Raw genomic sequence first — 144,179 nt, 5'->3', positions numbered from 1 at the left:
GTAGCTTTAGTGTGGTCTTGTTTGTAAACATTTGAGTAAATGCCCAAAAGTGGGATTGCTGGGTCGTAGGGGAATTCTATGTGGAGTCTTTTGAGGAACCTCCATACTGCTTTCCAAAGTGGTTGAACAAGTTTACATTCCCACCAACAATGAAGTAAGGTTCCTTTCTGTCCACATCCCCTCCAGCATCTGTTGTTGTTAAAGTTCTTGATTTTTGCCGTTCTAACTGGAGTGAGGTGATATCTCAATGTTGTTTTGATTTGCATTTCTTTTATGGCTAGGGATATTGAACATTTCTTCATGTGTCTATTGGCCATCTTTCTTTCTTCTTGAGGGAAGTTTCTCTTCAAGTATTTCACCCAGTTATTTATTGGGTTGTTGTTTCTTTGAGTATTTGTTGTTGGGGGTTTTAATTTTTTGAGTTCCAAGTATATTTTAGATATGAAACCTTTGTCCGTTGTATCGCTAGTAAAGATCTTCTCCCAATCCGTGAGCTTTCTATTGATCTTGCTAGCTATGTCATTTGCCCTGCAGAAGCTCTGCAACTTTATGCAATCCCATTTGTCCAACCTTTCTTTGATTTGTTGTGTTTCCGGGTCTCTATTCAAAAAATTTCGGCCTGAGCCAAGGAGACCTAGGGTTTCTCCTATTCCATCCTGTAATGTTTTCAGAGTGTTTCCTTTGACTTCCAGGTCTTTGATCCATTTGGAGTTGATTCTGGTGCAGGGTGATATATAAGGATCTAGCTTTAGTTTTCTACATGTAGTTAACCAATTTTGCCAGCACCATTTACTGAAGAGACTGTCTTTGTTCCATTCTATTGTTTTAGCTCCCTTATCGAAGATTAGATGGCTATAGGTCTTTAGGTTCATTTCTGGGTTTTCAATTCTATTCCATTGGTCCTGAGGTCTGTTCTTATGCCAATTCCAAGCTGTTTTGATTACTATGGCTTTATAGTAGAGTATGAAATTTGGTATTGATATTCCTCCAGCAGTGTTCTTTCCATTGAAGAGCATTTTTGCTATTCGGGGTCTTTTATTGTTCCATACGAATTTTTGGATTGCCTCTTCTATTTCCTTGAAGAATGAGGATGGAATTTTGATAGGTATTGCGTTGAATTTGTAGATAGCCTTGGGAAGTATTGCCATTTTCACGATGCTAATCTTTCCAATCCAGGAGCAAGGGAGGCTTTGCCATTTTTTAGTTCTGTGTTGATTTCCTTTTCAAGATTTTAAAATTTTCATCATAGAGGTCCTTCACTTCTTTAGTTAAGTTAATTCCTACGTATTTTATTTTTTGTGGGGCTATTACAAATGAAGTTGCTTTCCTAATTTCAGCCACACTTTTCTCATTGTTGGAATACAGAAAAGCCATTGATTTTGGGGGGTTAATTTTATAACCTGCTACTTTGCCAAAGTTTTGAATCAGCTTGAGTAATTTGGGAGTGGAGTCTATGGGATCCTTTAAGTACAAGATCATGTCATCTGCAAAGAGGGAGAGTTTTATTTCTTCTTTCCCTATTTGGATCCCCTTTATGTCTGCATCTTGTCTTATTGCTTTAGCTAGGCATTCTAATACTAGATTGAAGAGAAGTGGAGAGAGTGGGCATCCTTGTCTTGTTCCTGAATGAAGAGGAAATGGCTTTAGTTTTTCAACATTGAGTATAATGCTGGCTGTAGGTTTGTCATATACAGCCTTTATTGTATTGAGGAATGTTCCATGGATTCCTAATTTTTCCAAAACCTTCATCATGAAGGGGTGTTGGATCTTGTCGAATGCTTTTTCTGCATCTCTTGAGTTAACCATGTGGTTCTTATTCTTGCTCCTGTTGATGTGATAAATAATATTAATTGATTTGTGTATATTGAACCAGCTTTGCATCCCTGAAATGAATCCTGTTTGATCGTGGTGTATGATTTTTTGGATGAATTGTTTAAGTCGATTAGCCAAAAATTTCTTGAGAAGTTTTGCATCAATGTTCATCAAAGAAATGGGTCTATAGTTCTCTTTCTTTGATGAGTCCCTGCCTGGTTTTGGGATGAGGGTTTTGATGGCTTCATAGAATGTGTTCGGTAGTGAGCTTTCTCTTTCAATTTCATTGAAGAATTTGAGGAGTATTGGTGTGAGCTCTTCTTTGAAGGCCTTGTAAAATTCCGCTGTAAAACCATCTGGTCCTGGACTTTTCTTAGCTGGGAGGTCTCTTATTGCTGTTTCTATTTCAGTGCTTGATATGGGCCTGTTAAGATAGTTTAACTCATCTTGGTTTAGTTTTAGCATGTCAATATTTGCTAGGAAGAAGTCCATTTCTGTCACGTTCTCAAACTTATTAGCATAAAGTTTTGAGAAGTATTCCCTTATAATGTTCTGAATCTTGGTTGTTTTTGTGGTGATGTTTCCATTCTCATCTCTGAGTTTATTAATTTGGGTGTGTTCTCTTCTTTTTCTGATAAGATTTGCTAAGGGTCTGTCAATTTGGTTAAGTTTTTCAAAGAACCAAATCTTTTTTTTGATGATTTGTTCTATAGTTTTTTTGGATTCTAATTCATTTAATTCTGATTTAATTTTGATTATTTCTTTCTGTCTACTGGATTGAGGTTTATCTTGCTGCTCTTTTTCAAGGAGGTTTAGATGTGTCATTAAATTGCTAGTTTCAGATCTCTCCAGTTTGTTGATATAGGAGCTCAGAGCTATAAACTTGCCTCTGAGTACTGCCTTTGCTGTGTCCCAGAGGAACTGGTAATTTGTGTGTTCCTTTTTTGTTGAATAGCATGAACATTTCAATTTCCTTTCTCATCTCTTCCAGGACCCACTCTTGGTTCAGCAGTGTGTTGTTCAGCCTCCATGTGATACCAGACTTTCTTTGGTGGCTTTTGGTGTTGAGTTCTAATTTTATTCCCTTGTGGTCAGAGAGAATGCAAGGTATAACTTCAATGTTTTGGGTTTAGACAAGTTTGCTTTGTGGCCTAAAATGTGGTCTATTTTAGAAAATGTTCCATGTGCTGCTGAGAAAAACGTGTATTCTGATGCTGCTGGGTGAAATGTTCGGTAGATGTCTGTTAAGTCTAGTTGATCTATGCAGTTGTTTAGATCTGCGGTTTCTCTGTTGAGTTTTTGCCGAGTTGATCTATCTAGTGGGGAGAGTGGTGTGTTAAAATCCCCAACAATTAATGTCTTTGGATCTATATTGGATTTGAGTGAAAGTAGTGTTTCTTTGATAAATTTGGGTGCTCCATTGTTTGGCGAATAGATATTTAGAATTGTAATATCCTCCTAAAGGAGAAATCCTTTAATTAGTATGTAGCGACCTTCTTTATCTCTTCTCACGAATTTTAATTTGAAGTCTATTTTATCTGATATAAGGATTGCAACTCCCGCCTGTTTATGGGGGCCGTTTGTTTGGTAGATATTGTTCCAGCCTTTAACATTGAAAATGTGTTTGTTTTTAGGGGCAAGATGTGACTCCTGCAGGCAGCAGATAGAAGGGTCTTGTTTTTTAATCCAACTAGACAGTCTATGTCGCTTAATTGGAGAGTTCAGTCCGTTAACGTTAAGAGATAGGACTGAGAGGTATTTGGGAGTTCCTGCCATGTTATCCACCTTCTTGGGGACTGCAAAAACTGGGTTCTTCCTATGGTTCTTGGATTCTCAGTTTGGGTGCAGTTTCTTGGCCTTTGTTGCGGTCTTGTTGGTTTTCTATGTGTAGGACATCTTTAAGAATCTTTTGTAGGGCTGGTTTGGTGGAGATGTATTGTTTCAATTTTTCTTTGCTATGGAAGGTTTTTATTTGGCCTTCAGTTATGAAGGAGAGTTTAGCTGGTTACAGTATTCTTGGTTGATATTTGTTTGTTTTTAGGGCATGGCATACATCATTCCAGGCTCTTCTTGCTTTGATTGTCTGCTGAGAAATCTGAGGTGATTCTAATTGGTTTCCCTTTATAGGTGATTACCCTTTTCTCCTTGACAGCTTTAAGGATCTTTTCCTTGGTCTGAGTTGATCCTGTCTGGATTATAATGTGACAGTGGGATGTCCTATTCTGGTCTGGTCTATTTGGTGTTCTAAAAGCTTCTTGTATCTGGATAGGCCTATCTTTTTGTATGTTAGGGAAGTTCTCTGCTAGGATCCTGTTAAACAAATTTCCTAGACCATTAACTTCTGTTTCTAGGTGCTCCTCTACACCCATTATCCTTAGATTAGGCCTTCTGATGGTGTCTTCCAGGTGTTGGATAGATCTATCATATTTCTTGGACTTGTCTTGGATGGTTGTATGTTCTTGTTCTATAATATCTAGTCTGTCTTCATATCTTATCTATAGTAAATAGTGCTGCAGTAAACATAGTCGTGCTGGTAGCTTTAGTGTGGTCTTGTTTGTAAACATTTGGGTAAATGCCCAAAAGTAGGATTGCTGGGTCATATGGGAGCTCTATGTGGAGTCTTTTGAGGAACCTCCATACTACTTTCCAAAGTGTTTGAACAAGTTTACACTCCCACCAACAATGCAGTAAGTTTCCCTATTGTCCCCATCCCCTCCAGCTTCTGTTGTTTTTAGAGTTCTTGATTTTAGCCATTCTAACTGGAGTGAGGTGGTTTCTCAATGTCATTTTGATTTGCATTTCTTTTATGGCCAGGAAGGTTGAGAATTCTTCATGTGTGTATTGGCCATCCTTCTTTCCTCTTCAGAGAAGTTTCTCTTTAAGTCTTTTTTTTGTGTGTGTGTGTGTCTTTTTTTTTATTTGTGAACATACTGTACAGAGGGGTTACAATTACATGGGCAGGATAATGCGTACATTTCTTACCAAGCATTGCAGCCTCCTCCTTTGTTTACCCTTCACAACCCTTCCCAGCCTTCCCCCTCCCCAACCCAGTCCCAATCCTTCTCCCTCCCTCCCCCACCACCCCGCACCAACGTTGTAAAGCTCGTTTTGGACATGACAACTTGTACTTCTCATTGTTGTAACAGGTCCACTTGTATCCTTAAACGACTTGTTTTTCTCCATCTCCTCCACAAGTTATACTGACATCAAATACATTGAAAGCAGGGGTTATACTCTGGGGGAGGGACATACAAAGCAACAAAGAATTAATCTTATAAATACGTTAGAAACACATGCATAAAAAACATTAAAATACATATCTCAGGGTTAATTTTCTTAACATCACATTATCTGACCTTTTCTGCTTGACTCATACATATACTAGATATTGCAAATAAGGTAAACCATGGGGCCTATGTTTCTTTGGGCCTGGCTTACTTCGCTTAATATAATTTTTTCCAAGTCTTTCCATTTCCTAACAAATGGGGCAATGTCATTCTTTCTGATGGAGGCATAAAATTCCGTTGTGTATATATATACCACATTTTATTGATCCCTTCATCTACTGAGGGGCATCTGGGTTGGGGTGAAAGACTTGAGAAACTTCTCTGAAGAAGAAAGAAGGATGGCCAATAGACACATGGAGAAATACTCAACACCCCTAGCCATAAAAGAAATGCAAATCAAAACAACATTTAGATACCACCTCACTCCAATTATAGTGGCAAAAATCAAGAACTCTAACAACAACAGATGCTGGAGGGAATGTGGACAGAAGGGAACCTTACTTCATTATTGGTGTGAATGTAAACTTGTTTAAGCACTTTGGAAAGCAGTATGGAGGTCTCTTTAAGTCTTTGGCCCAATTATTTATTGGCTTTTCTGTATGCCAACAATGAGAAAAGTGTGGCTGAAATTAGGAAAGCAGCTCCATTCATAATAGCCCCACAAAATCCTAGGAATTAACTTATCCAAAGAAATGAAGGTGCTCTATGATAAAAACTTTAAAAACTTGAAAAACGAAATCAATCTGAACTTAGAATGTGGCAAAAACGCCCATGCAACTGGATTGGAAAGACAATCATCATGAAAATGGCAATGCTTCCCAAGGCTATCTACAAATTCAATGGGAAACCTATCAAATTCCAATCTCATTCTTCAAGGAAATAAAAGAAGCAATTCAAAAATTCATATGGAACAATAAAAGACCCCGAATAGCAAAAACGATCCTCAACAGAAAGAACACTGCTGGAGGAATATTAATACCAAATTTGAAACTCTACTACAAAGCCATAGTAAATCAAAACATCTTGGTACTGGCACAAGAACAGACCTCAGGACCAATGGAATAGAATTGAAAACCCAGAAATGAACCTACGGACCTATAGCCATCTATTCTTCGATAAGGGAGCTAAAAACATAGAATGGAAGAAAGACAGCCTCTTCAGTAAATGGTGCTGGCAAAATTGGCTAACTACTTGCAGAAAACTAAAACTAGATCCTTATATATCACGCTGCACCAGAATCAACTCCAAATGGACCAAAGACCTCGGAGTCAAAGCAGACACTCTGAAAACATTACAGGATGGATTAGGAGAAACCCTAGGTCTCCTTGGCACAGGCTGAAATTTTCTTAATAGAGACCCGGAAACACAACAAATGGGTTGTTGGACAAATGGGATTGCATGAAGTTGTAGAGCTTCTGCATGGCAAAGGACATAGCTAGCAAGATCAATAGAAAGCCAGATCTTTACTAGCCATACACCGGACAAGTGTTTCATATCTAAAATATACCTGGAACTCAAAAAATTTAATCCCCTAACAACAAATCTTCAATGATCTTTTGTTTATAATTTGGCAGTTTGTGAACTGACCAGGCGAATTGTATACGAACTATTATTTCTTTTTAAGAATTTGAGGATCAAATTTAGCCCAGGGTAACATAATGCAACCCAGAATACTGCCTTACCTAGAGGAATGACTGAAGGAAATCTGCCATCAGCAAATTCCCCCCCCCCTCATTCCCAAACAGAGGAAAGAGTCTAGAAATGTATTTGAAACACCCTACATTTGCTCCAGTGGGTAGATTACAAAACTGGAGATCACTTCGTGTTACAGTTTTCTCCTTAAAAAGTGCTTTAGTTTTCTAATCATTTAACTTCTGTTAAAAACTCTACATGAACTGAATACCAGATACTCACTAGGCTGAAGTCTGTGGATCATAGTTAGAAGCCAGCCTAGGCAGGAAATAAATCACATACACACAAAACAAAGCAAAAAAAACCAATAAACCCAGAACTGGAGCTGCGGTTCAAGTGCTAGAGCATTGGCCTTGAGCAAAATATTTTGGTAGGTGCTGGGAATGTGGCTTAGTGGTAGAATGCTCGCCTACCATGAATGAAGACCTGGTTTCGATTACTCAGTACAACATAAACAGAAAAGGCTGGAGGTGATGCTCTAACTCAAGTGTTAGAAGGCTAGCCTTGAGAAAAAGAAGCTAAGGGATTGTGCCCAAGCCCTGAGTTCAAGTCCCAAACTGTCAAAAAAAATGCTTTCGGACAGCACCTAGTCTCTGAGTTCAAGCCTAAAGACCAGCATGAAAAAAAGACAAAACCTCATTTCTATATAAACAAGATATCCACGTCCTAGGATGCAAAATAGTATTGCAGAAGCTCACAACTATCTAACATTATTATTAACAGGTTTTGTGAATTATTTTTCCTTCTTTAATAGAGTCAGGCTTCCAGTCATTTTCTCTCTCTCCATTGTCAAGAAATCGGGGAAAGTTTGAGCTACAGAGACTAAATTCTAGACAATTGTAGATGAATGTTGTGGAATCTTTTTCTTCTACACAATCACACCTTTCAGGGAAAATGTGGTAGAATTGGAAAAAAATAATAACAACCAAATGAAAAGCTAAGTTCTTACATTCTCTTACTTCAGATCAATCATAATGTAGATTTTCTACACTGAGAAAGGTATGAAAAAAGAGGCAATCGTCTCTGTGACATCACTTAAACCAGCATTGTCATTTCTAAGAGAAATAGTCCATCTATTCTCCATTGCAAGCACTATAGAAGAAATACAGATTTTTTTACACAGAGATGGAGGGCAAAACATAAGGATAGGGAACACCAGAGCTCATAGAACATGTTTACATAACATGGTTCTCATTGTGAGTACTTTGGCATCTGAATTGTATATAACTACATCTTAAAGTAATTAAGTCATGGTTACACCTATTTTAAATGATTGTTGGTAAAATATTTGATCACTAATTTTCCAGTTGATCAACTGGCCAAATTTTAACTGCATCAATTATAGGTAAAAGTTACAGCAGAGCAAAGCAAAATATTGCTATTATTTCATCATTTGAGCATAGCTTGTTCTTCATATTAACCAATGGTGATCAAGTACACAATTTTTCAATAAAATAAAATTTATTCTAAACCACACCCCCTCCTAACTACATCAAGCATTGGCTGCTACTCTATAACGACACAAAAATATGGCATACACCACCCAAATTAATGAACCTATTCTGTAACAAAACATAACTTTTTCCTTTTTTTATTGTGAAAATACTGTACAGAGGGGTTCCAATTACCTGGGCAAGACAATGAGTACATTATTTATCAAGCATTGTAGCCTCCTCCTTTGTTTCCCCTTCCCATCTCGTCCCATCCTCCCCCTGCCCCCCAAACCTCCCCACTCCCCCCGACCCCTCCCACCAGAGTTGTAAAGTTCGCTTTCGACAAATCTCATTGTTGCAATGGGTCCACCTGTATCCCTATTTAAAAGATTTGACAAAACAGAATTTTTAATTTGCATTCTATATTCCAAGAGTTCAGGATAATTATGAGAGGAGAAGAGAGAGATTTCTTTTTCACATTACAAGCTGTAGCCTTATGAGATTTGGGGATATTTAAAAATACTGAAACTTTGGAAGAATCTTTTAATATTTTTAGTACTATTTTGAAGTTGTTTCTCCAGGCACCAGTACCAAAAGATAAAGAATAAAATCTTAGTTCAATAAAAGGCACATCACAAGTCTTTGTAAAACCCATGAAAAATACATTTCAAAAGAAAGAGAAGCTCCAGTCATCCCATAAGTATATACTAGAGGCTTCTGTTGTTTTTGTGGTTTCCTCAAGTGAGAAAGTTAAGAGAAATATAGGAATTGAAGTTATGAAAGCAGCTCAAAATATAATTCGGATAACTTCATGAAGGAAAATGGCATCAGAATCGTATAGTTCATCCAATATAGTTGCACTACAGATATCAGATAATAGAAATACAACTTTTAAATAATGACAGATATTTTCTCTTTTTTCTCTTGCTTTCTTCCTAATAAGGAATTAGTATAGATTTTTGTAATTTTCACACACACAAATTAAATTATTCAATTAAAAACTTAGCTTAAATAACCCCAAGTGCTCACACAATACATAAATTAGAGTTTAGTAGGTGATATCATCCAACACAAAGACAATTTTATAATAAATTATTGAATACCTCCTGTCACTTATTGCACACTTATATAAAAAACATACCTGCAACACAGCATCCAGAAGTCAGCTGTTTACGTTGGGATTACAGTGCTGCATGTGGTTGAGGATCAGCACAGCTGCCCAGTTTGTAACAGAGAGTAATCTACCATATGTGTCTAGTTAGAAACATATCAAAATTCAACAACTGAAGTAAAATTACTTCTCAAGGTGTGCCCCTTTCAAACTTTTGTAAACTTCAACAATACAAAGTGCACCATCATAAGACAGGAAACATGTATATTTAATTGTATACAGTGTGTATCAGTATTATTTATAAACATATAGTTCAAATGTGTTTCTATCAATACACAATAGATAAAATACACACAAATATATATGTTAATAATATATTCATTTATATTATATATAACTGTGTATATATTATGTATTTATATACTGGTAAACTTTATTATCAAGTAAATTGCAAGACTCTAGGTATTCACATACAAACAAGAAGTGGAAACATGGGTTATTGTTTTTGTTGTTGGTTGTGATTGTTTTTCTTTTTATTGGGGGCAATGGGAGGGTGCAGAAATCGGGAAAAGAAACGTGAACAAATGCAACCACTCTTCAGTATACACTATGTGGAAAATGACAATGAAATTATATTTTAAAATATCTAACTTAAAAGCACACAAATTATCAGAGACCTCGAAAGAGAATATCTTCAAATTACATAATCACACAAGAAAAATATGTTTCCAAGAGGTACAGAGCATACTCTTCATGAAAATTTTTTCTTAAGAATATTTTCTATTGTGCATTTGGGTGGTGTATTCAATGAATTTGTTGGATCTGCATTGACATATCATTGTTAATCAAAATCTATAGTTTAAATTAGGATTCACTCTCAGTGTTGTACATTCCATTGGTTTTTAAATTTAATTTTACTTGATTCTTTATTTTGCCTAATCAAGACATGAACACACCAAGATATTAATACTGTGAGATGGTATGTATGTGTCTACAATCCCACTCAATACCTCTTTAAAACTACATTGAAACCAGTATAATTTGTGATTTCATAAGTAAATAAGCAGATCACTGAGGCTGCCAGCAAATCAAGATATCTTGGAATATTATGAGGTTATTATACCCAATCTATGAGTCTATGAACACATGCTGAGATAATGATACACATAATGCATTGAATACATAGAATCAGTTCTAGGCCAAACTAATGTCAGTGATAGTTTAGTTTTCCTTCGTTCTTTCTTTCTTGGTGGCTAAGGGATTCCCTGAACTCTGCTCTCATTTAGAAATAATAAAGACCATTTTATAGTTTATAATAATATTTATTAATCAGAACCAACATCATAATGACATCAGCAAAATGAGTCTGAAAATTAATGTGTTAATATGTATTAATGTCTTGAAGTTTTGTTCTTCTATATAATATAGCTTGCTTTTGCGATGATTTTCTATGATATTTCAATTTTAAGTATATAGAATGAATATGGCAGCAGCAATTTCATGCGAAGCTTAAATGAATGAGTTTCTCAGTAATCTAAGCCTCTTATCACTTCTTCTCATCATATACTTTGGAAAGGACTAAGATATACACTTTCATTTTGGGGAAGCTAAAATGTTGACCTTTTAGTTACATCTAAAACTTTGAGACTACACCAGGTATGTAATCTGAGTTATAACAATATTCATCAGTGATTCAAACATCTAAAACACTACAATGAAGAGTTCTCTTTCTGAGCTATTTATATGAGGTAGAAGAATCTTTGAAATGTATATGTTGGTTCGTGTATATGTATACATGCATGAATTCATATATTATCTATAAGTTCTACAATGAAAATTCATAGCACACTAAAATGATACAATTGAGGTATAAAAATGTATTATGTATTTCACATATATCCTAATTTATCCTTGGGATATTAATAAAACAACTAAACTCTAGTAAACAAAGTAAATATATTGCTTAATGTTAGATTTTTCTCCTTTTCATTAACCTGGTGTTGAGTTTGTTTCTACTTTTTTAATTATTGAAATGGTTAATTTTCTTTCCAAGTCCTCTATTATTTAGTTTAAATCACATACTTTTATTCTGAAATCAAACACAGATGTCATTATTTTAGATGTTATCATGGTTATTTCTCTTTTTTATCATTTTCTTTAACTCCACTGTACAATTCAAAGATTTAGAGATGTCTAGTGCTTCTTCTGCTGGTTCATGGGGCAAAACACACCCATGACAGTGTTTCTGACCCTGGTCTCCGTGGTGATTTCATTAGAGATCAGTACACTAGGCCTCTCCAGCTCTGTTTTCTGCACTGGCTTCCTGACAAAGCAACTACTCATTGGAGATCTTCTATCCCCAAGTTTCTGATTTGTGCCTCAATTTCAAATGGATCCTTTTCAAATAACAGGAAGATAATGATGGCTCTTGCATCACACAAATGCCGTAGAAGGAACATCTAGGTCCTGACACTGTAAGTATTCTGTGATTCCTGTTACAAGTGCCATTCTTTTCTTAGGGCTTCTTGCTTCTTTGGCTATAGGAATAGCTTCAGTGTTCTCTCTCTCTCTCTCTCTCTCTCTCTCTCTCTCTCTCTCTCTCTCTCTCTCTCTCTCTCTCTCTCTCTCTCTGTATCTTTTTTCTCTGTATATCTCCCTCCCTCCCTCCCTCCCTCCCTCCTTCCTTCCTTCCTTCCTTCCTTTCTTTCCTTTTTTTCTTCTTTCTTCCCTTGCCTGTATCTGTATATGGGCTTAAACTCAGAGCCTGTGCTCACACATGGCGTTCCTTGCTTATGGATTATGTTCTACCAAATTATTCTCTTTTTAAATTATTTCTAAATGAAGTCTTATAGAATTTCCTGTGTGGCTGGTTTTGAACTACCATTCTTCAAATCTCAGCCTCCTGAGTAGTGAGGATTATAGATGTGGTCCACCAATTCAGGGCTCTCATCTTTGGATTAAGTAGAGAAGATAGTACAAGTACAAATGCAATAGTATAATGAATTTCAGATTCAGTCTAAAAATCAATAAAAATATATGCACATATGCTTTCATATATACTTAAGAACATTAAGATATTAGCAAAAAAAAAGACCTGCAAGTGAGGATCATGGAAACATGAAACATATTTTCTTTACCTTTAGTCAGTAATTTTTCAAGGTTTCTAAATAGATAACATACTACAAATATTTCAACATTTCACTATCATAACTAAACCTCTTCATCTTTGCTCCTGTATGTTACCATAATTAAAACATATGTGGGCTATTTATGAACAATATAGGTGTATTTTTTTATGATTATATAGGTTCGAATAGCTCAGTTGCTATCAAATGCTGATCTGGCCTCTGGGGGCAGTCTCCTTGTTTCTTTCTTAGACAATGCCTCTTCATTCATCCTCATGTGGGAAATGGGTCAATGCTGTATCTTCCTTCCCATGTAAAAAGAGGTGCACCACCTCGTTCCTTTATTTAAAGCACAAACTCCATTCATGAAGCTGGAATCCTCATAATTTAATCACTTTTCCCCAAATTCAGCCTCCTTTTACTTTCACAATGAGGGTTTGGTTTCACCCTATGTTTTGGAGGTAAACATTCACACTATTCTATACATTTTTAGAGAGCAATGCATATGATAAATATAAATAGATGAAACAAAGATTGATAAAGACCTAAGCAGTCAAAATCTCTTCAAGCTATCAGGAGCCACATGGTATTAATATAGAATTTAATAGTAATTTGTATAACCACTGGGGTTACAGCTTGCTAAGATGAAAAGCCAGAATAGCATAAAAAATTACAACATGCAAGCCAAAGGATCTGGTGGCTCATTTCTGAAAACCTAGCTACTCAAGAAGTTGAGATCTTAGGTTGCAGTTTGTAGCCAGCCTGGTCAGGAAAACTCAGGGGACTGTCTCCTATAAATTACCACAAAAGCCATAAATAAACTGTGGCTCATGTAGAATGCTAGAAGCTCAAGGACAGCATCCAAGCAGGATATTCAAGCCCCAAGAGTGGGAAAAAATGTAACATGCAGCACAAAGGTAGAAGGTTGTAAGCAACTCTGTAAATTTACTGCAACTTAAAAAGTTCTCTAAGTCACTCTATCAGTTTCCTTATTGGATCCACAAAAGTGAGTAGTCATGTGATGTTCACATTTTTTTTATCCTTAGTCATTTGTCTCAATTTCCAAATTTGATTAGACTAGATTTTATTGAAAAAACAGAATTAGAAAAAATTAAAGTCATAGAAAAATGTGGACAGACACACAAAGAAAGTAATGCAAAGAACTGTCCATATTTCCAAGCAATTAAGGATCTTGCAACATCCCCAACATCCCCAGCCAAACAAAGAAGAATGATGACAGTGTAGGAATGGTAACACTGGACCTGTGCTCTCTTAGGATGCCCCGTAGGGCTTAATTAAACTGACAAAGTTGATAGATTTGTAGGACAAATGCAAACAAATTTAAATGTTATGTGACCTGGATAAAAAAAATGAAGTAACAGAGCACACATGCTTTCATATGAAGTGAAGAGAAGAAGTTATATAAAATGAAAATAAATGAATGATATGGACAGTAAAGAGAAGATAGTAGTTTTGTTTGTTTGTTGTTGTTGTTGTTGTTGCCAGTCCTGGGGTTGAAGTCAGGGCCTGAGCACTGTCACTGGAGATCCTTTTGCTTAAGGCTAGCACTTAAGCCAAAGCACCACCTCTGGCTTTTTCTGTTGATGTGGTACTGAGAAATCGAACCCAGGGCTTCATACATGCTAGACAAGCCTCTACCACTAAGCCACCTTCTCATCCCCAAAAGTAGTTTTAACAAATTCCCCCCACCCCAGAATTCTCATTTCTGTCACTCCAGGTCTAAGAGTTTGCTTTTAGTTATTTTATTTTATTTTTCTGTTCTGAGATTGCAATTTTTTCATGGGAGTTTTTAATCTCCTGGCTTTGGAAGAAGGGTGTTGCGTAAGGGGATCTCTTTTATCTGCTATTGCATGTAGCTTTTCTGACAACAATCCTAAAACTCACCAAAGCAGCATATTTGGGGGAAGGGCGTGCGTTCTTCTTCCTTCCATTAACATCTATGAAGATACTCCAACTTCTTTCCTTCCAAGGAGTCATAACAATTATGATTGTTATCAGAGAATTTCAACGCATTTATTTATTGTTTTATCTTTGAAATAAGACTCCTTTTTTAATACATTTTTATTGTGAAAATACCATACAGAGGGGTTACAATTACATGGGCAAGGTAATGAGTACATTTTTTATCAAGCATTGTTGCTTCTTCCTTTGTTTCCCCTTCCCATCCCTTCCCATCTCCCCTCCCCCATCCCACCCCTGTTCCCTGCTTCCCCCTTCCCCTCCCCAGCCAAAGTTGTAAAGTTTGTTTTTCGACATAACATCTTTTACATCTCTTTGTTGCAATGGTTCTACCTGTATCCTTATTTAAACAATTTGTTTTTTCCCTTCCCCTCCACAAAGTATACCAACATCAAATACAGTGAAAACAGGGGTTATATCATGAGGGAGGGACATACAGTTTCTCTTCAGATCATATAAATCTTTGGCCTTTTAATACATTCTTTATTGTAAAAAAATGTACAGAGGGGTTACAGTTACATGAGCAAGGTAATTAGTACATTTCCTATCAAGCATTGTTACTTCTTAATTTGGGGGCAATACTGGAATTGGAACGCAGCACCACACACTTGCTGGGCAGGTTCTCTGCCACTTGAACCATACTTTGTTTCCTTTTGTCATAATTTTTGTCGTTTTTTAGAGTGTCATGTGCTTTTTACCTAAGCAGACATCTGATGATTAGCCTCCTACTGACACCTCTACGGTAGCTGGGGTTGCACCAGCAAGCTGTTGTCCCAAGCCACAGAATTTATACAATCATTAGACATACTTTGGATTTTCCTAATTTGATCATAACATAATGGAAATTTTAAGGAATGTTTTGTGAGATCCAGCTACCTTTCCTAAACAACTGCTTTGAGATTCATTTATGTTACATAGATTTATTTCTGGTCTATCATAATAGATTTGTTTGTCCTTTTATGAAATTATATTGGCTTGATTTTAGTAGCTTGTAATATATATCTTAAATCAGAAATTGGGCCGTTATTCTGATACAAAAAGTTTAGCTTAAATATGACTCCTTTTGAAGAATTTACTCCATCCAATTACACTCCTGCATATACAATTCTTCAGTCAGCTTGATTCTGTACATATACATATACCCCCATGTATGTGTTTATATGGGAGTTTGTATTATGCATTCACAAACACACAAAAATCCACATGTGATGGACTGGGAAAATGGCTCAGTGCTAGAGTGCTTGCCTTGCATGCATGAGGACCTGGTTTCAATTCCTCAGCACCACATAAGCAAAAAGAAAAAAGCCGGAAGTGGTGCTGTGGCTCAATTGGTAGAGCACTAGCCTTGAGCTAAAGAGCTGAGGGACAGTGCCCAGGACCAGAGTTCAGGCCCCACGACTGGACCCCCCCCCAAAAAAAAATCCACATGTGAGAGAAAATATGCTTGGGCCTGAATTATTTCACTCAGTATATTTTCCAGATATCTTCTCCCTGCAAAAGACATAATTATGTTCTTACCTAATGGTTACAGAAAATTCCAGTGTGTGTGTGTGTGTGTGTGTGTGTGTGTGTGTGTGTGTGTGACATTTGGGGTTTAGGTGAGGGGTTTGTGGAGGGAGAGATGGATTAATAATAAAGGAAACAGAGGACAAATACAGTCAGAATACTCAATGTACATATGCAGTAAAGCAAATGGGAAATGAGAAATGAGTGGTTACATGTGGGATTGTCGAGAATGGTAGCAGAGGTAAGTGATCAGGAAGCATTGGAGAGGGTTGGGATGTAGCCCAGAGGCAAAACACTTGCTCAGCAAGTGCAACATCCTGGTTCAAATAATTTAAAAATATTAAAAATAGTCGGGCGCTGGTGGTTCACGCCTGTACTCTTAGCTACTCAGGACGCTGAGATCTGAAAATCACTGTTCAAAGCCAGCCTGGGCAGGAAAGTCCTTGAGATTCTGCTCTCCAATAAACCACTAGAAAACTGGAAGTGGTGCTGTGGCTTAAGCAGTATAGTGCTTGCCTTGAGCTGAAGAGTGCAAGGACAGTTCCCAAGGCCAGATATATATCAAACTAAAGCTCCCTGGCTTGGAATTCGTGCCTATTTTTTTCTGCCAGGCCTGGGAATTGAACTCAGAGACTGTGTAACTGTTATGCACTGTGGGGGACAAGGAAATTCACCCTCTTTGAAGACAAGTAATTCAGGCCTGTTCCCTAGGCCTGAATTCAATCCCTAGCCCTGTTAAAGTAATATTCATCCACATTTGAAATAATTAATATCTACATACTTATGTTTATTAAAATTGCTTCGAGTGTATTTATTTTATTTTTTTATTGATTCATTATTTTTGTTGACTATTATTACACTTATGTATTAAATTGATTATATCTTATGAGTACTATACAGATTTGCATATGTATTATGTATCTTACTTCAGACCCAGGACATTCACTGAAATTCTATAGTATATCATCCCATGCTTAGAAAAACAGAAAGAATACACCAACCAAAGTCTAATTTATCCCTAGGCACCCCAGTGGCTCACATCTGTAATCCCAGCTACTCAGGAGGTGAGAAGTAGAAGATGAAGTTTCAAAGCCAATCCAGGCAGCAGAGCCTGAGAGACATCATCTCTAATTAACTGGCAAAAAGCCAGGCTACAAGTATGGCTGAAGTGATAGAAAATCAGCTATGAACAACCAAGCCAAGAAAGAGCAAGCTGAGTTCAATTGCGGGAGAGGGGGGGTAGGGGGATAAAGGGGGAGAGAAATCCTCCCAAAACAGAGAACTAAACAACACACAAATCCCACCTAATTTATGGTACCAACAAACTGAAAAAAATATCAAGCTTGTGCAGTTGTATAAATTTACATTAGCACATATGCTCTTAGGTACACTTCAAAGCCATGTTTTTAATAATATATGTATATATAAAATTACTTATGTATATATGTGAATAAACTAAGAAACCAGCCAATGAACAAATACTTCTGAATTAGTGCCTTTATATTTATATTAGTGGCACTATAAATTATTTGTACTAAAAATATATTCCAAATTTCTTTCTGCGGAATCGATCTTAAAATGTTTCTTCATGCACCAGGCGTCAGTGGCTTATGCCTATAATACTAGCTCCTCAGGAGGCTGATATCTGAGGATGGCAGTTCAAGGCAAGCCCCTGCAGGAAAATCCGTGAGACTCTTATCTCCAATAAACCACTAGAAAACTGGAAGTGGCGCTGTGGCTCAAGCTGTAGAGTGCTCACATAGAGCTATAGAGTGCAGGGATAATGCCCAATCAGAGTTCAAGCCCCACCACAGACAAAAAAATAAGGCAGAAGTTTGTTCATACAAAATTCTAACATTCTGAGCTTTAGGAAACTTTTCTTCCAGGGTCTTATGCTCTTCAGGCAACTACTCCACTGACTGAGCTACATCTCAGTACCAATGTTTTTGTTTTTCATTTTACAATCCAGTTTATTCCCAAAATGCTTACAAGTACTACTGTCCTCACAGAAGTGAGTTTATATTCAGAAACCCAACCTTTTGTGGTATGAAGACTCCCCTAGTGTATTTCGTGGTAGGCACTGAGGAAAACTCACACGACACAATTGCAGACATTTTATAATTATACAAATAATTCAAAATAGAAATAACATAAACTATTGGGCACGGGTGGCTCATGCCCGTAATCCTAGCTACTCAGGAGGCTGAGATCTCAGGTTTGTGAGACTCTTATCTCCAGTAAACCACTAGAAGCCTGGAAGTGGTTCTGTGGCTCAAGCGGGTGTGAGCGCTTGTCTTGAGCTGAAGATCACAGGGAAAGTGCCCAAGCCTAAAGTTCAAGCCCCACGACCGACAAGAAGAAGAAGAAGAAGAAGAAGAAGAAGAAGAAGAAGAAGAAGAAGAAGAAGAAGAAGAAGAAGAAGAAGAAGAAGAAGAAGAAGAAGAAGAAGAAGAAGAAGAAGAAGAAGAAGAAGAAGAAGATGAAGAAGAAGAAGAACAAGACAAGGACAAGGACAAGGACAAGGACAAGGACAAGGACAAGGACAAGGACAAGGACAAGAAGAAGAAGAAGAAGAAGAAGAAGAAGAAGAAGAAGAAGAAGAAGAAGAAAGAAGAAGAAGAAGAAGAAGAAGAAGAAGAAGAAGAAGAAGAAGAAGAAGAAGAAGAAGAAAGAAATAACATCAACTTTCCCAAACTTCTAGGGAGAAATTATATCCTCATTTTCATTCTCACTCTTCATGGCAGATGGTCAAAATAGAAAAACCAATGTGCTATGCTGAAATGTAAAAGTTTAAACCCCTTTAAAAAAAACTCTCATGTTATAAAATCAAAATGTTTCAAATAAAGGCAAAGTGAGCTTAAAAACAATATTAAAAATGCTAATGAAGCTCCTTGGCTTGAAATGTGCCATTTTTACTCTTCAAGGCCTGGGATTAGAACTCAGGGTCTGGGTAACTCTGTTGCACTGTGGGGGGAAGGGGGAAGCTCACTGTGCTTGAAGACCAAAAAGTCAATCCTGTTCCCTGGGCCTGAATTCATGCCCCAGTCATACTCCTTATATACATTTTAAAGATAGGATTGAACTTCCGTACAGTTGTTCAGTCTATATAATGTTTGGTGTGGTTATTCATTGTATTTTTTTGTTTTATTCATTTATTTACCGTTTGTTTTATTGACTTTGATGACACCTAACCATGTATTACATTGTTTACATCCTATCCCATAGCATCTAGATTTGTAGACTTGTTCTCCATCATGCCTGACACCCAGCACTCTCCCAGAAAAGGAAAACAAGTGTCACACTTGGCTTCTTACTCCATGTTGAAATTTTTGGCAGGCGCTGAGATCAAGCCCCAGAGGTGGCCAAAATAGCTATACATGGATAGGCAAGCGGTAGTATACCAATAAATGCATATTAGTACAGAGTGTCAGAGCCGTGTATCTAGTATTCAATGACATCTACTAGGTTCCTAACCAGTCTTAGGTATTTATTATGCCTCCATTGAAGTAATATTATTCTTTTCATGCCTAATTAACCATTAATTAAATGCAGTCTGTGTCCTAGGATTATTGTGTCTAATTTGATACTCGACTGATACACAGACTACTCATTCAATCAGAACTTTTATGCATGGGCAGGAGTCTCTTGTGATCTCTTGCCATTGGTAGGTGTCAGGACTGGAATTTGAACTCAGGGACTCTGTTGCGGGGTTGAACTATGGCTTTTCTGAAAGTTCGCCAGCCCTCAGCAATGACAAGTCACCTGTGCGTGGCAACCATGTCATTCAGACCCAGGATAGTCACCACGCAAGGAACCACATCCAAGAAACCACTTACAATGTGCAGCTTGCAGCTTTTTTTTTGGTGACATTTTCATTTTGGTTTCCTGTCAGAACTAGGGTCTTAGGATTCCAGGATCAGCTTTGGTTCCTGAGGCTGCACCCCAGCCTAATGTGAAGAAGCTGAGACAGAGCTGGGACGATTGAGTTCAAGCCATGTGCATGGCCAAAAAAAATTTAAAAAATTAAAAAAATACAAAATTAAAAAATTAAGACAATTAAATACATAATAAAACGATTACTTATCTCCCTGGTTTGCAATTCGTGCCATTTTTTTCTGCGAAGCCTGGAATTTGAACTCCAGGTCTGGGTAAATAGGCAGCACTGTGGGGAAAGGGGAATCTCACTATGCTTGAAGACAACAAAGTCAGGACTGTTCTCTAGGCCTGAATTCAAGCCTCAGTCCTGGAAAACATACTCCTTATATACATTTTAAAAATAGGACTTATACTTCCATTCAGATATTCAGTCCATATCCTGTTTGGTGTGGTTATTCATTTTATTTCTTGATTTATTCATTTATTTACCATTTATTTTATTGACGCTTATGACACTTATACCATTCATTACATTGTTTATATACTATCACATAGCATCTAGATTTGTCGATGTGTTCTCTATCATGCCTGACATCCAGGACTCTCCCAGAAAAGGAAAACATGTGTCACACTCGGCTTCTTATTCCAAGATTAAATTATTGACAGTGCTGGGATCTGAACTCAGGGCCTTGTAGGCCCAATTCATGAATGGGTGAGTGTGAGAACAGCAGCCTCTAGCCAGTGAAGCTGTCAGATGGTTCCCATGCACTGAGATCAAGCCCCAGGTTTGTACAAAACAGCCATACATGGGGAGGCAGACGGTGGTATCCAAAAAATATATATTGGTAAAAAGTGCCAGTCTGTCTATGACTGAATGACATCTACTACGTTCTGACCAACTCTTAGGTATTTATTATACCAACATTGAAGGAATATTATTCTTTTCATGCTTAATAAACTATTAATTAAGATCAATTAACATTCTAGGAATATTGCATACAATTTTACACTCGACTGATGCACAAACTATTCTAGTGATCTCCTGCCATTGGTAGGTGTCAGGACTAGGATTTGAACCCGGAGCCTATGTTGACAGGTTGGCTGTAGCTTCCCTGATAGCTCTCCAGACTTCAGGAATGTCAGGTCAGGTCCACTTTGCAGCCCTGTCATTCAGACCCGGGATGGTAACCATCCAAAGAAAAAAACGTAAAACCCCCCAGCCCTCTGCAGCTCACCACATTTTGTGCTTTACCACTTTTTTTTCTTCTTACAAACCCTCTGGGCCTAAGATCCCAAGATTGGCTATGGGTCTGGAGTCTGCAACCAGCCTAGATGATTGAGGCTGAGGTAGAGCTGGCACGACCTGAGTTCAAGCCCCGTGGTTGGAAAAAAAAAAGAATAAATAAAAGAACTAAGTAAGTAAGTAAGTAAATTTAAAAAAATCTCCCTGGTTTGGCATATCTGCCAGTTTTCTTTCTAGCCTGGGATTTGAACTCAGGCTCTTGGTAAATCCGTAGCCATGTGAGGGAAGGTGCAGAGTTGCCACTACTTGAGTTCAAACCCCATGCCAAGCCAAAATTTATTAAAAAATTAAGTCACTGACCTTGGCAGGGGGAGAAGTTGTGGAGATGGGAGGGAAGGGATGGTAGGGGGAAACAAAGAAGGAGGCAACAATGCTCAATAGGAAATGTACTCTTTACCATGTTCATGTAATTGCAACCCTCTGTACAACATTTTTACAATAAAAAGTGCACAAAAGAAGAAACAATGTAATACTCAGAGAAGCATTTTGGGAGTAAGGGAAGGATGTCTGAATAGCTGTACAAAATTCTACACTGCTTTGTTTTTTAATGTTCACTATGGAACTGAATAAACATAACTGCTTTTATTAAAAAAAATTAAGTCACTGTCTTGGAACTGGGACCAGTATTTCTGCCATTACTGGGATCTGATCTCACCGTCCAGGTAACTCTTTTGATCCATGTGGGAAGGCAAGGCTCACTATCCTTGAGGAAAAGAAATTCAGGCTAGAGTTACCAGGGACTGAATGCAGGTCCTGCAATAGAAAAAAAAAATATTTCTAGGGGCTGGGAAGTTGGCTCAATGGTAGAGCGCTTGCCTAGCTTGCCTGAGGCCCTGGGTTCGATTTCTCAGCACCACATAAGCAAAAAGAAAAAAGCCGGAAGTGGGGCTGTGGCTCAAGAGGCAGAGTGCTAGCCTTGAGCTGAAGAGCTGAGGGACAGTGCCTAGGCCCAGAGTTCAGGCCCCATGACTGGACCCAAAAAATAAAAAGAAAAAAAGAAAAGAAAAAGAAAAAATATTTCTACATATGTGTAATATATGATATAAACTTACATATGTCTGCTAATTACATATTATGATTTTTTATTATTGATTTTGTATATATTTATTATTTGATTCATTTATTGTTTATTGTAGTTAGTGTTATTATACACATATTTATTTTAAAATTATACAAAATAATTTAAGACATTGACTCATTTTTCCTTAATACTATATTAAGTGTTGAAATATGATACATAATTAAATGGAGGCATTTGTCACGGTCTTCACATGTTTAGAGTCTCTCCCAAGTATGATATTTGACTTCTTTATCTCTGGACATCTTCCTCTAGGGATTTTTTAGATGATTTATACTCAGAAGCCTTTTCATGAGGATAGGCAAGTTGAGGGATAAAATTGCAAGGGTGGGGTTAGAAATGTGGCTGAGTGGTAAAGAGCTCACTCAGCATGCATAAATGCCAAGGTTTGAATCCTCAGTGCCACATACTCATAAAGAGCCAGAAGCTCTGGAGTGGCTCAAGTGGTACAGTGCTAGGCTTGATAAAAAGGAGCTCAGAGACAGTACCCAGGCCCTAAGATCAAGCCCCAGAACTGGCAAAAACAAATGGCCAGATGCCAGTGGCTCACACCTGGAACCCTAGCTTCTCAAGAAGCTGAGATCTAAAGACCACAGTTCAAAGACAGCCTAGGAAAGGAAAAACAGTTAGACTCTTTTCTCCAATAAACCACCAAAAGACCCCACATGGTGCTGTGGCTCAAGTGGTAGGGTTCACCTTGAGCTGAAGGGCTTAGGGACAGTGCCCAGGCTTGAGTTCAAGAAACAAAACAGGAAAAAAGTGGGGGATAATCAAAGTACTTTTCTTATTTGCTAATTATGAGAACATTATCTGGAAAATGAACGCTGATGTACACCAGAATTGGAGTCTGAGTTCATTGTTCAAGTGTAGCAGATCCATATGCTGAGGCTCTCTGTCTCTAGCATTATAACCTTGTGTCCTAGAGGGTTCTGAAACGTCCAATGTTGAAAGGCTTAATATGCTCCCCAAGCCCTTTGTGATAAGCAGTTGACTTGTATTGTCAATGTCATTACAGTTCTGAACCTCATGCCCATCACCCTAGCTCAGGAGGCTGAGTTCTGAGCATCACAGGGTGAAGCCAGGCAGGGCAGGAAAGTCTATGACACTTTGACTTCCACTTCTGCAAGATCAGATATTCAACAGCTTCTTAGATTTCCTTTGGTAATGAGAAGTTATTTGCCCCTAAATGTTCTTAGAGTTCTCGAGCTATCGATGCAGGATAAAAAACATCATTGACCCATCCTGGGTTTAAATGAAGTTCTCAGGATCCAACCTGTAGCCCTGATAGCAAAATAACCTCCAGTGTAACACTGTATTTGAGGAACAGAAAACAGTTTCAAAAGCCAGGCTAGGTGAAGAAACCTAGGCTTGCTGGACTGGGAGGCAGAATGAACACACTCAACAGGGAAGTAAGCTGCAAAACCACTTCATTCATTCCTGGCAAAGCCAGCAATGGGAGGAAACCTGAAACATTTGTTAGAGTTACACCAGGATCAGGCTTTTCTCAGCCTCTTCAAACAATGACTAATTAACCTTCCTCCCTCAGGTGAAGGGAGCCTCAGGCTATCTTTAGTTTAACAATCAAGAGACAGTTTAGAGGGGGATAGGGGAGGAACAGAGTAGAAAACCTTGCTCGCTGGTTTTAGGGAGTGGGTTTTTGACTCTCCATCTGTCAGATTTAAAGGCCCTTCTACCTCTGCCAGTGCTTTTTCCTTCCTTCATTCTCCACATCATTAATGCAAATCCCCAGTCCAAGGAGAGAGGTAGGGCTGTTTCTTTTCTGTCTCTGAACACCTGAGTTAGAACCTGGCTCTGCCTTCTTGGCTTTGGAGCCCTCGGCTTCCTGAGAAGTGGGACAGACACAGTCTTCCTGCTCTGTGGTTGTGTGAAGGCAATGCTGGTGGCATGGCACACTGCAGAAGGCCTCATCAATGGAAAGTATTCCCTTTGGTACTCCTGACATCCAAGAGCAGGTTCATCTATCTATCTATCTATCTATCTGTCTGTCTATCTATCTATCTATCTATCTATCTATCTATCTATCTATCTATCTATCTATCTATCTATCTATCTATCTATCTATCTATCTATCTATCTATCTATCTATCTATCTATCTATCTATCTATCTATCTATCTATCTATCTATCTATCTAATCTATCCTTCTATCCTTCTATCCATCTATCCATCCATCCATCCATCTATCCATCTATCTATCTATCTATCTATCTATCTATCTATCTACTATCTATCTATCTATCTATCTATCTATCTATCTATCTATCTATCTATCTATCTATCTATCTATCCATCCATCCATCCATCCATCTATCTACTTAGGTGTCTACATACCTACCTAGCTATCTCTTTGCCAGTTCTTGGGTTGAACTCAAGGCCTGGGCACTGTCTCTAGCATTCTACTACTTGAGCCACACCATACTACTGAGGAATCAAACCCAGGGATTCTTACATCTTAGGCAAGCACTCTCTCAGTAATCCAAATTCCCAGGCCCCTATCTTTTTCTTAGTGGTAGTTTTTACATAATTATGCTACCAGCCGACATCTCCAAGTTTAATTTTCTGAATACAGGTTATTTCTACAAAACATACCCTTCTCTTCCCCTACCTGATTTGTGACTCTACTGGCCTTTACCTCATAATAAAATGTAAATAAAGGCTACTGTGAGCTTAGGTGGGCATCATATAAGGTCACATGCCTGGAACCCTGGAAGAGAAAAGCCATGGGCCAGAAATGAAGAGAATGAGGCAGTATGCACAAGAGCATATCTGAAAAATAAATCTGTAAATAAAAGCAGAAGCATTTCATAAGGTCTGTTTGCACTCAGGGAGGTAATATACACACATTAGTAGTTAGGGCTCTCATTTTTTTGAATTTTTTTTGCCTTCTCTTTTTGAAATATTTTGTCGTCATCCCAGGGCTTATCCTCAAGGCCGGATGCATTCTTCAGCTGTTTTGCTCAAGGCTGAGGCTCTACCACTGCCACAACTCCACTTAATTGGACATAAGCGCCTCCCAGGCTTTCCTGCCCGGTCTGGACTGTATCTATTACTTGGCTTTATCAAAGCTGGAGCTCTACCCTTTGGGCCACTGCTCCACTTCTATTTTTCAGGTGGCTTATTGGAGATAAGCCTCTCACAGTCTCTCCTGCTCAGGCTGCCTTTGGATTGTGATCTCTTGAGGAGGCTTCAAGCGGCTTTCCTCAGGGATTCACCAAGAGCAGATTCACAGAAACCCTTAGTCTAAATCTCGAGAGCAACTGGAGTAAAACAGACACATGAAGATGCTTCTAGTGTGTTCTAGATAATTAAAGTGGGAGACAAAAAACACTCATACTAATTAGATCATTTTATAGGCAAAAGGAGCAATGCAGACAGCATGAAGATTGCTCCAGTTTTCGGTCCTCTCATCCTGAGACAATAAATTCACTGCAGCTCAATGCTAAGTTACAGAACTGGTATGTCTTGTGGACATTTGCTCCCAAATCCTGTGACACTCATTTCTCACTTTTGGCTTCCAACCTCTGACCAGAGGAGAAGATGACAAGAGAGATTCCTTCTCAGAGAAAGCATCTATAAAGAACATTTGGTAGTTTACTTATAAATTCAAACCATTGGAATGACCTTGTGAAGAAGTCAGATTATCCAGATTAAAAAATGAAGAAGAAAAGGAAGGCAGGTGGCAGTGGCTGCTGGCTGTAATTCCACCTCCTAAGGAGGCTGAGATGTAGAGAATCTGAGTTTGAATCCAGCCAGCATAGGAAAGTCTATGACACTGTTATTTCTAAAAGATCAAATTAAAACACAGAAGTGAGGCAGTGACTCAAGGTTAATGCACGACCCTTGAACAAAGGAGCTCAGGGACAACCCCTGAAATATGACCTTAGTGTCATATTTCAACTGCAGGACCTGCCCCCCCCCCAAAAAAAAAGAACCTGTACATCATGTAGTTTGTATATATGGATGTATTCCTATAGGTGAAGCTCCAGAGTATCTATGATGATTGGCACCAAGCTAGGAAATTTGTATTCAATACAATTATTTCAAAACACAGAGACGGCTTTCATGACAGTACATATTTCAGGCTTCCCTTCACTGTTCCCAGTGTAGGCTGAGGGTTTCTCTGCCTCCAAGGCCTGCTGGAAGAAGTCTCTCTCATTGTCTGGATATGCAGACAAAAGGCCTCATTTCTGTACAGCTATGTAACAAACAATTCCATCAGGGCCACTTAGTGAGGAGGAGTGTGGGAGGACTGTGACGGTCAGGAGAAAAAGGCCTCTTTGTACCCAAAGTTATCTCTTTCCCCAGTGCTCCATGTTGACAGGAAGCCTTCATTTGTGCTACCTCCTGTGGCAGGCCAAGTTCTATTCACTTATCCTGCCTTCGTGAGACAATATAACTGGTGTTCAGATACAGTGCTCAATATAATTCAGGAGTCCTTCTGACAGACAACTCGGGCAAGGGGCCTTATGAGATGTTTCACTGATGGCGATGATGGGCCTATGCCATCTCTTCTAGGTTTGCAGAAGCTTGAGAAATCCAAGTGTATGCCAGATATCACAACGCTCCCTGTCATATTGGGTTGGTGAAGCTCATCAGGTTTTGAAATCTTTGACCTCTCCTACTTGGGCCCTGGGTGGCTAGGTTTTGGGTTGAACACAGGGCCTGGTTGCTGAGCATGAGCTCAGTGAGGAATCCCAGTGCTTTACCATTTTGTGTCATAGCTTCACTTCTGGTCTGCTTGTGTGTGTGTGTGTCCATGTGTGTGCACACTTACACCAGTCTTGGAGCTGGAACACAGCACCTGAGTACTGTACCTAGTTTCTCTTGTACAAGGATAGCCCTCTCCCACTTGAGCCACAGAGACACTTCCGGCTTATTTTTTCTAGTGATGTGGTCCTGAGAAATCATGGCCAGGGTTTCATATATGCAAAGCACTATACCCCTAAGGCACATTCCCAGCCCTCTACTTCAGGTTTGTTAGTTAGTTTCTTTCTTTTTTGTTGTTATCGGTTGCAGGAGTTGAAGTCTAGGCCAGGTGGTGTCCCTGAGCTCTTCAGCTCAAGTCTTGTGCTTTACCACTTGAGCCACAGAGCCACTTCAAATTTTCTGGTGGTTCGTTGGAGCTAAGTGTCTCAAGGACTTTCCTACCCAGGCTAGCTTTGAACCATGATCCTCAGATCTCATCCTCCTGAGTAACTAGGATGACCAACATGAGCCTCAAGCACCCAGCTTCCACTTCAGGTTTCTTAGTGATGAATTGGAGATATAATCTCATGGGACCTTTTGTGTCAGGGATAGTTTGGAACCCAGATCCTCAGATTTCAGTTTCCTGAGAAGGCAGGATGACAGACATTGGCTATAGAACCCTAGGCCATGGCAATCTGCTGCAAGGGGCTCCTTGGCTCCACATGGTGGAGTGCTAGCCATGAGCACAAGAGGTAAGGGTCAGTGCCTAGGCCCCGAGTTCAAGATTCATGACTGAGGAAAAACAAAACAAAAAAAATTGTCTGCAGGAGACAACTCACCCACTCTTTAGTAATACATAATTTCGTCCCTGCTATTGGGACATATCTGAGCCTCAATATTCTTGTCTGCAAAATCATCTCATTTCAAAGAGACTCACTTACTTCCTGTCAGGGCTGGGTTTTATAGCCCCCGAGCAGCTTGGATGATGGGGGTAAGCCAGCAGCCTCTGGTTCCATGTAGCTGGGTTGCAGCGGCTTTCATCTGGCTAAGTCAGGTTAAGTGGCATTTGTCAGCGCCAGACTCCTAGCTTGCTTTGTGATGAGTTGTTTGAAGTCCTGCCCTTCTGTAGTTGCAGTTAGAACATTCTACCTTTTTTTGCGGCAGTCCTGGGCCTTGAGTAAGGGCTTAGACACTGGCCTTAAGCATTTGTGCTCCAGGATAATGCTCAATTGATTGAAAGACAGCAGAACTTCTGGGTTTTCTGTTTATATGGCACTGAGGAATCTAACCCAGGGCTTTGTGATTACTAGGTGAGCACTCAACCACCGAGCCCCAGGAGGTATAGAAATTGCATAAGAAGAGAGATGTCTGTATATTATTAATTTATAGATAATTACTACCATTTATTATGTATTAAGTTATGTCTCCTTAATGATTTGTCTCTGTAGAACAACTAATAAAACATTAATTAATAATTACTTAATATCCTGTTATTGTTTATAATATATGTATATACATCCATACATATAATTACATATTTTATTGAATGAGACAGATGTCTATATATAATGAAATTATGCATCATGTGTTACAACCTATTATTAGGTATTTAATTATGTCTCCATGTAATTTTTATTCTGTTAATGCTTAATAAAATAGTAATTTTACTTAATTCACGTTCTATAACTATTGTGTCTAATTTTATCCCAGAATGATTCACTACTAATTCAATCTGTTTTTCATTTATTGTAGTGACAATCCTTCCGCCTATGACATTTCTTACCTTTATGACATTCTCTTACATAGCATATAGATTTGCATCCAAATTATACATCCTACCTGACACTGAGCACTTTAAAAGAAAAGGAAAACATGTGTCACGCTCAGCTTCTTACTCCAAGACTACATTTTTGGCAGTGCTGGGATCTAAACTCGGGGCCTAGAAGGCTCAATTCATGAATTGGTGACTGCCAGCACAGCAGCCTCTAGCCATATTGCACTTAGTGTACTTATTCATTTTATTTTTTATTCATTTATTTACCATTATTTTATTGAATGTTATTACACATGGAATATTTACTACATTTATTGTATAGGATATACATTTGCCTATGTATGAAACTTCACACCTGACACCCAGGCTTTTCACAGAAAAAGAAAACTTGTCACCCTAGTCTTCTTACTCCACCATTCAATTTTTGTGAGTGCTGGCATTTGAACTCACAGCATACATGGATCAATTCATGAATAGGTGAGTGTCAGCACTCCAGCATGAGGCATATGGAGCTGACAAGCAGGTCCCAGCATCTGAGATCCAGCCCCAGGTGTTGACAAAACAAGAACAGATTGACATGCTGATGGTAGTACACAAATAAATATATATCCTTAAAATGTGCCAGAGATGTCTACACATTATTCAGTTATATAGGCTACATTCCTACCAATTCTTGGGTATTTATTATGCCTCCATGTGATTATTGTTGTTTTCATCTTTAATGAATTATTAATTAAATCAACCGCTGTCCCGAAACTATTGCATCCATGTAATTAATAGTACTCTTTGGATGTGTCAAAAAGTATTCATTAAAATCCATTGGCCTCCTAAAATCACTCTCTAATTTTATACTAGTATCATTCAGGAAAAACTAATTCAACCTTGATATTCATAAACTTCCATCCGTATTCCTATGAATAGGAATGAGACTCTTAGTATCTCCCTCCATTGGTAGGGGTCAGGACAGGGCTTCAAACACAGGTCCTATGTTGCTGTGTTGGTCTATGGCTTCCGTGGCAGCCTGCCAGCCTTCAGCAATGCCAGGTAACAAACACTTTTCAGCCATGTCATTCAGACCCAGTATGGACAACTTGAAAAAAAAATTTAAAACTGGCAGCCATGTTCAAGTCCTGGGGTTTTTTTTGGTGTCATTTTATTTATTTATTTATTTCCTGTCAGCCTTTGAGGTTCAGGAACCCAGGTTTGGCTGTGGGTCCAGTGGCTTCAACACAGCCTAAAGTGATCAAAGCTGAGGCAGCGTTGCCATGCCCTGAGTTGAAGCCCTGTGCTTGACAAAATAAAAATACATACATACATACATACATACATACATACATACATACATACATACATACATACATGCATACATGCATGCATATATACATACATTTAAAATATTAAAAAAATTATGAGGCTCATTGGCTTGGAATTCATGCCATTTTCTTCTGCAGGACTTGGGGTTTGAACTCAGGGTTTGGGTAAATCTGCAGCACTGTTGGCGAAGGGAAAGCTCACCATGCTAAAAGACAAGAAAGGGTGCTGGGAAGATGGCTCAGTGGTAGAGTGCTTGCCTTGCATGCCTGAGGCCCTGGGTTCGATTCCTCAGTACCACATAAACAAAAAGAAAAAAGCCAGAAGTGGTGCTGTGGCTCAAGTGGTAGAGCACTAGCCTTGAGCTGAAGAGCTGAGGGACAGTGCACGGGCCCAGAGTCCAGGCCCCACGACCGGGCCCCCCCCAACCCCCCCCCCAAAAAAAAGACAAGAAAGTCAGGCCTGTTCCCAGGGGTTGAATTCAAGACCTAGCACCCGAAAAAATAATATTCATATACATTTTAAATACATGATTTATATTTACATACACATGTTTACTACATATTACAATTAGTGTAGTTATTCATTTTATTTTGTGTTTTATTTATTTCTTATGTATTTTAGAGAGTATGATTAAATGTATAACATTTTTTACATTCTATTACATAGGACATAGATTTGACTATGTATTATACATCATCCGCAGACCCAGGACTTTCACTGATAAGGAAAACAAGTGGGACAATTGGTTTCTACCACAAAGATTAAGTTTTTGGTAGTTCTGTGATTTGAACTCTGGGCCTCGAAGGCCCACTTCATGAATGGGTCAATGTTAACACACCAGTCTGATGCAAGTGAAGTTGGCAGGAAAATTTGATGACCTGAGATCAAGCCCTAGAAGTCGCTAATATATAAACAAATAGATGTGTAGGTTGCTGTGTGTGTGTGTGTGTGTGTGTGTGTGTGTATTTACATATGTATATACATCTATAAATAAAAGTATACAGAGACAGATGAACATTTAAGTAGATTCTAGTGTATAACTCTATATGAAGTGATGTTTTATATGTTCTATTACTATAAATTATTTGGTCTAAAATTATGCCTCCATCAACTAATCATGGTAGAAAACTTACAAAGAATTAATTAAATTAATCATTGACCCATATTTATTGCATACAATCTTATTTTATAATTATTAGCTAATTAGTAATTCAATTAGTACATGTCAAACGTACTATTAGTTCCTATAGAGAGGAAAGAGTTTTCTAGGATCTTCAGACATGTGTGGGTGGCAGTCCCAGGATCAAACTAAGGGCCTAGGTGTCTGGGTTGGGCTCAGGGTTCACCGACAGACTGGGAGCCTTCGGCCATGTAACGTCACATACAATTTTCACGCCGAATCATTGAGACCCAGGATGGTCACAGTGCAAATGAAACAAAGGTAAAACAGTTGTGCAAAACTTACTGGTTTTTTCCTCCTCCATTTTTGTTGGTTTGATGCATTTTTGCCAGTGTTGGGAGTTGAACTCAGGTCCTAGGAAGCCTGGATCATATGTGGGTGTAAATGCTACACCCCGGCCTAAGGTAATCATAAGTTAAGACACAATACAGTGCTTCCTTGTGCAAAAGTAGCTCAGGGACAGTGCCTAAGCTCACAGTTCAAGCCTCAGGACCTGCCACAAAAAAAAGAGCCAGTAACACCATGTGTCTGTGTATGTATGCATGTATTTTTATCAGTGAACATCCAGAGTTGTTATGAAGAAAGGTTTGAATAGAATGATTTTATAGCACAGAGAGTGCTTTCAAGACAGTGTATGTTCCGGGGCTCTCCTCACTGTTCCCAGTGTAGCCTGAGGGTTTCTGCACACCCAAGGCTGCTGGAGGAAGTCTGCCTCATTGTTGTAACAAGCAGACAAAAGGCCTCACTCCTGTACAACTGTATAACAAACAATTCATCCAGGGCAATTAGTGAGGATGAGTGTGGGCAGATTCTGAAGGCCAGGAGAAAAAGGCCTCTTTGTACCCCAAGCTATCTCTCTCCCCAGAGCTCTCTTTTGACAGGAAGCCTTCATTTGTGCCACCTCCTGTGGCAGGTCAATTTCCCTGCACTTATCCTGTCTTTGTTAGACTATGTTCCAGTGTTGAAACAAATTGCTACAATTAATTCAAGGGTCTTTCTGGCAGACAACAAGTTAGCTGAACCTAATGAAAAGATTCCTAATTGGCAAAGGTGCCTCCCTAGGTTTCCTGAAGCTTGCTAATTCTAAGCACTTGTGCAAAATCACAACGCTTCCTGTCATCTATGGCTGGTGAAGTTCATCAGGTTTTGAAACCTTTGACCTCTCCTAGTTGGGCCCTGGGTGGCTAGGTTTTGTGGTTGAACACAGGGCCAGGGTGCTGACCATGAGCTCAGAGCAGAAGCTCTTCGCTTTACCACCATTTGGTGTCACAGTTCCACTTTTGGTATCTGTTTTGTGTTTGTGTGTGGGGGGGGGTGCGCATGTGCAAACACCAGTCCTGGAGCTTGAACTCAGTACCTGAGCACTGTACCTGAGTTTATCCTGTATAAAGATAGTGCACTACCACATGAGACACAGAGCCACTTCAGGCTTTTTTTCTAGGAATATGGTACTGAGGATTCAAACCAAGGGTTTCATACATGCAAAACACTCTACCCCTAAGACACATTCCCAGCACTCCATTTCAGGTTTCTTTCTTTTCTTGTAAGTTGGAGGAATTGAAGACTGGGACTGGGTGCTCAAGTCTAGCACTCTACCACTTGAGCTACAGTGGCTCCTCAGGCTTTCTGGTGGTTCACTGGAGAAAGCATCTCAAGGAATCTCCTGCCCAGGCTGGCTTTGAACTGTGATCCTCAGCTCTCAGGTTCCTGAGTAGCTAGGATGACAGGCATGAGTCACCAGTGCCCAGCTTCCACTTCAAGTTTCTAAGTGGTGAATAGAAGATAATAGTCTCATGGGACTTTTGTGTCTGGGATAGTTTGGAACCCAGATCATCAGGCAGGATGACAGACCTCAGCTAAAGACACCTAAGCTGTGACACTTTGCTGCAAGGGTGTGCTTGGCTCCACGTGGTAGAGCACTAGCCATGAGCACAAGAGGAAAGTCAGCGCCTAGGCTCTGAGTTGAAGGTTCATGACGGAGAAAACTAAACCAAAACAATTGTCTGTAGGAGACAAGTCACTAGAGTTCATTACATACATAAATTTGGCTCTTCTTTGGGGACATATCTGAACCTCAACTTTCTCAGCAGCACAATCATCTTACTTGTTGAGCTATAACAAGGACCAGATGAAAGAAAACCCCCCTTGAAGGGCTCAGCACATAGCTCCCTGTGAAAGACTCGGCACACAGCATCCCAGGAAGGACTTGTACATTTCAAATTGAGAAATTGTAATAGAGTGGATTAAAAACTACACGTAAATATTTTCTCAGTCTACACATAAAAAAGCACACAAGAAGAAGGGTGTAGTGTGGGCTAGGATGATATTAAATAGGTTTCCTGTCATAGTTCTACCTTGCCTGAGTTGCCTTGTGTTTCCCTTTCTTACTATAATAAGGCCTGGGACATTGGTTTCGTAGTTTAGCACTGATCCAATGTCTGCAGCATTGAGTGAGGCACTCACACCTCTCATGCCTGAGACCTGAGTCTCTTGAACTTTGAAAACAACAGAGGAACATCTTTCTTGTTCCTGAGCCACAGGCCAAGTGAGCTGGCTTGAGCTGTCAGTTACAGTTACTTGGTGCTCAGAATTCCATTATGAGGGAGGTAGTGTCATCTCTCAGAGTCCAATGTTCTAAGCTGCTTTCTCACATAAGACCATCCCAAAGACAAACTGGAGGCAGAAATCTCCCCTCCCACATCACTTTATACACATATGGACATTGTTAAATCCCAACATCCTCAGCTTGAACTAGATACAGGCATTGTCTCAGCCTCAAAGAGCCCTCCCTAGGTCAGATTCAGGCCTTATTTGTCACTATTCTTCACATCCTGCACAAATCATTTTGCTTCTCAGGGCCCTATCAGCCTGCCATGTGCTTCTTGTTTGTATTCCTAGGACATTGTTAGGTTTTTATTTCCTAATCTTCTGTTTGCTCTTGAAGCCCTTGTGTGCTGTCACTTGGAAAAAAGATAAGTACTTAGAGGTGGGAAAAATCAAAAAGTATTGAAAACAAACATTACACATATAGTCAGACATTTTTACAGGTGTACAGTCTTGTAAGACGAGAGTATTTTTGATACTTTTATCATATTTTATGACAGATGGGAAGGGGAGAAGGGAAGAGGTGCTGCATTGTATTCTCATAATTCAATGATTATTATTTTAAAATACTGTATTTGAAGGAATGTAATATTTAAAGATAAAAATTGTGCTCCTGTTCTTTATTATAAGCTAGTGGTTTATAAAGCATTCCTCACTAAAGTCTTGTCATCTGTGTCCCATGAACAATCCTCCTCCTTCAAAATAATCAAGGAAAACACTTCACAAATAAGTGGACTGTTGTCCAATCTCTGGATAAGAATTTAAGATACAGCATTGCCTGTGATTTTGTGCGTGTACATGTGTGCGGGAGTGTGTGTGTATGTAGGTGAACGTGTGTCTGTGCATATGGGTGTTTTAGGACTTGAACAGGGACTATATGACAATCCTGAGCATCTTTACCTTGACTATAGTGCTGTACCAATTGTGCCACAGTTCCAATGCAAGCTTTTCATAGTGAACTGGAGAGGAGAGACTCATAAAAATTCCTGATCAGGCTATCTGAACTAAATCTCACGTCTCAACCTCCTGATTAGGTAGAGTTATAATTATGAGTCTCCAGAACCTGGTGATAAAGCACTGTTACTGGAGAGAGTGGGATTGCATGTTTCAGTCCAGCTTCACAACACTCTGTATCAAGAAACAGCAACAGCAAAAACCTATATCAAAATACAATAATAAGATGTAATTATAATACAATTTAGTGATATATTCTGCTAGCATAACTTTCAGGAAAAGTTGGTCTTAATGATTTAGCAACACAAAACCAAACAAAATGAGATAATTTCAGTAGATTCTATGAATTTTTTAAATTCCATCTTAACAATTTCAAAACATTATAAGGAACAAGAAAACATTCATACTTCTAAGGAGAATGTTAAAAAGATAAAAGATGGAAGATTATGAAATGGAATATTCTACACTGCTGGAATATTATTGTCATGGTGAATATATGGTGGTATTGTTATGGTGAATATATGATAATGTTCTTCAGAGGAGCAATAGATAAATATATACTTACTGCACATAGTTTAACTTGTCTATCTCTATCAACTTCCAGTCTTCTAGTGCACATTATCAATGTATTCATGTTTATGGTGTATTCCAAAAAATAACTATCAGAGGCAGGAGTTACCAAAATACATTAGCTTCAATGTTTTAGGAGATAAACGTGTTAATCATATTGACTGTTTTATATAAATTATACATGTAATGTGTTATCATTGTATCTCTAAGTATGTACAAACACTACTTCAAAGTGAAATGAAATACAACAAGGTTTTGAAGGCATATGCCTATAAAGCTAGCTATTTGGGACATCAGTTCATGACCAGTGTAGTTTTACCTGCAATGGTCCCCAACCCCTGGCTCTGTGTGATGGAATACATCTATCATCACAGGTTCATGGGGAGCTGAGAGCAGGAGGATTTGAATTTCATGCCATACTTGGCAAGAATTTCCACATGGCTCCATCTCAACCAAAGAAGGTTCAACACTCCCCCACCTAAGTGAAAGTAAAAATAAGAGCATTATAGTATAAGAAACGAACAATATTAAAACATGCCAATACCATCATGAACAACACACATCTAGTGTTTGTTTCTCAGACCTGTAATCCTAACTATAGCTAGGATTATATATGTGAGCCAGAGGAACTAAGAAGTTCATTATTTAAAAATGACTACTTGAGTGTCTGCTTTGACTCCGAGTTCTTTGATCTATTTGGATTGTTTCTGGTGCAGGGGGATAATATAAGGATATAGTTTTAGTTTTATACAAGTGATTAACCAATTTTGCCAGCACCATTCACTGAAGAGCCTGTCTTTCTTCCATTGTATTTTTTAACTCCCTTATCGAAGATTAATGGCTGTGTCTATAGGTTCATTTCTGGGATATTAATTCTATTCCATTAGTCCTAAAATCTGTTCTTGTGCCAGAACCAAACTGTTTTGATGACTATGGCTTTGTAGTAGAGATTGAAATTTGGAATTGATATTCCTCCAGGACCGTTCTTTCTGTTAAGGATCATTTCTGCTATTCGAGGTCTTTTATTGTTCCATATGAATTTTTGGACTGCTTGTTCTATTTTCTTGAAGAATGAGGTTGGAATATGGATATCCCATTGAAATTGTAGATAGCCTTGGGAAATATTGACATTTTCGCGATGTTGATACTTACAATACAGGAGCACGGGATGTTTTTCCACTTTCTAAGTTCTGTGTTGATTTCCGTTTTCAGTTGTAAAATTTTCATCCTAGACGTCCTTCACTTCTTTGGTTAAGTTAATTCCTAGGTATTTTAATTTTGTGGGGCTATTACAAATGGAGTTGCTTTCATGATTTCAGCCACAATTTTCTCATTGTTGGCATACAGAAAAGCCATTGCTTTTTGAGGGTTAATTTTATACCCAGCCACTTTGCCAAAGTTTTGAATCAACTGAGTAATTTGTGAGTGGAGTCAGTGAATAGGAGAAACCTAGGTCTCCTTGGCACAGGCAGAAATTTTCTTAATAGAAACTCAGAAACACAACCATTCAAAGAAAGGTTGAACAAATGGGATTGCATGAAATTGCAGAGATTCTGCATGGCAAAGGGCATGGTAACAAGATCAATAGAAAGCCCACTACTGGGAGATCTTCACTAGCCATACAACGGACAATGTTCTCATATCTAAAATATACTTGGAACTCAAAAAATTAAATCCCCCAACAACAAGTTCTCAAAGAAACAACTGCCCAATAAATAAGTAGGTTAAGACTTAAAGATAAACTTCTCTGAAGAGGAAAAAAGGATGGCCAATAGACACATGAAGAAATGCTCAACCTCCCTAGCCATCAAAGAAATTCAAATCAAAACAACACTGATACATCACCTCACCCCAGTTAGAATGGCTATAATCAAGAGCTCTAATAACAACAGATGCTGGAGTGGATGTGGACAGAAGGGAACCTTACTGCACTGTTGGTGGGAGTGTAAACTTGTTCAACCACTTTGGAAAGTAATATGGAGGTTCCTCAAAAGAATCCACATAGAGCTCCCCTATAACCCAACAATCCCACTTTTGGGCATTTATCTAAATGTTTACAAACAAGACCACACTAAAGCTACCAGCACAGCTATGTTTATTGCAGTATTATTTACTATAGCTAAGATATGGAAACAACCCAGATGCCCCTCAGAAGATGAATGGATCCAGAGAATGTGGTATATATACACAATGGAATTCTAGGCCTCCATCAGAAAGAATGACATTGCCCCATTTTTTAGGAAATATAAAGACTTGGGAAAAAAAATATTAAGTGAAGTAAGCCAAGCCAAAGAAACATAGGTCCCAGGGTTTCCCTTATTTGCAATATCTAGTATCTAGTATATAGTCAAGCAGAAAAGGTCAGATAAGGTGATGTTAGGAAAATGAGCCCTAAGTTATGTATTCAAATGTTTTTTTTTTCCTTTCATGCATTCGTTTGTAACACATTTATAAGATTATTTCTTTGTTGCTTTGTATGTCCCTCCCCCACAGTATAACCCCTGCTTTCACTGTATTTGATGTCGGTATAATTTGTGGAGAGGAAAGGGAAAAACAAGTCTTTTAAATAAGAAAATCTATTCCCTATTTTAAAACATATATCAATTTAGTGGATGTTAGTGTTATCAGTATAAATTATGCATGCATAATATATGCAATGCATTATATTACATAACATATAAATGATATATTTATAATGTATGTATAATTACTGATATTCTATAAATACTGTATGTTTAAAACTGGTTTTAGTATTATATTGTGAAGGATACAAAGAATGACAACTTTATTTCAATAAATATATTTGTATGATTTAGTCACTTTATTTTTTTCTGTGTCAGTACTGAGGCTTGAACTGTGGTCTGGGTGTTGTCCCTGAGCCATTTAACTCAAACTGGCTTCATATAGCTATATATAGATTTCAGCCCCTAAGTAGCTGGGATTACAATCATGAGTCATATTATGTTTTTTTTTTAAATTCCATCCTTGGCATGTTCTTACATAATTATTTTTGAATGTTCAATTATATTATGATATTTCATTTCTAAACCAATTCAGAATAAATAACTACTTATTGGGTAAAGCTACTTGTTGCAATAGAAATTGTAAAGACCCTACTTTACTATCAATTTTCAAAGATATTACTAGTTTAATACCTGGACAGACGAGTAGAAAAATTAAATTAAGTGTTCATAATAAATGTACTATATTATATTACATAATATGTAAATGATATATTTATAATATATGCATAATTAAGGATATTCTATAATTACTATAAAAATATATGTATAAAACTGGTTTTAATATTATACTGTGAAGGATACAAGGAAAGAAAATATCCCTATCTTAACTGTCTCACTTTCAACGGTAGACAAACTATGCTAAAAAAATATATCTTCAAGAAAGCACACCTTTGAAATCAGTGTTCATCTTCATCGGTATGAACACCTTCTAAGATTGCCTACATTTATCCACTAGTGTCAACCTACAATCACAAACACTTTGTGATACTTTCTGGATAAAGTTGCTTCTCCTCATTCTCATGAACCTTTCAGTAACTTCAGTGCAGAACATTTTCTCCTGCTTAGCCTGTAGATGATATCATCCTTTGTTATTTCCCATCAAAGAAATTGTGGCTAGCAGGCTTGAGTATTGGTATATTCAGAAGTTCTTTGGTTGTGAATTTTTCCTTTCCTTTCTTGGCAAGTGAGCTGGAATAATGAAAAACATTTAAGGCAATGTGTTTTACTGTAAATAAAAACATACTGATTTGGAAATACTACAAATACTGATTCTTAAAATTTATTTTTAATTCAAATATAATAGGGATGGGTTTAGTGTTGCATGCCTTTAAATCTAGCTATTTAGATGGCTGAAAACAGAGGATCATAGTTTCAAGCTAGAATAGGTAAATAGACCATGAGTCACTTATCTTCAACTAAGAACCAAAAAGCTAAAAGTGGAGCTGTGGTTCAAATAGAAGACTGCAAGCCTGAACAAAAAGAAGAGTAAAAGAACCTAGGCCCCAAATTTAAGTCATAGTACTAGTACACATATACTATATAGATATATGGTTCCTAATATATTTGAAACCTGGTCATAGATTAAGTATGAAGTGTGAAAAAGTATGTAAGTCTGAAATGACTCCGAAGTATTTTGACAAGACAACTGGAAGAGTTATCACTTAATCAAATAGTAATGAGGGATTGGTTTGTAGATAAAGATCAAAGCTCACTTTGGAAACTGTTTAGTTTGTTAAAATCAGTAGCTAGGAGTTGTCAGTAAACAGGATGCTATTAAGCATTGTAATTAAAGAAAGAACAAAGCTGGAGAAAAAACAGAAATAATTACATGTACTCAGTGGTAACAACCATGAGAAGGAATATTATAGAACTAAGATAGAAATAAGCCCTGTGATACAAATATGTAAAACATGACAAATGAAGAAAAACAGTAATAAGTATGCAATGCAGACTTATATGGGTAGGTATTTTTAATGTTTAAAGCCTATGAAGTGATTGTGTGATGACCTAAAATTTAAGAAATTGGTAAGGTCAACTATCCCTTGTGCCAACCATAGCTGATAGTTTAAGTAAAACAAGGCCACAATAGTGTGTCTTGATTTACCAAAGTGAAAACAGGCCAATATTTGGAAAGCCAATTTTTGGATATGTGGTTGGAGTGACAATTACTGCAGTTTGTTCAAGTATCAGTAGAAGGGTACAGTTTTAGCACAATGATAGAAATCTTTCAGGCATCTGGTAGATTTCCCTCAGTCTTCAATTTTCCTTTTTTTTTTCTGAGTACCAAAATATCATTACTGGAATCCAGTCCCAAATTTTGCCTTTGGCAATTTATCAGATATTCAGTCTATCCCATGTCCAAATAATAGAGAATGGGAACAGGTCTACATTGAGCACTCACAGGAGACAGGTCTCTGGAATTTCTCATGAAGAGCCTTCTGCAATCGTGGGATGGATAGAGCTGGATTATATACAAAATAGACATCATAAATTGAAAGTATTCTGCTAAATTGACACTTGAGATATTGGATGTTTTAAGTGCATTGTATTGATTTTTATGAATCAATTAATTAGATACTTCATACCATATGATATTTACAAGACAATGAATTGCATGCTTCCTGCATTACCTTTGTATAACATATACTATGTTTTGAAATTTGGTAAAAAAAAAAAAAGATTCGTCTTTGTATTTTTTTAATAAGGATTACTCCTAGGGAAATGCCCTGGAACATTGTAACTTCAAGTCATATGATGCCATGTGTCATATCCTATTTTCCTTGTACAGACTTGGTAATAAATTATATGTAATTTATTTTTTATTTTATTTATTTTCTATTGCAGCACCTTGATATATGTAATTAAAACTGTAGTTTTCTTCAAGTATTTCATCTTACACTCAAGTTTTTTCCTTCCAAGCTTTCTAATAAATATGTAATCTATTCAATTTTGAAAAGTACTGCTGTACCTCCCACTTATTTGTGGCATTTCTGAAACCTTGTGTGTCAGGGTGGATACCTTTGCCTGTAACAATATTGTTGAATACATAACATTTGGCTACTTAGAGAACAAAGGATGTGAAGTACACTAGCCAGATAAAGATCTTCCAGGACAATTCCAGGGCAACTCATGTACTCTCTATGTAGGTGAATAGGGAGCATAGAAAAGAAATTCTTACACTTGAAAATGATTGAGTGTGTGTGCACATAGATGTTCACTTATTTATCTGTTGCTAGAGTTTTACACATTCACAGTTTCCAAAATCCAGAGAACCACATCCATGGGCATCGCTTTCCTATGTTGCTCTTTGGGTAATAAGAATGAAACGTGGTATTGTCCTGTGGTAGAGAAATTACTCAGAGATTCAAGTTTTTTCTTTCAGGATGTTGCTTGTTCCTACCTCTAAAATTAGGAAGTCTGTTAATACATAATATATTTTAAATTATTACACATTTAATACATAACACAATATATAATATATTATATATAATACCTGACAGTATTATATATTCATAAGGTCAAATACGGCAAACGTCTCAATGTCCATACTTTCCTAGCCATGATTAGGTTCAGTAGAGTTAGGTGCATTACATCTCCACAGGGAAAGTCTACTGAAGTTATAATGACCTTGACCTAGATAAGGAGAATTCCTGTAAAAGGAGCCTCTCCTCAATTATGAGAAAAGATAAGTTTGGAAGTTTTTTGTTTTTTTGTTTGTTTGTTTTTATTTTGGCCGGTCAAAAGGTCTGAACTTTGGGCCTGGGCACTGCCTTTCACCTCTTCAGCTCAATGCTAGTGCTCTACCACTCAAGCCATAGTACCACTTCTGGCTTTTTCTACTTACGTGGCACTGAAGAATCGAACCCAGGGCCTCATGCATACAAGGCAAGCACTCTACCACTGAGCCACCTTCCCAGCCCAAGTATGGAAGTTTTTGAGAAGAGGGATTTGGCATTTGGTTTGCATCCTTGATTATTAATGAATAGGTATTATTTTACTCCAAATTTCCTCTCCTTTTATGTTCCATAAACAGTTACACATGATCAACATTCCATTGCATATCTTTTTTGTTGTTGTTGTTGTTGGTCGTGGGGCTTGAACTCTGGGCCTGGGGGCTGTGCCTCAGCTCTTCAGCTCAAGGCGAACACTCTACCACTTGAGCTACAGCGCCACTTCCGTTTTTCTGGTGGTTTAATGGAGATAGGAGTCTCATGGTCTCTCCTGCCCGGGCTGGCGTTGAACCACGATCCTCAGATCTCAGCCTCCTGAGTAGCTAGGATTACAGGCATGAGCCACCAGCGCCCGGCTCCATCGCATATCTTTAAGTCCTTCTTTTATTTTTTTTTATCATTATTATTTTGTTGTAGTTTTGCTGATCCTGAAGCTTGAACTCAGGTCCTAGGTAGTGTCCCTGAGCTCAAGGCTAGTACTCTGCCACTTGAGCCACAGCACAACTTTTGAGTTTTTCAGCTTTGGCTTGCTTTGAAGCATAATACTCAGATCTCAGCCTCCTGGGTAGCTAGGATTACAGGTGTGAGCCACCAGTGCCCAGCAAGTCCCTCTCTTTTAGATATTATTCTAAAAGCTTCCTGTCCAAGGTCACTCCTAAGAGAGTAAATGGACCTATATCAATAGTTCCTTCAAACTCTTATCTCCTGTTATGTCTATGGTGTGTCTTTTGCATCGTATCCTAGACCTAATTCACTGTTCTCTTTCCAATCCATGATTCTAGATGTGTTACTAATAATTACCTAAATTTTGTGGCTATAAACCCTAAATCACTCAACTATTAATTTCATTTAAATTTTTTTCAATATGATTGTTCTTCAGTACAAATCTGAGCTTATACTCACCTCTTCCATCTACCTCTTGGCATGAGCAGAGCCTGGGCCTATTCTACCTCAAATGCAAAAGGTTAGCCAAAGAATAGCCTACAGTAATCCTGCCTAGGAGTCCGGACAAGTAGTTGAGTGCCTGAAAGAAGCAATGCATTCCTGGCATGGGAAGGGGTGAGAGAGACAACAGCCTAGAGAGCAAACTGACAGTCACACCATTTAACAACTTCTCTTTTGGAGAAACTGACCTCCTGCAAAGTGGCAGTGAGATAACTCACCTAGCGAATTTTCGTATATGAAGGAAGTTGTCATGTTTCACTACACAACTCACTTGTAGTCAAAGAGAAGGTCATTCTTTTGTGTCCTCCTTTGGCCCAGTCTCATTTAATCTCCATGTTAGAATTTGCTCATAGTCTGTTCCTTCCAGAAGGTCCTTGATGAAGAAAGTGTGATCTTTTGGCTTCTGACTGGCCCTGTGGGAACTGAGGCCACTTTTAGTTTTGAACCTGTTCTTTCTAACATTGGGAAAGCTCATTCTCTGAATTTTGCCTGAGGGAGTGAGTTTCTCCAATTCCAAAGAGGTCAATAAATATCTGATTCTAAGACCCAAGTGGAATTCCTTCACCAGATCCTCCAAGCTGGAGTGGATGTTAGCTCAGACTTCAGGCCATCCTCATATTTCTCCAGCTCTTTCTCATGAACCAAAAGGTTACAGGAGTTCAGTTCAGAAACAAAGATAAATGAGAATAGCAGAAGAATCATTGGCAGGGGGAGGAATTAGAAACATTGGGGGAAACAAGGGCTCAGAAAATCTAGGATCACTCACATCATTTGGGAATGACATCGTAAGATTAGGAAATAAAAGTAATATATTACTACCTAAATTATTAACTCGTCTATTGTACATCACAACTGTTCTGTCAAAAGGTAGCTGTCCTAGTTGTATTTTGATGAGGGAAATGGAGCACATTCTTTCCTAACTGAGTTCTACTGAGTATTTTCATCCATACCCCAGGTTGTTCTCACTCTCTACTTCTCTGTTACTTTCCTTTGCTGGATTCAGTCAATGACACTTGAAAGTATTATCATCTTCAGACATGTAATTACATTTTCTTCTAATCCATTTGTTATCAAATACAACAAATTATGTGGAAATATATGTCTATGGTAAATTTTCTCCATGGCATATTTATTTGATGATATTAAGTATTATTTTTATAGTTTCAACTTTAAAACTTGAGGAAAATGTTTTGTTACTATTAGCACTATTTGTACATTTTTTTGTATTTTTCCATGTCTGTGTATTTGGTATTAACCTTCTAACATTTTCTTTTTCCCCAACTGTTGCCTTCTTAAAATTTCAAGTTACAAGCTATATATGATGGTCCTGTATGTGTGCAGTGATATATTTAAATTTGGATCTGATATCCACATATTATAGGATATCATCAACCTATTGTAACTGCTCTGAAAATAAATAGGGAGGTCCTCAACTGCATGGATCAATTAGATTTAACAGACATCTACCAAAAATTTCGGCCAGCACCATCAGAATACACGTTTTCCTCAGAAGCACATGGGATATTTTTCAAAAATACACCACATTTTAGGTCACAAAGCAAACTTCTCTAAATTCAGAAACATTGTACTTTTACCTTGTGTTCTCTCAGACAACAAGGGAGTAAAATTAGAACTCAACACCAAAAGCCACCAAAGAAAGTCCTTTAACGCATGGTGGCTGAACAACACACTGTTGAATCACCAGTGGGTCATGGAAGTGATTAGAAAGAAAATACAAATATTCATGATATTCAACAAAAATTAACACACAATTACCAGTTCCTCTGGGAAACATCAAATATAGTACTCAGAGGCAGATTAGAGCTCAGAGTTCCTACACCAACAAATTGGAGAGATTTGAAGCCAACAATTTAATGAGACATCTGAACGTCCTAGAAAAAGAGCACAAACATAAATCCCAGTCCAGGAGACAGAAAGAAATAATTAAAATTACATCAGAATTAAACGAATTACTTTTAAAAATGATAAAAATAATAAACAAAACAAAGAGTTGGTTTTTTGAAAAAATTAACAAAACTGACAGACACTTAGCAAATCTTATCGGAAAAAGGAGAGAACACACCCAAGTAAATAAACTCAGAGATGAGAATGGAAACTTCACCACAGAAACAACCAAGATTCAGAACATTATAAGGGAATACTTCTCAAAACTTTACGTTAATAAATTTGAAAACGTGGCAGAAATGAACCTTTTCCTGGCAGATATCGACATGCCGAAACTCAACCACAATGAGTTAAACCAACTTATCAGGCTCATACCAAGCATTGAAATAGAAACAGCAGTAAGAGACCTTCCATCTAAGAAAAGCCCAGGACTATATGGATTTACAGTGTAATTCTACAAGGCCTTCAAAGCAGAGGCCACACCAATAGTCCCTCCAATTCTTCAATGAAATTAAAAGAGAATGTTACCTACCTAACTCATTCTATGAAGCCATGATAACCCTCATCCCAAAACCAGGCAGGGACTCATCAAAGAAAAAGAACTATAGGCCCATTTCTTTGATGAACATTGATGCAAAACTTCTCAACAAAATTTTGGCCAATCGATTTCAACAATTCATCCAAAAAATCATAAACTGCGATCAAAAAATATTCATTTCAGGGATGGAAAGCTGGTTCAATATAGCAAATCACATGACTCGTCACATCAACAAACAGCAAGGATTAGAACCATATGATTATCTCAATAGATGCAGAAAAAGCATTTGACAAGATCCAACCAACCCTTTATGATGAAGTTTCTGGAAAAATTAGGAATTTATGGAACATTCATCAACACAATAAAGGCTGTATATGACAAACCTACAGCCAGCATTATAATTAATGGTGAAAAACTAAAGCCATTTCCTCTTATGTACACTCTCCACTTCTGTTCGATTTAGCATTAAAATGCCTAGCTACAGCAATAAGACAAAATGCAAACATCAAAGGGATCCAAATTGGGAAAGATGAAGTAAAATTCTCCCTCTTTGTAGATGACATGATTTGCCATTTAAAGTATCCCACAGACTCCACTACCAAATTACTGAAGCTGATTCAAAATTTGGCAAAGTAGCAGGGTATAAAATTAACCCTCAATAATCAATGGATTTTCTGTATGACAACAATGCGAATATAATGGGTGAAATCAGGAAGGCAACTCCATTCATAATAGCCCCACAACAAATAAAAAACCTAGTAATTAATTAACCAAAAAAGTGAAGGACCTCTATGATGAAAATTTTAAAAACCTTAAAAAGGAAATCAAAAGGGAACTTTGGAAGCAGAAAAACCGCCCATGCTCTTGGATTGGAAGGATCAACATCGTGAAAATGGCAATACTTCCCAAAGCTATCTACAAATTCAATGTGATACATATCAGTATTCTAACCTTATTCGTCAAGGAAATAGAAGAGGCAATCCAAAAATTCATATAGAACAATAAAAAAAACCCAAATAGCAAAAACAATCCTTAACAGAAAGAACAGTGCTGGAGGAATATCAATACCAAATTTCAAACTCCACTACAAAGCCATAGTAATCAAAACAGCCTGCTACTGGCACAAGAACAGACCTCAGGACCAATGGAATAGAATTGAAATCCCAGAAATGAACCCATACCTAATCTTCGATAAGGGAGCTAAAAAATAGAATGGAAGAGAGACACCCTCTTCTGTAAAGGGTGCTGGTTAAATCGGTTGATCACTTGTAGAAAACTAAAGCTAGAGGCTTATATAGCATCCTGAACAAGAATCAACACCAAATGTATCAAAGAACTCAGAGTCAAAGCAGACACCCTGAAAACAGTACAGAATGGAATACAAGATACCCTAGGTCTCCTTGGCACAGGCAGAAATTTTCTTAATAGAAACCAGGTAACACAACAAATCAAAGAAAGCTTGGACAAACGGGATTGCATGAAATCACAGAGCTTCTGCTGGCAAAGGACATAGCTAGCCAGATCAATAGAAATCCCAAGGATTTGGAGAAGATCTTCACTAGCCATACAATGGACAAGGGTCTCACATCTACAATATACCTGAAACTCAAATAATTAAAATGCCCAACAACAAACCCTCAAAGAAACAACTGCCCAATGAGTAAGTGAGCTAAAGACTTAAAGAGAAACTTCTCTGTAGAGGAAAGAAGGGTGGCCAATAGACACATGAAGAAATGCACAACCTCCATAGCCGTAAAAGTAATGCAAATCAAAACACCATTGAGATACCACCTCATTCCATTTGGAATGTTTATATTCAAGAATTGTAATAAAAACAGATGCTGGAGGAGATGTGGACAAAAGGGAACCTTACTGCATTGTTGGTGGGAGTGTATACTTGTTCAACCACTTTGGAAGGTAGTATGGAGGTTCCTCAAAATACTCCACTTACAGCTCCCCTATGACCCAGCAATCCCACTTTTGGGCATTTACCCAAATGATCACAAACAAAGCTATCAGCACAACTATGTTTATTGCAGCATTATTTACTAGAGCTAAGATGTGGCACCAACCCAGATACCCCTCAGCAAATGAATGGATCAATAAAATGTGGTATATATACACAATGGATTTCTAGGTCTACATCAGAAAAGATGGCATTGCCCCATTTGTTATGAAATGGAACGACTTGGAAAAAATTATATTAAGTGAAGTAAATCAGGCCCAAAGAAACATAGGTCCCATTGTTTCCCTTATTTGCAATAACTAATATATGTCTGAGACAAGCAGAAACTGTCAGATAAGTTGATGTTAGGAGAAATTAACTCCAAGATAAGGATTCAAATGTATTTTTTTTCTTGTGTTTGTTTCTAACATATGTATAAGGTGATTTCTTTGTTTCTTTGTATGTCCTTCCCCCACAGTAAGGCCTTGATTTCACTGTATTTGATGTTTGTATAATTTCTGGAGGGGAGGGAACAATTATTGTTTAAATAGGGATACAGGTGGACCCATTCCAGCAATGAGATGTGCAAGACTTTATGTCGAAAAACAAAATGTACAACTTTGGCTTGGAGGTGGGATGGGGGAAGATGGGAAGGGATGGAAAGGGGAAACAAACGAGGAGGCAACAACGCTTGATAAGAAATGAACTCATTACATTGCCCATGTAATTGTCACCCCTCTGAAAGGTACGTTCACAATTTTTCAAAAAAGAGGCAAAAAATCACCTCTATGGTTTCTTGTGAAAAGACAGAAGAATACAATAAGTTTCTCAAGGAAATTGACCCATAACTATAGTATTGTCAATTTCATAAATGATGTAAGAAGACAAGAACAAATTTCAACTCAAAGTGTATGATATAAAATTTACTTTGTCTCCTGTAAACAACCTTTCAATTCTATCTATGTCTTCTTCCCAAAGTGATTGGTATTTTATTCTAATCATACTTTTAAATTAACTTTAAGTAGCTGTATAGAAATTGCTGTTTGACAAAGCAGTTTATGTACAGTATTTAGTGTGGTACTGGGGTTTGACCTCCGGGCCTGGGCTCTGTCCCTCACTTTTTTCATTCAGGGCTAGCACTCTACCACTTAAGCCACAGCTTTTCTTCCAGGTTTTGGGTGGTTATTTGCAGAAGAGAGTCTCACAGGCTTTTTTATCTAGGCTGCCTCTGAATGGCACTCCTCAGATCTCAGACTCCTGAAGAGCTAGAAGTATGAGAGCATGAGCTATTAGCATCTGGCCACACTTCCTTTCTTGGCTAAAACATACTACCTCTCTCCCAGCTGAGCACCCATCTACAGCTACCCCTCCTACCCCAGGCTTCAGATGAAACATAACCTCCTCCCCTGAGGAAAAAGAATGGGATCAGGTTTGAGTTATATGTTCTTCACACAGTCAGGGGCTGGTGGAAGCTGATGTGGAGGTCAGAGATCTAGGCCAGGGCAAGTAGACAGCTGTTAGAACAGAAGAGATTAGGAAAAGACATCCATGCAGCTGGATGCCAGTGGCTCATGCCTATAATCCTAGTTACTCAAGGCTGAGACCTATGGATCAATCAAGATTCAAAGCTAGCCTGGAAAAACTCTTATCTCCAAAGAATCATGAAAAAGATGGGAAGTGGAGCTACTGTAGTTCAAGTAGTACAGCACCAACCTTGTGCAAACAAGTTAAAGATACCTAGGATACCACCTAAGCTCTGAGTTTAAGCCCTGGTAAACACACACACACACACACACACACACACACACACACACACACACACACACATACACACACACACACACACACACACACACACACACACACACACACACACACACACACACACACACACACATCCTTAGCAGTTGCCAGAGACTCATACCAGAAATCCTAACCACTCAAGTGGTTGAGCTCTTAGGGCAGCAACTTGAAGCCAGCTAAGGCAGGAAAGTATGTGAGACTCTTCTGTCTACTCAGCTACTAAAAAAGATGAAAGGTGAGCTGTGGTTCAAGTGTTAGAGTGTTAGCTTTGAACAAAGGAAGCTCAGGGACAATGCCAAGCTCTGAGTTCCAGCTCTAAGACTTTTTTAAAGACACCCTACACCCCATTCAGGCCATAAATCCCGATTTTGATCATCCTAGATCTCACCTCTGCTCCTACCACTTCCACAGCACAAGTGGCCGGTGTGTGGCTAGCACTGGGTTAAGAACTTACGCAAGGGGGACATAGCCAGTTCAAGGATAATGCCCCAGAACATTGAGGCACTGGCCATACCAGTCTCTCATCCCCTAGTTCTCTGGCCCTGGAGCTCAAACTCTGTGCCTCTGTATTCTGACATCTGGACTTGTCTAGAGGCCCTGCTAGGGTTGGAAGATAGACTTACCTGTGAAAAGATATGTTGACATTTCCTAGACATCGACCAATACTTCCAAGCCACCTTGGCCTCACCTCCCATGTCAACCCTGATCATCCTTGCTGGGTTAGCCTTCAGTGAGCTATCAAACTCGAGTTGGTCAGAGCCACTGGCAACCACCCTTCCCCTACTCCACTGCCAGACTGCTGAGAGTGGGACGTACAGCCAGAGGCCCAGCTGAGGAAAATGACAGGACATCGCATGACTGACCCTGCCCCCCCAAAGGCAGGGGAGAACATATGCCAGCTGGCCTGCTGACCCAGAATCCTCTGGAGGTGTACAAAGATATGGACAGCCGAATTTGGGCTCCAAAGGAAAAGTGTAATATTCAGGTCTCTGACAATTTAAGATTGATTACAGATCCTGATCGAGGCTAAAGGCAAGTATGCAATGGAGAAGGGGCACTATCCGAGATTAGGAATAGGCAGACAGGCACTCACAAAGTGGACAGGGGAAAATGAGGGAAACAAACACACACACACACACACACACACACACACACACACAACAATGGGTAGCCCAAGGCCTCAGGGTGTCCTTGAGCACATGAATATTCTAACCCCCAAGAAGATGACACTATTGTTATCAGAACAACTGTAGACAAAACTCAGAGCCTCTACACATCTGGAATGGCTCCTAACACAGCAGGTCATTTCCTAATGTACACACAGCTTTTTACAAAATTTATTTTTTATTTCAGTTTTCTCAAGGCTAGTATTTTATTGCTTGTACCACAGCTCCATTTCTAGTTTTTGCTGGTTACTTTAAAATCAGAATCTAATGGACTTTTTTTTCTTGGTCTGCTTTCAAACACAATCCTCAGATTTCATCTTTCTGATTAACTAGTATTAATGACATGAGCCACTAGTGTGGCTTCTACTTTTTTCTCTATAACTATCTAATGCACATACTTAGATAGTAATGTAAAACTGAGAGTATAGAAGCAAGATGTACAGTGATGATACTGTCCTGTCAGAAATTCAAGTTAGTTATGTAAATTTCTTAAGACCATAAACAAAAAATACCATGATACAGTGTAAGAGAACTCACTATTGAACATATGAGCTTTAAGAGCCTTCTAATACATCCATTATTTATTGTTACCCAACATTATAAAAAATGTATGAGGCATTGGTAAAATAAAAGTCCTATGCATGACTACATAAATTCTTTGTTTTTTAAAAGACACTTGTGTTCATATAAAAAAGTAGGCCTGTCTATTTTCTTCATGTGATTTTGATGATTAAAGGTGCTTAGTGAGAAGGTCAAAATGTATTAGTAGCCCTAAACTATCAATTCTCATTTTTTCTTCTTGGAGAATATAATGATCAAAGCAATAGTTCAGAATCAGCAAGCAATAGTTCAGAATCATGCTTCCAGTGCAAGTGGATCACCAGTGAGAAATCCTCAATACCATTTTCCACAAAGTTTTGTCACAGATAAAATCTTCCTGCCTTCTCTAGCTGCTTTACTAGCTTGGACGTCTTTCTTCATTGTACAGGAAAAGTGTGATTCAACTGATTTCAGTGAAATTTTACTAGAATTACCAAGGATTTACTAGAATTACCAAGGATTTACTAGAATTAGCAAGGATTTAGATTCTTGTCTGTAATTTGGTCAAAGCTATGTCTCTTTATGTAGGCTACTAAAATGTATTTACTAATTCCAAGTAAATATATAAATTCTATTTCCATCTTTTTTAAAAAATAAAATTTTGTTTGCTCTATCAATTGATTAGAGGCATGAATTTTGTGGCTAGCTAGGTCATTGCACATCTGTATCTCTCTCCCTTTCTCTATTTCATGGTTCTCATAGATAATATATTGCTCTATAATTATCCTAATTTATTTTGCTTTTATATTTTTGGTTGCATCATTTCACTTTTTGCTCTGCCATTTCGCTAATCATTTATATAGAGGGCATTATTTCATATTTTCTCATTCCTAGAATAAGCTGCACTTGAAGACATCACTGGTCCTCATTTTCAGTCTGTACCTTTGAATACGGAGGAACATCTTTCCTCTGTTCTCCATCAATTCCCTACTCTCCAGTTAGAATAATTTTGAATAGTAAAATTGGAAAAAGGATATAAATCAGATATGCAGAAAATTCACTAGATTTTTCTGACCAGTTCAACCTATGTGAATTATTAGGGAAATACATGGAAACTTCATTCCCACTGGCACTCAAAGTCTCTGGTTTGGCAATTCTTAGGAAGATGAGGAACAAGATGAAAAAATAAGGAATGGTATCAATTGCAAGACAAAAATTGGAGAAGGATCCAAGTAACTTTCTTCATTGGGCTGCTGAAAATATTCACCTTACTACAATGCGGAGACTACTTTCCAAAAGGGCCACTCATGTGAATACTAGGGATAATGATGAGTATACCCCTCTTCATCAGAAAGCCTACAGTGGACACTTAGACATTGTCTGTGAGTTGGTGGCTCAAGTGGCAAATGCAATAACTGTAGATGGCTGGACAACCCTGCACAGTGTATATATGCAGAATAATACCAGAGTGGCTTCTTTCTTACTTCATCATGATACAGATACCAATGCCCAAACTAAAGGCCTCTTGCTGCTGAGAATTGAGATAGCAAAGATACAATGGACCTCTGCCGCTGACTGGCTCTGTCGGGACGATGGAGGACACCTAGTGGAGGTACTGGAACAGGTGGGGAGATGGCAAACAGGCAACTCACACAGAAGAGGAATGAATGCTGAATGTGATTTATTGCAGAGGATAACACGCTTTTATAGCAAAAGTCTCCATGAGAAAGGGCAAAAATTACACAATCTTGCTGCAAAGCTTCATTTTTGGGTGTTCACCAGCTGGTCACCTGATCTTGTTTTTTGGATGACCAGCTATGACAATAGGCACTTGTTTTCGGCTTTACCTCTATTTTTAAGAAATACAATTGGTTTTGATGTTTATCACCTATTAACCATTAACCAGAGCACATGGGCAAGGTGCTGGACAGAAAGGCATGAACTCTAGTACTTTATAGTTACTTTTGTTTAGTTTTGTACTTTATATGTTTCAAATCTTTTTTAAGCAATTGGGCTTCTTTGCCATTCTTTAGAGGGTCCCCAATTTGTGGCCAAAATGATGATATTTAGTATACTTAGTTAAATCTAGCCATATATCAAATTTAAGCTCATAGTGTCTTTTCTGTAACCCTTTCACATAATCGTTTACTCTTCTCCATAGAGGCCTTAACTGTCTCATAAGATCTTTCTTGTTCCTTCTTTGATAGTAAGTAACAAGGAGACCTAGATCTAGCAAGTCTCTCAGTAAATGAAAGAGAGTAATAGGAAGTTCTTTCTTCTTAGTAGTTTTCCCAATGGTTGCCATCCTTATCATACACACCTGTAAAAGGCTATGGATCTGGGGGAAGTCTTTGGGTCCTCTAGATAATGGAGGATCCCACCATTTTCCTCTGATAAGCCATTGCCACCTACCATCTACCAACTTTTTAAGAATCTTATTTAGTTTTTGGTCTAAATATCCCTCTATATCTTTCTTATCTAAAGGATATCTATATGAGTCTATTGTATATGCTTTAGGATTAAAGGGAAGTCTCCAGTAGCCATACACTCTTTTTGCTCTAGCCGTGCCTACAGCTTCCTGTAAATCTCTTACAAACAATTCCTTCTGCTGAAGTTATGTCATGAAACCCCCAATACTTTTATATTTACTTATGACTTGTCTAATAGTTTCCATAAGAGGGGCTTTTACGGTAGCACTTAACTCTGGTGAGTTAGTCATATTCTCTGGACACTCATCGTATGTTGAAGTCATCAACACTTTTAAGAAAGAGCCTTGAATAAGGGAACATTGAGCATGAGTAAGTAGAACAAGCAGCAGTAACAGTAAAAGATTAATAGGCACTCCTATACAGCGAAGAAAATAAAAACAGGAATAGAAACACATCTTTCCCAGGGGCTTGCCAGCCTTTCCAGGAGGTAGGCCTCTTTGAAGCCCCATTCTCTGAGGTAGACTTCAGTGAAGTCCCATTCTCAGAGATAGGCTTCTGTGAAGCCCCATTCTCAGGTCTGAATACAGGTGTTCCATGCGAAGCAGACTCCACCAGAGTAGGCATGGCATTTGCCACTTTTTTATATATTAGATGTGCCAGAGAAATTTCTTCTCATATAGAGAAGATGGATCAGAAGACTAGTTTGAAGAGGACTGGAAAGACAACAAGAATACATACAACAATTAGTATTATGACTGCAAATGTAACCAAGTAGTGCCACCAATCTAAAGGATTAAGACTTTTTAATCCTCTCTGTAAGTCTGCTGCCAAAGAATTTATCCCCACAGTTTCCAAATGAGCTTGACTAAGGGCTGAGATGTCTTCCTGTAGCTGTCCTATCTCATGAATTAAGCTATTGTCCTTCCAGATTTTTTGTAAATGCACTTTGGTAACTTCCCAATCTAAGCTCTCATTATAAGGTAATGGGTAACATATTTAAATGACTGATGACATCTAGTTGTCAGCTGGGTTTTTAGATTATTGACTTCAGTCCCTAACTTTAAGACTACTTTTTCCAAAGCCTCTATTTTGTTTTTTGTTTTTTTTTTAATTTTGGATCAATAATTTGTTGCTCTGTTAATGTTAGAGAAACATCCTTACTTAACTCATTAACAAAATGTGCCGAGCCTTTTCAACTAGCTTCTTGATCTTTCCCCATATAGGTTGTGTTGCGGTTTTTGTTGAATTAGCCTGTGGTGGTGATAGAGAGAGTCTTTATCTTCTGCTCCAGTTTTCTCTCCCGATGTATTTTCATTTTCTTCCTGTCTCTTTTTTGGGCCCGAGAAAGGCCTGATGAGTCTGTTTGGGACCCAAATGGGGGATTCCGCATTCTGTGGGAAAACATAAGCATAGCCTCTCCTGGATGTTAACAGGAAGTCTGGCCCACGCCAGGTTCCAGTAAGTAGATCCTTCCATTTTAGTAAAGGAAAAGTTGTAGTTTTTTCCATGCCCCAATGTCTCATCATTGGGGTTATTCCTTGCTCATCAGCATTGAAATGATTAAGAACCAGTAAAGCATGGTTAAGAGTGTAATGGGGGAAGTATTGCTTCTCTCCTTCCTGTCTAATTCTTGTCAATTGAGTTTTTAAGGTCTGATGAGCTCGTTTTATGATTGCTTGGCCTTGGGGATTATACGGAATCCCTGTTTTGTGCACGATTTTCCATTGTGCACAAAATTTAGCAAAAGCATTGGAGGTGTATGCTGGTGCATTGTCAGTTTTTATTCCCTTAGGAATTCCTAGGTCTACAAAGGCTTTAACCAAATGTTGAATAACATCTTTCACAGCCTCTCCAGAATGGGCTGTAGCAACCATAGCATGAGAATAAGTATTTATAGTAACATGGACAAAGCAGAGTTTCCCAAATTTTGTTACATGGGTAACATCCATTTGCCACAGAACTCTAGGCTTTAAGCCTCTAGGATTAACTCCCATTTTTTGTGGATGAAAAACTTCCGGGCATGCCTCACATTCCCTTACAATTTGTCTTGCCTGTTCTCAGGACACTTGAAACATCTTTCTTAAGGCATTAGCATTCTGATGGTGTAGTCTATGACTTTCCTGAGCTTCTTCTAAAGCTGACATTACATGACTTTCCTTAGTTAATGTCTGCTAACTTGTTCCCTTGAGACAAAGGTACAGGGAGGTTACTATGCCCCATGATGTGTCCCACAAATGCCTTTGTCGTTCTTTGTTGTAATAGCTGTTGTAATTTTATTAATTACTCTTTTACTTTAGAATGACCAGTAACTAGGGCTGTTTCAATGGCAGGAAGCAAGGAAACCACATAGCGGGAATCTGTGTAAAGGTTAACCTCTGAATAATTTTGAAAGGCTAGCAGAACTGCAATAATCTGTTGTGCAGATACAGTTGGGTCAGAAGATATTAATGGTGGTTTTGTACTGCAATAAACCACAGACTTTCCGCTAGAAGATCCATCTGTAAAAATAGTTAATGCCCCGCCCAAAGGTTCTGTAACCAAAACCTTTGGAAATATCACAGGGGTTTCAGTATAAAAATGTAACAAAGGATGTTGGGGCATGTGAAAGCTTATTTTACCTGTGTAAGTTAATACAGCAATTTTCCAATCATCATCAAATCGTATCAAATATTCTAATTGTTTCTTATTATAAGGGATAATAATGTTAGTTATTTCTTGGCCAAATAATTCTCTAGTTCTTAATCTAGACTTTAAAATCAAATTAGCACATAAATAGGGATATGAAGCAACTATTTTTCCAGGGTTATGGGAATAATGGATCCATTCTAGTATCCCATCCTGCCAAAAACATCCTGTGGGAGTAAAGCTTGTAGCCAGAATTATAAAGGACCATGTTTGTGCAATATTAATTTGCTGTATTTTAGCTGTATTCATTGCTTTTTCTACCAATTTTATACAGGATAATGCAGCAGGAGTTATTTTCTTGGTAGATTTAGGATTAAGGTCTCCGTCCAACATTTTCATCAAAGGATCTAATTGTCTTGTAGTTATTTTTAAACTAGGCCGAATCCAATTAATATTCCCTAATAATTTTTGGAAATCATTTAATATTTTTAGTTTATCTACTCTAATTTGTGTCTTTTGAGACATAGTATAATCATGTCCAATCACTTTTCCCAGATAATTTAAAGGTCATTCCTGTTGAACTTTATCAGGAGCTATTATCAAACCGAATTTTGTTAATTGTTCTACCATATCCTGTAATATTTTTTCTGTCTTTTCTCTAGTTTCATCGGCCATATGTATATCATCCATATAATGAATAATATATGACCCTGGATATTTTTCTCTAATTTGTTCTATAGCCCTTTTCACATATTGTTGACATAAGGTAGGGCTATTTTTCATGCCCTGAGGTAGCACTTTCCATTGGTACCTATTATAAGGTTGTCTAAAATTAGCTGAAGGGACACTAAAAGCAAATCTCTTGGAATCTTCTGGTTATAATTTTATTGTAAAAAAGCAATCCTGTAAGTCTATTATTATTATGTATCTACCCTGTGGGACTGCAACAGGAGAGGGTAGACCTGGTTTAAGGGCTCCCATGTCATGCATGGTCTCATTAATTGCCCTTAGATCTTGTAATAATCTCCATTTTCCTGACTTCTTTTTTAATTACAAAAAATGGAGTATTCCATGAACTGGTAGTCTTTTCTATTCTTCCCTTGACTCAATTGTTCTTGAACTAAGTCCTGTATGGCTTGAATCTTTTCTTGAGTTAGGGCCCACTGATTAATCCATACAGGATCATCACTTTTCCATATTATTTTGTCAGCATAAAGCTGTTCCTCAGTGGCCCCTATGAAAAATTTTGCTCCTTCCATGAGGAGTCTATTTGTCCTATTTTAGTTTCATGCCTTGCATGATGTCTCTGCCCCATAAAGAAAAGGGCAAGCTGGGGATAACATAAGGTTTGAAGTGGCCTTGCTGCCCTTCACATACCCATTTGAGTCTCTGAGCTGACTAAGCTACATTAGAAGCCATCCCTAATCCAATTAAGGAAGAAGAAGTCTCTTGCACTGGCCAGGCCATAGGACAATCTTTTCCAGCTATACAGGATCTGTCAGCTCCTGTGTCTAAGAGTCCTGTCATTTGTTTTCCATTGACTTTAATGGCCTTGTAAGGCCTTTTATCTGTAATTTCCTGAACCCAGGCTACAGTATCTGTGGTGCCAAACCCTCCTTTTCTGTTTTGAGTCAGTGTGGGATTAGGCAAGTTTACATATGAGAGTAAAAGTATTTGGGCAATCCTCTGCCCTTTATTAACTTGAATAGTCTCTTTTAGAGACCTTATCATGACCTTTATAGTGGTAGGACTGTCTGAGTCTATTACACCTGGTAATACCTCAAAATTCTTTTTATAGTTTGAGCCACCAGCGTCTGGCAACACCAATACTTACTGTAAAAATTCATGAATTTCGTGGAATTCTTCCAATTGAATTGTGTGCATTGGATGTCAAAATGTATTCAAGAGTTTTTGTATACATGTATAATGATTTCTGCAGAGTTTGTGAAATTTTAATCAGATATAATTTTAACTTACCTGTTTAAATGAATAGTACAGAAACTAAAATATTTCTGGTGCTTGTCTGAAAAAGAATATTTTAAAATATTCTATGTTTGTATAATGTGTCCTTTCAGATTGTATTCCATATAGAAAGTTTTAGATTCCTTTTTTTCCTAGGTCCTAATATTATTTTTCTTTGGGATAAAATGACAATGTTGTCTAATTTCAAAAGTTTGTAAAGTTTATGGTATGTAAACGCCTTTCTGAGGTGAAGATTTAATACACTGATGTCAAAGTAAATTTAATTATATGAATTACGTGTGTTGTTACACTTGTTATTTTGTAATCAACTTTTTAATAACTGTTTTTCATTTCTTGCATCTGGAGAATGAAAAATACGGAATACTTCACAAATTTTCATATCATCCTTGTGCAATTGCCATGTTAATCTCTGTATTGTGATTTGGGAATACGTGCTGCTGAAGCATGTAGTATCTTCTAAATTTAAGTAGTTAATGAGGCAATCTTTATACAGACTTATATCCACGGTTGCCTACTTGAAATAAGGAAACTATATTGTTCCTGACAATGCTACTGATCATATTTCCCTAAAATTCTGTGAATAGTGGAAAAAAATATATTGTTCATCTTAATGCTCACATTTGCAAATTTTTTTGTCAATGACAATTTTAAGTCTTTTTCATTTGGAATTTGATCATACATTCAATAATTTATTGCTAGGTCCAAAGGTGATCCAACTGAATTAGCTTTGTGGAGCTAATGGATTCAAAGTAAGCCTTACTTAAGAGCTACTTCTAACCTTTTGCAGTTGACTTTTTCCCAAGTGAGGTCTTACTGGCACAAATGTCTACGTGACCCTTTATTCTTCTTCCATGTAGGAACAGACCAATCAGAATATCTTACCCTGACAGCATAGATTGTTTTACTTGTACAACACTAATCTTAGTTACAAGGGATCATAGAGAGATGAACAGTTCAGTCATAACTGTTCAGACTAGAAGGTATTTTATCAAAATATAATTGCTTATTATATCTAACATTTCAAAAGTAACTAAAGCCAAGAAGGTGAAAAAATTGATCATATTCATGATTACTTAATATCCTGGCCTGTCTACCATCCTACCAGGCAGGAAGTTACACTACTGCATTTCTATCACCAAATAGTTCATAGTTGCAGGAGAAGTCCAGATGTTTCTTCTCATTATTAGGCCTTAAATTGGTAATGTTTTAATCACAGTGTTTTCTCTTGCCTACAGGCTATAAATCTACAAATAGTAAAGCTTTAGGTCCAACTCTATGAAACACTGAGGTAGAGATAATGTAATAATACTTTAAAACAGAGTTGCCTTTGATACTGTAACAACAGAAAAATGCAAAACATGTCTTTTTCTTATATTATATATAGTTATATATTTTATATTTATATGTGCTGATTTTATATTTCACACAATGAAACTTACTAGAATTAGTTGATAATCTCACAAATAAATTAAAATTTATTTATTCCAATAAATAGAATTGGAATATAAATAATTAGGTATAAAATGTATATTAGAATATAAAAAGTATCAACGCAGTGTCTTTGGTATAAACTTGTGATACATTCTAACTGTTCTTGTTCTTCGGAATTCACATTGTAAAAAACAATTTTGTTTTCCTCTAATCTATAAGGGATTTTACTCTGCTTCTCTGTTTATTGTTTTAATTCACTGATCCCAAACTGTTTTTCTCCATATATCTGAAGCATTCTTACTGATTATGCCCAAATTTTTCTGATAAGATGTCTAACAAATATTATTCTTCTGCACGACCCAATTATTCCTAGGATCCCAGGTACCAGTTACCTGTATCATCAGATAACAAGGGTAAGACTTCTCACATAGGCCCATGCAACATGCAACAGAGTAATTGAAGACCCATTTCAATTTCTCATTTCCTATATTTCAGGGCCCCAATTCCTTGAGATGCAGGATTTAGCAGTAAGCAATTGTGAAATGCAAGGCAACTTAAAATGAAAGATGAGATCACAAAATTTGAGAGTATGTACTATGATTCAAACATTCAACTTACAGATGGCCAGCCCATATCAGTGAACAAGTTCACAAGGTGTCATAAGATTATTTTTAATACCCCTCCCCTATGATTAATGAAAGATTTTAGTCCAGCATAAGTGGGCCAAAAAATAGTTCCTGGAAGGATAGATCCATAATTAGTCTACCAAGGCCCAGAAAAATTTACTTAGAGTTCAAATGTAATTCAGAAAAACATTGAGAAGATCCTTAGTGCCGCAAAACACTGGGACTTCAGTACAACATGGTTCAGTGGTATAAAATGTCACTCTCAAACCAATGATAATCTACATTTAATCGCCTGAAAGTTATTCCTTTACAAAATAACTTTTTAAATCACATTCGCCAAAATAACATTTAACAAGTAGATGATACTTAGTGACATTACAAGTTTTTCAAGTGTAAGGAGCAAGTTACAATAGAGTTGAATTATTCACCCAGCACTAATGCCAAACACGTTCAACCATTCATTAAAGTCTAGAAATAGTACCAACCACAATTTGTGTTTTTCAGTAGGAGCCTTCCAGAAATGTGTTAACTAGATCAGCCTGCCAAATTTCAAACCAAAACGTTTGCTAATAAAGTAAATGTCATCATTTAATAAGGTACATTTTAAAACGTCACAAATAGTTGTCTTATCATATGTAATATTATGTTTTCCCTATCTGTGTAACAGGGAGAAATATGACTTTATGTCTTGCATATGGGTACTCATCAGAGATATGACAAACATAAAAGCTGTCTTCTATTTCTATCACATTCCTATATAGGAATAAATTTTAGTTTTCTTCTTTTTCCAAAACTTATAGGTAGTAAAAAAATATTATACCATGTAAAATAAAACAATCACATCACTGTACAAAGCTATTTATAAAAATTGGTAGCTAGGAGTACATTCTATGCATTTTTAAACTTTCTTTTTGACTGAAGATTAATCTTCCAAATGGATGAGAATAAAATCATGTTTAGGTGCTTCACGTCTCCAGTCTTGCAAATTGTTACAGCAGATGAATGAATTATGGAAATATAAGTTGACATCAGTTCAAGCATATGCAGAAAGGAAAGTCCATGAAATGTATACAAACCTTTCAAAGTATTAATAGACAGTTTATCAGGATGACTATCAGGAAGGTGAAAACAGAAAGAAGTTATAGTAAAGACATAGAATGAATGAAAAATGAACAAGGGGCAAGTACAGCTGGAATACTCAATGTACACATATGATAAAGGAAGTGGTAAATCTGAAATAAATATTGGAGAAGCATTTGGTTGAGAATGATGGAAGGAGTGACTCTGATCCAAGAGCAATGGATATATTTAATTGTAACCCACTTGCACAACCTTTTGAAATTCAGTTTAAAAACACAACCAAAAACAAAAACAGACAAAAATCACAACCAACCAGAAATCTCTAGAGAGTATGAATATTGCCTCCCAAAATTTTAAGCGGTTAATGAAGGGTAGTCTTGGGAAAAGCAAACAACGCTGTCCAAAGAGAGAAGTTTGGGATAGGAGAGAATTTTGAACAGATTTAAATAGATTGTCTAAGGTTATAAATCACCTACATCTGCTGCAAATAGTATCTTTCTTCTAGGAGTTCTCTGTCTGAAATGGATAATCCAGTCATGAGACACACTTGATAGCTTGTGAAGATAGAATGGAAGAAACAAATCAAGAACACATTACTCCACTGGAGAGAAAACAATCCTACATAAATCTCTAATCTTTCTTCACTACTCTTTCTTCATACTTTTAAGTCAATTGATTTTGAATTATATTTTTCCTTCTTTCTTCTGGCAAAGTAATTGGTCAAAGTAATTCATTAAATATTATTTGCCATTTTCTTCTTTCATGCTGATTAATTGGCCAGGTGAGTCTATTAAACTTCCCTCTTGCATTTGGTTGCTATGAAACAACATCTATGTCAATGAGAAGAAATCTAATATAAATCTTTGCCTCCAGAAAACAGTCCAAGAAGCTGTAATCACAAATATTTGGCTGTATTTTTTCTTTTTTCTTTCACCTTGAAAGTCTTCTTGTGTCTAAAGTGCCCACAAACATAAGTACTCCATCACTTTTTGGTTCAATAAATTCTAACCTAAAAGATATATTTTGCTAAGAAGATAGTTAGAGGAAACTGAAAAATACTGCACTTTTATCTTCTATCGTAAGACTCTCCTTAGTTATTCTATGCAAAATTATTTCAGTATATTATTTTTCTCTTGGTCTTGCATTTGTTCACCAAGATGTATGGAGGAGAGTAGAGTTAAATCACCTATACCTAGAAAGACAGTGTCTGTTACAAAAGGTCATTGTTTCTATGTCCTGCTTCTATGTCCTCCTCTTAGCTCTTGCCTGATTTCCAATTAATCACAGCATCTTGGCTTCAAGTCTAGTGAAGCTGAAGGACTATATGGGCTCCACCACTGTTACATCTTCATGATTTGTCTTTGAAAACTCTTTAAGTTGCCTCATTTGGATGTGGAATGTATTTTCATGTCTCCATTCAATCTGTTCGGCATTGTAGTGAGCCAAATAGGCTGTGTAAAATCACTTTAGGTAGTAAAAATATTAACACAATTTAGGGCTGGGAAGTTGGCTCTTTGGTAGAGTGCTTGCCTTGAATGCCTGAGACCCTGGGTTTCATTCCTCAGCACCACATAAGCAAAAAGAAAAAAAGCCGAAAGTGGTGCTGTGGCTCAAGTGGTAGAGCGCTAGCCTTGACCTGAAGACCTGAGGGACGCAGGCCCAGAGTTCAGGCCCCACGACCGGACCCTCCAAAAAATATTAATACAATTTATATAAAAAGTTTGGACTCCCTTCACTGCTAAAGCCAATACGCTTAGCTAGGGCTTCTAGGAACTATGTTTTCTTATCTTTTCCATTTGCTCAATTCCTTTCTGAACCCAAAATATTTTGGCTTATGTAATAAGAGAAGTCTTCTCTATCTCATGTTATTAAAGATATTATTTTTTGTGAGCCACTTAGAAATGTGAAATCATTGGTTTGAATTATATAATCAGATTTTTTTGTTTCACTGCTTCAAATGCAAAGACATTGTGGAAAGTGTTACAAACAGAAATGTGTAAACCCAACACCTACTTGCATTTTGGAGGGCACTTTCTCCCTGAATATTTTGACTCAAATTATCTTTTTTAGAGAATTACTGTTTGGTAATTAAAGGTAATTTCACAAATTTTGATGTCTTATTTTTTAAGAACTGAATTTAAATTACAATACAACCTTGTTTCACACAGTGAGAATATATTTCCTGGGTAAGGATAATTCCAACGGAACCAACCGGATTTACAGCAACGTTTCTGAGGTTTGTTTAGTGTGAAAAAGAGCCATTTTCACCCACATTGCTTCCTCTCTACTAAGTCTCCATGGATTTCTTTGCATGAAAGCCTATTCTCCCAGGAAATTTTAAATTTTCTTAATAGGCTAAGTTGTTAAAAATTTTGAACAATTCAAATTTACCTGTCATAACTTTAAAACTCTTGAAATTCCTTTACCAGAACCGCGAATTCACCAATCCTAATTCCACCTTTACCATCCAAAAGTTAACATGCTCTTTTCATGATATAGTGTCCATGCAACTATTAGTTTCCAGTAGCTTTGTACTGCGTATATATAGCCATATAAGCTGATGCTAAGCAAAATGAATTCCAAGATATGGAACCAGATTTTTTCATTTGTGGTTGTTGTTTTTGATGAACTATGTGACTTGTTTACTTTGGGTTTTTCCCCCAAAGTTCATTCCTGCTGTATTTGATTTTGTATTGTGTATGCATTTACCTTAAATAGGGAAGGGAAGAGGAAAAGCAAAATGGTGAGACAAAAGACAAAGGGAAAACCAATGCAATAGCAACACTCACAAGACAATATGTTGGAAATGGACCTTATAACTTGTGAGGGGTGAAGGGGTGAAGGAAAACTGTGAGAAAAATGAAGGAGGGGTAACAAGTTTGAAATGTTTTTTATTCACTACCTTACAATTACTGTAACCTCACTATACATCAGTTTGATAATAATATTGAAAAAATAAGCTGCGTAAAATGTAATTTAACTGTATTGGCACAGTAAATATTATTCTTTATGTAGCAATATTTTAAAAATCAGTTCTATTTGACATCTAGTTCAAATTGATTACCTCTTTTTTATCAGAGGGTCATCAACGTGATTGTTATCCAACTAGAAAATATTTTCATAATATACTGGCCGAATTTTTTGAAAAAGAATAAATTTATTACTTTCTCATTCTAAAACAGAAAAACACTTTAATGCTATGGAAACCCATAACTTTAAAAATTAAATAATTTGTTAAGAGGACAGAGTGTATATTTTCTTCAAAATTCATCTACAAATAACTACTCATAATTACTCATTTTTAAATTCTCAACATTCCATCCATTAGAGATTCAAAACAGTACTTTTTTGCATGCTATAAAATTCTTCAATAGATGCAGTTTCCAATGGAGTGTACAGATTGAGAAGTCAATAGAAAAATAGCCACATTCTGGTAGAGGATAAAACTATGAAGCATCTGTAATAATTTGTCAAGAGTATGCATTTTTTATGATCAGAGTAAGCTGTTATTTCTATGATAATCAATCCCAAGATTTATGCCATGAAGTCATCCTAAATGCTGTGCCATGGGGAAGGGGAGGAGGGGGCCCAAGCGCAGGCGGGCACATGGTGGGCCTGAGCAAGGCCTCTCCTCTTAGTCCTCGAGTCTCCTGCTCATCACTCAGCTACCTCTACCTCAACTGCTGGTAGTGGTGTCAACCAACAAACAGAATCCCAATGCTACTGGGTAGTATGGAATGTGGGCATGGCCACCATTCTTTTATCCCATTGGTCAGAAAGATCCATGAAAGAATGGGGGTGTGGCTGGAATCCTGTGATGCAATCAGAATGGGTGGAGTCAAGATGATGACAGCCCCTTTCCCAGGGAACTCAGTTCAATCCACTTAGGGACAAGAAGGTTACCTGCTTTAGCCGGATGGCTGCAAAGATTGTTGTGTATGTCTGTTTGTTCTGAGTCCTAGACCTTGAACTCAGGATCTGGGCACAGTCTGTGAGCTGCTTTTGATCAAGGCTAGCCCTCTACCAATGGAGCTACATGGCTTTACTTCTGGTTTTATTGGCACAATTTGGACAGGAGTCTCAAGGACTTTCCTGCCTAGGGTGACTTTGACCATCATACTCCTATCACAGCCTTGTAAGTATCAAGGAGGACTGCTGAGAGCATTTTTCTATCAACATTTTGACAACTGAAACCTGTTAGGAACTTTAGCACTTTTGAAAAAAAAATGGCCTTTGTGTCATCACAGTTCATTTGCGTATGTCATTGTGATTTCATTCTCATATCCACACTATAAACTCATGGCAATTAAGATCTGACTTGCCACTGTGACATCACAAACCCTTTGTGACATCATCACCAATGTGACATCTGACTGTCGTTATGACACCTTCAGTTCATGGTGATATCACCGATCTACACTGACATCATGGCATTATGACATTGCATTGCCATTTTGCTGTCATAGACACATTGTAAATGTATATCCTATGATTTCATTCTATTTTAAATGTGGCATATCAGTTGATATCAGAAACATATTGTGACCTCATAACCATTGTAACATTATAAACCCTGTGTGGCGTCATAACCAGTATGATATCACATTGTTGTTATGATATCTTTAGCTTATGGTAACATCACAAAATGACAATGACATTACAGCATTTGCCATTATGTCATTGTGACATCATAGTCACATTATGAATGCCTAATCTGTGATTTCATTGTATTTGAAATGTGGCATGTGGGTGGATATCAGAAACTCATTGTGATGTCATAACCTTTGTGACATTAATATCCCTTTGTGACATCAATTTGGCAATGTGACATCACAATGACAATGTGATGCTACTAAGGCACCATGATATCACAATGGTGATGAACTCAAAATGGGTTTCTGATATCAACCAACATGCCACATTAGATATAGAATCAAATAATATAAAGGACAAACACAACGTGTCTATGATATCAGAATGACAATATAATGTTACAGTGCTATGACGTCATTGTAGTTTTACATGTCAAAACGAGCTGATGTTGTCATAATGGCAACATGATGTCACAATTATGATGATGTCAGAGAGAATTTTTTTGTATTTTAATGGTATGTCTGATGTCAGTTGTCATTAGTTCCCCATGAGGATATGGATACAAAAAATGTTCTGTGATATCATAGAGGCCATGTGTGTTTTCAAAGGTGGGAAGAGGTCATAATAGCTTTGGAAGGCACACTGTGATTCATAATATCACAATGGAAATGAGATTTCCCATTGGGTTTTTGATGAGGTCACAATGGTTTTGTGATGTCACAGTTTATAATATCAGAATAATATATCCAATTTCAATTACTCTTAATTCAATATGAGGATACCAGGTGATAGAAGAAGCTTCATAGTATGAGGTCATACTATGTGAAAACCCAATGGGACACTGATTTCACAATGACAATGTGATATCTCAACATCATGTTATAATAATGTTTTGATGTCACAATTGGTGACACCATACTGATGAGGAGGTCGCAATAGATTTGAGATGTCCCAAGGAGTTGGTGATGTCAAAATGGCATGTGGGACCTCAGTTGTCATACACCATGAGTATATGGGTTTGCGAAGGAATTCTGATGTCCCCAAAGTACATTTAGTCAAAAAGGTAAAGAACTAACAGTTCTGAGATGTCACAAAGTGACACAATTGTTATGATGTCCAGTGGTGTAATATCATGATGTTACACTGGATTTTAGATATCTAATATCATATCTGAAATATGAAGTCAAACACAGATTTTCAACTCACAAAGGGCCTAAAATATCACAATGACATGTCACAAATGTTGTGAGGACAGGACAAGTATTTGATGTCACAGTGGGTTAGTGATATAACAAAGGTAATGTGGTATGACAAAGAGATTTTGATGTCACAAAGGTAATGAGTTCACAATGGTTTCCTGATATCAATCCACATGGCACATTTGAAATAGATTGAAATCAAAGAATGTCATTCACAATGGGTCTATGATATCAAAGTGACAATGTGATGACAAGGCAGCAATGTTTGATAAGATATGTACTCATTACCTTACTCATGTAACTCTAATCCCTCTGTACAATATATTTACAATAAAAATGTACAGAAGAAAAAAAAAGAAAAAAAATGGTATAGTGTCATTGGGGTTTGGTGTTATCACAATGAGATGATGGTGTCATGATGACAATGTGATTTCACAGCTGTAATTATTGCACAAAGTATTTGTGATGATACAATGCTATGTGTGATCAAAATTTTCACTATGAGAATATGTGTACACAAAGGATCTGTGAGGCCACAGAAGTCATGTGTTTTTTTAAATGTGCTAAGACTTCACAACTGCTTTGTGATGTCACAAAGTGATTGTGAAGGCACAACAATAATGTGATGTCACAATGAGTTTGTGATGTCACAGTGGTGATGAGATCACAATGAGTTTGTCATGTCACTATGAGTTTGTATTATTACAAAGACATGTCCAATTTCAATTTCTACTAGTTCACAATGAGGATACAATTTCAAAGAAAGAATCTTAAGATCCAAAGACCATGAGCTTTTAGTCATAACTTGTGTGATATGCTGCCCTTAGGATATTTAGGCCTTTAGTAAGCTTATATTCTGTTTTCAAACTCATAATAATTCAGGCATGACATATGATATCAGAAATTGACTCTGATATTATGAATATTGTGACATCCCATTAATAGACATCCAGACAATGGTGTCACATTGTGAACTCACAAATCTGTTAGGATTTCATCACATTTGTGCCAACACATGACTTTGGTGACTACACAGTCCCTTTGTGAACTCAGTATCCTCATTGTGAATTAATGATATTTGAGAATCGACATGCCATTGTGACATTTCCAACCAATTGTGACAGCACAAACCTATTAGAGTAGAAACACATTGAGATCTATTAGCCATTGTGGTAGCACAATCCCTTTGTGACCCTACATTTCCATAGTAATATCACTAATCCACTGTGAAATTCCAATCCTCTCATACCCAATCCAGGTATGAAATGTGATACCCGAATCCAGTGTGACATTTAGATCATGGTGACCTCACACTGATAGATAATATGAGCATATGTCACATTCTGATAACACGCACATTAGGACTTCATCACTTTTGAGAAAACACATGCCTTTGGAGACATCACAGTCCCTTTGGGAGCACATATACTCATTGTGAGTTGACAATTGAGATCACATGTGTCATTTTGATGTCGCCAACCCATTGTGACATCACCTCTTATGAACTCATTACTAGTGTGGCATCACCAATTGTGGTATCAAAACATTTTTAAGTCATCATATTGCAACATCAGCTTGCCATAGTGATATCACTGTTCCATTGTGTTTTCAATAACCTAGTATGTCTTCATAGCATTTTAGAAAATTCAGGGCCTTTTATATTTGTCTTCTTCTGTGAACTCTTATCCTCATTGTGAAATAGTAGCAACTCAAATTGGGCATGTGATTTTGAGATGTGACTTCACAAAACTTTGATTTCATCACCAGTGTGACATCACAAACCCATTGTTAGCTTTCATAGATATTTGACATCACTATCACATTGTAAAATCCCAAACATATTAGGTCCTCTTAGCACCTTTGAAAAACACATGGCCTTTGTGACATCACAGTCCCTTTGTGTAACTATACCCTCATTATGAACTGACAATTGATATCAGACATGCCATTTTAACATCATGAACACTTTGTGACAGCACCAGTGTGACATAACATTCTCATTATAATAGCATCAACTACTTTTGACATCAGAAAACAATGACAAGATAGTATTATCAGATCACATTGTCATTGTGATGTTATAAACAGATTGTGAATGCCTGTTTTTATTCTTTTTGTTGTAGTTGTTCATGGGACTTGAACTCTGGGCTTGGGTGCTGTCCCTACTCTACAGCTCTAGGAGAGCACACTATCACTAGAGCCACAGCACCACTTCTGGTTTTCTAGTGGTTTTTATTGGAGATAAGAGGCTCATGGACTTTCCAGCCTGAGGTGACTTTGAACTGCAATCCTCAGATCTCAGCCTCCTGAGTAGCTGGGATTACAGGCATGAGCCACCCGTGCCAGGCTTTGTCATTCTATTTAAAATTTTACATGTGTGTTGATATCAGAAACATAATGTGACCTCATAACCATTGTAACATCATAAATCAGCAGTGACATCAAATTGTCATTATGACACCATCAGCTCATTGTGACATCACCAAATGACAATGGCATCATAGCATGATAAATCACAGTGACATCGTTATGTCATAGACATAACAGTATGAAGGCTTAGTCTGTGGATTCATTCTATTTCAGAAACCCATTTGACCATATAACCATTGTGATATCACAATCCTTTGTGATATCACATTGCCATTGTGACATCATTAACCTGCTGTGCCATCACAAACCAGTCCTGTCCTTATAAGTTTTGTGACATTGTCATATGTTAGAACCTTTGTGAGCTCATAATCTGTTTTCAATATCATATTTCTGATATGACATGTGATATCAGAAATCCCCTATGACATCATACTGCCAGACATCATGACCATTGTGTCACATTGTGACATTACAAACCTGTGAGAATGGCATCACATTTGTGACAACACATGCCTTTGGAGACATTACAGTCCCTTTTTGAACTCATATATTCATTTCCAATTAAGGACCATTATATGCCATCTGACATCATGAACCCATTGTGACATCACAAACTTATTGTGACCTCATCACAAGAATGGCATCAAGAAATAATTCTAGTATCAAAGCATTATTTTGACATGATATTGTGGTATTGCCGTTGTGATATCACTGTCCCATTGTGTTTTTACAAACCTATATGGCCACATCACATCTTAGAAAATTCGTGGCCTTTGAGACTTCAAGCTCTTTCTGTGAACTCATGTACTTATGACCTCTAAGACAAGGAGACAAACAATGTAGTCACATTTAATATAATAAAACAATTTACAATAGCAAGAGGACTGAGATTACCTTATGCTGGCCTGGATAGCTAGGTCCAAAAGCAGCCTTGACCACCAAACCTGAGACCTCCAATGGGCAGCCCCACCCTTTCTTAATTGGTCTGCAAACCACTGGCCAAAAAATTATGATCTCCGAATCTCCAAACCTCAATGGGCAAGGCTTTTTACTTTTTCATTCCTCCCTCCTTCACTACAGACCTGTCCTTCCTTCCTGGTCGTTCCCTTTTTCCCTTCCACCATTTCCTTATTCTCTTCAGGTCTCTCCAATCTCCACAGGCCTGCTCTACTCTGACCCAGTGACCACTTGCCAAACTTCTGCTCTCCTTCATCTTCCTCTCTTCTCAGGTTTTTCCTTCCTGTTGTCTCATCACTTTCTTACATACAGGTAGCTCCCATTTTTATCCCTACTTCCAATGCTCTGAAAATGCAAACTATATATAGGTTGTACCCCTCCTCACTCTAACGGGTCTCCTGCTTAACAATTTTTAATCGTTTCTTCCCAATCTTCCCAATGCTCAATCACTTCTTGACAGCTCAGCATGTGAGGTCTAACAACTCCACCTTTGGCGGCATTCCCCACATTCTCCTGTGGGCCAGGCCAAGAATTTACAATGATTATAGGCTCCCACAGATAATTCTGGCAACACTGGTTATTACAGTATCCTAATAATGAATTAGAAGAAATTGAAGTTGTATATGTCATTATTATATTAAAACCTGATGAGATATCACTAATGCATTGTGACCTCATCACAACGGAGACATCACAAACTCATTGTGATATCACATTGCCATTGTGCCACCATGATCATATTGTGACATTCCAAACCTATTATGACCTCAGAAGCTTTGAAAGCATGGCCTTTGTGCCATCACAGGCCCTTTGTGTACCCATATCCTCATTTTGAGCTGAGATCAGAAATGCCATTTTAACATCGCAAAACTTTTGTGACATCATCACCAGTGTAACATTACATTGTCATTATGACACCATCAGACCATTGTGACATCATAAAACAACAATGACTTCATATCATTATGACATCACATACTCATTGTGATGTCACAGATACATTGGAATGCCTATTCTGTGATTTCATTCTATTTCAAATGTGGCAGGTGGGTTGATATCAGAAATAGATTGTGACAACCTAACCATTATGACATCACAATACCTTGATGACACTACATTGCCATTATGATATCACTAACCCACTGTGACACCACAAAACTGTCCTATCCTCATAAATGTTTTGACATGCTGCCAGTGTGATCTCTGGCCTCCCTGAGCTAATAATTGTTTAATTCATAATACATCAGGTATGACATGTGATATTAGAAATCCAGTGTGACATCACAACTACTGCAACAACACATTGCCAGATGTCATGAACATTGAGTCACATTGTGACATCACAAACCTGTCAAGACTCATTACACTTGTGCCAACATATGCCTTCAGATACATCATTATCCCTTGTGAACTTATATATTCATTGTCAATTAGAGACCTAGCATGAGATTGTGACATCACCATCCCATTGTGAAATCACAAATCTATATGACCTCATCACCTATATGGCATTACCAACTATTTGTGACTTCAAAACAATACTATCTCATGTAATTGTAACTTTATATTGCCAATGGGATATCTCTGTCCCATCACATTTCCACCAATCTATTATGTACTCATAATATTTTACAAAATTCATGGCCTTTCTGACTTCTAGCTCCTTATGTGAACAACTATCTTCACTGTGATCTAGTTATATCACCATGTAATGGTGATATTACAAATTCATAGTGACGTCACTATCAAAGTGTGACCTTATCTCCACTGTGACATCACAAACCCATTGTGACATCATATTTCCACAGTGATATCACAATCACCTTGTGATATACCAAACCTGTTGTGACCTCTTAGCACCTATGAAAAAGCACATAGGGTTTGTGACATCACAGTCCCTTGGGTAATTATATCCTCATTGTGAGCAAAGGACAACTGATATCAGACAGGCCGTTTTACCATTACAAATGCTTTGTGACATCATCTCCAGAGTGAGATCACAATGTTGTTAGGATAACATCAGCCCATTGTGACATGCCAAAATGACAATGACATCATAGCCTTATGACATCACATTTTCATTGTGAGGTCATAGAGACAATGTGCTTGCCTATTCTGTGATTTCATTTCATCTCAAATGTGGCATATAGTTTGATTTCAGAAACCCATTGCGACCACATCACCATTGTGACAATACAATCCCTTTGTGACCTCATATTGACATTGTGATATCATTAATGCAATGTAATATCACAAACCTGCCTTGTCCTCATAAATTTTGTAACAAGCGACTACCTTGACCTGGGCTGGATGCCCAGAGCTAAATTCAGCCTCAACCATGAACCCTCAGAACTCCAAACAGAAGCCCAGCTATTTGTTAACTGGTCTGCAAACAACCATCCCCCAAAATAATGATCTCCAAAACTCCACACTTCAAAGGACAAGGCTTTTTCCGTGCTTTTCATTCTCCTTCTCTCCAGACTTGTCCTACATTTCAGGTCTTTAAATTTTTTCCATCCACCATGCCCTTCTTCTCTTCAGGCTGCTCTACTCTTGACAGTCCTGCCCTGCCATATCCATGTGGCCAGCTGCCATCCTTCACCTCCTGCTCTCCCTCAATTTCCTCTCCTCCCAGGTCTTTACCTTCCTACAGGCTCATCACTTCTTTCCTTCCATGCCTTTCCCCTTTTTCTCTCCCCTTCTTTTGCTCTGAACCTGCAGCCTATATATAGGCTGTGCCCTTCCCCCACTGCGATGTTTTCTGCATAACAATTTTCAATCATCACTTCCCAAATGTTCATGCCCATGACTTCTTGGTAGCTCACCATGTGGGGCTTGACATCCTATCTCCTTTAGCAGCATGTCCTGCCCCCTCCAGTGGCATGCAGCCACCCTCTCCAGTGGTCGAGACCAAGAGGCCATGATGACTGTCTGTTCCCGTGGATTATAAGGGCACTGCTGGTTTTTACCGTGTCCTCATGGTGGTCTAGTAGCAATTGAAATTGGACAAATAATTGTAATATTAAAAGTCGTGGCATAAATAATCCATTATGATCTCATCACCAGATTGACATCACAAACCCATTGTGACATCACATTCCTGGTTTGACACCAGGATCACATTGTGTCATCTCAAATCTATTATGACCTCTTATATCCTTTGATAAAGTACATAGCTTTGTGACATCACATTCCCTTTGTGTACTCAAATCCCCACTGTGAAATATTGACAATTGAGAATCAGACAAGACACTTTAACATCAAAAACAGTTTGTGAGTTCATCACAATTGTGACATCACTTTGTCATTTTGACAACATCTGCTTATTGAGAAATCACAAAACTAAAATGATATGATAGATTTAGATCTTCACATTGTCCTTGTGACACCATAGACACATTATGAATGCCTTTTCTGTGATTTCATTCTATTTAAAATGCGGCCTGTAGGTTGATATCATAAAGAAATTATGAACTCATAACCATTGTGACATTACAATCCCTTTTTACATCACATTGCCACTGTAATATCATAATAACCACATATCACAATATCACATAACACCCCGTGACATCACAAACATATCCTGTCATAACTTTTGTGATATGCTGCAATTATAATTCTCAGGCCATTTTGTCCACATAATCTCTTGTTGACCTCATTAAATTTCACATATGACATTTTTAAAAATTAATTTTAATTTTTATTTTTTGTGAACATATTGTACAGAGGGGTTACAAATACATGGGCAAGATATTGAGTACATTTCGTATCAAGCATTGCAGCCTCCTCCTTAGTTTACCCTCACATCCCTTCCCAGCCTCTCCCCACACCCCACCCAATCCGCCCCCCCTCCCCCGCACAAAAGTTGTAAAGTTCGTTTTTGACATGACAACTTGTACTTCTCATAGTTGCATCGGGTCCACCTGTATCCTTAACCGACGTGTTTTTCCCCATCTCCTCCACAAATTATACCGACATCAAAAATAATGAAAGCAGGGGTTGTACTGTGGGGGAGGGACATACAAAGCTACCAGGAAATATTCTTATAAATGAGTTAGAAACAAATGCATGAAAGAAAAAAAAAAATTGAAATACTTATCTAAGGGTTCATTTTCCTAACATCACATTATCTGACCTTTCTTCTTGACTCATACATATACTAGATATTGCCAATAAGGGAAACCATGGACCCTTGTTTATTTAGGCTTGGCTTACTTCATTTAATATAATTTTTTCCAAGCCTTTCCATTTCCTAACAAATGGTGAAATGTCATTTTTTCTGATGGAGGCATAGAATTCCATTGTGTATATATACCACATTTTCTTGATCCATTTATATGCTGAGGGGCATCAGGGTTGGTTCCAGATCTTAGCTATGGTAAATAATGCTGCAATAAATATAGTTGTGCTGGTAGCTTAATGTGGTCTTGTTTGAAAACATTTGGGTAAGTGCCCAAAAGTGGGATTGCTGGGTCATATGGGAGCTCTATGTGAAATCTTTTGAGGAAACTACATACTGCTTTCCAAAGTGGTAGAACAAGTTTACACTCCCACCAACAATGAAGGAAGGTTCCCTTCTGTCCACATCACCTCCAGCATCTGTTGTTGTTAGAGTTCTTGATTATAGACATTCTAGCTAGGGTGAGGTGGTACCTCAATGTTGTTTGGATTTGCATTTCTTTTATGGCTAGCGATGTTGAGCAATTCTTCATGCGTCTGTTGGATATCCTTCTTTCTTCTTCACAGAAGTTTCTCTTCAAGTCTTTAGCCCACTTATTTATTGGGCACTTGTTTCTTTGAGGATTTGTTGTTGGTGAATTTAATTTTTTGAGCTCCAAGTATATTTTAAATATGAGACCCTTGTCTGTTGTATGACTAGTGAAGATCTTCTCCCAATCCGTGGGCTTTTTATTGATATTGCTAGCTATGTCCTTTGCCATGCAGAAGCTCTGCATCTTCATGCAATCCCATTTGTGCAACCTTTCTTTGATTTGTTGTGTTTCTAGGTCTCTATTTAGAAAATTTCGTCTTCAGCCAACGAGGCTTAGGGTTTCTGCTATTCCATCCTGTAAAGTTTTCAGAGTGTCTGCTTTGACTCCGAGGTCTTTGATCCTTTTGGAGTTAATTCTGGTGCAGGGTGATATATAAGGATCTAGTTTTAGTATTCTACAAGTAGTTAAGCAATTTTGCCAACACCATTTACTGAAGAGGCTGTCTTTCTTCCATTCTATTGTTTTAGCTCCCTTATCTAAGATTAGTTGGCTATAGGTCTGTAGGTTCATTTCTGGGTTTTCAATCTATTCCATTGGTCCTGCGGTCTGTTCTTATGAAAGTACAAAGCTGTTTTGATTATTATGGCTTTATAGTAGAGTTTGAAATTTGGTATTGATATTCCTCCAGCGGTGTTCTTTCCATTGAGTAGCCTTTTTGATATTCGGGGTCTTTTATTGTTCCATATGAATTTGTGGATTGCCTCTTCTATTTCCTTGAATAATGAGGGTGGAATTTTGATAGGTTTCACGTTGAATTTGTAGATAGCTTTGGGAAGTTTTGCCATTTTCACGATGTTAATCTTTCCAATCCAGGAGCATGGGAGGTTTTGCCATTTTCTAAGTTCTGTTTTGATTTCCTTTTTCAAGATTTTAAAGTTTTCATCACAGAGGTCCTTCACTTTTTGGTTAAGTTAATTCCTAGGTATTTTATTTTTTGAGGGACTATTACAAATGGAGTTACTTTCCTAATTTCAACCACACTTTCCTCATTGTTGGCATACAGAAATGCCATTGATTTTTGAGGGTTAATTTTGTACCCTACTACTTTGAAAAAGTTTTCAATCAGCTTGAGTAATTTGGGAATGGAGTCCATGGGATTCTTTAAATACAAGATCATGTCATCTGCAAAGAGGGAGAGTTTTATTTCTTCTTTCTTTATTTGGATCCAGTTTATGTTTTCAGCTTGTCTTATTGCTGTAGCAAGGCATTCTAATACTAGATTCAAGAGAAGTGGAGAGAGTGGACATCCTTGTCTTGTTCCTGAGTTAAGAGGAAATGGCTTTAGTTTTTCACCATTACCATAATACTGGCTGTATGTTTGTCATATACAGCCTTTATTGTATTGAGAAATATTCCATGGATTCCTAATTTTTCCAAAACCTTCATCATAAAGGGGTGTTGGATCTTGTCGAATGCTTTTTCTGCATCTATTGAGATAACCATGTGGTTCTTATTCTTGCTCGCCTTGATGTGATGAATCATATTAATTGATTCGCATATATTGGACCAGCTTTGCATCACAGAAACGAATCCTGTTTGATCATGGTGTATGAGTTTTTGGATAAATTGTTGAAGTCGATTGGCCAAAATTTTGTTAAGAAGATTTGCATCAGTGTTCATCAATGAAATGGGTCTATAGTTCTCTTTCTTTGATGAGTCCCTGCCTGGTTTTGGGATGAGGGTTATGATGGCTTCATAGAATGTGTTCGGCAGTGAACTTTCTCTTTCAATTTCATTGAAGAGTTTGAGGACTATTTGTGTGAGCTCTGATTTGAAGGCCTTGTAAAATTCCGCTGTAAAACCATCTGGTCCTGGACTTTTCTATTTCAATGCTTGATATGGGCCTGTTAAGCTGGTTTAACTCATCTTGGTTTAGTTTTGGCATGTCAATATTTTCTAGGAAAAGGTCCATTTTTCTCAAGTTCTCAAACTTATGAGCATAAAGTTTTGAGAAGTATTCCCTTATAGTGTTCTGAATCCTGGTTGTTTCCATGGTGATGTTTCCATTCTCATCTCTGAGTTTATTTATTTGGATGTGTTTTCTTCTTTTTCTGATAAGATTTGCTAGGGGTCTGTCAATTTTGTTAATTTTCTCGATGAACCAACTCTTTGTTTTGTTGATTCTTTGTATAATTTTTTGGATTCTAATTCATTTAATTCTGATTTAATTTTAATTATTTCTTTCCGTCTATTGGATTGGGAGAATGCAAGGTATAACTTCAATGTTTCTGAGTTTAGACAAGTTTGCTTTGTGGCCTAAAATGTGGTCTATTTTTAGAAAATGTTCCATGTGCTGCTGAGAAAAACGTGTATTCTGATGCTGCTGGGTGAAATGTTCGGTAGATGTCTGTTAAATCTAGTTGATCTATGCAGCTGTTTAGATCTGCGGTTTCTCTGTTGAGTTTTTCCGAGTTCATGTATCTAGTGGGGAGAGTGGTGTGTCAAAATCCCCAACAATTAATGTCTTTGGATCTATGTGGTATTTGAGAGAAAGTTGTGTTTCTTGGATAAATTTGGGTTCTCCATTTTTTGGCGAATAGATATTTAGAATTGTAATATCGTCCTGAAGGAGAGATCGTTAATTAGTATGTAGCGACCTTCTTTATCTCTTCTCACGAATTTTAATTTGAAGTCTATTTTATCTGATATTAGGATTGGAACTCCCACCTGTTCATGGGGGCCGTTTGCTTGGTAGATTTTGCTCCAGCCTTTAACATTGAAAATGTGTTTGTTTTTATGGGCAAGATGTGACTCCTGATAGCAGCAGATTGAAGGATCTTGTTTTTTAAACCAACTAGACAGTCTATGTCGCTTAATTGGAGAATTCAGTCTGTTAACATTAATAGATAAGACTGAGAGGTATGTGGGAGTTATTTCCCTGGTATCCACCTTCTTGGGGGTTGCGAAAACTAGGTTCTTCCTATGGTTCTTGGATTCTCAGTTTGGGTGCAGTTTCTTGGCCTTTATTGTGGTGTTGTTGGTTTTCTATGTGTAGGACATCATTAAGAATCTTTCGTAGGGCTGGTTTGCTGGAGATGTATTGTTTCAATTTTTCTTTGCTATGGAAGGTTTTTATTTGACCTTCAGTTATGAAGGAGAGTTTACCTGGGTACAGTATTCTTGGTTGATAGTTGTTTGTTTTTAGGGCATGGCATACATCATTCCAGGCTCTTCTTCCTTTGATTGTCTCTGCTGAGAAATCTGAGGTGATTCTAATTGATTTCCCTTTATTGGTGATTAATCTTTTCTCCTTGACAGCTTTAAGGATCCTTGCCTTGGTCTGAGTTGATTCTGTGAAGATTATAATGTGACCATGGGTTGTCCTATACTGGTCTGGTCTATTTGGGGTTCTAAAAGCTTCTTGTATATGAATAGGCCTATCTTTTTGCATGGTTGGGAAGTTTTCTGCTAGGATCCTGTTAAACAAATTTCCTAGACCATTAACTTCTGTTTCTAGGTGCTCTTCTACACCCATTATCCTTAGATTAGGTCTTCTGATGCTGTCTTCCAAGTGTTGGATAGATTTATCATATTTCTTGCACTTGTCTTGGATGGTTGTATGTTCTTTCTCTATAATATCTAGGCTGTCTTCAATCCCTGAGATTCGGTCTTCTGCATGGTGTAACCTGCTATCAAGTCTTTCTACTTTGTTTTTTATCTCTTTTCCTTCTAATTGGTCAGTTTTGATGGCTTCAAATTCTTTGTTATAGCTTTGTTTTAGATCTCGTATGAACTTCTTTACTTCCTTAATTTGGTGTTCAGTGTTTATTCTCAAATCACTTAGTTGATTGGTTATGGTTTCCTTGGACTCCTATTCCTGCTGTTGGTTTCCATTCAGCATTCCCTTTGTGGTCTCCCTGTCTTCCTTCAGCTCTTTGTTAATGGATTCCATGAATGCCTTTAGTGATCTTTTTGTATTCTTTTCCTGCTCTCTCAATTCCTGTATGTCTCTTTGATTAGCTTCCTCCCGTTCATGGGATTCCTGTAGTTCTCTTTGAGTGTTCTCAGCCTGCTCACACCATTCCTCCCTTTCTCTTTGAGTATTCTCAAGCTGCTCACGCAAATCCTGTATCAGTTTTTGAGTAGCTTCCTCATACTTATGATATTCCTGTATAAACTTTTGGATTGCCTCCTCTCTTTCCTTATCATGCTCATACAGAGTCCTTTGTAAGTTTTCAATCTTTTCATTTATCATGTTTGCCAACAGTGTTTGTAGAGCTATTTGGGAACTCTCCTCTCGATTATTCATTATCTGTTCTGTCCCCTGATTATCAAGATTGGCAATTGAGATACCCGGACTTGCCATTTTTCTTGTGTTTTTCCGGCTTTATCTGACCATTTGAGATGAAAATAGCAACAGTTTTGTGCTAGAACACTGTCTTAAGGCAAGCATCAACCAAAGTCTGAATTTGCACAGTCAATAGTCTACAGATACAATCTAGTTTAACAGATACATCTATTCAATATCAAACAGCTATATGTTAATGGGCTACGAACCGCAAAGAAGAATTTGGAAAACCAGAAATTATTAGGGTTAGGGAGCGATGTGGGTAAAAAATAGGAATAGATTGATGTGGGAAGTCACAGGGAGTGTTAACTAAGTACTAATCTCAAAGCAGGAAATAGGTTGGGTAGGATGAAATTAGAAAGAGAGAGAAAAAATGAAGAAAGGGAAATGGAAAAGAAAAGAGACCAGAAAAAATAGAAAAATAAAAATTAATAATATTATGCAGGAATTCGACAAGAATCTATTTAGAGAATGTGAATATAATGAGAGAAGGGGAGGGATATAAAGGAGATGTGAAAACTTAAAAATAAAATGCTTAAAATATTATATAGGTATAAAGAAGTATTACTGCTATTAAGGAATTTACGTCTCAGAGGTATTGAATTGAGTAATAAATTTGTTGATTAAGTGTGTACCCAATGGAGGATAGGGTCTAATAGTCAACTACAGGTTTATCTGAGGATGTGCAGGACAAGAATTAAGTCACATAAAGAAGAACGAAAGAGAGGAAAAGGTGAAAGGATAAGAAAGGAAGAAAAAAAGATCAGAAATTCAGTAGAGCTAAACAAAAAACAAAAAGATAATTAAAAAAGAAAAAAAAGAGAAAGAAATCAAAAAAGAACGAAAAATGCACACACGTATCCCTAAAATAAAAATTGTAAGAGGGAAAGAAACGTTACTGGAAAACATTTTTTTTTCAATCAAGGCAAAAATTAATGATTAAAAAAGTTTTAGAAATGAAAATGTTTTTATATAACGTACCAAAAAAAAAAAAAGAAGAAGAAGAAGAAAAAAAAAAAGTGCTTTGATTTTTTGGGGAGGGGTGGGAAAAATCCTGTATCTCCCTTGTGTCCGTAACCAGCCTCTTGTTGGAGTCTCTTGTCTGCTTTTGTTCCTTTGGCTTGGTTGGTTTCTTAAGTCAGTTTATTCAAACAGGCAGCAAAATGCTCTGCTTTACCCAGGATTTTGTGATCCTCCTCCTAGGCTAGTTCAATGGGAGTCAGATTTGCTTTGAGTATCACAAAAGAGGGAGATGCAGTGATGAGGCTAGGTTCTGGGTAGAGTTGAGGCCTTTCAACAAACAGTAGCTTTTCCTGGTGGCTAGTTTGTGAAAGACTCACAGAGCCCAGCCTGGAGCCATTCTCAGGGTTTCTGTTTACTGAATTTCAATTGATTGTCGATGCTGCTAAAGGGAGGAGCAGCCTCTGGCTCTGATTACCCAGTGAAGAATGCCATTACTAGGGCTGGTGCCCAAGCTGCGTGACTTCCCTGGGTGGAGCTGAGTCTGGCAGGTCACGCCGCCGTTAAGTTCTTGTGACCTGCTAAATGATTCATTTTATTCCAATGTTTGAGTTGGAGCTCTTTGTCAGTATCCAAGATGGAGATCTCCAGTACGGGAGGGGAGGGGTGGCATTCCCTCCTCTGCTCCCTGAGAAGGAGTGAGGACCTCAGGCTTCTACTCCCGCCAAGTCTTGGTTCCTGGTTCGTCTCTGGTCTGTGAAGATGTCTGCTCCTAGTCGGTTCTTGCTGGTTTTGAGTAGAATCTGCTCACCTGTTGCATCTAGCTCCTTTGTCCCAGACTCTCTGTGCCTCAGGTATGGCGTCTGCGGTCACAGCTGCCACCACTGCCACCACTGCGGCGGCTGCTGGCAAGAGCTCAGATCTGTCTCCTTGCTTGGATTTTCCCTCTCTGGCCTGACTCTCTGGCTTGTGATGGCACACTTGGTGTGATTCTCTGGCTTAGGACTGTTCACTGGAACTCTAAAACTGCTTTCTATGTGAGAGCTTGTTTAGACTCCAGCTTCTCCGCCATCTTCCCAGGTCTGACTTTCTTATCTTCAAGTACAGTGATCTTCTCCTTCATCCACATTGCTGCAGATTTACCCAGATCCTAAGTTCAAATTTAAAGCCTGGAAGATTAAACATCACGAATTGCAAGCCAGGGAGCTAAATTTATTTATTTTACTTTTCTCAGTATGGGCTTGAAGTCAGATTGTGGCAACTCTGCCTCAACTTGGATCACCCTAGGCTGGGGTGCAGCCACTAGACCTACAGATGCTTCTGGGATCCTAGACCCTCAGGTCTTGTAGGGAAAGCAATACACAGAAAAAATGTGGCCTTTTTATGTTTACTTCCTTTACATGGTGACCCTCATGGGTCTGAATGACACTGTTGCAAAGGGTACTTCACCTTGCATTGCTAAAGGCTGCCCACGTGGCAACGTACGCCCTGATTTCGAATCCCCCTCCTAACACAAACCAATGGCAGGAGATACTAAGAAAATTGTTCCCAACCATAGGAAGAACAATAGAATGTTATCAATGTCAATGTTCAATGACTTGATCATGAATGATGCTACTATAAATTTAGCAAGCATCATTTCAGGAGGCTAATTGATTTTCATTTAATATTTAAGAAGCATAAAAAGAATATTATTACTTACAGGAATGCAATAATTTCAGGACACTGATTGATTTCATTAATAGTATAAGGATGAAAACAATAACATTAATTACACGAACGCATGATTAATGCCCAGGAATTGGTATTAATGTAGTCTATATAACTGAATAATATATAGACATCTTTAACACTCTATATAAATACATATTTATTAGCGTACTTCCATCTGCACGTCAATCTGTTCTTATTTTGCTAACACCTGGGGCTTGATCTCAGGTCCTGGGAATAGCCTTTCAGCTCAATTTGCCCGAAGATGGCGTGCTGACACTCACCCATTCATGAATTGGGCCTTGTAAGCTTGTAGGCTATGAGTTCAGTTGCCAGCACTCCCCAAAAATGAATTGTGGCGTAAGAAGTTGATGGCGACACATGTTTTCCTTTTCTGTGAAAGTCCTGAGTGTCAGGTATGAAGTGGAATACATTTGCAGACCTCTATCTTATGTAATCAATGTTTTATGTGCCATAATAGGCAAAATAAACGGTCAATACATGAATAAAACAAATAAAATAACTGCACTGAATGCAATATGGAGTCAACATATGTATGTAAATATGAATCATATATGTAAATTGTATATGAATAGGATGTTTTCTAGTGGTGGGGATCTATTTCAGGCCTAAAGAACCGACTTGAATTTCTTGACTTCAAGGAGGCCAGCTTCCCCTTCCCACACAGTGCAACAGAGTTACCAAGACCATAGGTTCCAATCCCTGTCCTGGCAGAAATATGGCACCTTTATAATACGTAATAGTATAGTAATTCTCAGGTATTTCATTATGCCTCCATTTTATGAATGTGATTGTTTAAATGCTTCATAAAGCATTAACTAAGATCGATCAGTGTCCTATAAAATAATGCTATATAATTTTATCCTAGAATCATTCAAGAACTGCTCTTTCAATCATGACATACATCATATTCCATTGGTAATCATATGGACAGGAATAAGTTTCTTAGGATCTCCTTCCATTTTGAGGTGGCTGGACCAGGATTCCAACTGTGGGCTATAGCTCCCACCACTTAAACCCGAGGATAGGGAACTCATCAGTCTGTCCAAGAACACCAGTAAGACCAATGATTAGGCAGGCACCAGTGGCCCTCAACAGTCTTCCTTAATACTTACAAGGCTGTGATGGGAGGATCATGGTCGAAGTCACCCTAGGCTGAAAAGTCCAGCTTCAGTGCCAACAAAGCTAGAATCCCTGTGGCTCCAGTGTGGAAGGCCAGCCTTGAGCAAAAGCAGCTCACAGACTGTGCCCATATCCTCAGTTCATGGTCTGGGACTGGGAACAAACAGCCATACACAATGATCTGTGCAGCCATGCAGCTAAAGCAGGTCACCCTCTTGTCTCCAACTGAATTGGACATTGTTCCCTGGGAAAAGGGCTGGGGGAGCTGCTATCTTCTTGACTCCGCCCATGCTGTTTGCATCACAGGATTCTGGCCAAACCCCTATTCTTTCATTGTTCTTTCTGACCAATGAGATAGAAGAATGGTGGCCACACCCACATTCCATGCTGCCTGGTAGCACCAGGATTCCCTCTGTTAGTTTACACCACTACCAGCAGTTGAGGAAGGTATAGATGGCTGAGTGGTGAGAAGAGACTCAAGGCGACTGGAATATAGAAGGCAATTGAGATGCCTCCTTAGTCCCCAGTCCCCTCACCGCCTTCCCAACGTTCAGAATTTCAGACCAGGCAATGGCACCCTGCCAGGCTGTGTAAAGCCCCAACTTGGTCAATGGCCTTGGTTCTTTGAGGCCATGTGTCTGCAATGCCACTGCCATTCCTGCTCGCCCCACCTGGAGCAGCCTCAAGCAACTTCTCCCAGGAGCACATGTGAGTGGCTGCCCAAAACCACCCCTACCCTGGGTCAGACACCCCACTGAGGGCACCAAGACCCGCTACATGTTTCCTTTCCCTGGCTCTGAGGAGCCACCTTTCTGTTTTGGGCACTTCTGAAACAGAGCCTCTATATGCTCTGGCTGGGCTGGATTGATGTCCTCCTATCTGTGACAGGTATGTTCCACGGGGCCTGGTCATCTGTAGTTGCATTGGTAGACATGTAGCAACATGCACAGTCATCGATTTAGATGGATTATCTCAAACATTTAGTCCACAGCAGCCGATTCTTTTTTTTTTTTTTTAATTGTGAAGATACTGTCCAGAGGGGTTAAAATTACATGGGCAAGATATGAGTACATATCTTATCAAGCATTGTAGCCTCCTTTGTTTTCCCTTCCCATCCCATCCTTCCCCCCCCCCACCGGACCATCCCCCTCCCCCAACCAGAGTTGTCAAGTTCAGTTTCGACATACCACTTCTACATCTCATTGTTGCAATGGGTCCAACTTTAGTCCCTATTTCAATGATTTGTTTTTTCCCTTCCCCTCTATAAATTATAACAACATCAAATACAGTGAAAGCAGGGATTATACCGTGGGGGAGGGATATAAAAAGCAACAAATAAATAATCTTATGAATGTACTAGAAACAATCGTATGAAAGAAAAAAAATGAATAGATATCTTAGGGTTCTTTTCACTAACATGAATTTATCTGAACTTTTATGCTTGACTCAGATATATACTAGTTATTGCAAATAAGGGAAAACATGGGACCTATGTTTCTTTGGTTCTGGCTTACTTCACTTAATATAATCTTTTCCAAGTCTTTCCATTTCCTAACAAATAGAGCAATATCATTCATTCTGATGGAGACATAGAATTCCATTGTGTATATATAACCCATTTTTTTGATCCATTCATCTACCGAAGGGCATCTGGGTTGCTTCCATATCTTAGCTATGGTAAAAAAAGGCTGCAATAAACATAGTTGTGCTGGTAGCTTTAGTGTGGTCTTCTTTGTAAACATTTGGGTAAGTGCCCAAAAGTGGGATTGCTGGATCATAGGGGAGCTCTATGTTGAGTGCTTTGAGGAACCCCCATACAGCTTTCAAGAGTGGTTGAACAAATTTACACTCCCACCAACAATGAAGTAAGGTTCCCTTCTGTCCCCATCCCCTCCAGAATCTGTTATCAGAGTTCTTCATTATAGCCATTCTAACTGGGGTGAGGTGGTATCTCGATGTTGTTTTGATTTGCATTTCTTTTATGGCTAGAGAGGTTGAGCATTTCTTCATTAGTCTATTGGCCATCCTTCTTTCCTCTTCAGAGAAGTTTCTCTTTAAGGCTTTAGCCTTATTTATTGGGTAGTTGTTTCTTTGAGGATTTGTTGTTGGGGGATTTAATTTTTTGAATTCCAAGTATATTTTAGATATGAGACCCTTGTCTCTAGTATGGCTAGTGAAGATTTTCTCCCAATCCGTGGGCTTTCTATTGATCTTTCTAGCTATGTCCTTTGCCATGCATAAGCTCTGCAACTTCGTGCAATCCCATTTGTCCAACCTTTCTTTGATTTCTTATGTTTCTGTGTCTCTATTAAAAAAAATTCAATCTGTGCCAAGGAGACCTAGGATTTCTCCTATTCCATCCTGCAATGTTTTCAGAGTGTCTGCTTTGACTCCGAGGTCTTTGATCCATTTGGAGTTGATTCTGGTGCAGGGTGATATATAAGGATCTAGCTTTAGTTTTCTACAAGTAGTTAACCAATTTTGCCAGCACCCTTTACTGAAGAGGCTGTCTTCTTCCATTCTATTATTTTAGCTCCCTTATCGAATAGTAGTTGGCTATATGTCTGTAGGTTCATTTCTGCGTTTTCAATTTTATTCCATTGGTCCTGAGGTCTGTTCTTATGCCAGTACCAAGCTGTTTTGATTACAATTGCTTTGTAGTAGAGTTTGAAATTTGGTATGATATTCCTCCAGCACAGTTTTTTCTGTTGAGGGTCGTTAGCTATTCGGGGTCTTTTATTGTCCTCTATGAATTATTTGATTGCCTCTTCTATTTCCTTGAAGAATGAGGTTGGAATATTGATAGGTATCGCACTGAATTTGTAGAGAGCCTTGGGAAGGATTGCAGTTTTCACGATGTTGATCTTTCCAATCCATGAGCATGGGAGTTTTTGCCACTTTCTAAGATCTCTTTTGATTTCCTTTTTCAGGTTTTTAAAATTTTCATCATAGAGATCCTTCACTTCTTTCGTTAAGTTAATTCCTAGGTATTTTATTTTTTGTGGGGCTATTATGAATGGAGATGCTTTCCTAATTTCAGCCACACTTTTCTCATTGTTGGCTTTTCTGTAAAAGCCATTGATTTTGAGGGGTTAAATTTATACCCTGCTTCTTTGCCAAAGTTTTGAATCAGCTTGAGTAATTTGGGAGTGGAGTCTATTGGATTCTTTAAATACAAGATCATGACATCTGCAAACACGGAGAGTTTTACTTCTTCTTTCCCTATTTGGATCCCCTTTACGTTTGCATCTTGTCGTATTCCTGTAGCTAGGCATTCTAATACTAGATTGAAGAGAAGTGGAGAAAGTGGACCTTCTTGTCTCGTTCCTGAGTTAAGAGGAAATGGCTTTAGTTTTTCACCATTAAGTATAATGCTGACTGTAGGTTTGTCATATATAGTCTTTATTGTATTGAGGAAAGTTCCATTGATTCCTAATTTTTCCAGAACCATCATCATAAAGGGGTGTTGGATCTTGTCAAATGCTTTTTCTGCATCTATTGAGATAACCAGGTGGTTCTTATCTTTGCTCCTCTTGATGTGATGAATTATATTAATTGATTTGCGTATATTGACCCAGCTTTGCATCCCTGAAATGAATTCTGTTTGATCATGGTGTAGAATTTTTTCAATGAATTGTTGAATTTGATTGGCCAACATTTTGTTGAGATGTTTTGCATCAATGTTCATCAAATAAATGGGTCTATAGTCATCTTTCTGTGATGTGTCCCTGCCTGGTTTGGGCATGAGGGTTGTTATGGCTTCATAGAATGAGTTCGGTAGTGAACTTTCTCTTTCAATTTCATTGATGATTTGGAGGAGTGTTGGTGTGAGCTGTGTTTTCAAGGGCTTATAGAATTATCCTGTAAAGCCATCTGGTCCTGGGCTTTTCTTAGATGGGAGGTGTGTTATTGATGTTTCTATCTCAATGCTTGATATGAGCCTGTTAAGATGGTATAACTCATCTTGGTTTAGTTTTGGCATGTCAATATTTGCTAGGAAAAGGTCCATTTCTGCCAAGTTCTCAAACTTATTAGCATAAAGTTTTGAGAAGTATTCCCTTATAATGTTCTGAATCTTGGTTGTTTCTGTGGTGATGTTTCCATTCTCATCTCTGAGTTTATTTATTTGGGTGTGTTCTCTTCTTTTTCTTATAAGATTTGCTAAGAGTCTGTCAATTTTGTTAATATTTTGGAAGTAACAAATCTTTGTTTTGTTGATTCTTTCTATGATTTTTTTGGATTCTAATTCATTTAATTATGATTTAATTTTAATTATTTCTTACCATCTACTGGATTGGGGATCATCTTGCTGCTCTTTTTCAAGGAGACTCAGATGTTTCATTAAATGGTTGGTTTCAGATCTCTCCAATTTGTTGATGTATGAACTCAGAGCTATAAACTTGCCTGTGAGTACTGCCTTTGCTGTGTCCCAAAGGAGCTGGTAATTTATGTGTTCATCAACATTTGAATTTCTTTTCTAATCTCTTCCATGACCCACTCGTGATTCAGCAGTGTGTTGTCCCAGTGTGTTACAGGATTTTCTCTGTTGGCTTTTCCTATTGAGTTTTAATTTTTTACCCTTGTGGCCTGAGAGAATGCAAGGTATTACTTCAATGTTTCTGAAAAGAGATAAAAAAGTACACACACATATACCCCTAAAATAAAAATTATGAGAGGAAGAAAAAAATTAATAGAAAAAAGTTAAAGTAAAAAATTAAAAATTAAAAAAACTTTTAGAAAAAAATTATAAAAGGTTCAAAAAAAGAGTTCTTTGATTTTTTTGTGGGGTATGAGAAGGTCCTGTATGTCCCTTGTGTTCTTAACCTGTCTCTTTTTGGAGAGACTGGTCTACTTGTGTTTGATTTTCCCTGGCTTGAATGGTTTCTTAAGTCAGTTTGAGCAGGCAGAAAAATCACAGCAGACGATTCTTGACCACAGGTGAAGCTCTGGGTAGGTTCGTAACAATCAGACCTCATTCTCCTCACAGGACAGTTGTGAGGAAACAAGGGATTTATACAGAGGGATCTCTGGAGCATGGCTAGGAACAGAGGAAGTAGTCTTCAGATAAGGTTCTCGGCAATTCTTTGAAGAAATGACAGGAAGATAGCCAGAAAGGGCTCAGGCAAGGCCTGTTATTAATTGTGCAACAGATGTGGGATTATGAAACAAAACATGGCTCTCTCTCATCATTACCCTATCCCCATGAGGAAGATGATCCTTCACTGTGTTGAGTTTTGCAGCTGGAGATACCAAGGCAGAGAGAAGCCAGGTGACCTACTTATGACTTCAACTTCAGAGGAAGCTCTGCCTGACTTTGCTACCATGCTCCCTAGGACAATGGGTGCTATTCACTCCGCTTCTTGTGGTAGGAAGTCCACTTCTTGTCAGTCGTGGGGCTAGAATTCTAGGCATGGGCGATGTTCCCAAAAGCCTCAGCAAAAGGCTAGTGTTCTACCACTTGAACCCACAACACTACTTCTGATTTTCTGGTGGTTCTTTGGAGATAAGAGTCTCACAGATGTTCCTGCCTGGGCTGGTTATGAACCATGATCCTCATATCTCAGCTTCCTGTGTAGTTAGGATTAGAATTCTGAGCCACTGGCACCAGACTTAATTGTAATTCTGACTTTTTTCTCTCTCTCTCTTTCACAAGAACTGGTCAAATGGGTGCTGGAGGAGGGGGCCCAGCATCCCCATGTGGCTGGAACCCAAGGTTGGCCCTCTCATTCTGGAGGTTGGCTGTGGGTCAGGAGCTGTCTCCTCAGCTTGTTGAAACAGCTCCATGAGATAAGCCCTTCTGTTACCTGGCTAGACCATAACAGTTATTCATTGTCCATCCAGCCTTACTAGACTTATTGTATTGTATTGCTTTCTACATCATTTTCTAGCAGTTGGCCAAAATTATGATACGTAGTTACAGAATGAAAGTAATGCCATCTTAAGAAAGTTATTTAGGGCTCTGGTAATGTGGCTTCCTAGTACGGTGATTGCCTAGCATCCATGAAACCCTGGGTTCAATTCCTTAGTAACACACACACACACACACACACACACACACACACACACATACACACACACACACACAAAACCACTGGAAGTGGTGCTGTAAAAATGATAGAGAGCTAGCATTGAGCAAGAAAAAAAAAGCTCAGGAAAATTCCCTACCCCTGAGTTTATGCCCCTCGACTGGCAAAAAGAACAAAAACAAATCAAATCAAAACAAAACAAAAACATTCAGTTAGTAAATGCAAAATAAATAACCCAAACTTGGAATATATAATTGCTCCTTCCATACTGACACCTGACAAAAGTTCCTAATTCATGTACTTTACTTATATGAGGATACAGTGTTGAAAAAAGTTACAGCAATTAATGCCAGGGATGTGCTTAGATGTCAGGTAACGTTTAATTCTGGAAATTCAACCATTCCTGGATTTGTGTCATCACTGCTAATCACAAAGAGGATGGTAGGCTATGTGTGATTTTGAAATCTTTTTGGTCAGTTATGGCACCAAAAATGCAGAGGCTAATTAATAGTTGTGAAAGAAAATAAGGAATAACTCCAGATAGAAGGAATAAATGATAGTAATTAAGGTATACCAGAAACTGTTCTTGAGAACCATTTTTGGTTATTGTAGAACTAGTTGTCAGCTAGGCTGTTCCTCATTGCCTTTAGCATTCTAAATCTCTTAGGCTAGCTCTTAATCTCTGTGTGATAAATGTATCTCCTTCTATGCTATTCTTTCACACCTTATCTCCTTTGCTTTCTAAAAATCTTATTCTTTCTATATTTCTCTATGAACATTTTCTGATACTAAATACACCTATACAGATGGCAGAGGATGCTAATGTAAGGGTCCCATAGCTCATCAGTCATTAATGTAACAAAATGGAAAGGAGGACATATTTATTGCTACTTCAATTTTTCTGAAATGCTGCAATATCATTTGTTTAAAATTTCCATTCTTTGTCTACACAGTGTCATTCAGTGCACATAAATGCAAATATGAGCCAGGTGTTGGTGGTTTACTCCTGTAATCCTAGCTACTCAGGAGGTTGAGACCAAATGATTGTGGTTCAAAGCCAGCCTGGTCAGGAAAGTCCACGAGACCCTAACCTTCAATTAACCACCAGAAACCCGGAGGTGGTGCTCTAGCTTAGCACCCAGGATCAGAGTTCAAGCCCCACAACCAACAAAAAAGGTGAAATATGACTTTAAGTTTCCCCAAAAGGAATGACAAGTTCAATAATCTTCCCAAACAAAAAAATTCCAAAATGATTCAGTGCACTTTTGCTGAGTTATGTTATGGATTCTTTTCTGGACATATGCTCTAAAAACAAATCATTTAACTAGGGATACAGGTGGACCCATTTCAACAATGAGATGTACAAGTCGTTATGTCGAAAACCGAACTTTACAAAGTTGGTGGGGGGGAGGATCGGGTATGGGGAGGGGGGAATATGGGAAGGGATGGGAAGGGGAAACAAAGAGGAGGCAACAACGATTGATAAGAAATGTACTCATTATCTTGCCCATGTAATTGTAACTCCTCTGTACGGTATGCTCACAATAATAAAGAAAGAGAAAATTTGTAAAATATTAGCTTTACAATAAACTTCATCTAATATTTCTCGTTTGAAAAGAGAAGTCTATACAGTTGATGTCACTTTGCTTAATTACTATCTTAGTTTAAAGCCAAACCAGGCAGGAGAGTCTGTCAAACTCTTATTTGTAATTACACAGCAAAAAAGCCAGAAGTGGAGTTTTGGTTCAAGCAATAGAGTACTAGCTTTGGGGGTAGGTGAGCAGGAAAGAAAACTGTTCAGGGACAGGGTTCAGCCTCTGGGTTCAAGCCCCAGAACCAACAAAAGCTAAACACAAAAGCAAACAAAAAAACAGATATTTCATTGGGACCCTCCTTAAAGGAGTATTGGTCTGAGAAGTGGCTCCTTTTGCTGATCATACGCACTGGATGCTTTTTTGGAATCCTTATTGCTCTGGAGAACTCAGGACCAAACTAAAGTAATTGATAACTGACTTCTGCAACAAAAGAATCATCTCAGGGGTGAAATATCCATCCACAAAACACTATAAAACATCCATGTCTTTGTTTCTTTGCAGTAGAATTTTTTTGGGTCCAGTCTTGGGCCTGAACTCTGGGCCTGGACACTTTACCTCAGCTCTTCAACTCAAGGCTAGCGCTCTAGCACTTGAGCCACAGCACCACTTCTGGCTTATTTTTGCTTATGTGGTGCTTAGGAACCTAACCCAGGGCCTCAGGCATGCAAGGCAAATGCTCTACCACAGAGCCAACTTCCCAGCCCCTGCAGAAGAACATATTTAAAACAACGTTATTTCTTTTTGTTCTATGCTGGCCATCAAATGGCACCTTATATCTTTTTGTAATACTCTCAACTAGAAGTTTACAGAAAAATTATATATAAGTAAAAACACACTAGAAAAAGTTAGGGACAGAGTTTCCTTCAAGCCTTCGGATTCTCTTCTTTTACAGTAAAAAGGAAAGCACAAGTTAACTTGAACTTTGTCAATCCTCTATGTTCCATTCCTCTACTGGGATCATTTTCCATATCCAGTAACAGTTACTTCCAGAAACAATCTATGGTGCTGCTTGAGGTATAATGAATGATTTCTGGCTTCACCTAAATAACACAAGAACACATTTGGACCTGATGTAACACGTGTTTCAGAGACAATTTAGTAAAGAGAAAACATGAAATTTATATTACTTATAAATACATTATTCATGAGTATATTGAATTCAAAATTTGTAAATTCTCTGTAAATTGAGGCAAATTTTAAAGAGGAAGAAGGTTCCCAGATCATTTTTTTGTGAGTATATGTGCTGCACATTATTTCCCAAGTGTACATGAATTTGTTAACTCGTGTTAACTATAGCAATAATAAGAGAAAGGGAAATTCTGTGTTTAAGTATAAGGGTTCAATACACTATAGAAGACTCTACAAATAAGACCACATTGAAACAATAAAGCCAAGTTCAGTATGTAGATTTATGAGACTGATATAGAGAAAGCATTACTCCTACGTGGAACACGAAGTATGAGGCCACTCCCTTCTTAATCACGATTGCTAATGACATAACTTTGTAGAAATTAAAATGGAAGAATAATTCTGTTTCCAATGCAAGTCAGATATAAGAGCATGGATTTAATAAGGAAAAAAATTCCATCTTGAGAGAGCAGGGATTATACTAGCCATCAACTGGTGGATAAGATCACATTTTTTTCTTTCCTTTACTTATATATTTTTTGTTGGTGGTGGTCTTGGCACTTGAATTGTGGGCCTGGGCACTGTCCCTCTCCTATTCCGCTCAAGGATAATGCTCTACCACTTTAGCCACAGTGCGGCTTCCAGTTTTCTTGCAGTAAATTGGAGAAAAGAGTCTCCTGGTCTTTTCTACCTGGGCTGGCTTTGAACCCCAAATCCTCAGATCTCACCATCATCCAGCTTAGGATCACATTTCTAACAGTGTACATTCAACATATGTAATGTGTATGTTAATCTATCTTTATATGAATTCTTGAGTTAAAAAATCTGGGCTACAATTTAGACTTTACACTCAAAAAAAATGTTTGTAGTTTAAAAGTTGTTTCTACTGGATAAATGAAACCTAAGTATGTAAAGGAGTCTGGGAAGTTCAGATTGCATCCAGCCTGGGCAGAACAGTGTTTGAGACACTATCTATAATTAACCAGCCAAAAGCTAGATTGGAAGATTGGCTCAGGTGATGGAATAACAGTCATGAGCAAGAATGATGAATAAGAGCTTGAGGCTTTTGCATACGTACATATAAACATACACATACACACAGAGGCACTTGTATGTACACACACATATACACAAATGAATCAACTATCAGAATATGTAGAAAAGTTAGAAAACAATAGAAAGTATGTCCTGAGTGAGACTAGAATCAAGTGATAATTTTTAAAATTAGAAAATCCTAAAGTGAACTTTCTTCAAAAAAGTTTGAGAATATTACGTAAGTAGGGACCAGAGATAGTAAGAGAGTCAAGTAATCCATATTAAAGGGATAGGTTCCATGGAGGAATGAATCAGAGACCCGGCAGGTGCATTTGAAAATGTTCATACCCTATGTCAAATGTTAGAACATCTTTGAAAATAGTGCATGAACAGTCTGAGAAGTCTAGTGGATAATATCACTGGAGAAGTTCAGAATTGATAGTCTGTATCTAGATTAAATAAACCAAGAAGGGACTGGGAAGGTGGCTCCGTGGTAGAGTGCTTGCCTTGCATGCATGAAGCCCTGGGTTTGATTCCTCAGCACCACATAAGCAAAAAAAAAAGCCGGAAGTGGCTCTGTGGCTCAAGTGGTAGAGCACTAGCCTTGAGCTGAAGAGCTGAGGGACAACATCCAGGCCCAAAGTTCAGGCCCCATTACCGGACCCAAAAATAAATAAACAAACAAACAAACAGATAAATAAATAAATAAACCAAGAAACTATGGTGGGGCAATGTGATACAAGCCTTGAATTCTAGCACTCAAACTGACAGGAGATTAGAGACTGGAATTACTACTGGTACCTTCCCTGGACCAGGTAGTATAATTTTGTCTTAATAAAACAAACCAAACAAGAAATGAATACACAATTGGAAATTTGGGCTAATTTTTTCATTATGCTTTGAGAAGCCAAGTTTTCTATTGAAATACAACTGGTATATAATCCTCTTGTGTTTTATTTTATTTTTTTCTTTTTTTAACTCTTTTTTTTGGTTCCGGTTGTGGGGCCTGAACTCTGGGCCTGGGCACTGTCCCTTATCTCTTCAGCTCAAGGCTAGCCCTCTACCACTTGAGCCACAGCACCACTTCCAGCTTTTTTTCCTTTTTGCTTATGTTGTGCTGAGGAATTGAACCCAGGGCCTCATGCATTCGAGGCAAGTGCTCTACCACTAAGCCACCTTCCCATCCCCTCCTCAGTTGTGTTTTAAATGCGCTCTTCATTACAGAACATTCAGAGATGCAAAGTGGTTCATGATTCCCATCCAAAATTTGAAAAAGTAAGTAATCATCATTCTGTTAGATTACAAGGAAAGGCTTAAGGATTACAAAAGCTTAAGCCTGTAGGAATAGCAAAGATCACCTAATGTAGGTCTTTATAGATCTTGCTAAATAGGAGTTTAGACTTCAAAAAATATTTTGGTTTCATTTGTAATTTCATATTCTATAGGATACTACAAAATTCTTTTTAGGTAGAGGGTTTAATTGACAAATTTACAGATGTTTCTTGCATTCTATTTACCTAGCATATTGTTTCAAGCGAGTTATAATTAGAACTCAGTTAATAGATAATTCTAACTGTTCATGTAGAAAATGATAATGTGAATAATTTAGACTGAGTTGCCAAGAAATTGATGATATTAATTTATAAATTTAGAAAAAGCAATTTTTGAGGCTTTAATATAACATGGTATGAAGAGAATAATTGTGTGACATCTTCTTTCTTCTACCTGTATGTAACACAGGAAGCAATTTCCTTAATTATATGCCTCTGTATACAGTGAGAAAAATGCTAGGATTTGGGTTTGTTTTTATTTTTGTTTTTGTTTTATTGCTTTGTCATAGGGCTTGAACTCTGGACCTGGACACTGTCCCTGAGCCTGTTAAGCTCAAGGCTTGTGCCGTACCACTTCAACCTCAGTACCACTTGTGTCTGGCTTTTGCTGAGAAGTTTATTGGAGATAACAATCTAGGGAACCTTCCTGCCTGGGTGGGCTTTGAACTGTAATCTTCCAATCTTAGCATCCTGAATATCTATGATAGTAAAAAAGTATAAATATAAATAATATTTTCAAGAATACCAGTGGAGGAAAAATGATGCAACCCAGTATATTGTGGTGTTCTTTCCAGAACATGGAGGGCATCACATTAGCAAGGTGTAATATTTTTCCCAATAGAAATAAGCTATTTGTGATGTGAATTAAGGGAATTTTGAGGCGCACCCTACAAGTTGGAAACTGTTGGTCTAGGATGACTTTATGGCATGAATTTTGGGATTGATGATCATAGAAATAATAGCTTAATCTGATAAACAATTGCTTACTCTTGAAGAATTAATTATAACCGATGCTTTCTAGTTTTATCCTATACCAGAATGTGGCTATTTTTCTCTTCACTTCTCAATCTGTAACACCCACTGCAAAATGCATCTATTGCAGAATTACATAACATGCAAACAGGTACTATTTTGAATCTCCCAGGTATGGAATGTTGAGAATTTGAAAGTGAGTAGTTATTAGTCATAGGAATTTTGAAGAACACACATATTCTGTGCTCTTAACAACTTATTTACTTTTAAAAGTTATGGGTTTCCATAGAATTAAATGGTTTTCGGTTTTAGTATGAGAAAGTACTAATTTATTCTTTTTGAAAATATTGGCAAGTATATTGTGAAAAAATTATCTAGTTTGATAACATTCAAGTTGATGGCCCTCTGATAAAGAAGGGGTAATTAATTCAAATTATATGCCAAATAGTACTGAATTTTTAAAAAGTTACTACATAAAGAATAATATTTACTATACCAATACAGTGAAATTTTATTTCATACAGCTTATTTTTTAAATTTAATTTTAATGTGAAAGTGATGTACAGTGAGTTAGCAATTGTAAGTCAGTGAATACATAACTTTTCAAACTTGTTATGCCCTCTCTCATTTTTTCTCACATTTTTCCTTCACACCCAAACCCCTCACACGTTGTAATGTACATTTCCAACATATTGTCTTCGGAGTATTACTATTGCATTGGTTTGCATTTTGTCCTTTATCTCGCCATTTTGTTGTTTCTCTTCCCTTCCCTAATTAAGGTAAATGTATACACAATACACAGGGTACCAAAATCAAACACAGTAGGAGTTATACCATAGGGGAAAAACCCAAGGAAAATAGAAATCACATAGTACATTAAAAACAACAACTGCAAATAAATATCTCTTTCCATATCTTGGAGTTCATTTTGCTCAGCATCAGCTTATATGTTCATATATATGCATAACAAAGCCACTGGAAAATAATAGTTTCATGGATACTATATCATGAAAACAACATGTTAACTGTTTTTGACTGTTTTTGATGGTAAACGTGGAATTAGGATTGGTAAATTTGCGATTCTAATAAAGGAGTTTCAAAAGTGTTTTAAAATTATGACAGGTAAATTTTAATTGTTCTAACTTTTAATTTGGCCTATTAAGAAAATTTAAAATTGCCTGGGAAAATAGGCTTTCATGCAAAGAAATCCATGGAGACTTAACTGAGAGGGAGCAATGTGGGTAAGGTGGCTCATTTTCACAGTAAACAAACAAACCTCACAAACCTTGCTGTAAATCCAGTAGGTTCCCATGAGAATTGTCCTTACCCAAGAAATATACTCTTACTGTGTGAAACAAGATTGTAGTGGAATTTAAATTCAAAGTTTTTTTTTTTAATAAGACATCAAAATTTGTGAATTGACCTTTAATTACTACACAGTAATTCTCTTGAAAAGATTACTTGGGTCAAAATATTTAGGGAGAAAATGTCCTCCACAATGAAAGAACGTATTGAGTTTACACTTCTCTGTTTTAATACTTTCCACAATGTCTTTGCACGTGAAGCACTGAAACACAGAAAAATATCTGATTGGATACTTCAATGATTTTACATTTCTAAGTAGCTCAAAAATATAATATCTTTATTAACATGAGATAGTGAAAACTCCTTTTATTACATAAGCCAAAAAGTTTGGGGATCAGAAAAGAATTGAGCAAATAGAAAAGTTAAGAAAACACGTTATTAGAAGCCCTAGCTAAGCGTTTTGGTTTCAGCAGTGGAGGGGGCCAAAACTTTTTATTTAGTGATATAGATTGTATTAATGTTTTTGCTACCTAAAGTGATTTTACAGAGCTTATTTGGCTCAGTATAATGCAGAACAAATTGAATGAAGACATGAAAATAAATTCCACCTCCAAATAAAAGAGTTTTCAAAGAGAAACCATGAAGATGTAGCATTGGGGACGCCTTATAGTCCTTCAGCTTCACTAGAATTGAAGCCAAGAACCTGTGATTAATTGGAAATCAGGCAAGAGCTAAGAAGAGGACATAGAAGGAGGACATAGAAGTACTGTCCTTTGTAAAAGACAATATCATCCAAGGAATTGGTGATTTAACTCTATTCTTCTCCATACATCTTGTTGAGCAAATACAATACCAAGAGGAAAATAACCTATTGGAATAATTTTGCAAAGAATAACTTCACTGTTCCTGATATGGTATCTAAGGAGATTCTTAAGAGAGAAGATAAAAGTTTTAAGAGAGAAGATACAAGTGGAGTATTCTTAGGTTTCCTCTAAGCATCTTGTTAGCAAAATATCTTTGAGGTTAGAAGTGATTGAACCAAATAGTGGTGGAATACTTATTTTTGTGGGCACTTTAGACACAAGAAGATTACAAGGTAAAAGAAAAAAGAAAAAATTATAGCTAAATATTTGTGATTATAGGTTCTTGGAATGGATTTTTGGAGACAAAGTTTTGCATTAGCGTTGGTCCTCATTAACATAGTTGTTGGTTTTTCGTGGCAACCAAATGAAAAGGGGAAGTTTAATGGACTCGCTTGAACAAGTAAACAGCATGATAGAAAATAATGGCAAATAATATTTAATGAATTATTTTGAACAATTACTTTGTGAGAACAAAGAAGGAAAGATATAATTCAAAATCACTTGACGTTATTAAAAGTATGAAAATGGAGTAGTGAGGAGATTGAGAGAAAACAGAGAGGACTGTTTTCTCTCCAGTGGAGTAATACGTACTTGATCTTGTTTCTTCCATTCTGTCTTCACAAGCTATTAAGTGTGACTCAGGACTGGAGTATCCATTTCAGACAAAGAGCACTCGCAGAAGAAAATATTTGCCGAAGATATAGGTGATTTTTAACCTTAGACAATGTTTTTAAATCTGGTCAAAATTCTCCCCTACCCTAAACTGCCTTCTGTGAACAGTTTGTTTGCTTTTCCAAAGACTGCCCTTCATTAACTGCTTAAAATTTTGAGAGGTCATATTCATACTCTAGAGATTGCTGTTTGGTTGTCATTTTTGTGTGTTTTTGTTTGTTGTTTTTTTTAACTGAATTTCAAAAGGTTTTGCAAGTGTTTTACATTTAAATATGTCCATCTAATTGTCTAATGCTCCTGGATCAGAGTCACTCCTTCTATCAGTGTCAACCAACTCTTTCTCCAAGATTGAGTTCAGATTTAGCACTTCCTTCATTACATATGAACATTGAGTATTCTAGCTGTACTTGCCCCTTGTTCCATTTTTCATTCATTCGATTTCTTTACTATTGTTCCTCTCTGGTTTCAATTTCATGATAGTCATTCTGTTAAACTGCCTGTTAATACTTTGAAACGTTTATATACATTCCATGGAGTTTTACTCCCACATATACTTGAACTGATGTCAGCTTATATTTCCATAATTCATTCATCTGCAATAACAATTTGCAAGACTGGAGATGTGAAGCACTTAGACATGATTTTATTCTCGTTCATTTGAAGATTAATCTTTAGTCAACAAGAAAATTTAAAAATGGCTTAGAATTTATTTCTAACTACCAGTTTTCATAAATGGCTTTGTACAATGGTGTATGATTATTTTATTTTACATAGGATAATTTTTTTTACTACCTATAAGTTTTGGAAAAAGAAGAAAACTAAAATTTACTACTTAGAGGAATATGACAGAAATAAAAGACAGATTTTATTTTCGTCACATCTCTCATCAGTACCCATATTCAAAACTTAAAGTCATATTTCTTACTATGTTAGACAGATAGGGAAAATATAAAACAACACATGATAAGGCAACTATTAGTGACTTTTTAAAATGTACCTTCTTATGTGATAAAATTTTAAAATTTACTTTATTAGCTAATATTTGGGTTTGAAATATGGGAGGCTGATCTATTTAACACATTTCTGGAAGGCACCTACTGAACAACACAAATGGTGGGGAGTACTATTTCTACACTTGGATGAATGGTTGAACTTGTTTGCTATTGGTGCTGGGTACGTAAATCAACTCTATTGTAACTAGCTCCTTACACTTGAAAACCTTGTAATGTCACTATCATCTACTTGTCAAGTGTTATTTTGGCAAATGTGATTTTAAATAGTTTATTTGAAAATGAATATACTTTCAGGAGATTAAATATATGTTATCTTTGGTTTGAGAATGACAACATTTTTTTATACTACAGAACCTAGTTTTACTGAAGTACCAGTGTTTTGAAGCACTAAGTATCTTCTCAATTAATGTTTTTCTAAATTATATTTCACCTCTAAATCAAGTATTCCTAGCCTTGCTAGGCCACTTATGGATCTATCATTACAGAAACTATTTTTTGGCTGCACTGAAATCTTTCATTAATCATTAGGAGAGGGGTATTAAAAATAATCTTGTTCATTTGTAATTTTGTTCACTCATATGGCCTGGTCATCTGTAAATTGAAAGTTTGAATTACAGTACTTTCTCTCAGATTTTGTGATCTCATCTTTCATTTTAATTTGCCTTGCATGTCACAATTGAATTCTGCTAATTCTTGTAAGGAATTGGGGTCCTGAAATATTATAGGAAATGAGAAATTGAACTTCAATTATTTTCTGTTGGCATATTGCATGGGCCTATGTGAAAAGTCTTGCACTTGTTATCTGATGATACAGATAACTGGGAACTGGTATCTTCGGATCCGTTGGTCCTTCAGAAGAATAATAGCTTTTAGACATCATATCAGCAAAATTTGGGTATAATCAGTAAGAATGCTTCAGAAATATGGAGAAAAACACTTTGGGACCAGCGATTTAAAACAATAAACCAGAGCATCAGAGTAAAATCCGTTATAGATTAGCAGAAAACAATACTGTTATTTTACCATGTGAATTCAGAAGATCACGAACACTTAGAACGTATCACAAGTTTATACCGAAGATATTGCATTGATACTTTTTATATTCTAATATATATCCTAAATCTAATTATTTATATTCCATTCTATTTATCAGAATAAATGTCAATATATTTGTCAAATTATCAATTCTAGTAAGATTCACTGTGTGAAATTTAAAATCAGCACATATTTTATATTTATAAATATAAAATATATAAGTATATATAATATAAAAATTGTTTTGCATTGTTGTGTTGTGGTTAGGGAATCAAAGGCAACTCTGTTTTAAAGTATTATTCCATTATCTCTACCTCAGTGTTTGGTAGAGTTAGACTTAAATCTTTACTATTTGTAGATTTACAGCCTAGAGGCAAGAGGAAACACTGTGATTAAAACATTACCAATTTAAGGCCTAATATCGAGGAGAAACATATGGACTTTTCCAGGAGCTATGGAAATATTTGGTGATAGAGCGTCAGTAGTGTAAGTTCCTGCCTGGTTGGATGATAGACAGGCCAGGACAGTAGGTAATCATGCATATGAAATTTTTTTTACCTTCTTGGCTTTAGCTACTTTTGAAATGATAAATATAATAAACAAATATATTTTGATAAAATACCTTCCATTCTGAACAATTCTTTCTGAACTGTTCATCTCTCTATGATCCCTTGTAACTAAGATTAGTTTTTTTCCAGTAAGACAATCTATGCTGTCAGGGTAAGATATTCTAGTTGGTCTGTTCCTACAAGGAAGAAGGGTAAAGGTTCAGGTAGACATTTGTGCCAGCAAGACCTTATTTGGGAAATTTTAAGCTGCAGAAGTTTAGAAGTAGCTCTCAAGCAAGTCTTACTTTGAATCCATTAGCTCTACAAAGCTAACTCAGTTGATAAATAAGTACTTGAAAAGCCATCACCTTTCGACTTAGCTTTAAAGGCTTCAAAGTATGATCAAATTTAAAATGAAAACGACAAAATAGTCATTGACAAAAAAATTGTAAATATGAGCAATCGACCAAATGATATAAGCATTTCCACTGTACACAGAATTTTAGAGACATAAGATCATTCTCATTTTAAGGAACAATAACAGCTCCTTGTTACAAATAGGCAACTGTGGATATATGCCTGTATAAAGATTGCATCATTAAGTACTTAAATTTAGAGGGTACTACATGCTTCAGCAGCAGGTCTACCCAAATTACAATAATACAGAGATTAACATGGCACTTGCACAAGGATGATATGAAAATTTGTGAAGTATTCCATATTTTTCATTCTTCTGATGCAAGAAATATAAAAACAGTTATTAAAAAGTTGATTACAAAAATACAAGTGTAACAATATATGTAATTCATAGAATTAAATGTTAGTTTGACATCAGTGTATTAAGTCTTCACCTTAGAAAGGCCTTTACATAGCATAACCTTTACAAAACTTGAAATTAGATAACATTGTCATGTTATCCCAAAGAAATAAAATAATATAAGGACCTAGGAAAAAAGGAATCTTAAACTTCTTCTATATGTAATGCAATCTGAAAGGACATATTTATTAATGAAACTATACATTATATAAAAATGTAGAATTCAAAGTATTATATCTAGGAGCGAATGAAATAGATTATGGATATTGTACAAACATAGATATACTTTTTTCCCAAAAGCACCAGGAACATCTTTAGTTTCTATACTATTCATTTCAACAGATAAGTTAAAATTATTTCTGATTAAAAAAATCACAAACTCTGCAGAAATCATTATAGATGTATACAAAAATCTCTTGAATACATTTTGACATCAGAGTCAGGCAATGCACTTGGAAGAATACCATGGAATCCATGAATTTCTAAAGTAAGATATTGCTGTTGCTTTGTATTGTGAAAAAAATTGTAGGGCCACAGAGGATGGACTGGCATTTTTGAAATTTAAGAAACTTAACCAAACCATTACGACTTATGAGAACCATTTGTACAGCCTTCCACAACTTCAAAGAGGTAGTGATACATACTTATCCTTTTGGCAATATTGAATGCAGTTTCTTCCAACCTGTTCTTCAAACCTTGTTTGATATAATGGTTCAACAGAGTATCTTTTCGATTTCTATTCCCAGCAGCAACATGCAAGGTGAACAAGAGGCCTTTAGTTTGGGGATTGGTATCTGCCACTCTGGTATTATTCCACATATAAGCACTGTGCAGGGGTGTCAGCCATTCAGAATTATTGCATGAATATCTGCCTTGAGCTACCAACTCATGGACAATGTCTAAATGTCCACCGTAGGCTTCCATATGAAGAGGGGTATACTCATCCTCATCCCTAGTATTCATCTGGGTGGCCTTTTTGGAAAGTAGTCTTCACACCACAGTAAGCAGATTAATTTCAGCATCCCAAAGAAGAAATTTGCTTGGATCCTACTACATTTTTTTTCTTGAAATTGATACCATTCCTCACTTTTTCATCTTGTTCCTTGTCTGAACATGAGGACCTTTGGTGTCTTCATGTGCAGCTTATTCTAGGAATGAGAAAATAGGAAACAATGCCTTCTTTGTAAATTATTTGGGAAGTATCATGTTATAGTGTAAGAGAACTCACTATTCAAGATATGGGCTTTAAGAGCTCTCTAGTAGCTTTCTAATGTTGGTATCCAACATTAGAAAAAATGTATAATGCAATAGTAAAATAGAAGTCCTTTGTATGACTACCTAAATTCTTGTTTTTTTAAAGACACTTGTTTTCATCTAAAAATAGTCCTGTCTATTGCCTTCAAGTGATTTTGATGATTGAAGATGCTTAATGAGAAGTCAAAATGCATTAGTAGTCCTTTACTATCAATTAAATTTCACTTTTTCTTCTTGGAAAATATAATGATCAAAGCAATAGTTCAGAATCAGCAAGCAATAGTTCAGAATCATGCTTCAAGTGCAAGTGAATCACCAGTAATTAATCCTTGATTCCATTTTCCACAAAGTTTTGTCACAGATACAATCTGCCTGCCTTCTGTAGCTGCTTTCCTAGCCGAGACCTATTCCTTCATCGTACAGGAAAAGTGTGATTCAACTGATTTCAGTCAGATCTGTTAGTAGAATTATCAAGTATTTAGATTCTTTTTTAAAATTAGTTGTGGGCCTGAACTCTGGGCCTGGGTACTGTCCTTTAGCTCTTCAAATCAAGGCAAGCGCTCTACAACTTGAGCCACAGAACCACTTCTGGATTTTTCTGTTTATGTGGTGCTGTTCTGGGAAATGGCAGAGCAGAAAGTGAAATGATGCAACTAAAAATATAAAAGCAAAATAAATTAGGATAATTATGGAGCAAGCATATTGTCTATGAGAACCATGAAAGAGAAAGAGGAAAACAGATACAGATGTGAAATGACTTAGCTAGCCACAAAATCCATGCTTCTAATCAATTTACAGAGCAAACAATTTTTTTATTTTTTAAAAGAGATGGAAATAGAATTTATGTACTTACTTGAAATTAGTAAATATATTTTTAGTCACCTACGTAAAGAGACATAGCTTTGACCAAATTACAGACAAGAATCTTAATCCTTGGGCTGGGAAGTTGGCTCAGTGGTAGAGTGCTTGTCTTGCAGCTTACTACAGTGTGGAGAGTACTTTCCAAAAGGGCCACTTACATGAATACTAGGGATGAGGATGAGTATACCCCTCTTCATCGCGAAGCCTAGAGTGGACACCTAGACATTGCCCATGAGTTGGTATCTCAAGGCAGATATTCATGCAATAACTGTGAATGGCTGGACACCGCTGCACAGTGCTTATATGTGGAACATATTGCAACAGCACACACACACACACACACACACACACACACACACACGCATATACACACACAACATCAGATTTCTTCTTAAGTATTTTTTGTATATGGTCTAAAGAAGAAATTTACATTACTAACTTGAATTTCTGACAGGACAATATCATCACTGTACATCTTGCTTCTATGCTCTCAGTTTTAAATTACTATCTAAGTATGTGCATTACATATGTACAGGAAAAATTAAGAGCCACACGGGTGTCTCAGGTCTTTAATCCTACCTAATCAGAAAGACGAAATCTGATGACTGTGCTTTGAAACCAGACAAAAAAGTCCATTAGATTCTGGTTTGAAAGTAACCAGCAAAAGCTAGAAATGGAGCTGTAGTATAAGCAGTAAAATGCTAGCATTGAGAAAACAAAAACAAAAACATAACAAATTCTGGGACAGAGCCAGGCCTTGAGTTCAAGCTCCAGTATTGACACCAAACTAATGAATGATGAATGAATGAATGAAATAAAAAGAAATTAAGTGGTCACATGTGGACAGGTAAAATGTAACAACCGTGGTGATTGGATTATGTATTATTTTGTAATAAGTCAAATTATCATTTTTCCTAATCACTAATATTTTAATTGAACTTTTATGTACAATAAAGCCTGAATTTGGCATTCATGTATATGTGTGTGTACATGTGCGCACATGTGTGTGTGTGTGTATGTGTGTGTGTGCAGTTGCAATGTTGCTTGCCAATGTGGACAGTGAGGCTGAAAAGAGCTATGTTGCAATATTGTTATTTATCAGTGTTCCGTCCTGTCATTTCAGTGGAACCACCCTTCTGTACATTTTATTTGTAAAATAATAACATCATCATAATCAAAGCATTTACACATTAATTTAGATAAAAGAGATCACTTTCAGCTCTTAGTATATGCTAGGAAAGAAGATACACATATAATTAGGTAGTAAGTTATTGCTGTAAGATGACTGTCAGTACAAAATATGTATTTGACCTCTTAAATTGGATATACTTTTAAGATATACTCATAGAGTAATTTTGACCAACTTGACCAAACAGGTATTATTCTCCAGTTATTCCTGTGAAACTCAAGGTGGATAAACTCTTTCCGGATTTCTGTTGAAAATAACTTTCTTTGTAAGATTGAATCTATTCACACTAAGATAATAAACCCCGTATTTTTTAGGTTTGAATATCCCATCATATTTACTGAAAATCAGTATTGTGGATATGTTTGTTAGATATACATTGCAAAAACAAAAAAAAAGCATGTGTCACCTCCAGATTGTGGATGCATTTGAAGTTGTATTATACATACAAAGGTTTCTTTATTAATAGTACTTTTGTGGGAGTAACTAACACAACTTTAACACATAAGGCTTTTTGAATATCCTTTCCAATATAAATAACATCCCAGAGCGAGTCTTGCAATTTCTGAAAACCCTTTGAATATTTTACTGTTATTTCGGTTCATTGACTATACAGCTAAAGACATTTCAAAATAAACGTTGTTAAAATCTGAAAATGTAAGTGGGTATATAGGCTTTTTATGCATCATTTTATGAAAAGCCAGTTTTTTACGAAAATAAAAGATATAGAATAAAAGAATGGAAGTGAATTGGGTGAGCTAATTATTAGTATAACTTTATTTTCTATTAGCAAAGTCCTTTGAATGTATATGATGAAGTTAAATTATGTCCTTCGTGACACTATGCTTCAGTTATTTTTAGAATCTTTGTAGTTATAAGAGTGAATTTGTAGTATAAATAAATGTCTTTGAAAATGATTAGGATTAATCTTGTGTTTTGTTTCCTACTCCCAAGAAAATGAATTATTTTCAAGTGTTAACAGTTTACAATTGAATCTTCAGTATCATAAGAAATTTTGAACAAATATAGTAGTATTGTTTTCTTTTTTTCGGGGGTGGGGGAGTCTGGTAGTGGGGCCTGAACTCTGGGCCTGGGCGCTGTCCCTCAGCTCTTCAGTTTAAGGCTAGTGGTCTTCCACTTGAGCCACAGCACCACTTGTGGGTTTTTTCTTTTTGCTTATGTGGTGCTGAGGAATCGAACCCAGGGCTTCATGCATGCAAGGCAAGCTCTCTACCAATGAGCCACCTTCCCAGCACTTAATGTCTTTTTAAACCAATTGTATTCACAAGTTGGAGAGGCTTTAATTCATGCTTTTTTAAACCAATTGTATTCACAAGTTGGAGAGGCTTTAATTCATGCTTAGGCCTTCTTGTCTATGATTTTTTATCCTCTCATTCCTAACATTAATAATAGGTCAGACTGCATTTTTGGGTACATTAAAGGTAAATTATTTATATGGGGTCAAAGGTGATTTTTATATCAGTGTTGCTTTAATAGCATTTTAAAGTAGTACCTTTGTCTCAAAATGTTGGGTATAAAAAGCAATCAAAATACTTCTAATGGTAAACAATTTAGTTGAGCTACAATTTGGAAATGATTGGTCCATAAGATCTGCAGTCTGTTTCCATCAGGAATTGGGGAGGTCATTCTTTCAGTAAGACAGTGTTAAACAGAGTTAGGCTCCCCAGGCAGTGCAGTGTTGAGTGAAGGGATAGAATATGATTTCTGCTATTTTGACCTAGAAATCAAGAATGTTATACTTTAGTAGTTCCTTTCACCAGGGAGGTATGCATTGATTCTGAACTTCGAGTTTTCATATTACAGTTCCCTATTTTCTAACAACGATAAACTGAAATATTATGAGTGTACACAATAATTCTGGGAATTTTTCCTAGAATTTTAGTCATAAAATAGAATGAGGTTAATTGATACAGTCGGGGATGGACCTCAGGCTAACACTTACCATGTGTGCAATCTTGTACTAGTAATTACAAATCTGAAGACTTCAATATCATCATCTGAGAATTAAAAATGTAAGTAGGTCCACTTTATGAAATTATTTTGAGAATTAAATTAGATACAATAGGTAAAGTACTTGGAAAAATAATCAATTAGCATTTAGCACATTCTACCTGGTATTTTATCATGTGGTGAATTCTAACATTTTTACTGTGATTTTTATTATGTCTCTTTCTGATGTGCAATGTCATGTATTGATATTCATTGCATTGATCATTTTTCTGTCACTATGAGGAAAATACCTGCAAAGAAAATTTCTGAGGAGGAAACTATTTTATTGACTCATGGTTTAAGAGAACACAGTTTAAGATCAGATGTCTCCATTGTTTTTAATTATATTTTTATTATCTTAACTAGTTGTACAGGGGAATTTCCATTCAATAAATCATGATTTAAGTGTAATGGATCTTTATATAACTTTTCCCTACACTTTTTTTTCTTTTTTATTATATTTTTTTTGTGAACATACTGTACAGAGGAGTTACAATTACATGGGCAAGATAATGAGTACATTTTTATCAAGCATTGCAGCCTCCTCCTTTGTTTACCCTTCACATCCGTTCCCAGCCTCCCCCCACCCCCTCATCCAATACTCCCCCCGACCAAAGTTGATTGAAATTAATAGCAATTATCCATTTTGTTAAAGTAGAGATGGTTTTCCCAAACTGATTCTCACAATTCATCTTCCATTCAACAAGTAGTAACGTGTAACAATTCCCTTTGTTTTGCTCCTTATTAAAATTGTTTCCATTTTATTTTTTTATTCTAATTTTTTAATTTAATTTTATTTGTGAACATACTGTACAGAGGAGTTACAATTACATGGGCAGGATAATGCGTACATTTCTTACCAAGCATTGCAGACTCCTCCTTTGTTTACCCTTCACATCCCTTCCCAGCCTCCCTCCTCCCTCCATCCCAATACTTCTCCTTCCCCCCCTCCCCCCCACCGACGTTGGAAAGCTCGTTTTGGACATGACAACTTGTACTTCTCATTGTTGCAAGAGGTCCACCTGTATCCTTAAACTACTGGTTTTTCCCCATCTCCTCCACCAGTTATACTGACATCAAAAATAGTGAAAGCAGGGGTTATATTGGGGGGAGGGTCATACAAAGCAACAAAGAGATAATCTTATAAATGCGTTAGAAACACATGCATGAAAGAAAAAAACATTAAAATACACATCTAAGGGTTCGTTTTCCTGACATCACATTATCTGACCTTTTCCGCTTGACTCATACATATACTAGATATTACAAATAAGGGAAACCATGGGACCTATGTTTCTTTGGGCCTGGATTACTTCACTTAATATAATTTTTCCAAGTTTTTCCATTTCCTAACAAATGGGGCAATGTCATTCTTTCTGATGGAGGCATAGAATTCCATTGTGTATATATACCACATTTTCTTGATCCATTCATCTATTGAGGGGCATCTGGGTTGGTTCAATATCTTAGCTATGGTAAATAATGCTGCAATAAACATTGTTGTGCTGGTAGCTTTAGTGTTACTTCAGGACCAATGGAATAGAATTGAAAACCCAGAAATGAACCTAAAGACCTATAGCCATCTAATCTTCGATAAGGGAGCTAAAACAATAGAATGGAAGAAAGACAACCTCTTCAGTAAATGGTGCTGGCAAAATTGGTTAACTACATGTAGAAAACTAAAGCTAGATCCTTATATATCACCCTGCACCAGAATCAACTCAAAATGGATCAAAGACCTTGAAGTCAAAGCAGACACTCTGAAAACATTACAGGATGGAATAGGAGAAACCCTAGGTCTCCTTGGCTCAGGCCGAAATTTTCTGAATAGAGACCCGGAAACACAACAAATCAAAGAAAGGTTGGACAAATGTAATTGCATGAAGTTGCAGAGCTTCTGCAGGGCAAATGACATAGCTAGCAAGATCAATAGAAAGCCCACGGATTGGGAGAAGTTCTTTACTAGCCATACAATGGACAAGGGTCTCATATCTAAAATATACTTGGAACTCAAAAAATTAAACCCCCAACAACAAATCCTCAAAGAAACAACTGCCCAATAAATAAGTTGGCGAAAGACTTAAAGAGAAACTTCTCTGAAGAAGAAAGAAGGATGGCCAATAGACACATGAAGAAATGGTCAACATCCCTAGCCATAAAAGAAATGCAAATCAAAACAACATTGAGATATCACCTCACTCCAGTTAAAACGGCAAAAATCAAGAACTCTAACAACACCAGATGCTGGAGGAAATGTGGACAGAAAGTTACTTTACTTCATTATTGGTGGGAATGTAAACTTGTTCAACCACTTTGGAAAGCAGTATGGAGATTCCTCAAAAGACTTCACATAGAACTCCCCTATGACCCAGCAATCCCACTTTTGGGCATTTACCCAAATGTTTACAAACAAGACCACACTAAAGCTTCCATTTTATTTTATAATGAAGGATGATTTCATAAATCTACTGTAGATTCAAATATATGTCAATATATTTGTAACTGTATGCATTGATCTATACATACACATATATTACACAGGTTACAGTGATAATTTATAACTTCTGTAACTATACAATTTACTGAATTATTAAAAACGTCCACAGCTCATGCCTGGAATCCTGGTTACTCAGGAGGATAAGATCTGACGATCATGGTTTGAAGCCATCCTGGGCAGGAAAGTCCATGAGCCTCTTATCTCCAAACAACCAACAGAAAATCAGAATTGGAACTGTGGCTCAAAGTATTAGAGTAGTAACCTTGAGAGAAAAAGCTCAAGAGCATCACCCAGGCTCTTAGTTCAAGAACTACAATCTACCCAAAAAAATCTAATTTACACCTCTGTAAGTAGAGTATTTCCATCACCCAAGTGTACATCCATGCTCATTTGCAAGATAACTCGGTTTTGTCTCAAGTACCACTAAATATTATCACTAAAGTAGCATTGGAACGTGGGTTCATTCTATCTCTCTAATGGATTTTTCTCCACTCAAATACTCAAGTATTACAATTGTTCTAATTATTTAAATCATAGCTTTTTTTACCCCTAATACTAGAGTTTGATTGAGTGTTTTGTGCCCCTTAAATGGATGTTCTTACCACTTTGTCATGCCCCCAGCCCTAAGTTATCCTGATTATTTTTCAGCTAGAAACTAGCTTCCTACTTGTGTATGAACTTGGTCTCAGTGCACTTGATGTTATTCTTCCTGGAATTTAGAATAACAGGTGCATGGCATTGTGTACAGAACTTTCTGTTCAGTCTGGGTTTTAGCCACTATCCTCCCAACAGTGCACTTCCATGTAGTCACGAATTTCATAAGCTTGTCATAGCTGATTTTTTAAAAATCTTTCATTTCCTACAGGTTCTTGAGTACTGAATTAATTTTTGTTGTCTTGGGTTGTTTTGTTTCATTTGAATCTATGTGTTGAGTTGTTCCTCACTTTTCCTTTTGTTTCTTTCCCTCAAGTTCTTACTTAAAGTGCTAAGAAACCAATTCTTCTTTTTCAAGATAGTCAGGGTGAACATTATTTATTCCAAAGCAATTTCAGTATCTATGAATGGTATACACATGCTAAGCGCAGACTTTGGCATACACAGAGAGATCATGAAATATATGAAGAAAATAAAACTACAGATGAATGCCAGGAGGAGAATAAGCTATTATTAATTGTTTGACAGAGGTTTCTCTTCTAGTGAAAGAAATATATTGCTTGAAGCAGGATTTCAAAAAAATCATATTGCTAGGAGGAACCTAAACAATCATCTAATACTATAGACTTGAGAGTGATGAGTTGACTTCCTGAATAATTTACTTTTGGGACAAATAAAAGCAGGCTTCCAAAAAGAGAGTAGATTTTAGAGAAATATGAGGAATTTTATGTAAATAGGTCCTTAGCTGATTTTGTTAATTTGTGAACTCATACAGGGAAATAAAGTACAGCAAGGTATAATAAAATAAATAACTTCACATTGAAATATTCATTTGTGTTTGTATATGTGTGCATGCATGTACGAGTACGCACACGAACATGTGCATATGCTCATGCATGCATTCATCATTCTTGAGGCTTGATAGTCCCTGGGAACTATTCCTCACCTTCTGTGCCCAAGGATATTGGTCTAATACTTCAGCCACTGCTACAATCCTGTTGTGTTTTTTTTTTTTTTAAGATAATCGCTTCATTTTCATGATTGAATAGTGGTCTTCAGATCTCAGACTCCCGAGTAGCTAGCTAAGCTTATTCAGCCTCTGAGTAGCTAGTTAAAATTTTACCTATCCTCTGCGCTTCACTGCTCTTTTATTCTTTTCCTGAGGTATTCACAAGCCTAAGTCATATATGTGTATATATATATATATATATATATATATATATATATATATATATATATATATATATATATGTCTACTTGCTTTAAAAATATTCTTACTGCTTGGCACCAGGGTATCGCATGTTTACTCTTAACTACTTAGGAGGCTTGAGGACAGAACCCAGGCCAAAATTTAGTGGACTTATTTCTCAATCTATAGCTGGGTGAATTGGATCATTTCCACCATCCTGCACTATCTCGAAACTAAGATTGGAAGGACTGAGGATCCAGGCCAGGCAAGGTAGCAAGCTAGAAAATTTGATGTGCAACTCTGATGCCTAAAATTAACCACAGATATGATGCCGGCCTGCAAGAAAAATATACCCCAAGTTGAAATCGCCACATTTTCCACAACCAAAATAAGTATATACATTAACATCCAAAACCTTAATAAATCTGTTCTTTGTTCTAATATCAGCTTTGTCTGATTATCATATGAGGTGACAGAATAATTTCTTCATTAAACTTATGATAATTTAAAAAGACCTAGAAAATTCTTTCTCACTTATTAAGTGCAAATGAATGGCAAATTGCCTCATTTCTTACATATTTTACTACCACTATAAATTTGTCATATGATTATTATTAATAGTAATATATTCTGATTTATTACTTTACTTTGTAACAGTTTTTAAACTTTTTGCTTTTCTGCTGAATTTGAAGCATTTAAATAGTATCATCAAAGTATATTCCTTGGATATTTAGGGGAGTTTTTTACAATGTTTTTAACCAATGGCTTCTAAGAATTTTTAATTGGTATATTATTTGGTTTATTTTTAATTTCAAATTAATTTTATTGTAATGATAATGTACACAGGGGTTACAGTTACATAAATGAGGTAATGAGTACATTTCTTCGGGAAGGAACATTGTTATATATTCCAACGATATTTTTGTACACTCAAAATAAGAACTATTGATGCTTTTGCTGTTGCCATTGTTCAATGGGTACTTTTGCTTTTTTCGTTCAAGAATTTTTTATTATAAAATTGATATACAGAGCGTTTACACTTAATTAAGTCAACTAAAGAGTATACTTCATTTTCTTTTCTTTTTTTTTTTGGGGGGGGGGTGGTCCGGTTGTGGGGCCTGAAGTCTGGGCCTGAGCCCTGTCCCTCAGCTCTTCAGCTCAAGGCTAGTGCTTGAGCCACTTGAGCCACAGCACCACTTCCGGCTTTTTTCTTTTTGCTTTTGTGGTGCTGAGGAATCGAACCCAGGGCCTCATGCTTGCAAGGCAAGTGCTCTACAACTGAGCTACCTTCCCAGCCCCTACCTCATTTTATTTTCTAAATTTCAAATTTTGAGCTTAAATGTTTCTTTTTGTTTCTTTAGAGTAATTCTTTTTTCAAAGTTTAGGATCAGTAAATTTAATTTTGCATGATTTTTACACATGTAAATTATTCAGACACATATATTTTGCTTTTATAATATTTAATATGTGGCTATTTAAAAATTAATTTCTTAATTTTATATGGTTTGTGAATCTAAATACATTTATTTTCTTTTAGTATAAAAATATTTGTCCAGGTAACAAATACTTACAGTATTTTCATGAAGCACATACTTTACTAAGAAAGGCTTCATTACTTGGTCACTTTTTGGAAGTACTTTTACTTGAATTAAAAAAAAAAACTTTCAGCTCGGCATGGTGATTTGTGACATCCATTTTCTAGCTATGGTGGGAAGTGTAAATAGAGTTTGTAATTCGGGAGAGACTGGGAAACTATGAGACCTTAGTATAAAACTATTCAGAGTGAAATGATTATGGATATAGCCATCCTTAGCGTTATATACAGCACCTCGCTATCATATTCTAAATCTTGAGTTAAAACACCAGTAATATCAATCATTTGTTAAAATAAAAGAACACATGTTTCAAAATGTTTATTATTTAAAACTTATTTGCAAAAGTTCTCATGTCTTCTATTAATTTTCAATTTACTTAATCTATTAAAATCCAAGTATATTGTGACTATTTTCTTTCTACTAAACTTTTAAATACTACGAGCAATATTATTATTTCACATATTAACATACTTTTACTGTTTGTGATAATTTCTTCCGTTTAAAAGGACCCGCAAGGATGACGTGACAACAGGTTCTTCTTTCAGGCGGTTTATTCAGGACCTTGTTTACAGCTTCTTCTCTCCTGCTTCTCTCCTGCCCGCTTCTTCCTGCTTCTTCCTGCTTCTTCTTCCCATCTGCCCCCGCGCTCCGGTTATAAGCCTCCTGGATGGCCAATCCTGAAACGCCACGTGGCATATACTGATAGGGCTGCAAACACAGAAGCAAACTAGGAGCCAAGTCATAGCCATATAAGGAGTTGTTTTTAACAGAGAGCACTCGTCACCGGGAAGACGGAAGGCGGGAGCCTGCGCCATCTTAGGTCTGAGCCGCGCCACGCGGCCCCACCATTTTAGCTACAATGTTGTTTTTGCAGCCGTCTTTGGTCGCGGCTCCCGCAGCTCTCCAAAGCTCCCCCTTTTTTGTTTTATTAAGCAACATGTGAGAGTAGAGGTTGGGCCTCTGTCTAAAACATTAATGAGAGGACCTTGCACTGTTCTTCGCCTGAGGTGCGCGCCTTCCCCAGTGATGACCAGGCCTGTCAGATGCCTTTTTTGCAGAGGTGGGATCTTGGGCATCAACCCACTTGCAACCCAACATGCTCTTCTTGGGCTCACACCAGGGAGTGATTCCCAAGTGCAGTGCGTTTGCCTCGCACCCTGTGCTATTCCTTTAATGTGGCAAGCCACGCATAGGGGGACTGTCCGGCCTCAATGGCAGTGAAGGCCTGGACCACCGTAGCCATATTTCTGCACTGCGAGCTCCTAATCCGGTATATGCACCACAGGCACAACAAGATCACCAATGCCAGGATACCAATACGGGAGCCCATTCCCGCCCACTCCTTCAAATGATCCACAGCTGTCAAACTCTCCAGTCCAATTATCTAAAAGATAAGGGCATCGGTCTTGGGAACACAGACAGGATACTCCATCTCGGCACTTGTCTTACAGGCTGTCCTTTTGAGGGCGATCAGAAGAATCATCACCACCCCTTGCATCTTGTGCTTCTTCTCCTTGGACCCTCCTAACAAGTCATTCAGGTACCCTGTTGGACCCTCCTAACAAGTCGTTCAGGATCCTGTTGGTCCTGTGGAAAAACACAAACAGAACCTCGTGCCCATGTTAGCACGGATCAGGCCCACGCCAGAGCCCTGTCAAAATATCTTCCCATTTTACCATTCCTTTTGTTAGACCTTGAGACTTGTTATGCCTGTCCGCCACAGACAGGCCTTGAGCATCCAAATTTAAAAAATTAATAGTGAATAAAGCAAGAGAAAGCCTTTCCTTAGGGTTACGGCCATGGCCAATTCCCCCTTTTTATTTTTGTAAAGTCTCCTTTAGCGTGCGATGTGCACGTTCTACGATGCCTTGGCCTTGAGGGTTATAGAGCAACCCATGAAGAAGTTGAACATCCATTGCTTTGCAAAAGGAGAAAAATTGATTTCCTGCATATGCAGGACCATTATGAGTTTTGAGCTGTTTTGTTTTGCCCCAAGCCGCCCACGCCTCTAGGCAGTGGGTAATAACCTGATGTGCCTTTTATCCAGTCATATGGGAGGCATATATAATGCCAGGGCATGTGTCTACAGAAACGTGCACGAATTTCTGGCGTCCAAATTCAGGTACATGGGTAACATCCATTTGCCATATTTTAAGAGGCAAAAGGCCTCGAGGATTAACACCAACACTAGGTAAGTGGTGATAAATTACACAATGAGGGAAATCTAAATCTATTTGTCGGGCATCCGCACAGGAAAGTCGAAATTGTTTTTGTAAAGCTTTTGAGTTAACATGAAAGTTATTATGAAAAGTTTTTGCTCTATCCAAATTTGAACTAAAAAAAATCCAATCTTGACGGGTATAACAATCAACAATATCATTGCCTTCATTTAAAGGGCCAGGCAGACCAGTATGGGCGCGAATATGTAAGGGATAGAAATGGTGTTGTCGTTGCCAAAGCAATCGTTGTAAGCGACAAAACAAATATCCAACAGAAGAGGCCTGTTTTATTGGCCCTGCAGCCTCCAAGACTCTTAAAGCATTTATAACATAAGCAGAGTCTGAAATTAAATTAAAAGGAAAAGGACAGGTTTGAAACACTTTTACAACAATTTGTAGTTCCACTAATTGTGGAGCACCGGCTTGAAACTGGTGGCGGACTGGGTCATGGCCTTCCACCATGTACACGCCGCATCCCATTTTAGAGCCATCGGTAAAAATATTGCAAGCTCTAGCAAGGGGATTTAAGGAGGTAACTTTAGGAAAAACTACGGGATGTTCTTTTAGAAAATTTAACAGGGGATGTTTTGGAAAATGGTTATCTATCTGTCCTTTAAAACTACATTGTAAGACTGCCCAATCATCTACAGTAGCACATAATGTTTGTACTTGATGATTAGTATATGGAACAATAATGAAGCATGGAGCATTGCCAAAATGTTGGATTCACTGCTGAACCCCCGATAACGCCAGAGTGGCTACCGCGGCAGGGTAATACTCAATGGATTTTGCCGGAGAAACTTTTGGTTAAATCCAAAGCACTGGGCCATCTTGCCATAAAAGCCCTGAAGGTTGAACACATGTAGGGAGAATACACAAAGTAATTGGCTCACCTTCCTTAACTCTTTTTAAACATGCCTTTTGTAACTCATGCTCTACCTTTCGTAGTGAATCACGTGCCTCATCCGTAAGCTGTCTTGGAGAATCTAATGCAGAGTCTCCTTGTAGCATGTTATATAAGGGCTTAAGTTCATAATTTGGCAGCTTTAAATAACATCAGATCCAATTAATGTCTCCTTCCTCAATTCTACCTTTTGGGGTACAATATGAGATTTATGTATGGTAGCCCCTAAATATTCAACAACAGAGTGTTGTTGTACTTTCTCAGGGGCAATAAACAAGCTTTTAGCATTTAACAGCTTGGTAAGTTCCTCATAAGCTTTATGTAGTAATTGCTCTGATTTAGAGGCCAACAAAATATCATCCATATAATGAATGCAGCGCACCTTGGGATATTTTTGTCTAAGTGGCTTAAGAGCCTCGGTCACAAATAACTGACACATGGTTGGACTGTTTGCCATGCCCTGGGGAAATACTACCCATTCGTACCTTTTGTCCGGTTCCTCATGATTACAGGAAGGGAGGGTAAAAGCAAAACGTTCAGTGTCCCTAGCAAATAATGGAATAGAAAAGAAACAATCCTTTATGTCAATGACTATAACAGGCCAATTTTCAGGTAGGGAAGAAAGAAGCAGTAAGCCCCTCTGAACTGGACCCATAATTTGCACTTGTCCATTGATTGCACGCAAGTCATGTAGCAATCTCCACTTTCCGGATTTCCTTTTTATTACAAAAATAGGAGTATTCCAAGGAGAAACAGAAGGCTTAAGGTGCCCCAGTTCTATCTGTTCTTGTACTAGAGTTTGAGCAGCAGCAAGCTTTTCCGAGGGCAGTGGCCACTGAGGCACCCATACCAGATCCCCCGTCTTCCAAACTATGGGAATGCCCGCCCCAGTGGCCGCTATGAAAAATCCAGTCCCTGTTTGTCTAACTTTTGTTTTACTTGGATGGGCTCTTTATTGCCTTGTAGAAATTTCCCTAGGCCAAAGCCAGGATGATACCCCATGCGAGTCATCATCTCTTGGGAAACAGCTGAATATTCATTGCTCAGAGTAAACCCCATCTCTTTTAACAGATCTCTTCCTCACAGTGATACTGGCAGCTCTAGCACGTAAGGCTGAATAGTGCCTGAGTGGCCTTCATCGTCCTTCCAGGAGAGTTGTCTTGCACTCATTTGAGGAGTTTTTGCATATCCTAGGCCTTGTAATACTTGAGGAGAGGTCTGTATAGGCCATCAAAACGGCCAATCCTCTTTTGCAATTATACTTTTATCTGCCCCAGTATCTAGAAGACCTAATATCTTTTTATTGTCTATTTTTAGTTCTAGCACTGGTCTTTGGTCTAAATCAAGTGATATAAATGTCAGATCTACTCCTGTGGATCCGAAACCCTTTTCTGCCCTAGTCTGTTGCTGCGCTTCAAAATGCTCATGGAGGCTAGGTAAAATAAGCAGCTGTTCAATGCGGTCACCAGGAGATATGGCAAAAATTTCTTTTGGTGACTCAACCATGATTTTAATAGTTCCAGTATAATCAGGGTCTATTACTCCAGGGTGTATTTTAAGACCCCGTAGAGTGACAGACGACCTGCCCAAAAGCAACCCTACTGTTCCTGGTTCCAAGGGTCCTTTGAAATCTGTATCCACTAACTGAACTCCCATTTGGGGGGTTAGTACGAGTCTGGTGGTAGCGCAGAGGTCCAGTCCTGCGGAGCCTGCAGTGGCTCTCCGCGGTTCTGTGGGTGCTGTAATGTCGGCCACTGTTCCAGTTTTGATTGTTCCTGCTCCACTGCCCCATATATTTGTGGGCCCTGGGGATGAGGGCCCCGCTTCTCGTTTTTTGTCTGCTCTAGGGGTTGGCCATTGATATCCTTAACGGATCTGCATTCATTTGCCCAATGCTTCCCCTTTTTGCAGCGCGGACAGAGGCCAGGCTGCTTTTGTGGTCCTGGGAGCTTGCTACCTCCCTCTCCTCTATGGGGACAATTATGCTTCATATGTCCATCTTTCCCACAGTGATAGCACACCCCTGTCCTTCCTCCCTTTTTGTGTGTTAACTGCAAGACTGCAGCGGCTAATCTGGCATTGGTTAAAGGCCCTCCAAATTCTCTGCAAATTTTCATCCAAGCCTCCAATCCCTGATTTTTGTAAGGGGTAATGGCAGACCTGCACTCTTTAGTGCATGCTCAAATACTAGTTGTTTAATTAGGGGCATGGCCGCATCAGGGTCCCCAAAGATTCTTCCTGCTGCCTCAACCATCCTTGCTACATAGTCCGAGAAGGGTTCAGTAGACCCCTGTATGATTTTTGTTAAGTTCCCACTTACTTCTCCTTTATTAGGCAAGGCTTTCCATACTTTAATCCCTATCTTGTTAATCTGTTGATATACTTCTACTGGATATCCTATCTGTTGGTTGGCAAACCTTCCTATACCTAGAAGCATGTCTCTATCCCAAGCAGGATTGCCAGCAGCTTGGTTTGCTGCGGCTTCTTCATTTGCAAATTCAACTAAATAAGCTTTCCAATCCAAGTATTGTCCAGGGCTCAAGCAGGATTTCACGAGACTAGCCCAGTGTCCGGGTGTCATACAATGCCTTTCTAATGCCTCGACTTGTCCAATAGTAAAGGATGCAGTTACTCTATACATATGTACTGACTCAGCTAGAGACTTAATCACCTTGAAATCTAAAGGCTCATGGTATCTCTGCTGATTAGCATCCACAAATACTGGAAAAGTCAGGGGTAACTCACTTCGTGCCTCTCTCCATGCCCCTGGGTTGAAGGACCAGCCCGAGACCTTGAAACCTTCACTATAAGGGGGAGAAACTGTCGGTGTTCTGGGGCATCTGGAACTCCCACAGCAGCACCCTCTATCTTTCCTTAACTCCTTTTCCTCTTCTTTTCCTTTATCTGATATCTTTGTCCTTTCAATTTGTTCTGTGATTGCTTGAATCTCCTCGAAGTCAGATTCCTCAAGGGAATCGAGCTCTGTGAAATCGGGGTATAATTTTGACCTTGGCCTTTTTGCAGTGCCACTAGCAACACTGCCTCTCTCTGATCTTTTTTCCTGCAGTCTCTCTAAAGCTGCTTGCCCAATCTCCACTACCTTGCTGCAGTGCTGATCCTCCAGGCAACTTCTCACTAACCTCCAAATTGGTCTTTCCCCACCCTTAAGTGCTCCTTGTTCATAAGCAAAATCTAACTCCTCTCCCAACTTCTCCCATGAGGCTACTGTGAGGCTCCCGGAGACTAGGAACTAAGGAGCTACAATGTTGCATTCCTCAAGGAACCTCCGTAAAGTATCCTTTTTTAACTTTAGTCCTTTTGAGCATAGCAGCTCTTCCAGGGCCAGAAAAATTTGATGTGACGTGGCGGTGCCCATCTTAGTTGTTTTTTTTGTTACTTTCACTTTAGGCCTGTATTTTATTTCTTCCCGGGTTTCTGCTCTCTCTTTTATCTACAGAGACGAGAAAAAAATCCCTCCCGCTTTTATCGCAGATCCCCTCTTACCTGGGAACTTACCCCTGCTCTTGTCGCGGATTCCCCCTTTTCCTGGGAATTTACCGGTGCACCACCCTGACCACTGAAAGTTCTGAATCCTGTCGAGCCCTACCTTGGGCGCCACTTGTCCCGACCGCCTCGACCCGCAAGGATGACGCGACAACAGGTTCTTCTTTCAGGCGGTTTATTCAGGACCTTGTTTACAGCTTCTTCTCTCCTGCTTCTCTCCTGCCCGCTTCTTCCTGCTTCTTCCTGCTTCTTCTTCCCATCTGCCCCCGTGCTCCGGTTATAAGCGTCCTGGATGGCCAATCCTGAAGCACCACGTGGCATATACTGATAGGGCTGCAAACACAGAAGCAAACTAGGAGCCAAGTCATAGCCATATAAGGAGTTGTTTTTTATAGAGAGCACTCGTCACCGGGAAGACGGAAGGCGGGAGCCCGTGCCATCTTAGGTCGGAGCTGCGCCACGCGGGCCCCGCCATTTTAGCTACAATGTTGCTTTTGCAGCCGTCTTTGGTCGCGGCTCCCACAGCTCTCCACAAATATCAATATTGCAAATGTGTGTATGTGGTGTGTGTGTGTGTGTGTTTATGTGGTTTTTGTGTGTGTGTGCTTTGTGTGTACTTTGTAATGCTTGGGAGTTCACACAATTGCTTCACATATGCAAAGCCAATGGTTTACCACTGAGCTATACTGTCTAGTTATAATCCAAATAGTGTTTTAAACCATGACTTTCATTCCTAGTATGCTTTTTCAAAATTATATATGATAACATGTCATCCATATTCTATCCATGCTAGCAATTTTTATTGTAATTTAGAATATTTCCACTTCCAAACTCTTGTGTTTGTTATTGATAAAGGTTTTACTTTGCTTCTTTTCTCTCTTCATTCCTTTTCCCTTTAGAGTTTAACTATTCTCTCTCTTATTTCTTTGAAAATTATCATATTCCTATTACAACATGTATATACAACGCTTTAATTTCTATTTTAATTTTTCCCATTTCCACTGATTTTAGTACAAGCTATTAGATGGATTAAAAAGAAACTTCTCTCAGGACACTTTATTTTTCTCCTTTTCTTCTCTGAAGTCTTCCTGGTTTTTGAAACACAATAGCAATCACATATAGCTCCTATGTGGTCCATCATTCTTTCTCCTCTCACTTTCCTCTGTTGTACAACTCAAGTTGTTATCATTCAGCTTTGTTATGCTACAGTGTTATCTAAATCTTAACTAATTCCTCAGTTAATTTTAGTTGTTTCAAGTATTCTCTGAAGACATTTTTCTATATATAATATCTGGGGTCTTGTGTTTTTTGAAGGTACAAAATATGAGTGACTATCAAACATCTAGATATCTCTGTAGAATATTGGTCCACCTGCTCAATAAACTCCTATGTAAATTCAAGGAATACAGGTCAGTCAGAACAATCTTGTAAAATGGTGTAGCTTCACCCTTCATACTAGCTTTGAATCTTTTTATCATGTTTAGTAGTGAAGACAACATAGTTCTACTACAAGAGCAGACACATAGAAGAATGTAACAGATTTGTTAAAAATAATTTCTCAGTTGTATGGTCAATAGATTTTGAAAACTATCCTATGACTTTATGAAATAAAAATAGAATCTTAAATGGGTGTATTGGCACTATTGTCTTTCGGGATTTACAGAATGATCTTAGACTACTACCTCAATCCTTTTTTTTGTTTCTTTTGTTTTGTTTTTTTGTCACTCATGGGGCTGGAACTCTGGGCTCAGGCACTGTCCGTGTGCTCTTCAGCTCAATGTGAGCACCCTACCACTTGAGCCACTGCACCACTTCTGGATTTCTATTGGTTTATTAGAGGTAAGAGTCTCATGGACTTTCCTGCCCAGGCTGGCTTTAAACCGTGGTCCTTAGATCTCAGACTCCTGCCTAGCTAGGATTACAGGAGTGACCTACAGGCGCCTGCCCTACCTCAATCCTTATACAAAAATTTATAATAAAAAAAGATTATCAAACTAAATGTGAGATGTAAAAACCTATAAGAGATAAACGTAAAAATTCATGACATTTTATCAGTAAAGTTTTCTAATGGAAATCATTAGTGGCTAAAGAAAGGCAAGAATATACTGGATTATATCAAGTGATAGCATTTCATAATTCAAAGGAAACTATACTCATAATTCAAAGGACACTATAACCGAAGTGAAACATATCCAACAGATAGAGGGAACATATTTGTTAATGCTACAATCTGAATCTTAAGTATTTTTATATCTTCCAATTCCATATAATTTTTCCTGAATAGGATATTTCTTTAAAGAACATGTGTAAATTAAAAGTCAATAGGAGGAGCATATGAAATAAGTTACTCTTTAGTATCTAAGAAAAAAGACAAAGAAAACTCACTAGTATGACCCTAACATAAAAAGATGACACAAAATAAAGTAATGCATTTGTGGAGAAATTGATAAACTCCTCATAATGATCGATTTTTATAATACTGCAATCATTTTAGCAAGCAAGATTTCAAGTCGTAAAGGTAAAAAAGAATTGTATATTCATTACACTTCTATGAATGCATTAAAGAGAAGTAAAAACCGTGTTTCGAAAGAGAATTGTAGTTCATTGACAGTGCACTTGAAAATATGTGTGAGACCCTGGAAAAAATCCCCAAAAATCAAATTTTGAAAAGACACACTATAGAGGATGTATGCTGGAAAAATTCCTGTAAGTGAATTTTATATCTATTTTAATGTCTGTTCTAAAATTTATAGCATTTCTATTTGAAGAAATGCAAGTTTGTGAAAATTAGGCTTTGAAAACCTATGAAGGTACAATTCACTTCCACAGCACTAAAATGTATTCAATAAAAGGAGATAATATATTGCAAGTGAATTACATGTGATCCTAAGCAGGGTGCCAGTGGCTCACACCTGTAATCCTAGCTAATCAGGAGGCTGAGATCTGAGGATTGCAGTTCAAATCCAGCATGAGTAGGAAAGTTTCTTAGGCACTTATCTTTAATTAACCACCACAAAACTGTAAGTAGTGCTGTGGCTCAAGAGGTAGAGCACAAGCTTTGAGCTGAAGAGTAGAGGGACAGTGCCCAGGCATGGAGTTCAAGCCCCACTACCATCAAAAGAAAAAGAAAAGAAAAATAAAAAGAAATAAAAAGAAATATGATCTTAGCCACCAGTTCATTGCTAGAATAATTTCTGCTCTCTCAACATGGCATTTTTCCCCCAGTTAAGTCCATGGTCTTATATATGACTTGCTTGGAACCAGAATTATTCTTGCATTCTAGTTATTACAAATTTGCATGATTAGCTACCATGATTTATAGCTAGTAGAAGAAAGAGAGTGGCCTCATCCTTCATGTTCCATTTAGGAGTAATGCTTTCTCTATGTCACTCCCATAGGTCTAAATACTGGCCTTGGCTTTATTGTTTCAAAGTTGTCTTATTTGCAGAGTCTTCTATAGTTTATTGAACCATTATACTTAAACACAGAACTTCTCTTTCTCCTATTCCTATTGTTTCTCCTTCTGTTAATTTATGTACACTTGGGTAATAATGCACAACACCAACACTGACAAAAAAATGTTTCTGAGAACCTACTTCCCATTTAAAATTGGTCTTAGTTTACAGAGCATTTAGGATATTTGAACTTAATGTACTCCAGGATATTTTTTTCATGTTTTTTTAATTGTGAAAATGGTAGACAGAGGGATTAGAGTTACATAAGTAAGTTAGTGAGTACATTATCTAACGAACATTGTTACCTCCTCTTTTGTTTTTCCCTGCCATCCTTTTTCTCCCCACCGCCCCAACTCTCACCTTTCATTCCCAACTAGTAAAGTTCATTTTCAACATAGTGTCTTGTTCATCTCATTGTAACAACGGGTCATACTGTGTACTTCTTTCAGCATTTAATTTCCCTTCCCCTCCCCACATTAGAAATTTGTATATACAAGTTGGAGCTCACAGACCTCAAATACAGTGGAAACAGGTTATACCATGGAGGAAGAAAATAGAAGAGAAACAAAAAAATCACATAATATATGGTAGATTGGTAGTTGGGGTGGCTTTGCTAGGGCATGTTATCTTGGTGAGGAGAAGAAGAAGTCTCGAGTCCCACCCAAACAGATAATGAAAAATCAGACAACCAATGGCTGAAGAATTTCAAGAACAAAGGCAGGGACTTATAGGTAACCTCTAGGGGCAGTGAGGGCAGCAAGGCTGGGCCTGTGGTTGTCATGCCTCTCTCGATGCCCTTGGAAGTGAGGGCCAGCTCTGCTGTGGGCTAGGCCTGGCTCTTGCCTTGAAGCAGGCACCAGGCAGGAATTGTCAGCACAGCTTCAGCCTGCCCCAAGTAGGTGGTCTGTTGTGGGTGCTGTAGCCTGGGCAGCTGCTAGGAGGCTATACTCAGCAGGGCAGAGGAAGCATGACTGGTAGACTCCGCTCCAGCCCAGCCAAGCTCAGGGCGACTTGGGAAGTTCCAGCTCTGGATCAGGACCAGGAACTGCTCCCCAGACAAGTAGGGCCTCTGGGGACCTGTGCAGTGGCCGCCACGTGTGGGTTGTGAACCTCTTTAGAATGACCGAGGAGTCTCAATGGAGAGGTGCATTTGCTTCTGTGCCTCTCCCATCTTCTGGATTCCTGCTCTCCTCCTGTCTCATGCCATGTGCAACTACAGGAGTCAATTTCTCCAATCCACTGAGAAGCCATACCGGAGATGTTCACAGGGCTTTCCAGGCTGCTTCACCATGCATGCAGGGCTCACAGGGTGCCACCCTCCAGGCAAAGTTTACCACCATTTCAGCTTGGTCACCCCTGCCTAGAGGACCACAAACTGCATTCTTACAAATCCAGGGGTACACAAGGCCGTCCTGCAGTCTAAGGCATCCTTTCCTTCCTCCTGCTCAGGTGTGGAGCAACTGTGGAGCCAACTGCAACATCATGATTGATTATCTGAAAAGAAGAGGAAAAAAGCTTCATTGTTCCAGATACAGCTGCCCCTGGGGTTCTCTGTGTACACTAGCCTTGTGCTTAGATAAGGATCCCCAAAGACCACCATGGAGCCAGTTCTCATGTGACCAAATTAGAGTCATTTATTGCAAGGTCGAGCCTGGACTCACAACTGTCACCATTGCAGTGGATCAGAGTTGAGATCCCCGACCCTTCTGTTAACTGGGTAATTTTATAACAATCTTATTGGCTATCGAGTGCAGGCTAAGCAATAAGCAATAATTTGTGGAGGAGAAGGGGAAAAAAACAAATCATTTAAATAAGGATACAGTTGGACCCATTGCAACAATGAGATGTACAAGTTCTTATGGAGAAAAATGAACTTTACAACTTTGGTGAGGGGAAGGGGGGAGGAGGATTCGATGGGGGGCGGGGGCCAATGGGAAGGGATGGGAGGGGGAAACAAAGGAGGAGGCTACAATGCTTGATAAGAAATGTACACATTATCTTGCCCATGTAACTGTAGCTCCTCTGTACAGTATTTTCACAATAAAAAAGTAAAAAAAACATTAAAAATTAAAAATAATCTGTAGCTTTAGGTACTTCCTGTCATCCGCTGATGGCTATTGCTAGGGGAGTTATGGGCAGAAATTTATTGTGACATTTCACGGTTTTTCCAGGAACCTGAGTTCTAACTTTCAGTAAATGTCTACTTACAATGGGTACTTTCAGTAAAGGCCTTCACAATGGATAGTTTCAGAGTATTCGGTGTCTAAGTCCAGAATGCCTGTGCTTTGGCAAAGATCTCTCACTAGGGGTGTGTGTGTGTGTGTGTGTGTGTGTGTGTGTGTGTGTGTGTGTGTGTGTGTGTGTGTGTGTGTGTGTGTGTGTGTGTGTGTGTGTCTGTGTGTGTGTGTGTGTCTGTGTGTGTGTGTGTGTGTCTGTGTGTGTTGTGTGAGAGAGTCAGACACAGCTGAGGTTTGAGGTAAAATTCTCCTTCCCTTCAGCACTGAGTTTTGGTATCTATCGTTTGTCCCACCTCCCCAATTTTGAGTTCTAAAGTTGTCCTTCTAAATACTTTTATCCTTGGATCTTCTTGATATTCAGATTCCTAAGGTCTGCTTGTGAACTTCAACATTTGCTTCATGAAGGTGATGCCTTTCTTCGATCTTTTATGAAGCCCTTTGCTCTCTTTAAATGCAGTTTATACTGTGTTAGTGGTTTTACTTAGCCCAGACTGTGGTGGCCCAGGCTCTCCCTGTTAATTCTGAGATTAATTTAGGCCAATATGAGATACTATAGTTTCAGTATATCAATGAAAGAAGTTCAGCATCTTTATTGAAACAATTTCCTGGCTGTAAATACAAACAAAACATCCAGTGATATAAATGTACAATCTGTTGTTTTTAGTTAATTGTGCACCACTATAATGAAAAAAAAAATCTTTTTACTAACTGAAATGAGTATTTGTAATGGGAAAAAATCAAAAGTTATAAATCTTAAAAATTGATCAAATACCAAAGAAAAAGAAAGACACTAATCAGGAATGAAGTACAAATGTAAGTGTTTAATAAATAAATGAAATTTTTGAGATTCATATCCACATAGCAAATACGAAGGAAAATAAAGAGGAAAGTCACTGAGATCCTATCTTACACACCAGAATAGCTACCACCACTCAAATAAATAAACTGCTGGAGAGGTAAATAAATAAGGAACTATATTTGGTTTTGTGGCATTGTAAACTAGTGCAAACCATAGGGATATCTTAATGGAAGTTTACACAATACCAAAAAGACAGATATGTTGATGACCTTTACTGCAATTGGATACATATTGAAAGAATATAAATCAACATGAACATACATGTTCATGGCAGCAATATTCTATAGCAACCAACCTGTGTAATAAACCTAGATGCACCAGAAAGAGAGAATGAAGAAAATGTGCTGTTCATAGCTATAAACATGTTCTGGTATATGAGAAGTGAATGTTTCTACTGTATCATTGCTAAATATTTTGAATATATACCTAATCCTACTTTCACTAAGTTTTGTGGCATTGTGTTTTTGCTTTAATGAGGAACATCCATATTGATTTTCAGAACAATTACAATAGGTTGAAGATTTCCTATAATATGTACATATTAGATCAAAATTTAAATATATCAATGAACACATAGAGGACCATCATATATAGTTTATAATTTGAAGCAATTTTAAGAAGGCAACAGTTGGGGGAAAAGACGATGTTAGAAGCTTAAAAAATACACAGATGTGGAAAAATATCAAAAAAATGTGCAACTAATTACTGCTAATAGTAAAATATTTTTCTCAAGTATTAACAATGAAACTATTAAAATAATACTTAATAACATCAAATAAATATGCCATAGAAGAAAGTGTACCATAGATATACATTTCCCCATAATTTGTTTTACTTTATAACAAATAGATTAGAAGATGCTAACACATTCAAGTGTCATTGATTGAATGCAGCAAAGGAAAGTAACAGAGAAGTAGAGAGTAAGAACAACCTGGGGTATGGATAAAGATACTCAGTAGAACTTTGTTTTCCTGATCAAAATAGAGCTAGGACAGCTAACTTTTGACAGAACACTTGTAATGTAGAGTAGTGGAGTTAATAATTTAGGTAGTAATTTATTACATTTATTCCCTAATTTTATGATGTGATTCCCTAATGATGTGAGTGATCCTAGATTTTCTTTTTTTGGGGGGGGGTGGTGTGCGGTCCTGGGGCCTGAACTCTGGCCTGGGCACTGTCCCTCAGCTCTTCAGCTCAAAGCTAGCGCTCTACCACTTGAGCCACAGCGCCACTTTCAGCTTTTTTCTTTTTGCTTATGTGGTGCTGAGGAATCGAACCCAGGGCCTCAGGCATGCAAGGCAAGCGCTCTACCACTGAGCAACCTTCCCAGCCCCCTGATCCTAGATTTTCTGAGCCCTTTTTTTTCACCCAAAATCTCAAAATTCCTCACCCTGCCAATGGTTCTTCTACTTCTCTCATTTCTCCTTGTTTCTGAACTAAACTCCTGTAACTTTTTGGTTCATGAGAAAGAGCTAGAGAAATATGAGGATGGCTTGGAGTCTGAGCTAACATCCACTCCAGCTAGGAGGATCTGGTAAAGGACTTTCACCTGGGTCTCAGAATCAGATATTAATTGACCTCTTTGGAAATGGAGAAACTCACTCACTCAGAAAGAATCTGTCATTCCTTGACTTACTCTGAAGAGATTCGATACTAGGGCACAATGAAGAGAATGAGCTTTCCCATTGTCAGAAAGAACAGGTTGAAAACTAAAACTGGCCTCAGGTCCCAAAGGGCCAGTCAGAAGCCAAGAGATCACACTTTCCTCCTCATCAGGAACCTTCTGGTAGGAATAGAGTCTGAGCAAAGTCTGACATAAACTGAGACTTGGCCTAAGGTGGAAACAAAAGAATGACCCTCTCTTTGATTACAAGGGAGTTATGTAGTGAGACATGACAACTTCCTTCATATAAGAAAATTAAAGTTATCTCACTGCCACTTTGCAGGAAGTCAGTTTCCCCAAAGGAGAAGTTTTTAAATGCTGTGACTGCCAGTTTGCTCTGTAGGCTGTTGTCTCTCTCACCCCTTCTCATGTTAGGAATGCATTGCTTCTTTCAGGCACTCAACTACCTGTACTGACTCCTAGGCAGGAATACTGTAGGCTGTTCTTTGGCTAACCTCTTGCATTTAAAGCAGATTAGGCCCAGGCTCTGCTCATGCCTAGAGGTAGATGCAAGAGGTGAATATAAGCTCAGATTTGTACAGAACCTCGATCATATTGAAAAAAAAATTAATTAAATTAATAGTTGAGTGATTTAGGGTTTATAGCCACAAAATTTAGGTAATTATTAGTAATATATCTAGAATCATGGATTAGGAAGAGAACTGTGAAGGATGTTCAGGATACAATGGAAAAGACACACCATAGCCATAACAGGAGATCAGAGTATGAAGGAACTATTGACAAAGGTCCATTTATTATCTTAGGAGTGACCTTGGATAGGAGGCTTTTAGAATAACATCTAAAAGAGAGGAAAGTGCTGGACACTGGTGGCTCACACCTGTAATCCTAGCTACCCGGGAGGCTGAGATCTGAGTATTATGATTCAAAGCAATCCCAGGCAGAAAAAGCCAGAAGTGGTGCTGTGGTTCAAGTGGTAGAGCACGAGCCTTGAGCTCAGGGACAATGCCTAGGGTTCGATTCTTCAGTGCCACATAAGCAAAAAAAATCCAGAAGTGCTGTTATGGCTTGAGTGGTAGGGAACTAGCCTTGAATTGAAGAGGTGATGGACAGTGCTCAGGCCCAGAGTTCAGGCTTCTTGTCCGGCCTAAATAAAAACAAAAAAAAAATAAAACAAAAATCCTTCCAAACTTATCTTTTCTCATAATTGAAGAGAGGCTCTTTTTACAGAAATTCTCCTTATCTAACTCAAGGTCATCAAAACTTTAGTAGACTTTTCCTGTTGAGATGTAATGCACCTAACTCTACTGAACCTAATCATGGCTGGGAAAGTATGGACCTAGGTATGTTTGTTGTATTTTTCCTTATGAACTCAGTTATTATATATAATATATATTATAATATAGAATATATTATACATTGTATAAATATATTAAATAGATTATAACATGTATTATGTATTAACAGACTTCCTCATTTTAGATGTAGGAACAGGCAACCTATTGAAAGAAAAATGTTTGAATCTGAGTTATTTCTCTACCACAGGACAATACCAGGTTTCATTCTTATTACCCAAAGAGCAACATAGGAAAGCAATGACCATGGATGTGGTTCTCTGGATTTTGGAAATTGTGATCATATATGTATATATATATAATGAATAATATTGAATATGTAAAACTATAACAACAGATAAATAAGTGAATACCTATGTGCACACACTCCCAGTCACTTTTATGTATAAGACTTTCTTTTCTATGCTCCTATTCACCTACATAGAGAGTACATGATTTGCCCTTGAATTGTCCTGGAAGTTCTTTATTGGGATACTGTAACTTCACATCCTTTGTTCCCTAAGTAGTCAGATGCTATGTATTCAATAACAAAACTGTTACAAGCAAAAGTATCAACCCTGACAAACAGAGGAACTTGGATTTCAGAAATGCCACAAATAAGTGGAAGGTACAGCAGTACTTTTCAAAATTGAATAGACTACATATTTATTAGAAAGCTTGTAAGAAAAATACTTCAGCGTAGGATGATACACTTGAAAAAAACTACAGTTTAAATTACATATAGCCGGGGGCTGCAATAGACAATAAATAAGAATTAAAAAAAAATAAATTACATATGACATCAAATTACAAAGTTCCAGGGCATTTCCCTACTCATGAAAACTAGAGTAATACATATTAAAAATAAATAAATGAAAAGACAAATGTTTTATACTAAATTTCAAAACATACTATACGTTATACAAAGGAAATGCGATAAGCATGAATTTTACAGTCTAGTAAAATCATATGGCATGAAGAATCTGATTAACTGATTCATTAAAGTCAATACAATGCAGTTAAAACTTCCGATAACTCAAGTGTTAACTTAGCAGAATACTTTCAATCTATGGTGTCTATTTTGCATATTATCCAGCCCTATCCATCCCACAATGGCAGAAGGCTTTTCCTGAGAAAGTCCAGAGACCTGTCTACTGTGAGTGCTCAATGTAAACCTGTTCCAATTCTCTTTTATTTGGGCATGTGATAGACTGACTATCTGTTAACTTGCCAAAGGCACAATTTGGACAGGCTTCCAATAGTGATATTTTAGCTCTCAGAATAAAAGGGAAATTGAAGACAGAGGGAAAATCTACCAGATCCCTGAAAGATTTCTATCATTGTGCTAAACCTGTTGCTTTCTACTGACAGTTGAACAAACTGCAGTAATTGCCACTCCAACCACATGTCCAAAAAGTGGCTTTCCAAATATTGGCCTACTTTCACTTTGGTAAATGAAGACACACTATTGTGGCCCCGTTTTACTTAACCTATTAGCTATGGTTGGCCCAAAGGATAGTTGAACTTACGAATTTCTTAAATTTTAGGTCATCACACAATCACTTCATAGCCCTTAAACATTAAAAATACCTACCAATATAAGTCTGCATTACATACTTATTACTGTTTTTCTTCATTTGTCATGTTTTACATATTTGTGTATCCCGGGGCTTAGCTCTGTAATATTCCTTCTCATATTTTTTACCACTGAGTACAGTATTATTTCTGCATTTTTTTCTCCATCTCTGTTTACTTTAATTCAAGTCCTTAATAGCATCCTGTCTACTGACAACTCCTAACTACTGATTTTAACAAACTCAAAATATCCCAAAGTGAGCTTTGATCTCTATCTACAAACCAATCCCCAATTACTATTTGATTAAGTGATAACTCTTCCAGCTGTCTTCTCAAAATACCTTGGAGTCATTTCAGACTTACATACTTTTTCACACCTCATATTTAATCTATGACCAGGTTTCAAAAAATTAACTCACTGTATATTTTAGGAAGCATATATATGTGTATATATATATATATATATATATATATATATATGTATGTATATATATGTATATATGGTATATGAGTGCTAGTACTATGACTAAAATTTGCGGCCTAGGTTCTTTAATTTTTTTTCGGGGGGGGGGGGGTCCGGTCGTGGGGCCTGAACTCTGGGCATGGGTGCTGTCCCTCAGCTCTTCAGCTCCAGGATAGTGCTCTACCACTTGAGCCACAGTACAACTTTCAACTTTTTTCTTTTTGCTTATGTGGTACCGAGGAATTGATCCCAGGACCTCATGCATTCAAGGCAAGCGCTCTATCACTGAGCCACCTTCCCAGCCCCTTACTTTTCTTTTTGGTTCAGTCTTTATTTGGTATAAAGATCACCTACAATGTCATTACCCACACCCTTTTAATTTAAAACTATGTACATTCTGTAGCAATGTTATTGCCATTTTAACCATAATTAGGAAGATAATGTGGGTTCATCTGCTCCATACATCTTGAAAGGTAATGAATGTGAAACTTACAGAATATCCTCAGATATGCCTGGTGGAAACCTGGATTTGAATTATGGTTCTACAGCTTATCCGTATTGGGTACTTGGGAAATTTGTTTGGCCTTGTTGTCTACTTCTTTTTTTAATAAAATACTTAATTCATTTCCTAACTGGAAGAACTATCTTGAGCATGAAAATGACCCTAATGCAGGTGCAGTGCTTGGAATGGGGTCTGCACATTGTGTAGTAGGTCCAAAAGAAGTCAGCTTCCATCAGCATTGTCAGAGCATCCTTCCTGAAAGCCTTAAGAAATATATACCCAACTGATGTTAATATCTGTGAAAACTTATCTTTACAAAAAAAGGTCTTGTCTTCATATGAAACAAAGTAATGTTGGGGCTGTCCTGTGGCTTTTAGTCTGAAGGAGTTTTGTCTAAATTATATTCTTACACTATTAGTAGTAGCAGTAGCATTCTTTAGTGCTCCCCTTCATTTTTCTAATTCTGTGTTCCATTTGGAATACTATTGTAACTTAGATTATAATCTTTGTTATTAGAATAAATAAACTACAACTGCTGAAGTTTTAAATAAAGAGACAATTTTAGGTGTGCATTACATTTTATGTGCTTAATACTTTCCTGCAATTATTCCTTTTAGGTTATAAATCCATAACAAAATATTTTTTTAAGATTTCTTATATGATTTATAGATTTATTTTATGATTCTTATATGATTTCTTAGAGATCCATAAATAAAACATCTCAGAACAGGAAAAAAGTAGGTAAGAAGTTATAAAAATACTATTATGGTGTCTTAATGGCTAAGTGTAAAGAACATGTAACAAAACAGTTGGAAGATTCATTTGCTCTTTTTTCTATTATCTCACCCTTCATTGTAGAAACTTTCTCACTATGAAGTGCCAAGTCGTCTGGACATTTCAAGCCTTGTCTCAGTGACAGAAGTGATGGGATTAGGACATGTGCTCCTATGACTGGCTTTTAGGAAGTTCACAATAAAGCAATACCAGTACATATAAAGAAACTTTTGTTAGTGATGTGCATTGACTTCCTCAATTGCGAAAATTAAATTCATATGTCAAAACATCAAATTTCTTACATTATAATATATGCAGTTCAACTGACATTACTAACACTTCCATAAATCAAATGCAAACTAAAAGCTCTATATCAAAAACCAACATCTAAGGCAGTGTTGGAAATACAAGAAGAAACACAATAAATCTAATAGAGTGAGATCTTTAACACTGGCAATGAGCAATGATAGCTGAATTTTTAACCAAGCTTGGAAAGTTCAGGTGTCCACTAATGATGTGATTAGAGTTGCGAAGTTGACCTTGGTATTAAGATTAGAGGTAAAATTCAAAGACAGCTAAGGTTGCTGCAGTATTGTAGCTCTATACAGTGTGACCCTCCCTGATAATGGTAAAGCACAGAGTAGAAGATAAGTCAGTAAAATGTATAGGAAGGATTTTCCACTAAGAATAATTGCAGGGGGTGATCATCACTCTTCCGTTGAAAATGTACAGCCCGTCATTCTACTTTAAACTCTAGAATATTTCTGATCTGAAGACAATTATAACACACCAATGTGCTGTGAGTGCTGAGCAGTTTAGGTGTGTATTACTGTAATATATGTAAAATCTTTAGAGGTATGGAGTGACCTGACCTTCAAACTTCATTCTGTGTTGTAAAGTTTCATGGAAAAATGTTCACAATTATGCAATTCAAACTCATCTAAGTCTGAATCAGGCAACTGAGATAAGACAATTGGGTCATCACTCCAGTGACAAGGTTTGTGACCTATGAAATAAATAACATTATTTCACAATGTATATGTGTTTCTGAAAATTTATGCAATACCAAATACCAAATGTACAAAAGGGACAATTGTCCATCTCTTATATATATCCGAAGCAAAGATACACCTGAATTACACTTTCTTGTTAGAGGATCACAGAATGACTGCTGATGTTTGGTTTCTTTCCAGGTGCTCCTATACATTTGTGAATCTTCTCTGAGGAAGTGTTTTCCATAGTTTGTTTTGAGGTGTTCCGAATATCAGTACTGTCATTCACCACAACCATGAAACAGCAAAGATGATGGGATACCTGGCCAAAGAACTGAGAAATCACAGGAAGTAATAGGAAAGAAGACACCAGAGGACCCAAAGCCTCATTGCCAGCTTCTGGATCCCCAAATCCTGTTTAAAATGCTTTATATTCATTCTACTATAGGGGTGGGGTAATGAGTGGCTACAGGTATGTCCACAAACTGAGGCATCAATCTAGTTTGTGGTTACAACTATTAACTGAGGTATTGTTTGTATACATAGTGATAATTGAATCCCTTATTTTTAATTAGCAGAATGGAGCAATAATCATTACAACCATAGCACAGACATCCATCTTGTTTCCAAAGTCTTAAACTTTTAGTGTCCAACAGCTCTAACTTAAATACTTTTGAGGTAATAACCCATACCCCTGTCTTCCCTTAACTGTTTGACCTTTCCACAGCACAGCTCTCAGCCTTTTGATTGCTGTTTGAGATGGCTTCCCAATATATCCCTTTCCAGGTATAACAGTTTGACTCTAGAATCCCTCACAAGTACTATTACAGATAGGTTATTTTGAAAGGGATATTTTTTTCTAGGGTAGGGTCACTTTTTTAAATTTTATTTTATTTAAAGGTACTGTACAGAGTGGTTACAGTTACATGAGTAAGGTACATTCCTTGATGAGTATTGTTACCCACTCCATTGTTGTTCTCCTATCCTTTCCCACCCTCAACCATACCCCCCACCCCAAAGTTGTAAAGTTCATTGCCGGTATATTATCTTGTGAATATCATTGTTGCAATGGGTCACTTCTTTCATCATTATGTTATTTCCCTTTCCTTCTCCAAATCAGATAATGTATATACAAGATGGAAGGTACCAGAATCAAGACAGAGATGTCCAGAGATAAATCAAAAACAAATGAAATAAAATAACATCTAGTTACACTTCTTTACCGACATCAAGGTTGATATCTGAAAAAAAAAGTAATTGTTGTTTCCATGTCTTGGAGTCCATTTCAATTAGCATCATTTTGTATGGTCAAATGTACATAGCTCTAGAGCCAGCAATCCCATTCATGGGCATTTGTCGAAATTATCTCTAGATAGCTAATGGATGAAAAATAGAATTGAAAATAGCAAAGGAAAACAAATCAACATTCAGGTATTATGATTTTATAATTCTAATACGAAAGAACTGAAGCTTTTGTTTAATGAAGAAGAAAGTTTAGCCTGTAATTTCAATGCAAGGCATCAGTTGTAATGAGTCTAAAGTCTTTTCCTCAAAGATATCCAAGTGTAATATACTCATCCTCTGAAGAGTAAATAAGTAATTATTTTAATTAGCTTTGCTTAATATTAATTTACATGTAGAAAATAAGTTAAAATATCTTCTCTCAGGCTGGGAAGGTGGCTCAGTGTTAGTGTTTGCATGCAAGAGTCCCTGGGTTCAATTCTTCAATACCACATAAGCAAAAAGAAAAAAACCTGGAAGTGGCGCTGTGGCTCAAGTGGTAGAGTGCTAAACTTGAGCTGAAGAGCTGAAGGACAGCGTCCATGTCCATAGTTCAAGACAGACGACCGGACTCCAAAAAATAAAAAACTAAAACTACCAGCACAAGTATGTTTTTGGCACCATTATTACCATATCTAAGACATGGAACCAGTCCAAATGCCCCTCAGTAGATGAATGGATCAGGAAAATGTGGAATATATACACAATGGAATTTCATGCTTCTGTGAGAAAGAATGACATAGCCCCTTTCTTAAGAAAATGGAAAGACTTGGAAAAAAAAATCATTGTGTGAAGGAAGCCAGACTCAAAGAAACATAGGCTCTATGGTTTCCCTCATTTTTATTAATTAATATATGCTTAGGATAGTCCTGGCAGATAGGTTCATTTTTTACACTCTTAATATTCGCTGTGTGTGTGTGTGTGTGTGTGTGTGTGTGTGTGTGTGTGTGTGTGTGTGCACGCGTGTGTGCAGTAATGAAACTGACTCAGAGCCTCAAAATCTTGCTTGTTTTTTTTCACTCATGACTGACTGAATCTGTACTATTTTAACCAAGGTTTCACTATGTGTTTGATTGAACAATTGAACATAAATGTCTCGTGGATTGCTACCCCATCCATCTGTGAACCATGGTCTTACAATCTCAGCCTCATGAGATGAGATACTGGCATCTAGCTCTATTGACAAGTGTCATTTCTTCGTTTTGTTTTGTTTTGTTTTTGTGCATCCAAAATCTGTATGGAAAACAAATCATTTATAATCAGGACTATTCACATAAAATTGTGTGTTGTTTAAAGATTACCTTAATAATGTAATCCTTTTGCATCCATATTATGTGATTTGATTTTTTGAACTCTATTGTTGCAGTCAAGTCACTTATATATAATTTGAATCTTCTTGTCTTGGTTTGATAGGGTGTTAGGTATTTAAAAACAGAATTTATCAAGGTTTAACTCTACACTACTGAAGCAGGACCTTTATTATTACTCAGTGTCCTGTAAATCATAAGTTTATCACTACTTGAGGCACCATATGAGCACAAATAGTTTCCTATAATACCTACACATATTTTAGACCTCAATGCCATGCAATGCACACTTCTGTCAAATATGCAAGGTCATTCTTTGTGATTCTCCATGGATTTTCACTGTTCTTTTCTCTATTCTCCAGTGCTAAGTCCTGTGATGGTCATGTTGATTTTCTCCCCTCTTATATTCATCATTGCATCTTGGGAACTACTGGTATGCATTACTGTACTTCTGTCCATTCTCCTTGTGCTTCGGCTTGTACCCCTCTGACCTCGAAGGGCTAAGAATTGGGGATATTTGCTTTACTGTTTATCTCAGACATCTATCTTTACTTTCTAGAAATACATTCATTGAATTCCTTCTGTAAAGTCTAATGTCTTGAAAATTATTACTGCATTTTCATGGCTTTGTTATTTGGCATTAGGGAAGAACATAGATCAGTACTGTAACTTAGGTAAAAGATTATTGCAATCATGCTTCAATAGATATTCTTCAATGGATAATGTGTATTTCAAGGTCTGCCTGCCTGCTTCCTTTTCACTGTTTTGTTTATTTTTCAATGTAGTCTTTTCTTCTGGAAAATATTTATGTGCCTAGTGAAGATCAATTCTTACTGTAACTATTCATTAATTTTATTCCAACCTCATTGCACAGATCCCTCTGAGTTTCTTCAGGGTCTGTATAGTGCTTCACATTTTTAAATATGTTTTAATATCGATGCATCCAATGATGAAGACACATTCCTTAAGTCATCATTTTGATGAATGAAAAGAAACCATGCTGCAATCTCACTATATGGCAATTTTCTGGTTTTAAATTCTTTTAGATTAAAATTGATGCTGGGCAACAAATATTCTGTGTACAATTTTATATTTTCCTAATTATTTTAATATACTTCCCATATTATATAAAGTTAAAACATTATCACTTACTTAGTTTTAGGATTTCTAAAACGGTCAGAGTAAAAGTTCTATTCATTCACAATTTTAAGATAATAGAGTGTCCATTATGACCAAGTGAGATATTTTAAATTTTTTTGTAGTCCTTAAAGGTTGTGCTGGGGAATAAAGTCCAGTGCTTCATATTCTTAGTCTACTGTGGGCCTCTGAGCCTGATGTGACCTGTGGTTTTATTTTCACTCAACAGGAATTTAAAAAAAATTCAATAGGAAGGAATTATTACTTGCTTACTTTCTCCAATATCTCTCGCATACATAAAAGTAATATAATTCTACACTGACTGAAAATGGTGTTCCTATTAGAGTAATTGTTTATTTTTCTGTAGCCCCACTCTTCACTAAGTCTTGTCCCTTTCCTATCTCCCCTTCCCATAAAACTTGACTGGATCCACTGGAAACCTAATTCCAGTCAGCCTGGTCCTTAAAAAGCCAAACCTTAACTAACCTACCCCCTGGTAGTCCTTCTATAAACTTTCAAAGGCCTGACTGCAACCAGAATCCTTCCTGAAAGTCCTCCTCTGCTACAGGGAAATCCTTCTTCCACTCCACCCTTTCCTGGAATCCGTGCTCTGCACCACCAGAAACCAAGCCACATCCATATCTCCTCCTAAGATCCACCTTGCTGTAACAAGAACTCCGCCTACATTGGGCTCCTCCCTCTAATCCTAACTTCATCCACCAGATACCCTGTCCCTAACTACTCTATTCCCTCAGAGTCCCATTGCTCCCATATTCTATTACTTCCAAGATCCTCCCGTCCATTTCATACCCCACTCCCAACCAAACTTCTCCCTCGAACCCTCCTGGTTTCATCAGAAACTCGATCCATAACTAGTCTAAGTAGCCGAACTTTTCAAGCCCAGCCATGAACCTACCTCTTCCCACAATTCCCTTCATGCTACACCAAAAACCCTCCACTTCTCTATAACTGCCCTTGTAGCCCCGCCTTAGTTGACCAGAAGCTTCTCACACAGCCCATCTCCTGCTTGGAAAGCCAGCCCTGCTCCACCATTGGCCTCTCTACCTCCCATATCTACTCTCTCAATGGCTTAATTGTTCCCGTGATGAATCCTCCCCTTATTGGCTCCACCCACAGAGCCACACCCTACTCAACCATGCCCATAATTACTCTACACCTTTGTAGACCTTTCACTCCTTCTCAAAGTCCCTCTTCCAATTAACCCCATGGCTCCAAGCCCTGACCTGCTCTAGAAAACCCCCACCACACTATCCCATCTCTCGACACCCACATTGCTCCACTGCAAACTACTGCATCTGTTGGCCTCCCTCTGGAAGCCTTGCCAGGTTCAACTGTAAATACCTGTCCCTTCATAATCCCTTTTTGAAGGTTGCCTTGCCCCACTGGAAACTCTGTCCAAGTCTAATGTCCTGCGTTGCAACACTGAAATCCCCACCCAAACTTACTGCTCTTTTCGAAGTGGTAACTGGCTACACCAGAAACCCTGTCCTAACTAGTCTAGTCCACTGGATCTTATCTCTGCTCTCACAAAGCTCTGGTCCTGAAAAATTCCTCCATACATTGTTACTACATCCTGCTCTGCCAGAAACCCCACCTCCACCCTAACACACTTCCCAAAGGCCCGCCCCTTACTAGTCCACTTCTTTCTAGCACCACTCTGCCCGCTCACAGACCTTGAAAAGCCTCTCCCTCATAGCTCTGCATTCCTGCAACAGAATCCCCACCTTTTGTCAGCCTCTTGCCTTCATTATCTTCCCTGCCTTACGGGAAACCTCACCCTACATATCCCACCAGGGCTCACAGTGCTACACCACAACCCCTCCTCTAAGTAACCTCCTCCTCTGTAGCCTTGTTCTTCCTTTTCAAAGCTCTGCCCCAAACAGCCTCTTCCCCAGTGACCTTGCCTTCTTCCACTGGAAACCCATCCTAAAGTCCCACCTACTCCACAAGAGACCCTGCTCCTAACAAGTCTAGTCTTTCCTGTCCCCTCCCTGCTGTCTCAAAGCCTTACACAGACTGGCTTTCACCCTCAAAGCCCCGCCCTGCTTTACCACAGAGGCTGTGCCAATACCAACTCCTCCCTTGAACCAGACAGGGCTCCACCAGAAACCCCACACCACCTCATCCTTGAAGTTCCTACTTAGGAACTTTTATTACAAATGTGATTTTATAATGGTCACAGAATTCATACTAGTCAATATGGTAAGAAAGCAGTATTGACAAAAGACAACAAAAATTAGATAGCTATTAGATGCCTTAGTCTATTTTGGGGTTCTGTTAACAGGCAGATTCACATTGTGTGAAAATGTGTGAAGATGATTCCTCTAACTGGAAAGCATTCCTTGTAGTATCAGTAAGGTTTCATGAGTGATCATTTTATTTCTAGAATTTTCATCCACATTTGTGTCCATTAACTTATAAATATAAGTTATTTTAAATCCTCTGGTTTGGTTGAGGAAATAGTATTAAGATGTAAAAAGATGACTTTCAAATCATCTCTCTAATGAATAATTTTGAACTTATTTACTTTACTATGTACCAGAGTTTTTAGTAACAGAAATTCTCTACCAGAATCCCCTTTGAATTTCCTACTTCCACTAAAGTGCCCTTTGGAAAAGATTGAAGTGAGATTATACAGGTAGAATGCCAGAAATAAAAACGTATTTGAGATCATAACAAAATCATGAAAAAGACCCTACCCAATGTGGTTTAAATTTTCTAATGAAAGGAACTTAAGCATATTTAACTGAAGACATTATGAAGACTAGAAGACAAAAATATAAGAAATGCCCTCCTATACCACGGTTCTGAAAACAAAACAAAACCAAGGAAAGACAACATAATGAGACAGAAGGGAATGAGAAACTTGTACATGTGATATAGAATATAAAAATACACTTAATCAGGTAAAAATAATTTTGGACACAATGCCTGGTTGTTCAATATATTTCATTGTATATATTGTTCCTTTTTAACCTGTGACATAATATAGGTCTCAGCAGGGATCTGTCAAGGTAATTGTGTAGTTAGTCAATTTCATCATTGCAAGATCATCAGGATGATAAACTCCCACACACCTTAACATACCTGCAACAGCACTAGACATACATTCCTATTGGTCCAACAGTGTAGGGCAGACCTGTATTTAACCCAAGTTTTGTATGCGGTATGCTATGGTTTTTTTCAGGCTTGATACAAAATGTCTCTGCACAGAAATAAATGAAGGCATTTATAGCTAAAATGATTTAGGGTCATTGTTAACATCTAACGCATGATGAGGTTTTTCTTTATACCTCTCCTTTTCCCTTTCATTCTTCCTCCCTTTCTTTCTTCCTCCCTTTCTTTCTTCCTCTCTATCTTTCTTTTCTTTTCTTTTCTTTTCTTTCTTTCTTTCTTTCTTTCTTTCTTTCTTTCTTTCTTTCTTTCTTTCTTTCTTTCTTTCTTTCTTTCTTTCTTTCTTCCCTTTTCTTTCCTCTTTTAGGAAATGAGTATGAATTTAAATATTTTGTTTGCTGAACAAGTATTCTACCATTAGAATAATCCTTTTTTGATTTATTTACTTTGTTCATAGGTTATCCATTTTGCTGAGGGCTGAACACAGGCTAAGTTCCTCACCTCTGTCTGCCAAGTAGCGGAGATCACAAATGCATTCCAACATGCGAACCTTTAGGATGATATGAGACTCTTATTACTTTCCTTGCACACTGATTCTGATCTGTGATCCTCTCAAATTCTACCTCTTCAATTAGTGATGTGAGTTCCAGTAGCCTGCCCTCAGTTTAGATTGTCTAAATGAATTATTGAAGGCAATTTCACTTTAATCTCTTTTTTTGCCAGTCCAGGGGCTGTTATAGTTTTATTTCTAGACAAATTTTGTGTATATATGCACATTAGCGTTAAAATATTATTTTTCCCCCTTTTTACCTTTTTAATTTTCTTGGTCAAGGGGCTTGAATTCTGGGTCTGGGCGCTGTCCCTGGCTCTTCAGATCAAGGCTAGCATGTTACCACTTGAGCTACAGTGCTACTTCTGGTTTTCTGGTGGTTAATTTGAAGTAAGAGTGTCATGGATTTCCTGCCAGGGCTAGCTTTGAATTACTATCCTCAGATCTCACCTGCTGAGTAGCTAGGATTCCAGGCATGAGCCACTGGCACCCAGCTAAAAATGTTACTTATTTTAAGTTCTGTGTTTTAGTTGAGGGAGTAACATAAGTGTGTAGAAATTTAACTTTCAAGTTACCTCTCTAAGTAATTTCAGAGTTTCATTTTCATATTTATTGCAGTTATTAATAACAGAAACTGCCAAAGTAACAGAATAATCCTTCATTTTCTCCTTCCCATAGGTACTATTGGAAGAGAATGAGTGAGATCTTAGACAATATGTACTTGAAATTATAAAAAAGTTATATTGATGATACATAAAGAGCCAGATCACACAAGGTGCTTTATATTTTCTAAAGAAAGGAATGTCATGAAAGTATATTTATTGGCAGGCTTTTCACTTGTAAAACAAAGAAAAAACAATTTCATAAAAAATCTGAAGGGGATCAGCAGCCATGAAAGTGTGATATAGCATTGTAGACTTTATGAAATGAACTGGTTCAGGTAAAGTAATACTTTGGAAAAGTTATCTGTTCACTAAATTTATTCATTATATTTTTTTAATTTTTATTTACCTGTCACTTAATATATAAATGCATACATGTGTGTGCAATATATATATATATATATATATATATATATATATATATATATATATATATATATATATATATCAGCTGTATCTGTCCAGTGAACTGTATGGTTATGTATGTTTAGGTAATTTCATCATGTCAAGTCCATCAAAAAGATGGACTTCCATAAACCTTAACAACCCTGCAACACCACTGCACATGCAAACTTAAGTGTTCACCATTGTAAGCTAGACCTGTGTTCTACCAAAGCTTTATATATATGGTGTTAATTTTTCATTTAGTCTTCACACAAAATGTGTGTGCTCCTAGAAATAAATGATGGCATTTATAACTACAATGATTTAGTGTAAATCTTTACAATGAACACAAGCTCAGTATGAGTTGTTCTTTCTTTCCTTGTCTTATTTTATCTTTAGGAAGTTGATTTGAGTTTTGATGTTGTTTGCTAGATAAGTATTCCACCACTGGAGTCACTCCACCACTCCTTTCTAGTTTAAGTTACTTTACGCATAGAGTAGCAATTTTTGCACCCAGCCCAAAAAGCAGGGATCAGGATTGCATTCCAATATCCCTACCTAGTAGGTTTATATGGCTGATACTTTCCTTCCTAGACCTATTCAGAACTGTGATCCTCTCAAATTCTACCACTTTAGTTAATTGTGTGAGCTCATGTTCTCCCTACTTCTAGAAGATAGGCCAGACATAAATGATTACAGGTAATTTGAGGGAATCATTGGCTAAATATAAGTGATTTGATATTAAAGTGTAGGGTAAGTTTGAAAGTATAATCGCAGTAGTCAGATATTTTGCTAAGTAATTTTGTTTCACATTAACAACACATCTTGACCAGAATTAAGGACTTACTTTTGCTGTCTGTCTAGTTGTATGTCATTTGGTAAAATAAACTTCATGTCTTCCATGTGGCATAAAGAACTTTGAATGGTCTGATGTGCTGGTTCACATCTATAATCATGGTTAGCAATCAGAAATAAATAGATCACAATTTGAACATAGCCTAATCAAAAATTTAAGGAGTCCCAATCTCAAAAAACTAGTGGGTCATGTTGAATCATGCTGCCATTAATCTCAGCACCACAAGAAGCTAAGTCTCTGCCTTGTAACTGTTTCACTTGAGTAACTGGGACTCTTGGAGGCAGTCACCTCTATGGATGCAGAATCTGGGCTGAGATTTAGCAAGAGGAGGGAGGAGTCTGCCCCACCTTCCCAGGGTGAACCTCACAGAATGAAGTGAGCATGCTTGCTTTCCTCCTCCAAACGGCTTGAGAAGCCATGCTGCTGAGTGTTCATTATTTAATTCCAGTGACCTGTGGTAGAAGTAGAAGGAAACATTAAATAAATTTCACATATGCCAATTGAGCTTCTCTCCCAGCCTGTGAGTTCAACTCAGCAAGTGTTCATTATTTGAGAGTTGAGAACGTTGAGGTAGGGGAGAGAGGGAGGGTGAGTGAAAGAGAGGAGAGATAGAGAGAGAAAGAGCTGGGCGCTGGTGGATCACACCTGTAATCCTAGCTACTCAGTACGCTGAGATCTGAAGATTGCAGTTCAAAGCCAGCCTGGGCAGGAAAGTCCGTGAAACCCTTATCTTCAAAAAACCACTCAAAAACCAGAAGTGGCGCTGTGGCTCAAGCGGTAGAGCACTCGACTTGAGCTCAAGAGCTGAGGGACATTGCCCAAGCCCAGAGATCAAACCCTACGACCAACCAATAAAACAAAAAAGAGAGAGGGGAGGGAGAAAAGAAAGGCAGGAAGGCAGGAAGGAAGGAAGGAAGAAAGGAAGGAAGGAAGAAAGAAAGAAAGAAAGAAAGAAAGAAAGAAAGAAAGAAAGAAAGAAAGAAAGAAAGAAAGAAAGAAAGAAAGAAAGAAAGAAAGAAAGAGAAAGAAAGAGAGAAAGAAAGAGAGAAAGAAAGAGAGAAAGAAAGAGAGAAAGAAAGAGAGAAAGAAAGAGAGAGAGAAAGAGAGAGAGAAAGAAAGAAAGAAAGAAAGAAAGAAAGAAAGAAAGAAAGAAAGAAAGAAAGAAAGAAAGAAAGAAAGAAAGAGAAAGAAAGAAAGGAAGGAAGAACATGACTGAGAATGAATTGTTTGGAGTCAGGAGTCATATGTCAGAAGTACTACCTGTATTTGTTGTTAGGTCTGCCCCAGGTCATGCAGACCCTATGCAGCCAATTCTTGGCTAAGTTTCAACCCTTTATGTGTTGCCTAGTATCTGGCACACCTGGAGGCAGCCACCTCCCCATCCTGTTAAGTCACAACCTGGTCAGCCTCTGGTCCCACTTTCCATCTGGCCAGAGGTGAGTCCCAGAACATGAAGTCACATCCAGATCCAGTGTGGCCAGAGTTTCCCCCAAACAGCCACACCTCATCTGGTCCTTCACATAGATTCATCCTTGCCAGAGGTTAGATCGCCCCATTTTGTTTTACATGCATTTCGACCATGTATGGGATGGGCAGCAGTTCAGTAAATAAACTTCTTTACCTGACTGAAAACCCTGTGGTGTTCTCTTCATTGGCTACCTAATGAAACTCACCTAATTAATATACCTTACACTTCAGAGTTTCTAGTTATGAATCCATGAATATTTTTGTGACACATATGAGATCAGTATCTACAAAACATATTTCCTAACATCATTTAACAGTATAATTGTGCCTAGAATCTTTAATAGCAGCTTAATTAACAATAATGTCTATTTTGTTTGCTTTGCTTTGCTTTGTTTTTGCTTAAAGTAATAGAAGACTTGGTAAACAATCTCTGTGAAGACTCAGGGTCTGTGTTGGAGGGGCAGAATGATGCTGGCTCCGGCCTCAGGATTATCTGAGGACTGTGTTTGTGTATGTGGAAAGCTCTTGGCATACCAGCCTAGAGAGGGAACATGTTCTCTCTCCCTATCTCAAAGCTATCATGT

At 37.6% G+C, this 144,179-nt stretch overlaps 2 long non-coding RNA genes and 2 pseudogenes across 2 annotated transcripts; 3 read left to right on the top strand and 1 right to left on the bottom strand.

The window, feature by feature from the left end:
* Nucleotides 1–58,008: 58,008 nt before the first annotated feature.
* On the bottom strand, nucleotides 58,009–58,105 carry LOC138838670 (U6 spliceosomal RNA; annotated as a pseudogene).
* A 25,129-nt stretch (nucleotides 58,106–83,234) lies between these two features.
* LOC138838664 (uncharacterized) lies at nucleotides 83,235–134,000 on the top strand. Its single transcript, XR_011375703.1, has 3 exons — nucleotides 83,235–83,499; nucleotides 133,018–133,288; nucleotides 133,937–134,000. It is a non-coding gene; the product is annotated as an uncharacterized lncRNA (long non-coding RNA).
* Nucleotides 100,941–101,040, top strand: LOC138838677 (U6 spliceosomal RNA; annotated as a pseudogene).
* On the top strand, nucleotides 123,947–132,051 carry LOC138838665 (uncharacterized). The gene is made up of 2 exons (XR_011375704.1): nucleotides 123,947–124,176; nucleotides 131,909–132,051. It is a non-coding gene; the product is annotated as an uncharacterized lncRNA (long non-coding RNA).
* Nucleotides 134,001–144,179: the final 10,179 nt, after the last annotated feature.

Source organism: Dipodomys merriami, unplaced genomic scaffold (assembly GCF_024711535.1).
Source record: "Dipodomys merriami isolate MVZ:Mamm:240054 unplaced genomic scaffold, mDipMer1.0.p SCAF_287, whole genome shotgun sequence".
NCBI lineage: Eukaryota > Metazoa > Chordata > Mammalia > Rodentia > Heteromyidae > Dipodomys > Dipodomys merriami.
This window is presented reverse-complemented; position numbering and strand designations above follow the sequence as displayed.